The sequence below is a fragment of the Cryptomeria japonica genome, chromosome 7 (assembly GCF_030272615.1).
Source record: "Cryptomeria japonica chromosome 7, Sugi_1.0, whole genome shotgun sequence".
In the NCBI taxonomy this organism is placed as follows: Eukaryota; Viridiplantae; Streptophyta; class Pinopsida; order Cupressales; family Cupressaceae; genus Cryptomeria; species Cryptomeria japonica.
The window spans coordinates 732884346-733028524 of NC_081411.1; positions in this window are offsets into that span (position 1 = coordinate 732884346).

Sequence of the window (144179 nt, forward strand, 5' to 3'; positions counted from 1 at the left end):
ATGCCTAGTCCCATATGGATAGATGCCTAACCTGTATGGTTAGATGCCCATCCCAGTTGGATGGATGCCTATCTCATTTGGATAGATGTACCCGAGTATGTGATTGAATAAAAAATAAATAAGAATAAGGAAGAATAAGAAATCAATATTTTTATATATTAAAAAAAAATCAGTTGAGGTTTTGGATTAAGTTAAGTGGGTTATTAAACAGTGATTGTAGATTGGTTTATTAGGATTATGGTGTGGTGTATGGAGTATTTCTTGGATCACTATATTCTTCTGTATTGGTCTTGGTGATCTGGGAAGCTTAATTGATCATATCAGATGATCCCATTTTGCAATTTGTTTGTCTGATCAGTGCTTTGCAGAGTTTAGTATTTCCTCTGGTATATTTTGGTGTGATTAGCTTATGATCTGAGATTTTGGGATATTGTTTGGGATGGTCTTGTGTGTCTTCAATTCAGATGGTTCGTGATTTAGTGCTCTGCAAGTTATCTTTTCTTCATGATAGTTGTTGTTGTTTGAGTATTCTTGAGTTTCAGATGTTGATCGATGGAGATTTGATTGAAGAGCACACGGTTATACTGAGATGGGGGGCGGGGGTGAATCAGTATAACAACAAATTTCACCAACTTAAACTTTTTCACCTTCAATTACATGTATATAACTTATCTTATAAACATATTCATTGCTGATCAACATTCAAATGTGATATAACTATTATGAACACAAATAGAACACAAGATATATACGTGGAAACCCTTACGGGAGAAAACCACGGTAAATCAATGCTTTTATATATTTCTTCTTTTACAATGTTTCATAGGTACCAACCTACTAGAGGCACCAACCCCTAACACTGTTTGTGAGCACCAACCCACTGGAAGCACTGACTCCTAAATCTGAATTTGTGAGCACCAACCCACTGGAAGCACCAACTCCCAAATCTGAATTAGTGAGCACCAACCCACTTCATATAAATCTGAATTCCCATCTTGACAATGTTGCTATCTCAACTGATGATGGACAGTTTAATCTTTTGCATATATTCTTTCCTCACAAGCATATATTCTTCTTCATAAAACTGTTATATTATCTTCCACAAATCTGTTATGATCTTTTCATAAATCTGCCATAATTCTTCTTCAAAATCTGCATTAAAATCTTTCTTATAATTGCTGCAAATTCTTCCTTAAATTTTCTATTTCAATGTTGTCCCATACACAACATACACACTATATCTTTTGCCCAAATTCTAACCATGAAAGTATTTACAAATCTACTGTAAACTTCATTACAGACTTCTTCTATAAATCCTTCATGAACCTGCAATTCTCATCAATCTCTTTGGTGTATATGATGGTAGTTTTCAATGCTTACACACAGTTTTCTTTTTCTTTTTACACCCAACAATACTTGTGTCTAATTATATTTTCAAAATAACACACCACACAGTACACGTCTGATTATAATCTCAGAATTATTCTCTCATACTTATGAATTTTCTTCAACATATATGTATCATACTTCGCACACACCTTACATACATATTATTTTAATGATTCCTCACTCCATACACTTTTCACACACTTTAAATGTATTTCACATATCTCTACTCTTTACAGTCTAAAAATTATTTCAGAATTATTATTCTCCATGTATTTTATTATAATCTCTGCATACACCCAGCCCCTCTTCTGTATTGATAAACATAATTGTCCTCACAACATACACTTGTATATTCCTTATGCTTATTCTACTAGCATCAATACATTTTCATAGTTCACGTAGAAAACTTTTTCATAGAGAACTCACCTTGCATTCAACTACACATCGCTTACTTCATCTTCATTCATATATTCCTGTTTTCAAATAGAACGATGCATCTGTTTGAATGGGGAGACACAATCTTTTCATTAAATGATATTTTCCTTAACTAATATTAATCGAAGCCTTTATTAAGTTCCTTACTAATATAGCATTTCAATGCTACCTTTAATCCAAGTCATATGTCTCTTCATAATAGAGTTGTTGTTTTCTCTTTTTCTAACTTTTCTCAACACCTGTATCATACGTGTCTCTTAGATGAGACATTTTGCCTTTTATAAAAGTGTTGTCTTTTACAAGTGTTTATAAAACTTGAATATGATCGCACTGATTTGTTTTATTTGTTTCACTAATTCTTAATTAAACTTCATCGTTTCATTAGACATGAGAATTAAGTCGCTTTTCTAAACATAAGCTTTGTCTTTCTTTCTCATAAAGAGTTGATCCAAGATAGAGTAATATTTCTTTCTTGTAGCACTTAGAATATGAAGTCGCTGCTTGTGATGAATTTTCCACCTTTATTTTAGTCATCGTCTTCCATTTATAATGTAGTCGCTGTCATATATCAAAGTTTTATACTTTAATACTGGTCAAAGACTCCCATTTTTCTTCATAAAATTACCGATAATAAAGAGATGGATGAAGATTGCTGTCAATTTAATTTCTGATCATTGCCACTCATCACATATTTGTAACTTGATGAATTGCTACAAACAAATATGTAGTCACTGCTATGTCATAACTGCCTTCAAACATATACTTATCGTTGCTGCAATTTTTATAATATTACTGCCTTATACATAATCTGTGTTTATTAAATCATAAATAAACCATCATTGCCTTTGTTCATCATGGAATCGCTGCTCTTAAACAAGCCAACGGTATTATTTGGAGAGTCACTGTTGTATATCTATAAACCCGATATGAATATATCTTATTGCAGTTTATAATCATTATGACTGTTTGTTCTTTCTGATCGCTCTGTGTCTTGATTCATTATAACAACTATCGTATTAATTCATCTTCAATTATCGCTACACTCTTAATCATTTGATGCCTTGAGTTATCTTTAGTGAGTAAACCAGATTAATGAAGTCTCCAGAATAATTGTTATCACTGCACGACTTTCAATGTATCATCATTACATATTATACATAGTTGCTACCAGAACAAGTTGACGTTCTTCATGTATTGTTATGATTGTTATGATATATGAGTCACCATAGTATTGGGCTATGTTGGACATACCCGTAGCTGCCAGTATGATTGCTATACATAGTGTCGTTCTTTACTTTTGTCAGTCATATGATTATTGGAGAATATGAGTAGAGGATCTGAAGTTTTGTATCGACACTATATACTTTGTGTGAATGAATTCATGTCGTCACAATGATTGTTCAGTTGTCTACATAACTTCCTCTTTCAAACAGATCATTTGCCTTATCAAACACATCTCTGAAGATCTTGTCTTCTTTCAAGTTATGTCAGTTCCTTTTGCCTGTAGTTGTGTCTTTCTATTTATGTACAATATTATATATCAGAATATATAGTATATATATTAGAATATGCAGTATATATTCTCAGTCACTGTACTCTGTAGCTAAGACCATATAAATCAATTTGTTGCTTAGTGGTTCATTGTTAAACAGATCTCTGCATTAATCACCGTATACCCTCATCTTGTATATGAAGTTCATCTTCAATACTATCGCTAATTTGAACATAGAGATGCCTTCAATTCTGATTATTAATGGTTTCATGTAGATGTCTTCTTCATATAAATCACAGCTATCCAATTCCTTAACCATTACCTTTGACATTGATGATAGTCTTTTTGCATCTTTGACATCAATGACAATATTTCCATCATTGATAAGTGGTGTTGGCGCATATATTTTTGATGATTCTAATGTGCTTGCTGGTATTTCCTAAGGATGTCCTATTTGTTTTGATGATCTGCATTGATTATTGTGCAAGGTGTTGGTGATTTTGCTGAATCGATGATGTTCTTTGTTTTATGTGATTTTTTTGGTGGTGTAGTGTGTTGTAGTTGATCTTAGCGTGATTTTTGGTGGTGTATGAGCGTTTGGATATTTGTTTTAGGTCCATTTTATGTCATTTTAATCATTATTTTACTCTGATGGTCGATCTTTGTATTGTGTGATGTAATTTTGTAATTATGAGTTGAGGGTTTAGCCGACCTTGTTGTCAAGGTTGATGAATTTTATAAATAGGTGATGTTGTCATGTAATTTAGGTATCATGGTTGTGTCAGCATTATCAGAGAGTGTTGTATGTACGATCAAGTGATTCATCCTTCGACATTGTGATTGAGTAGAGTTTGGTGTTGCAGAGTAGACAATTGTGCTTAACCAGAATTGTAATCAGACATTTGGAATGTTATTCTTTCAATTCATTTCTTCCAGATTGTAGTCTAAATCTTGTTATAAGTCGGTGAGACTTCCTTGAGGGTTGTAGCCTTCCAGGTCATTTATAAAAAGGTGATGTTGACATGTAATTTAGGTATCATGGTTGTGTCAGCATTATCAGAGAGTGGTGTATGTGCGATCAAGTGATTCATCCTTTGATATTGTGATTGAGTAGAGTTTGGTATTGCAGAGCAGACAATTGTGCTTAACCAGAACTGTAAATAGGCATTTGGAGATGTTATTCTTTCAGTTCATTTCTTCCGAATTGTAGTCTAAATCTTGTTGTAAGTCGATGAGACTTCCCTGAGGATTGTAGCCTTCCAAGTCATTATCTTTTGAGTAGTGAGCTCTAGGCAATGTGCCTGAATGCATGTGCATTCCCCATTGTAATTGGTTTATTTATTTAAGGTGAAACATCTTGATATTTATGTTGCATGGTTATCCATCTTTCACCAAAATTGTTGTAGATGTCATAACTCCCTCCCTTATAACACATTATTTTTTTAATTAAATTTGAATAAGGTTTGAAATAATTATCTATTTTATTCTTATTCTATTCATTTATTAGATTTTTTTTGTCATAACCCAGATCTTATCTATTGAGGCCTTAAGTTGTCACATTAGGAACTGAACCCCAAGTATATTTTCATCTTGCTTGATGAGAAAATGCATAAGTTAATCTTTATCTTTTTAAATGAGCTAAATAATTATTTACCTCATCTTTAATTGCATAAATAACACATCGGCTTTAGAAAGACTTTTTAGAGGTGTAAATAAAACTCGTGTTTATCTTAGCTTGCATTTTTATCGCATCTATTATTCACCTTGCCTGGCTATCTATCATCAAAACCAACTTAAAGAATGATAAAGTTTATTCATGTCAAATTCATTTAGCTTGAAGTTTTCATGCCTTTCCCCTCTCAGTTTGGATGAAGGATATCATTCAAGATTTACGTAAATTCTAGGACCATTTATTAATATATTTATATATTGTGGTACAATTTCATGAATATTTTTATACCTTAGTATCCAAATCTATTCTATTTTAGAGGCCTCTTGTCTACAAAATCAGGTGTCTTATATGGTCAAATTTCCTCTCCTCTCATATTTGATTGGATTAAAAATATTTCGCCACACGTATTACCTATCTCCGCATTTTGTTGGATGGAATTCAAATTTCTTTATTTGTGTGAGGAGATTTGAATCAAATGCATATTATTCTATTTTCTATATAAGTAATCACAATGCCCAAAAATAATATAATTCAATATGTTATTGATTGTGAGGTACTTTACTCATTTATACTTTATATTAATCTATTATTAGTAGTTTTAATTGAAGCTTAATTACCTTATTTTTATAGTATGAAAGGAAATTGTAAATAGTAGCTTCTATAGGTTGTTAGGCATACGTGTGGGGGCATGTTTCTTGTGATGGTGGTTTTGTTTAAAGGCCCGAGGAGATTATTTAGAATATTCAATGAGATTCACCTTGATATACTTTGAGAACTCTATTATGATACCTTTTGAATCGAGCAGATGGACATTACCATCAAATGGTTGAAATTTAACTTTTTAACAAACACTTTAATATAAAATCAATATTTTCATCTTTGACATACTTAAGTTCTTCAACACCATTTTTGGGAGATCTAATTTTGATTTTACATGCCACGACCATTAAGCATGATGATCTTCAATGGCTTCTCTAGAAACTCTACTTATTGATTCTTGACTTCTTTAATTGACATATAGTTTGTATTCGGCAAAATGTATTTTCACATCACAATTTCTTACTCAAACTTGCTTTCAATATCTTTTCATCTCATGTGCCAAAGATAAAGATTGACATCTAGTTTGTATTAGGCAAAAGGTATTTTCACATGAGAATTTCTTACTCAAACTTGCTTTCAATATCTTTGAAATGATAGATTAGATTTATCAATAGAACCAAAGCCTTTTACTGTAAGATCCTCAAAGCATTCTCTATTGCTTAAATATTTTTTTGGTTGTTGTTGATTAATATATAACCTTGAGTCCTTTGACTATAAGATTCTAAATTATCTCACTAACTTGTGAATGGTGTTCTTGTCCATAACAAAACTAGCAATTCCTAAGGAGACTTGTCATTCTTAGTATAACTAAGCAAGTGATGGATATAGTCTCCAAGTCGATCAATTTGGTTTTCTAGATTCTTTATCATTTGGAAATACGAAAATTATTTTTATTGTTCATGATTTGAGGATAGTATAAGTGATATTGCTATGAAGCAAAGGTTCTCGTGATTTGTAATCTTGGGTGAACTTTGGTTTGAAAATGAATGTCGAATACTTAACCGGTTATGTATTATTTTATATCATATTAATGGTTACCCTTTAAAACCATCTAATGCTATGCTTGCATGCATGTAGATAAAATAATTGTGATTGCGATATTTTTCATATTATTGCAAAATATCATAAGATATATACAAAGATTATGTTTTTACTTGCCTATATGATTCAACCCAATAACATTGGGTATTAGTTCATCATGCATTAATGGCTGAGAGAGAACTGAAATATTTGAAATGATAGATTAGTAAAGAATGATGCTTTTGTTTGCGTATGTATGCTTAGTGCATCTTGTGTATTTATTGTTTGATTTATGGAGCAAAGAGAAGGGTAAGTATCTACTTAAAATTGTCTATCGATGGTCAACTCAAAAAGATGTTTTGGAAAAACTATATTTGATCTTTTTATATATGCTTAATATTTGAATCATTATGTTCTACACTCTTCCATATCTTGATATTATAACATTAGCATTGCAAAATGTAGATATATCATGTTGCACTAAATTTCTTACTCCTGTCATCTTCAAATTGCTAGATATCCTTGTGTAAGGTCGAGTATTCTTCTTGTTAGGAAGAATTTTAGGAAAGCATGATGTTTTGTAGTTGGGTAAAAAAGAACTCTGACAATGTTTTTGTCCATGGTGTGTTCAAAGGATATGTAATTGTTCATGATGCATAATATGATTGAAAGAGAACTCAAATATTTGAAATTATAAACTAGTAAGGAATGATGCTTCTGTTTGCTTATGTATGTTAAGTGCATCTTGTGTATTTATTGTTTGATTTATGTATTTTTGGATAGGTGTCCAATATGGAGGAAACAGAAAGGTAAGTCTCCACTTAAACTTATTTATTGATAGTCAACTCAAAAAGATGTTTTGACCAAAACTTATTTGATCTCATAGTAGAGGCTTATTATTTGAATTGTTATGTTTTACATGTTGGGCATTGCTGCTGCTAGGATATGTTGTTGTCATTGATGTCAACATATTCATGTTCCAGTGATTGCATATTGGTTTATTTGGATTATGGTTTGGCGTATGGAGTATTTCTTGTATCACTATATTCTTCTATATTGGTCTTGGTGATTCGAGAAGCTTAATTGATCAAATTAGATGACCTCATTTTGCAGTTTGTTTGTCTGATCAGTGCTTTACAGGGTTCAGTATTTCCTCCGATATATTCTGGTGTGATCAACTTATGATATGAGATTTTGGGATATTGTTTGGGATAGTCTTGTGTATCTTCAATTTAGATGGTTCATGATTTGGTGCTCGACAAGTTATCTTTTTTTTGGTAACAGTTGTTGTTTGAGTATTCTTGAGTTTCAGATGTTGATCGATGAAGATTTGATAAGTGGTGTTGGCGCAACTATTTCTAATGATTCTAATGTGCTTGCTAGTGTTTCCTAAGGATGTCCTATTTGTTTTGATGATCTGCATTGATCGTTGTATGAGGTGTTGGTGATTTTGCTGAACTGGTGATGTTCTTTGTGTTATGCGCTTTTTTTGGTGGTGTAGTGTGTTGCGGTTAATCTTTTAGTACCCTTCTCGATCAGACTTTTTAGACTCATGTTTGACTTCAGTTGACTGTTCAATGGATACATTATTGTTATATTTTATTCAAACTTTACAAGATGTTATTACATGCTTTAACTTGATTTGTAGTGTATGCTTTCATGCAATATTTCCTTACTTATGTTAAATATGATTTTTATAGATTACTGACTTGGACTGACACATTTACTTTATATGTGCAATGCGTTATTTACATGTTTCGTGTTTGCAAGTGTAATGGATGTGAGGGGATGATTTTTCTTCACTAACTCTAGTGAGACATGGAACGTCATGATTCTCTTTCATAGCTGTGCGTGTCGTGTCTGTTTATATATTTGTCTATATTCACGTTTGGTTCTTTGATACAAGACATTGTAGTTACAAGTATCGGGTAGGTACGGGATATCAACTCCACTTGGTTTCATAGGTCTGAGCGTGCCTTATTTGTTCAATGGGAGTGGAGGAGATAGTTGTTGGACCCTAAATTGACCCGCATTTACACTCATGTGAGTGTTTTAAGTCGATCGTCTTTTCTCGTTTGACCGATATGCGAGTCATAGTGCTTTGGTATTTTCATTTTGTGAGTCGTCGTATGGTCATTTCTCATTTTGCATGCTTCCAGTTATTTGAATAGATTTAATTTGAGTGAATTGTGTTATTTTGTGTTGGCGTATTTAATTTATATGCCCTTGAGTTTATTGATTCAATTAAATAATGGAGTTATTAAATGAAATGGTTAAATTGCATGTTATATTGTAAAAATAGTTGTATTAAATTATTTGAAAAAGAAATAAGTTAAATGCTTTGCTATTTGAATTTTAGTGCAAATGTTGACTTAAATTCATATGGGGAAAAGAAAATAAATAAAAAGCATTTCCATTGACCTTTTAGTTAGCTTTTAGTTTTTTATTTTTGTTTAAAAGAATTGTGTCATGAAAAAGGGGAAATTTAGATTTTTTACTTTTTAAATATTATACTCCTATTGGTTGAGGAAAACTTTTAGCCTAAAAGTTTAGGTTAACAATATTTTTCTTATATTACTTATGAGTGCACGAGAAGTGGAGGAGGCATTTTTGAAAACCAAAACCTAGAAACCACTTGGAATTGTAAATGGGTTCGTTCTTCTATAACAACGTGGTTATAAATTTATGCTTTCATTTCAATTTAATTTATTAATTTACTTGTCTAATCAAGGCATTAGTTTAAGTGATCAATTTAGTAAATTAGATTTATTCCTAGAAGTATATTAAATATTTTAATATAATTCATATGTTATATTATATATTTAATATGATTTTTTTATTATTTTATTAGGATTATTGTATTCGAATATAAAACCTGAATGACATCTTTGGAAAGATGTGTTATTTAATGAGGGGTATTTTATTCATTAAAATGATTATGACTGTTACTTGTTCAAATTGAAAAGAGGCAAATTGATTATTTATGATTAGTTAGATTTCTAGTCTTATTAGTTCAATGATGACTTGAATTTATCTTAATCATTATGGTGGCATTTTATTAAGTTTTAAATGATGAATTTGCAAGTGTATATGATGTTGTTTATTTCAAAAGATTGTCTGAGTTCGGTCTTAGTGTTAGCATTTCTTGCAAGGGACTTATTTTGTTGCAAATTCTTGTCTATGTTCAGTCATCCTGTTGTGGTGTATATTGTACCTCTTGATCAGGTGTTGTATTTATGACCTCATTGTTTTAACCATATTGTGCTTATTCCTTATGGTTAACCAAGGGTTAGTAAGTCTATGTTTTTGGGTCACCTGCATTTTGGTAGTGGTGTTATGGCTATCTATTTCGCCATAGGGTCCTCATAGAGTGATTGTGTTTGTTTAGTGTCCTATGGGAGAGTGGCTTTCGAGTGGGGGTTGCACTCGAAGTGGTTGGTAGGATAATCCCTCGAAAGTAAGATAATAAGTGATAAACTAATAATTGATTAGGAGGTGGATAGTTCTTAACATTAATTAAGATATTGTACCCCGTGCATGGTTGAGTGCTCGTATAGGCTTAAGATGTAGTGGGAAGGTTTGGAATGGCAAACCGACCACCTTGTCTTCATGAAGGGTTGATAGGGTCCGCATGAGACTTAGATGGAACCAGGGGTTTGGGAATGGTTACGAGGATAATCCAAGATGGGGGCCGAGACCTATGGAGGCCTACCTAGGGTAACCATCATAAACTATGCAATGACACTCTCTATTTAGGGTCACTAGTGTGTTGTGATGTTGAGTTCACTTGGAGTATTATGGAGTCACTCTTGTATTGTCATCCATGTTTTCTTATGCTTGCTTGAGGGTCTTTTGCTATCTCTTATCACGGTGGGGTGATTCCATTTGGGAATCACATGGTCGGGTGGTAGTGCCACTTCCCATCAGATGTTTATATTTGTGCCTTCATGCAAGGATTGGCTTCATAGATATTCCTGTGGTTCATGATTCATGTATCATCTCATGTTGGAGATTATTGTTCTTTGAGACCTACGTGGTCATTTGTATCAATGGATTTATGTAACTTCATAATTGGCAATGATGCAAATTTTATATGTATTATTGGAAGCCATGTTTTTGATGAATAATGTAACCTTAAGTTAATGAATTGTATTAGCTCAGTTATCCTTATGCTTTGTGCAAATGCTTTCTTAAAGGGAAATTTATATTGTAATACTTTCAATCTTTCAATGATGAAATCGATTATGCGAATATGGTTTATTATGTTCAATAAGTAATTGATGGTTAATTGGATTATTCTTAATTATGGAATTTAACCTTTCTTTTAATTCTTTGTTGGTAACCCCTTTAGGAATTCTTGTGTTTAAGTCTCCCGCTTGCGTAGTTATGTGCACTATAGTAATTAAAACAATTAATGTGATTTATGATTTTAAAAAATAAAATAAATTCTGCTTAGTTTCTTAGTTGTGTGGTTATTCCTTTGGGGTTCTTGGTGAGGGATTACATTTGGTATCAGAGCCCATGTTTCAACACTGGGTACTCTGGTTTTAAATTGAGCCCATTCAACTTGACCTTTTGATTATGTCTTAGTGTTTGTTTTTCCCTTGTCAGTATCCTTGTTGCACATCTAAACCTTTTTTTCTTGTGCAGTGTTAGGTCATGGTTAGGAAAGCTAAGGGTGGTGGCCATGTTGGTGGCCGTAATAGAGGTAGAGGTGGGGGACGTGGTCGAGGTTCAGGCCACCATAGTCCTTCGCCACCACCCACTCATGTGAGTGTGGAACAGGATCAATCTGTTCATCAGGATGAGAAACATGCAATAGAGCAAGTTCCCAAAAGGGAAGAGTTTATGCAGATGTTTCAAAAGGTGCTAGCTAGACTAGGCCCCAGACCTAAGATCGAATAACCTATCCATGCTCAGGTAGGAGAGTCACATCAGTAGATTCTAGAGAGAGAGAGAGAGAGAGAGAGAGAGAGAGAGAGAGGTCCTATGAGAGACTTGATGAGATCCCATTCTCCTTCCTTTGACGGTAAGGGTATCGGTCATGAGGCAGAGACCTGTCTGATTAGTTTAGATTAGTGTTTTGCCATGCATCTATATGGTAGTAACACCAAGGCCAGATGTGCCATCATGTGTCTCAAGTGTTTTTCTTCTATCCGGTGGTAGTTAGAGGAGGAGAGTATCAGTTTGAACATTAGTACTATGTCATGGGAGATTCAGGGCATAATTTCTTTCACCTCAGTAGAGACAGTCTCGGGCATATGAGTTTTATGTTTTATGCTAGTTTGGCATGTCTGTTTGTCAATTTGAGCATAGGTTTTATGAGCTTAAACAGTATGCGGGGATTGGAAATGATGAGGCAATGCTAGTTCAACACTTCATGAGGGGTCTAAACGACCGCATCCATGGAGGAGTGAGAGTGTTTGAGCTTGTTTCAGTAGAGATAGTCATGGTGAAAGCCAGGCTGGTGGAGCTGAATCTTAGCCATGCTCATGGCGGTCAGTCTGGAGTGCAGATCGAGAGTGTGCCTTTCGGTGGGTCTAGAGTTAGAGGGAATCAGTTCTAGACTGCTGCACCCTTTAGGGGTTCTTAGGCACCCACCCGCTAAGGGTGGGCAGCAACAACAGAGTTTTCAATCGAGGCCAAAACAATTTCAAGGCCAAAAGGGTGGCAACTCTCAGCATAAGAAGAATAGGAACTGGCAGAGGAGTAGGTAGAGTTTTCTAGGGTAGTCTTCTCAGGGTGCATCTCAGGCCCCTAGTAGGGGAAGCTTCCAGTAGTCCAATGGGCCATCTAGAGGTAGAGGACCTGGTAGGGGAGCTTGCTTCTCCTGTGGTCAGTCTAGCCACATAACCGCTCAATGCCCTCAGCGTTCTCATCAGACAAGTAGTCAGAGGCCAGTAGCATCAGAGCTAACAATGAGGGATGCAGGTAGATCCCATAGAGTTTTTACGTTGATTGATGAGCGTCAGGATGAGCACTAGGGTATAGTGATCGAGACTGTAGGTGTGTTGTGTGGTATTTCTATCTCTGTACTTTTTGACTCCAATACTTTTGATTCTTTCATTTCTTCATCCATTGTGGAGCGGTGCGAGCTTGCGTCTACTAATTAGTCAAACAGGTGGCAAGTAGAGTTGGCTATCGGTGTGCATGTGTCCGTAGATACCCTCATTCCCAGTTGTTATTTGGACCTTTGTTACTTCAGTTGACCTTCGAGTCATTCCTTTGGGGTTTTATGGTGTTGTGCTGGGGATGGATTGGATATCATCTCACAATGCTTGTGTGGACTATTGTCAGAAGACAATGGAGTGTTTAGATGATCATGACAGGAAAGTAGGGATCATGGGAGTTCAGAGATTGATATCCTTACGTATGATTTCTGCTATGCAACTTAAGCGGTGTATGCGTCGAGGGTGTCAATTTTTTGCAGTTGCTCTTGAGGATGTGGATGAGGAAGAGAGTCGAGATATCGCTCATGATGGTCACCCTATTCTTTGAGAGTATACAGATGTGTTTCCTTTGGATATTCCTGGTATGCCTCTGAAGGAGGACATAGACTTTCACATTGACTTGGTTCCTGGTGTGGAACCTATTTCTAGAGCTCCATATCAGATGACTACTCAAGAGTTGAGTGACTTGAAGTTTGAGATGGAGGAATTGATGGCCAAGGGGTTCATTTGTCCTAGTGTTTCTCCTTGGGGTGCACATGTTATCTTCGTTAAGAAGAAGGATGGTTCTCTTCGGTTATGCATTAATTATCGACAGTTGAATAGGGTAACAATCAGGAATCGATATCCATTGCCTTGGATAGATGATCTTTTTGACCAGGTAAATGGAGTCAAGGTTTCTCTAAGATTGATCTAAAATCTAGGTATCATCAGTTGTGCATTCATGATGTAGACATTCATAGAACAATGTTTCATACTTGTTATGGTCACTATGAGTTCACAATGGTGCAATTTGGGTTGACAAACGTGCCTTCAATTTTCATGAGCCTCATGAATAGGGTTTTCCACACCTACCTTGATCATTTTGTCCTTGTGTTCTTGGATGACATATTGGTTTATTCTAGATCTATGGAGGAGCATGAGGGCCACTTGTGACAGGTATTTAGGTGCTTGAGGGAGAATCAACTTTTTGCCAACTTGGCGAAGTGTGATTTCTTCGAGTCAGAGGTGAAATATCTTGGTCATGTAGTTTCGTGAGAAGGTGTATCTATGGATCCTTCTAAGATTGAAGCCACTGTAGATTAGCCAGTGCCAACCAATGTTTATGAGGTTCAAAGTTTTATGGGTTTGGTCGGATATTATTGTCGCTTTGTTCAAATTTTTTCCCAGATAGGTCACCCGATCACTTCTCTTCAGAGGAAAGGAAAGAAGTTTGTTTGGTCAGAGTAGTGTGAGTCATCTTTTCATACCTTGAAGGAACTCCTTGTTAGTGCTATGATTTTGGCAGTTCCTAATCCATCCAGAGATTTTATGGTATGCACAGATGCCTCTTTAGAAGGTATAGGAGCAGTGCTTATGTAGGATGGTTGTGTGGTTTCTTATGAGTCTTGTAAACTCAAGGATCATGAGCTGAACTATCCATTTCATGACTTAGAGTTGGTTGCATGCATTGGTTAGATGGTGTAATTGTTTTTTGGAGCATTGGTTTGAGCTGCATAGTGATCACTGTATATTTTCATGCAGCCGAACTTGAATGCTCGATAACAAAGATGGATGGAATTCCTCTGTGAGTATGATTTTGGTGTTCGATATATTTAGGGGAAAGAGAATTTAGTGGCAGATGCTTTGAGTTGTAGGTGACATGAGGTTGCAGCATTGTCCCTTAGAGTGGACTTGAGAGAGAGAATTATGGGGATTCTTCCTCAGGACACCTGGTATCAGGATGTTATTGCCGTGATGGAGTCTGGAAGACCATTAGAGGATTATATTCTGGATATAACCTTGAGGCAGATGGTCTTCTTTGACATCTTGGACAGATCTATGTACCTCCTTTGGAGGGTCTTCACATTTTGATCATGACTGAGGCCCATCGTGCACCTTATTCGATACACCCTGGTGTCAAGAAGATGCACGTAGATCTTAGATAGATATATCATTGGGCTGGTATGAAATGTGACATTGCTGACTTTATGTCAAAGTGTTTAGAATGTTAGTAGGTGAAGGCGGAGCATCAGCACCCTGCAGGGCTTCTATAACCTAATTTGGTACCGGATTGGAAATGGGATATCATTTCCATAGATTTCATAATGGGGTTCTCTGTTTCTTCACGTCGTCATGAGCCATCATGGTCATTGTTGATAGATTGACCAAAGTTTCTCATTTTGCTCCTATTCAATCTTCTTATACAACAACAGTGGTGGCACGATTTTTCTTGGAAGATGTGGTGAGGTTGCATGGGACTCCTAGGCGGATCATTTTTGATAGAGATCATATATTTACTTCATCATTGTGAACCTCACTTAAAAATTCTTTGGGGACCCAGTTGAACTTCAGTTCAACTTATCACCTAGAGACCGACGGTAATACTGAGCATGTGAATTAGGTCTTGGAGGACATGCTTCACATTATGTTATGGACCAACAGTTCCGTTGGGAGGAATATCTTTGCCTTGTGGAGTTTTCTTATAACAATAGATATCATAGCTCCATAGGCATGTCCCCCTTCCAGGCATTGTATGGTCGTCCTTTCCATACTCCTTTGAGTTGGGATCGGTTAGAGAATAGGGTGCGTTTAAGACTAGATATGCTTCGAGAGGTGGAGCAGATTCATGGGTATTTAGTAGTTGCTCAGGATAGGCAGAAGAAGTATGTCGATGTTCATAGAGTGGATCATCAGTTTTTAGTTGACAACCATGTGTTCTTGAGGGTGCGTCTACGAAAGAGTCTGATCCGTTATGGAAAGGGTTCTAAGTTGGTAACTCATTTTGTTGGCCCTTTTGAGATCCTTGAGAGGATAGGACCTGTTGCCTATCAGCTTGCCTTGTCACCAAGCCTATTCCGCATCCATGATGTCTTTCATTTTTTTGTTCTTCGACCTTATCATCCTGATGTGACTCATGTTCTTGATTGGAACGCTTTGCAGGTTGAGGATGGACAACTTTCCATGCAGCTCGTGCACATTCTTCAGCTTCAGGATTTGACCCTTAGGGGTCATACCATCAACCAGGTAAGGGTCCTATGGGACCCAAATGATGAGACCTCAGCGACATGGGAGGATCCAACGAAGATGAGAGAGCTTTATTCTTATATGTTTTAGGCTTCCAAGAGTAAGCCTAGTTTTGGGGGGGAGAATATAGTACCCTTCTCGATCAGACTTTTTGGACTCATGTTTGACTTCAGTTGATTGTTCAGTGGATACATTATTGTTATATTTTAGTCACACTTTACGTGATGTTATTACATGCTTTAACTTAATTTGTAGTGTATGCTTTCATGCAGTATTTCCTTATGTTAAATGTAATTTTTATGGATTACTGACATGGACTGATACATTTACTTTATATGTGCGATGTGTTATTTACATGTTTCATGTTTGCAAGTGTATTGGATGCGAGGGGATGATTTTCCTTCACTCACTTTGATGAGACATGGAACGTCACGATTCTCCTTCATCGATGTGTGTGCCATGTCTGTTTATATATTTGTCTATATGCACGTGTGGTTCTTTGATGTAGGACATTGTAGGTACAAGTACCAGGTAGGTACGGGGTATCGACTCCACCTGGTTTCACAGGGCTAAGCATGCCTTATTTGTCTGATGGGAGTGGAGGAGATAGTTGTTGGACCCTAAATTTACCCATAGTTACACTCATGTGAGTGTTGTTAGTCAGTCATCTTTTCCCGTTTGACCAGTATGCGAGTCATAGTGCTTTGGTATTTTCATTTTGTGAGTCGTCGTATGGTCATTTCTCATTTTGCATGCTTCTTATTATTTGAATAGATTTAATTTGAGTGAATTGTGTTATTTTGTGTTGGCATATTTAATTTAATTAATATGCCCTTGAGTTTATTGATTTAATTAAATAATGAACTTGTTAAATTAAATGGTTAAATTGCATGTTATATTGTAAAAATAGTTGTATTAAATTATTTGAAAAAGAAATAAGTTAAATGCTTTGCTATTTGAAATTTAGTGCAAAAGTTGACTTAAATTCATATGGGGAAAAGAAAATAAATAATAAGAATTTCCATTGACCTTTTAGTTACCTTTTAGATTTTTATTTTTGTTTAAAAGAATTGTGTCATGAAAAAGGGGAAATTAGATTTTTTACTTTTTAAATATTATACTCCTATTGGTTGAGGAAAACTTTTAGCCTAAAAGTTTAGGTTAAAAATATTTTTCCTTTATTACCTATGAGTGCATAGGAAGTGGAGGAGGTATTTTTGAAAACCAAAACTTGGAAACCATTTGGAAGGAAGAATCTAGATCTTGGAATTGATGTGCAGGATTGAAGCTCTTCAACAATTTTCTTCTTGGATTGCTTTTCAGGTTGAGTAGATTTCTCTCTTTTGTTGCAATAAAAATTTAAATGTTTTGAGCTTTTTCCTGTGTGTGTGATTGAAAATTGTTAAACTTATTGGAAATTCTTGTTTGAAAGTTTGGTTCGGAAATAGAGTAGTTTTCTCTTGAATTTAATCAAATTCCAGATCAATGTGTTTTTTGTTGTTGAAGAGATTGTCCAATATCTTGTTGGTTGTGTGCTTTCAAGTTTTTTATAAAATTTAGTTTTTGATTATTTTCTCAATTGGTGTAGTAAGAGTATATTTTGTTTTATGTATGTTTTCAAGTTTCTATTTGTTTAAAATTAGGGGGTTATGCTCGCAAAATTTTGTCAATTTGCCCTCTTTGTATGATGTAAAGATTTTTCATGTGTGTAAAGAAATGAATCAAATCCCCTCTATTTGGTTAAAATTCTTTTGAATTTTTGCCCAAGATCTTTGGATTTGGCTCTTTTATGCTTTAATTTATAAACATAAATCCTTATTGAAAATTTCATTGAAAGAAAAAAAAAAATTCACTGTAAAATTTTATCAGTAAATAGCAGTGCTACCATTTGGTAGTGACTACTACCTTATCGTAGCAGCGCTAGCAAAGGGTAGTGACTGCTTACATTTGGTAGCAACCACCGCCTTAAAAAAATTTCCCTCATTGTGGTATAAATTGGAATTGTTGTGTAAATGGGTCTGTTGTTCAATATTATTGTGGTTATAAATTTATGCTTTTGTTTCGATTTTATATATATATATATATATATATATATATATATATATATATATATATATATATATATATATATATATATATATATATATATATATATATATATATATACTTGTGTATTCAAGGCATTAGTTTATGTGATCAATTTAGTAAATTAGATTTATTCTGAAAGTAGATTAAATATTTTAATATAATTCATATGTTATATTATATATTTAATGAGTTTTTATTATTTTATTAGGATTATTGTATTGGAATATAAACACTGAATGACGTCTTTGGAAAGATGTGTTATTTAATGTGGGGTGTTTTCTTCATTAAAATGATTATGACTGTTGCTTGTGCAAATTGAAAAGAGGTAAATCTATTATTTATGATTAGTTAGATTTCTAGACTTATTAGTTCAATGATGAATTGAGTTTCTCTTAATCATTATGGTGGCATTTTATTAAGTTTTAAACGATGAATTTGCAAGTGTATATGATGTTTATTTCACAAGATTGTCTGAGTTTGGTCTTAGTGAATTTAACATTTCTTTCAAGGGGCTTATTTTGTTGCAAATTCTTGTCTATGTTCAGTCGTCCTGTTGTGGTGTATATTGTACCTCTTGATTAGGTGTTGTATTTATGACCTCATTGTTTTAACCATATTGTGCTTATTCCTTATGGTTAAACAAGGGTTAGTAAGTCTATGTTTTTGGGTCACTTGTATTTTGGTAGTGGTGTTATGGTTGTCTGTGTTGCCATAGGGTCCTCGTAGAGTGACCATGTTTGTTTAGTGTCCTATGGGAGAGTGACTTTCGAGTGGGGACCGCACTTGAAGTGGTTGGTAGGATAACCCCTCGAAAGTGAGATAATAAGTGATAACCTAATAATTGATCAGGGGGTGGTTAGTTCTTAACATTAATTAAGATATTGTACTCCACGCATGGTTGAGGGCTCGTATAGGCTCAAGATGTAGTGGGAAGGTCTGGAATGACAAACCGACCACCTTGTCTTCATGAAGGGTTGGTAGGGTCCACATGAGACTTAGATGGAACCGAGGGTTCGAGAAAGGTTACCGGGATAACCCAGGATGGGGGCTAGGACCTATGGAGGCCTACCTAGGGTAACCATCATAAGCTATGCCATGACACTCTCTCTTTAGGGTCACTAGTGTGTTGTGATGTTGAGTTCACCTGGAGTATTATGGAGTCACTCTTGTATTGTCATCCATGTTTTGCTTATGCTTTCTTGAGGGTAATCTTCTATCTCCTAGCACGGTGTGGTGATTGCGTTTTGGGATCACATGGTCAGGTGGTAGTGTCACTTCCCATTAGATGTTTATGTTCATGCCTTCATGTGAGGATTGGCTTCACAGAGGATATGAGCACCCCAAAATGCAATCAATGGAGATTATTGTTCTTTGAGACCTACGTGGTCATTTGTATCAATGGATTTATGTAACTTTGTAATTAGCAATGATGTAAATTTTATATGTATTATTGGAAGCCATGTATTTGATGAATAATGTAATCTTAAGTTAATAAATTTGGTTTAGGTTCATGTTATGTCATGTAAATCATTATATTGGTTCAGTGGTTGATCTTTGTATTGGGTGATTTAATTTTGAAATTATGAGTTGAGGGTTTAGCTGACCTTGTTGTCAAGGTTGATGGATTGTATAAATAGGTGATGTTGTCATGTAATTTAGGTGTCATGGTTGTTTCTGCATTATCAGAGAGTGGTGTATGTGCGATCAAGTGATTCATCTTTCGACATTATGGTTGAGTAGAGTTTGGTGTTGTAGAGTAGACAATTGTGCTTAATTGGAACTATAATCAGGCATTTGGAGATGCTATTCTTTCAGATCATTTCTTTTGGATTGTAGTTTGAATATTGTTGTAAGTCAGTGAGACTTCCCTGAGGGTTGTAGCCTTCCGGGTCATTATCTTTTGAGCAATGAGCTCTAGGGAATATTCTTGAATGTATGCACATTCCCCATTGTAATATTTTCACATACTACTATAGAATATAATCCTATTGTGGGTAGGTTCCCACCGTGGTTTTTCCCTTAACTGGGTTTTTCATGTCAAAATCTTGGTTTTATGTGTTGTGTTATCATCTTGCTTATTTCTATTATTGCTGCGATTTATCAGATATATTTTTGTGATTATGTTTGAGATCCGGTAAAAACTAATTCACCCCCCTCTCTTAGTTTTTTCACTATTGTTGCCAACAATTGGTATCAGAGCTAGATCCTTCGGAAGAAGCTTAACCACTTCAGGAGATCCGAGATGGAAACTAGAGGTGTTATCTTTAAGGAAAGTCCAAGATTTGATGGTAGTAATTATGCTATATGGAAGAACTAGATGGAAGTGCACTTGAGATGTCTTGGAGAAGATTACTGGAAGATTACTAAGATTGCATATTCTGCTCCTCTGAATGGACTGGTTACCCCTGATGAGATCAAGGAAGCTGAAAAATAAAATCAAAGCGAAGGAAGCATTGTTGAGTGCCCTGACTGATTTTGAAATGACCAATGTAATGGGACTTCAAACTGCACATGAGATATGGGAGAAGCTTGAGACCCTATATGAAGGAGATAAACAAGTCAAAGTTGCTAAGTTGCAGGGTTTGAAAGGAAAATATGAGATGTTGAAGATGTTGAAGATGGGAACATAAACACTTTTATGGATAAGGTGAATGATCCTGTCCTAGGTATCAAATATGTCGGTGGAATGCTTGAAGAAGATGAAATTGTTGCTAAGGTGTTGAGATCTTTGCCTCCTACTTATAAACATAAGGTAGCTACTATTCATGAGATCCTAAGTGTGACTACTGTAACAAGAGATATGTTGGTTGGAAAGATTGTTGCATTTGAGCTGAGTGAATTTGGTGAATCACATGGAAAGTCCAAGACAACATTTAGAGTGTTTGTATCTAGTAAGTAGAAGTATGAACTTGAATAATGCAAAATATCCAGATATGAAAGAGAAAGGAGAGAGATGGAAGAGCAAGAAAGAGAATTGGATAAGCTTGAACCATTGATTGCCTGGAGATTGCTTAAAGAAGCCGATAAGTATGAAGGAAAATTTCCCTTGAAATGTTTCTTTTGCAATAAGGTAGTACATTTTTCTTCTAGATGCTCGGAGAGAATGGCTAAGTATGACAGACATGATAAATTTGATAAGCATAATAGAAATGATAGATATGAGAAGCATGAGAAGTATGATGAGTCTTATAAGTCTAATAAAAAATATAGGAATCAAAAGAACTATTATTATGATGTTGATGAAGGTGTTACAGATGAAGAATCAGAAGGAGATGAAGTTGTTTTTCTTGTCATTAAGAAAGATGGACTGATACCTACTAATTCCACTAGCTGCATTGTTGAGGAGAAAGCTTTAGCTGCTAAAGTTGAAGAAAAAGATGAATGGGTTACTGACAATGGTTGTTCACATCATATGACCGGTGATAAAAGAAAATTTGTGAGTATGAAAAAGTATGATGGTGGAATAGTGAGATTTGGAGATGACAAAGCTTGTGTGATCCGTGGTAGAGGCTCTATTTCTTTTGATGTTAAGCATAATAATGATGATGTCTTGTATGTTGAAGGTTTGAAGCATAATATTTTGAGTGTTGGACAGATGGTTGACAAAGGTTATGATTTACAATTCAAGAATGGTAAATGTATGATCCTAAATGCCTCCAGTATAGAGATTTCATATGGAACTAAGACTAAAGGTAATATCTTTCATTTGAATATTGGTGAGAAAAATTGCTTGATTGCTCAGATTGATGAAAGTTGGTTGTGGCATAGGAGAATGTGTCATGTTAACTTTGATTCTATGATTAAGATCAGCTCTATTCAACATGTTAGAGATCTGCCTAAGATTGTTAAGCCTGCTAATTTGGTATGTAAGGAATGTTAATTGGGTAAACAAACAAGAATTTCTTTCAAGAGAAAACAATATATGTCATGCCCAACTTTTGGGCACGAACGGAATAATTTTTTTTTTTAAAAAAAATACTTAACTAATTAACGACTTACTTAATTAAAATGATGCAACTTAGTTTGGTCTTACTACATTTGTGTCGATCGGGTAATTAAATTTAATTTAGTAATGAAGATAACTGAGTTATCTAAGAGCTAAAATTTCTCCCAAAAAGGAAATTCACTAAGCTCCATTAATAAATAATTACAATCTCAAATATGGCGATAAATCTTGAATATAAACGTTTTAAAATTTATCTTATTTTTCTTAATCCACTAGGATTCCTAGTTTAATTATCCTCGTTATTAAAACACCTTATTAAAATAAATTCCCCTGGAATTTAAAATACTTTATAACCTTAGGCTAAATTGGCCCTCTTGGCCCTACCAGGAAACTTAGTGTTTACACCCCTTTATTTTTAAATCTAATCTACCTAATTATTAAAATCCCTCTTATTAAATTTCTTCTACATTCATTAATAATTTAAAAAGAAAAATAACATTACTTAATTCTAAAATCAAATATATGAATCCAATTTAATACAGAAGTTAAACCCCTCAAGAAATTAAACCCTGTTCTACATTTGTCAAATATTGTAAGGCTTAGTTTAACAACTAACTAATTTAATTCCTATTAAATATCATTTTAAGACTACTTATATATATATATATATATATATGTATATATATATAAATATATATATACACATATATATATATATATGTTTTATATAAACATTTATATATTTAGTTATAACCCTCTCATATGTGAGTTTTTTTTTATTATAATCCAAAACCTCACATGTTTATTTAAATTGTGAGAGTGTTGCCCTAACCCGAAAATTAGGGTTAGGGCGAACACGTTAATGCCAAACTTCTTTTTTTTTCGTGTGTGTGGGTTGTGTGAGTGAAACCCCATATTTTTTTTTTGCGTGCTTGTGTGTGCAGGGGAGACGGCGGCCGCAGGAGGGAAGGCGGAGTGTGAGGGAGCCGAGCGGTGTACCAACCAACTCGGGCGCCGTTTTTTTTTTGTGTTGCATTGCGTTGGAGCCACGGCAGGCGGAGCGGAGGGGGAGAGGGAGCCGGCAGCGTGGCACCGCCGGCTGCGGACGGCGCCGCCCGCAGTCTGCGGCTCCCCGCAGGCTGCGGACGTCGCCGCCCGCAGTCTGCGGGCCGTCGCCGCCCGGGAGCTGCGGCCCCCGCAACTCATTGCTCAGTTTTGTTTTTGTTTAAACATTTTTTTTTTGCGATGAGATTTTAAAACGGGGTTTAAACCCTCGTAAGTTTATGATGTGGTTTAAAGAAATATGGATTTACAACTAATATTAATTTCAGATTTCACAAAAGTGCATCTATATATATTATTCTTTTTTTTAAATGAAAAACATGAAGATTTAAATGCAACTAACACATTTCTTTCTTTTTTTTTGCAATACTACCAAAGTAGGGAAAAATACTATGTATTTCATTTACAGATATAAATACAAATGAGCATGGTTACAAAGGGGTTTTGAAATTTAAAACAACTACATTTTTCTTTTTTATGATAATAGAAATACATTGCTTCATTCCTTTTTTTTTGAAAATAAACACACAATGACTTTCTCTTTCTTTTACAAGCTAATATTGAATACAAAAATTCTTCTTTCCTTGTAAATAAGCACAATCTAGCTCACTTTTTCTTCCCTTTACAAACCCCAATAGTGAATACAATGTCCTAATAACTCTTTCTGCAACATAATACAGCCACATAGCTCTTTAATCCATCTTTTCCCATTCCCATGCAACCTGCAATAAAACACATTTTTTACCATGGAGAGCTCACCTCCCAGCCTAGGCTTACTAGAAGCCACCCCCGAGCTTGGAGAACCAAGCACTAAACGGGTTACAAACAAGCAATCTCCACAACAAACATAGGAAGACACTTATATTAAATTTCCCTTCCCAAGCTACACATTCACCACATTCATGGTGACTCTTCCATAGGTGGAAGTGGACCAAGTACCAATGGGGAGATTTGCAAGCCAAAAACAATACAAGCCACCTCATGGCAACACAAATGCAACAAATACTTCCACAATCCTTATGCCCCCCCAAAAAGACTCAAGGCCATATTTACTCCCCTTATGACCCCCAAATGCATACACAAGGCTATGCAACAAGGGTCACAAGGGACAACCTTGAGATCACTCTCCATAAGGAGAGCCTCTCACCCATGGTTGTCATACTCCTTCCACCCCAAGATCTTCCTACCCTCCCAAGAGTAGGAGATCTTGGACACTCCCAAAACAACAAGAGCACAAAACAAAACACATAGAAAAGAAAACTACACATTTTTAACTTCAACAAAAAACTTCATAGAACACATTCTTTACATGCAACTTTTTTCTTTTACAAAACAACATAAACTAACACTTACAACATAACAAGAGGAGGTAAGAAGTAACCAACCTTATTCTACCAATAGGTATGCTAAAATTAGTTGGGGATGAGCTGCCCAATTCCACACTAACTTTCTCCAAATTCCACCAAAAGTGCTAATCTCCTACTAACTTTTTCAAAACAAGCATAATCTCCAAGAATGGAGAGTGGGTGATTACTCACTAAGTCTCCAAATTCTTGCCTAAGAAGGCCTCTCACACACTTCCCAACCCCTTGGGTGAGGTGTGAGTTCCCATTGGTTTCCCTTCCCAAACTCTTACACATTACCAAAATTGGAAAGGGAAAAGGTGGAAGAAGATGGGGAAGAGAGTTTGACATCTAAAAGGAAGGTTCTCTATCCTAGGAAGAACTTTCTAAGTTGAATTTTCGTTCATCTTGGAAACACCACTTTTTGAAGTGACTAAATAGTCACATGGGAGAAGCCACATGTTGCAAAATACCCTTAACCCATAGGTATACCCTTTGGACCTTTGGAAAAGCCTAAAAACTTACCCTAGGAGTCCATTAAACCCTTTGGAAACCCAACTGAAGTTTACCTACGGGTCAAACTTGAGTTGACCACTCCCAAGACTCCCTACCCAAGGCAAATTTGGGACCACACTCATGTTTTTGAATGGCTTTGGTAGAAACAAAACTCCCTCCAAGAGACAAGTCAAAATCAATGACACTTAATCAGCACATGTGTCAAGTGACACAATAAAAACACAATATAAAAATCACACATGGAATTTGTCTCTTGTAGGATTACACATATACATACAAATTAATTTTTAACACTCAAACATTATACACTTCACAAATAAAATACATTACAATGGGGTGTTGTCTCTCCAAATAGACAACTCCCGGCTTAACAAACGCACATCGGTCTAGGCTTGGTTCTCCATATAAATTCCATGGTCACATGGATAATTTTCCTGCGCACCTCAATTAACACATTAGTAATTCCAAATAATCACATTTATACATAATCAAATACATGGATTCCATTGCACATCAAACACTCATACATTAGGCAACAATAATTCAATGTCTCATTTGTTTCAAATTCAATTTCACATAAGCAATTAACATAACTTCCCAAAATTGAACCACTCATAAATAAGCATCATTTTTCTATCATCAAAATAAAATCCTGCAAATTTCCAATAATGACATTCACCATCATAATGAAATTCTATTCTAGTAACATATCTAAAGTTTCATAACCATCATGCATGAAATAAAGCATCAACATATGTCAGTGTGATCCAAATCATGGAATCATATAAGTTCTAAGTCCATAATGCATAAAATAAAGCGTCCATAATAGTCTCAATATGCAAATAACTGAAAATGTCAAACTGAATTGGGGTAGGGCCTCACAATATACATATGATGGATTGCTGGATCTTGTGCATATTGACCTATGTGGACCTACAAATGTTAGAAGTGTGCAGGGAGAGATATTTTATGTTGCTAATTGATTATTATTCCAAGATGATGTGGGTTATCTTTCTGAAGGAGAAATATTAAGCATTGGACAATTTCAAGATATTCAAAGAAAAGGTTGAGACTAAGTTGGGATTGAAGGTGAAATGTATGAGATCTGACAGAGGTGGAGAATTTTGTTCCAGTGAGTTTGATTCATTCTATGAAAAGCATGGGATTAGAAGACAATTATATGATCCTAGAACCACTCAATAGAATGAATTTGTTGAAAGAAAGAACAAGACTTTTTTGAATGATGCAAGGACTATGTTGATTGAAGAAAATGTTTTGAAGATCTATTGGAGAGAAGCTATTAGCACCATTGTTTATACATTCAACCAAGTTCATATTAAAGGAGATACCGGTAAGACTCCTTATGAGTTATGGTTTGATCATGTTCCTACTATGAGATATTTCAGAGTATTTGGTAGCAAGTGTTATATCAAGAGAGATAAGGATATATGAAAGTTTGATGCAAGAAGTGATGAAGGAATTTTCTTGGGTTATTCTACTAAGAGAAAAGCCTACCAGTGCTTCAATAAGAGACTGAGAAAGATAGTAGAGAGTGACAATATGAAGGTTGATGAAGATCATAGAAAAGAGATCAGAGCTTGCGGATATGATGATGGACAACACGTTGTTATAACACCTATTCAGACTTAAGAGTTGAAGCAGACTGATCTAGTAGAGACAGTTAATCCGGATGTTGCTGCTGCTAGTGGAGAGGTGCAGGAACCTGAAAACCAGAACAATCAGAAGACTTTGAGGTATGTAAAATTGAATCATTCAGATAATCAATTTATTGGAGATAAAAATAAAGGTGTGATGAATAGAAGAAGGCTAGTTGCTGAAGAGGTATGTTTGATTTCTGAAGTTGAACCTAAAGATGTTGTTGAAGCTTGTAAAGATGAAATTTGGATGAGAGCTATAGAAGAAGAATTATTTTAGATTGAGAAGAATAACACATGGGAGCTTGTGCCTAGACCTAAAGATAAGAATGTGATTGGTACTAAATGGGTATTCAGGTCTAAACTAAATGAAGTCAGTGAAGTTGTTAGAAATAAAGAAAGACTAGTATTTAAAGGATATTCACAGAAAGAAGGAATTGATTATGAGAAGAATTTTTCTTCGGTAGCCAGACTTGAAGCTGTTAGATTGTTGCTTGCATATGTTGCTTATAAAGATTTCAAGGTATATCAGATGGATGCCAAATTTGCCTTTTCGAATGATGATCTTGAGGAAGAAGTCTACATTGAACAACCTAATGGATTTTCATTATCATATGATGGAGACATGGTATGTAAACTGAAGAAAGCTCTTTATGGATTCAAAAAAGCCCCTAGAGCCTGGTATGCTAGATTGGATAAGTAGTAAAGGGAGAGAGATGCATGTGAAAAATGGTTTTATCTGCTTGATCTTAGGAGAGTTTGTTGGAGATGTTTTCTTTCTTTTCATTAATTTTTTTCACATTCATATGTTTCCATCAATGCCAAAGGGTGAGATTGTTGGACATTGTTGCTGCTAGGATATGTTGTTGTCATTGATGTCAACATATTCCTACTCTGGTGATTGCAGATTGGTTTATTGGGATTATGGTTTGGTGTATGGAGCATTTCTTGTATCATTATATTCTTTTGTATTGGTCTTGGTGATCTGGGAAGCTTAATTGATCATATCAGATGATCCCATTTTGTAGTTTGTTTGTCTGATTAGTGCTTTGTAGAGTTAAGTATTTCCTCTGGTATATTCTGGTGTGATCAGCTTATGATCTGAGATTTTGGGATATTTTCTAGGATGGTCTTGTGTATCTTCAATTCAGATGGTTTGTGATTTGGTGCTTCGCAAGTTATCTTCTCTTGGTGATTTGGTGCTCCGCAAGTTGTTGTTTGAGTATTCTTGAGTTTCAGATGTTGATAGATGAAGATTTGATAAGTGGTGTTGGCACAACTATTTCTGATGATTCTAATGTGCTTGTTGGCATTTCCTAAGCATGCCCTATTTTTTTTATGATCTACATTGATCATTGTGTGAGGTGTTGGTGATTTTGTTGAGCCGATGATGTTCTTCGTGTTGTGGTTTTTTTGGTGGTGTAGCGTGTTGCGGTTGATCTTGGCATTATTTATGGTGGTGTTGAGTGTTTGGATATTTAGTTTAGGTCCATGTCATGTAAATCATCATATCAGTTTCATTGTCGATCTTTGTATTGCGTGATGTAATTTTTTAATTATGAGTTGAGGGTTTAGCCAACCTTGTTGTCAATGTTGATGAATTGTATAAATAGGTAATGTTGTCATGTAATTTAGGTATCATGGTTGTGTCTGCATTATCAAAGAGAGTTGTAAGTGCAATCAAGTGATTCATCCTTTTGCATTGTGATTGAGTAGAGTTTGGTGTTGCAGGTAATCAAGCATTTGGAGATGTTATTCTTTCAGTTCATTTCTTTCGGATTGTAGTCCAAATTTTGTTGTAAGTCAGTGAGACTTCCCTGAGGGTTGTAGTGTTCCAGGTCATTAGCTTTTAAGTAGTGATCTCTAGGCAGTGTGCCTAAATGCATGTGCATTCCTCATTGTAATATTTTCACCTACTAAGTTACAGAGTATCATCTTATCGTGGGTAGGTTGCCACCGTGGTTTTTCCCTTAATCAAGTTTTCCACGTCAAAATCTTGGTGTTGTGTGTTGTGTTATCATCTTGCTTATTTATGTCATTGTTGTAGTTTATCAGATCTATTTTTGTGATTACATTTGAGATCCGATGAAAATTGATTCACCCCCCCCCCCCCTCTCAGTTTTCTTCATTATATATTATTATATTAGCATCTTAGAATGTAGAAATATCATGTTGCATCATATTTTATCTCATTTAATTTCAGATTGCTAGACATCCTCATGTCGGGTTAGGTATTCTTTATGTTTGAAATAATTTTAAGAAAATATAATGTTTTGTGGTTGGGTGGAAAAACACTTTGACAATTTTCTTGCCCATGGTGTGCTCGAGGGATATGTAATTGTTCATGATGCATTATATGATTGAGAGGGAACTCAAATCTTTGAAATGTTAGATTTAGTAAGATATGATGTTTTTGTTTTTTTATGTATGCTTAATGCATCTTGTGTATTTACTATTTGATTTATGCATTTTTGGATGGGTGTTGAATATGGAGCATAGAGAAGGGTAAGTCTTTAATTAAACTTATTTGCTAATAATTTGTTCAAAAAGATGCTTTAGCTAAAGCTTATTTGATCTCTTAGTATATGTTTACTATTTGAATCGTTATGTTCTACAATCTCTTCCATACCATGATATTATTACATTAGCAACTTAAAATGTAGACATATCATGTTGCATCAGATTTTATTACATGTGCTATTTTTAAATTGCTAGACATCTTCATGTAGGGTCAGGTATTCTTTATGTTTGAAATAATCTAAAAGAACATAATGTTTTGTAGCTGGGTGGAAAAGCACTCTGACAATGTTTTTGCCCATGGTGTGCTTGAGTGATATGTAATTGTTCATGATGCATTATACGATTGAGATGGAACTCAAATCTTTGAAATGATAAATTTAGTAAGAAATGATGTTTTTGTTTGTTTGTGTATGCTTAATGCATCTTGTGTATTTATTATTTGATTTATATATTTTTGGATGGGTGTTGAATATGGAGCAAAGAGAAGGTTACGTCTTTACTTAAACTTTTTTGTTAATAATTTGTTAAGAAAGATGTTTTAGCTAAAGCTTATTTGGTCTTTTAGTATATTTTTACTATTTGAATCACTACATTCTACAATCTCTTCCATACCATGATATCGTTACATTAGCAACTTAGAATATATATATATATCAAGTTGCACTAGATTTCATTACCTATGCTATTTTTAAATTGCTAGACATCTTCATGTAGGGTCGGGTATCCTTTATGTTCAAAAGAATTTCTAAAAAATATAATGTTTTGTAGTTGGGTGGATAAGCACTCTAACAATGTTCTTACCCATGGTGTGCTCGAGGGATGTGCTATTGCTAATGATACATTATATGATTGAGAGTGACCTCAATTTTTTTAAATGATAGATTAGTAAGGAATTCAATGCTTTTGTATGCTTAGTGCATCTTGTATAAATTAAATAATTATGATTGCGATATTTTTCATATTTTTGCATAATATTGTAAAATATTCAAAGATTGTACATTTAATTTTTCCCATATGAAAATGCTTCAACCAAATAACATTGGATTTGTAATTGTTCATGATGCATTAATTATTGAAAGAGAACTCAAATCTTTGAAATAATACTAGTAAGGAATGATGTTGTAATGACACAATTAATTTTGGTTTGATCTCATACTCAGGTAATTTTATCCAAACGAGATAGGAATTTAACCATAAGGGTCAAGCATATGTCCATATAGGACAAGAGTTTCATCTATCCAATTCAGGATAGGCATTTGTTCATAAAAAATAGGAAATGCTCTGGCCAGAGACTTAGACTCATCAAGACCATCTAGGTCTTGGGTAACTCTCAAAAGATGACACTCCGCTACTAGGAGCACATTGAGTTCGTCGTCCTTAGGATTATATGAAAATAATTATATAAATAAGCTTGAGTTTTGCCTCAAAATTTGACCTAAAGTCTTAGGAAGTCAAGTGAATCTGTACGGGATTCCTTCTTAGTATGCATTGAATTAATTTAATATTTTATTTATTATTATCTAGATCCTTTTATTGAAGGACTATGGAACTTAAAAAAATCTAACAACTCATCCTTAACCAAATCCTAGCCCCCATCCTTGAATTCTTGAGTACTAGGGACAAGTTTGTAATAACCCACTTAACTTAATCCAAAACCTCAACTGATTTTTTTAATATATAAAAATATTGATTTCTTATTCTTACTTATTCTTATTTATTTTTTATTCAATCACATACTTAGGTACATCTATCCAAACGAGATAGGCATCCATCCAATCGGGATGAGCATCTAACCATACGGGTTCGGCATCTATCCATACGGGACTAGGCATCTAACCATACAGGTTAGGCATCTAACCATACGGGTTAGGCATCTAACCATACGAGTTAGGCATCTATCCATATGGGACAATAGGTTTCATCTATCCAATTTGGGATAGGCATCTACCCAAATGGGGTAGGCATCTATTCATAAGAATAGGATATGCTCTGGCCAGAGACTTTAGACTCATCGGGACCATCCGGGTCCTGAGCCACTCTCTAAAGACTACACTCCTCTACTAGGAGTGCACTGAGGTTGCCATCCTTAGGAGTATAAATAATAATTACATAAACAAGCTTGAGTTCCACCTCGGAATTTGGCCTAAAGCCTCAGGAAGTCAAGCGAATCCATATGGGATTCTTTCTGAGTATGCATTGAATTAATTTTAACCTTTCAATTATTATTTGCATCATTCAATTAAAAGAACAAGGAGCTTCAAGAGCCAACTACTCACCCATAACCAAATCCTAATCCCCATCCCCGAACGCCTGAGTACAAGGGACAACTTCATCCCTAGACTGCCTACATACCCATTTCGGCACATGATCAAGGCGTAAAGTAAGTAGTTTTGGTTTCTAACTATGGTTTAATGTAAACTGTTTGGTGGGTACGCAACCCTTTCTAGGGTCAATGTCTCAGACAGTTTCTCTGCGGTTGCTACCCACGATGGTAGCTCTATAGAAAAAAAATGTTCAAGATGGCCTTTTGCTTGTCGCCTAAACAACTAAGTCCTATTTCCTATTAAATACATCACCCTTAATCCGTTATCATCCGTTGAATTGTATCAAGATAAAATAAATTTCCAAGATCTTCACACACATCCAAACCCTAATGGGGTTACCTAAAGTTCAACTGATCAGATGTAAATTCATTTAAAAATTAATCTTTTAGATTATCGATCCAAGGGGGATTACCCGCCCCTTAGATTTTAACTTCCAAATGACCCTTATATCTCCCCGATAATTTAGAGGGACGATGCCATAGATGCCATTATTGCAGCTATATTAGGCATTAAGTGTAGTAGTTCAACACGACGACATTACCCGTAAGTGTGACCCATAGGCACCATAAATACCAAACGCCGCTAATTTTTGGTTTCAACTCCTCTTGTTTAATTATTTAAGTAGGAATTTAACTTTGAATTCATGAATCTTAAATGAAGCAATATACCAATACAATTATGAAAAAGAAACTATTATATACAAGGAATTATCGCTTGAATTTAAAAACTATAGTATGAATTTTACGTAATTGAAAGGAACATAAACAAATCGACTACTTGGAATAGTATTTTCTCCTAAGGAAAGTTATGATAATTAAAAATTCAAAAACTTGAACTAAATACATGAAATTTGATAGTTCTAATACTAAATATTATTAGTACAGATGCCAAGCTAACAATATGAGGGGGGGGGGGTGAATCATTCAAACTTAATCTTCAATAAAAACAATAGATTCAACCTCAGTAACCTTATCAGAAAAACAATAATGCATGCAAACCCATAAATAGATAAGATCACAAACATATAACACCAGATTTAACATGGAAACCCAAATAGGGAAAAACCACTACGGGATTTCGGACCCACTAAGAAATATACTCTTCTAGAGTATGCTCAGTTAAAAGCAAATCCTATTAAAGATTACAAACACATTGCTAGATGTGACCCGGTTAAGGGATTTCCCTCAGATCTGTTAGGATCTTCACCTTGTTAGAAGTGACCTTGTTAAAGGATTTCAAACACTCAATAAGAATGTCACCTTGCTAGAGGATTTTACAAATAAGACTATTAATTCCACTCAGTTAAGAGATTTTCTGCTACTTCTCAAAATAACAGTAATAAAAATATGTCTGCAACTTCACATCTAAAAATGCTGAAGCAGATTCTTATTTGCTCAATACAATCAATTCATATGACTTATCTTGTCCCTCTGCTGGGCTCTATACTCTGTTATCAAAACAGGTCTTCAAGCTTCTGTGCTTGGTAATCACTATGTAGCATCCCTGTGCATACACTTGCCCGCATGCATTGTTTATCAACAATTTCCTATTTATAAACAATCTTCCAACCGCTTAATCTCCTTGATCACATTTCCCATGATCAATCATAGCCATCAGATCTTCAATCTTGTCCAGGTTCAATGTATCCTTCTATCTAAAAATGTTTTACCCTACCTTGGAACTTGCATTTTCACCTTGGAACTTGTGTTAGGGTATTGCGGTTCAATCTAAGCTGTAGATCTTCCTGTCGATCTTTCTTTACCATAGATTCTTTAACAATCTTCATACATGGCTTACCAATCATTTAATCTGCTCCAACTCATCAGCTTCCTTCATTAAATATCACATGTAAACATTTAATGCATTCTGTTATAGCTCAGTTGTAACTCGATAAATACTAAACTTCACTCGATAGACATTCTACCTTCATTAACCGATAGCGATAACCTTAGGGTTTACCGACTAGGTTCTTTGCTTGGTAACATAGTATAGTATTAACCTTTCAAACAATAGCATATGTAGGATATCAAAACAATCTAAACATCATGATCTCATCATTGTCTAACTCGGTAATAGTTGGCCATTGAATAACTTATCCCCTTATTCATCATATTCTTTCTGTGTCTTTTACTGATATCTTTATACTCATCAAATCATACTTCTTAAGATATGGCAACATCATACTAAATTAGAAAATCAATTTCTTGACATCAATGACAAAATAAAGACAGTAATCATCCTTAATCAGTTATATCCATAGTCATCAACAACCTTCTCAATATCCTTAAATGCCAACAATCTCCCCCTTTGGCATTGATGGCAAAACCAATTGATTTGACTTTATTAATTCGGATTCAGATTGCTATGAAATTCTGAAATGCTCTCCCTCTGTCATTAGTTTTCTCCCCGGTTCTGAAATGTAGTCTTCTCCTTCGGTCAGTAGACTTCTCCTCCATACATTAGTCTTCTCCCCCTTTGACAACAATGCCAAAAATGAAAAGAACTAAAAACATAATTTCTTCCTCTGAGAAGTGAATTCCATGTTGTTATGTATCAATTCAGTCTCAATCAGAACATTTTGTCTTCAATTCATGTTCCCTGTTTATTGTTTCCTGCACACCTTTAGAAAACCTCCTAAAGTGTGTAAATCAGCATCAACTCCTAAAAGATATTCTGTAGAGTCATCAAATTGATGCTTTCACTGAACTCGGTTAGTGAATGGAAGATAGGGGTAGGACCCCTAACTAACTTCTGAGATACTCAAAAGTGTCCTTTGGCAATGGCTTGGTGAAGATGTCTACAATTTGTTCCTTTGTGATAACATACTCCAAAACCACTTTCTTCTCTTGAACTTCTTCTCTAAGATAATGATATTTGATAAAGATGTGCCCTGTCTTAGAGTGCATAATAGGATTCTTTGAAATGTAAATGGCACTAGTGTTATCACAGAATATAGTTACTGGCTCGGTAACTTGCTCATTTATACCTTCCAACAGTTGTTTGATCCATGCTATATTGGTGCAATTTAGTGTTGCAGCAACATATTCAGCTTCTGCTATTGACTGAGAAACACATCCTTGTTTCTTGCTAAGCCAACTCACTAGTCTTTCTCCTAAAAAGAAAGCTCCTCCACTTGTGCTTTTCCTGTCATCAATGTTGCCTGCCCAATCAGCATCAGTATAAACTTGTAAATCAAAAACATTTCCTTTCTGATATACTAAGCCATAATCTTCAGTTCCTTTTAAGTATCTAAAAATTCTTTTGATTGTCGTCATGTGTGTTTCCTTAGGATCTGCAAAAAATCTTGCAACAATACCTACTGCATGTGCTATATCTGGCCTGCTGTGAATGACATATTGCAACTTTCCAATCATAGATCGGTAAAATGTCTCATCAACAGATGCAGATTCATCATTCTTTGATAGTTTACAGTTGGTAGTCATAGGAGTACTTACTAGTTTTGAAACCTCCATTCCAAATTTCTTCAAGATTTCCTTTATGTACTTGGATTGGGTAATGAAAATCTCATCTTTCATTTGCAGTATCTGTAGACCTATAAAATATTTTATCTCACCAATTAATGACATCTCAAATTCTTTACTCATTTCATTTCCAAAGTTCTTGCATAGAGAGTCATTTCCACTAAAGATAATATCATCAACAAATATGGCTGAGATCAGTATTCCATTTTCATCATTCTTCATGAACATATTGTTGTTTTCACTTGTTCTTATGAAACCAATTTTGATTAAATATGAGTGCAATCTCTGATACCATGCTCTAGGTGCTTGTTTCAGACCATATAAAGCTTTATTCAATTTACATACCTGATCATTATTTTCTCCTTCAACAAATCCTTCAAGTTGTTCAATGAAAACTTCTTCTTCTAATATACCATTCAGAAATGCAGATTTGACATCCATTTGATATACCTTGAAATTCTTGTAAGCAGCACATGCCAAATAATTTTCTTACTCCTTCAAGTCTTGCCACAGGTGCAAAAGTCTCACCATAATCAATTCCTTCTTCTTGGGCATAACCTTTGCAAACTAGTCTTGCTCTATTCCGAATGACCTCACCTTTTTCATTTAGCTTGTTTCTGAAGATCCACTTTGTACCGATTACATTTTTGTCCTTCAGTCTTGGGACCAATGTCCATGTGTCATTCTTCTTGATTTGATCAATCTCTTCTGTCATAGCATTTATCCAATCTTCACTGTTAAATGCCTCTTTCACTATTCTTGGTTCAAATTCAGATATTAGACATGTGTTCTGTCTTAGTTTGTTCTTTGTCATCACTAGATCATTCTTATCTTCTATAATCTGACTTGGTGCATGATTCCTTCTGACATACTTGGCTAATATAGGCTCGGTAGGCTCTATATGATCTTCTTCATCACTTGGTAACTGGATATTCTCTTCATTTTCTTTAGCAGTCTTCTCGGTAGGACTTCTCAGTTGAACATAGACAAATCCTTCATCATTTCTTTCTGCAAATTCATCAATTTTCACATTTGCACTTTCTACTATTTTGTTAGATGATTTGATCAAACATTTAAATGCTTTGCTTCTAGAAGAATAACCTAGAAATGTTCCTTCTTCACTTTTCTGATCAAACTTACCATTTCTATCATCTTTGTGAACATAGCATCTACTCCCAAAGATTTTAAAATAACTTACATTAGGTTTCTTGTCATACCAAATTTCATAAGGTGTCTTCAAAGTTCCTTTCTTCAGTTGTACTCAGTTCAGGGTGTAAACTGTTGTGTTTATTGCTTCTCTCCAAAATGTTTGTGGAACTTTCTTTTCAATCATCAAGGTTTTGGCACAATCCACAATAGATTTGTTCCTTCTCTCAGCTATCCCATTCTGCTATGGAGTTCTCGGTGTAGAGACTTGTCTTTTTATACCATGATCATTGCAAAATAAGTTGAACTCATCAGAAGTAAACTCTCCTCCTCTATCCGATCTGAGACATTTCAATTGTCTTCCTGTTTCATTTTCAACTCTAGCCTTGTACCATTTAAACATTTGGAAAGCTTCTGATTTTTCTTTTAAAAACATTACTGACATCATCCTTGAGTAATCATCCACAAATAATATGAAATATTTATCACCATAATAACTCTGAACTTTCATAGGACCACAAAGATCAATATGCACAAGATCTAAAATTCCCTTAGAAGTGTAGGACTTACTTGTAAAGCTTGATCTTGTCATCTTACCCATCTGGCATCCTCAACACATAGCATTCTCAGGTTTTTCAAGACTCGATAGACCTCTTACTCGGTGCTTCTTACTTATTTTGATCAGATTATCAAAATTAACATGACAAAACCTTTTATGCCATAACCAGGTATCATCTATCCTTGCATATAGACATTTATTCCGAGTTGAGTCAAGATGAAATTTATTACCTCTTGTTTGTGTCCTGGTAGCAGCTAACTTTCCATGCTTGTCATGAACTTTGACAATTCCTTTTTCAAACTCTATTCGGTAACCTGTGTTGTTTAGCTATGTTACACTCAACAAATTGTATTTCAAACCTTCAACCCAGTAAACATCATTACATTTAGCATTGTCAAGAAGTGTTATGGATCCTTTACGTCTTACCGGACATGGTGCATCATTAACAAATCTTACATAGCCTCCATCATAATCATCTAATTTAATAAACTTGTGTTTATCACCTATCATGTGATGTGAGCAACCACTATCTATGATCCAAGAATCATTAGTATTTATATGAGATATTAAAGCTTTTTCTTCATACCTTTCTTCATCTGATCCATCTTTGATAGCCACATAAACAACTTCCTTTGTATCAGTTTCATCTGATTTATCATCATTAGATTCCTCATCAGCTATTAGGCATGTCTTTTTATCTCTTCTCCTGAAGTCTCGGTGTCCTCTGTAATGATTATCTTTCTGTCTATCAACTCGGTAATTTCTCTTTTCACTAGATTCTTTGTCAGGACAGTTAGAAGCCATATGTCCTATCTTATCACAATTGAAACATTTTAAAGGTAGCTTTCCTTTATACTTACCTTTTCCTCTTGGTAGCCTTCTGGCTAATAGTGCTTCAAACTCTTCTTGCTTTCTAATTTCCTCATACAGTTTGTGTACTTCCTCCATGTTTTTGCGAAATCTTTCACTTGCTCCATTGTGATTCCCTTCAGAGTACTTATACTTTCTATCATTGTAATCATCAGTTTCATCAATATGAAAAGAACTAAATGCAGATTCAACTTTATTTACCGATGACCCACTGTTATCAAAGTTAATTAACTCAAATGCACGTAGCTTACCAATATTAGCATCTAAAGAAACTGACATATTGGGTACAAGCCTCAATTCATTGATTGCAGAGAATCAGATTGCATAGGCAGGTAGAAGGGTTCTCAGCATCTTACTCGTTACATCCTTTGATTTGATTTACAATCTCCTTTAGCCTTTTACTATACTGGGTTATGTTCTCACCTTCATTCATCTTCATAGATTCAAGTTGTCCTCTTAGACTATCCACTTTTTCTCTTTGAACATGTTCATCTCCACCATACATAGATATGAGCTTAGTCCACACTGCCTTTGCATCAATACATCCTTCTAGATCATTAAACTCTGAGTCGGTCAATGAAGATGTTATTTCAATCATTGCTTGAATATGTTCTTGCTTTGCCTTTATCTCTTCCATTGTCAATGGATAGGTGCTCGGTGTGATGAAATCATTCTCCAGATAATAGAAAACATATTCTCCAATTCCTGATAGATGCAACTTCATCCTTTTCTGCCATGTAGAGAAACTTGGCTTATTCAGCTTCGGTGCATCCCTCTTATACATCTTTTGGATCTTTAACTCAAGTGCCTTTAAAATTTTCTTCCGGAGTCCAAAGATCTGATACCAATTGATAGTTCTGATACTAAATATGATTAGTACAGATGCCAAGCTAACAATATGAGAGGGGGGGGTGAATCATTCAAACTTAATCTTCAATAAAAACAACAGATTCAACCTCGGTAACCTTATCAGAAAAACAATAATGCATGCAGACCCATAAATAGATAAGATCACAAACATATAACACCAGATTTAACGTGGAAACCCAAATAGGGAAAAACCACTGTGGGATTTCAGACCCACTAAGAAATATACTCTTCTAGAGTATGCTTGGTTAAAAGCAAATCATGTTAAGAGATTTTCCTGCTACTTCTCAAAATAACAGTAATAAAAATATGTCTGCAACTTCACATCTAAAAATGCTGAAGCAAATTCTTATTTGCTCAATACAATCAATTCATATGACTTATCTTGTCCCTCTGCTGGGCTCTATACTCTGTTATCAAAATAGGGTCTTCAAGCTTTTGTGCTCGGTAATCACTATGTAGCATCCCTGTGCATACACTTGCCTGCATGCATTGTTTATCAACAATTTTCTATTTATAAACAATCTTCCAACCGCTTAATCTCCTTGATCACATTTTCCATGATCAATCATAGCCGCCAGATCTTCAATCTTGTCCAGGTTCAATGCATCCTTCGATTTGAAAATGTTTTACCCTACCTTGGAACTTGTGTTAGGGTATTGCGGTTCAATCTGAGTTGTAGATCTTCCTACTGATCTTTCTTTACCATAGATTCTTTAACAATCTTCATACACGACGTACCAATCATTTAATCCGCTCCAGCTCATCAGCTTCCTTCATTAAATATCACATGTAAACATTTAATGCATTCTTTTATAGCTCGATTGTAACTCGGTAAATACTAAACTTCACTCGGTAGACATTTTGCCTTCATTAACCGATAGCGATAACCTTAGGGTTTACCGATTGGGTTCCTTAGGGTTTACCAACTAGGTTCTTTGCTCGGTAACATAGTATAGTATTAACCTTTCAAACAATAGCATATATAGGATATCAAAATAATCTAAACATCATGATCTCATCATTTTCTAACTCAGTAATAGTTGCCCATTGAATAACTTATCCCCTTATTCATCATATTCTTTCTGTGTCTTTTACTGATATCTTTATACTCATCAAATCATACTTCTTAAGATATGGCAACATCATACTAAATTAGAAAATCAATTTCTTGACATCAATGAAAAAATAAAGACAGTAATCATCCTTAATCAGTTATATCCATAGTCATCAACAACCTTCTCAATATCCTTATTGAAATGCCAACAATCTCTCATTGTAATTGGAATGCCAACCTTCTTCTTGTCTGTTATAATGCCAACATAAATTACTAATTGCTTGGAAACCATGATACTTCTAAAGATAACTTATGAAAATGATTTGAATTACTTGCAAGATATAATTGTTTTGGGATAACCCATTACACAATAAGTATGAATCCTAGTACTGATTTGCTTCAAAGAAAATTAAATGATTGAATAGCAAGAATTTGGAAATGAATTTTAACACCTACTTGTTTGAAGTGAAAAGTACTTAATAATAATCCCAACTAATTCTTCCATATGAAGTAATACAAATTTTATCTACAAATGATAACACTACTTTAAATGTGAATCCTAACACTTGAAAGGTACTAAATTGCTTGAGAATACTTTGGAAATGAATTTAATACTCACTTGTTGAAGGGAAAAGGAAACAACTATTCAACAATAAGCTTCAAACTAACCACATTATTCTTAGTTACTAATTGTTTGAAAAAGAGATTAGAAAAGAGTATAAACACTTGCTAGTTAACCAAGTAAATAATATTAAGTCTCCTAATAAACAATTCTAATCAATAAACTTCTAGTTGCTTTTGAACTAATACCTTTGCAAGATTATAAAGTGATAACTAATTACTCCTTCCACTTGAAGTAACCTTAACTTTATTGTTGGATACATTCTACAAATAATAACTTTATCAATTTCAAATATTTCAAAGGGAGCTAATGTTTGCTCCTTAAATTACCCTCAATTAGAATTGTTATTTAATTCTCTAAGTGATCACGGAATAGATTTCTTGAAACTCATTTGCTAAAACAATTTTGGTATTGAATAAACTCTATTTGCATCCTAATTAATACTATTACCATATGAATATTTAACTATGCAGTTTACCTCTAATTTTAATGTTAATTAAATTTATCCTTACTAATTACTTGTACTATTAAGTGTAACTTTTCCTTTTTACTAGTCTTATGTTTCTTTTAGTTAGAAGGTAAATGATTTTAACTATTAAAAGAAGTGACTATTCGCAATGCCTTATATACTCATATCTTGGAATCTAATAAAGAAACAAATCAAATAATCAACCTTTCAAATTAAGGCAAAACTTTGTCTAACATTAACTAATATTGCTGAAATACCTAAAAGGGTTACTATGAATCTAAACACATCTACTTGTTAGGTAAATTCCTTTAACATTTGACACTTGTACTAATTGAAATATACAAAAGTTAGTTTTGAAATCCAATAATTAAAGAACTTAAATATTTGAAATGTATTGAATGTCTTGAGGGAACCTACTTACTATTAGGATTTATTTATTTGATGAAAAGATTCAAAACTATGGAATAAGTGTATCATTGGCGCAATAACATTTTCCTTTGCTTTGTTTTTCCCAAGTCAAACTAATTTGTTTAATAAGGAGATTTAACTATTATATCTACATCCTAAGAAGGATTAATTCAAGAAGATAGATCTCTTACTGCTCGATTATCTATTGAAATTCTCAAGTGTTAATTGACCCTTTTGCCTTATGCAATATTTATCTTTTCAAAACTCAAGGGACTCTTTTCCCATCATTGAGGAGATACTAACTCTTTATAATTTAAAAAGAGTTCAAATTTGCAACTTAATTTTTTCATAATTAAAACTCCAATAAGGTATCCATTAATATGGGCTAGACCCTTTTCGCTTAAATTTTCCTTTAATATATTAATAATCTAATTCCTAAAACTAGAGATGATATTTTAAACACATTTCCATTAATTTTAATAAGGTTAGATTATAAATAGGTCTCATTAATCCTTTTTAAATAGATATCAATCAATAAAACCATTTTTCATTAAAAAGACCTCAATAAATAAATCAATTTCTCACTAAATTCAAAAAAATTTCAACTATTAAAATTTATAATTATAAACTAATCCTAAATGATTTTTTTAATCACCAAGTGCATAATTAAATTTCAAAGAACTATAAGCTTATTAATTTTAATCATTCAAAATAACTTTCATTATTCTAAAACATTTTTAATTTTAAATTAAAATAAAAATAAATCTGAACTACTTATTTTAATGATACAAATAAATTTCAATTACTTAAACAACTTAGAATATAAATAAATTTTTCATAAAATTTAATTACAAACTCTGAAGTATAATTCAATTTTAATAAAACAATTCCTAACTATATATATATATATATATATATATGTTTATTTAATCTTAAATTTAATATGATTTTAAACTTAAATCTACAAACTTAAATCTACAAACAAATTTGGAACATAAATTTAATATGATTTTAAATAAATTATATATATATATGTTTATATAACATAAATTTGAAGGGAATTTTACTAATTTATTCATCAAGGCAAGATTTACTTTTTTAATTTTTTTCCAAAAATCCAAAGAGATGAATATGTTTCTAAAAAGTACAGAGATGAACTTTTGTTTTCTATAATGCAGAGAGATGAATGTTTTCCTAAAATCCATAGACATGAATATTTTCCTAAAATCCACAGAGTATTTATCTAGCTTACACAGAGATGAATATATTTCTATTTTTATTTTCTTTATTCTGATTTTATATTACTTTGGCAATAGATTTATTTTTGTTCAAGTTATTCTAATATATATATTCCATTCTTAAAAAAACTAAATTTTTTTAAAATAAATAAAGTTGATTGAGGAAAAAATAAAAGATTAAACAATATTCGAATTTGTATATGCATATTTTGAAAGAAATCTATTAACCAATTTATTTCCTACATGAAAAATAAAAAAAGATTTTTTTTTCTTTTTCGGATAGAAAAGCAATTTATTACACGTATTTTATTAAATCAATTAACAAAAACTGAAAAAGATTTCCTTGAAAAAATCTGAAATGGATAAAGAGATTTCTTTTAAAAGAAATAAAATCAAAATATAAACTTTCTTATGTGCAAAATTCTGAAAGAGATGAGAAGAAGATTTTCTTTGAGAAGAAAAAGCAAGCAATGAATGTGCAAGAGGGGAACCTAGAATTGAATGAAGAACCTTGCTACCTCCTTCAATTCCTCCTTGAAGCTTGGTAATGATCTTATCCAAAATCCTGCAACAAATCTACAAAATTTCTCCTACAACTAACATGGTATTGAAAATAAATTCATAAGAATTTCAAGACTACTTTATCATCCAAAAAACAATGAACTACTCCCTAATTTTTCAAAAATTTAGAACTCAATATATATAGAAAAGAGAGTCATTTTCCCACTACAAAAGAAATTAATTGATTTCCATATTCTTTTCCAAAAATAATTTCATGCAAAAATTGAATTTGAAATTCTCTTCTAGAACCTTCTCATTTCCTCCTACAACATGCGCTAAATAGCATATTGAGAAAATAAACAATTTTTAAATTAATTTCATGCAAAAATGATTGTTGTCATAGTGGGGGTTACATTTGACCATGCAATCAAAATTCAAATTTGATTTCTCCCCCAAAAATGCATTTTGTAACTCCGTTGTCATAAAAATGCCATGAATAGAATTATTCTTGTCATAGAATAATTTTGTAACTCCCATGTCATATATTTGCTAAATATAATATTTATTCTTTAATATTTTAAATTTTAAATTTCTTTTCTAGAATCTTCTTATTTCTCCTACACCATGTGCTCAATTAGGATATTGAGAAAATAAGCAATTTTCAAATACATTATGACCTTGTGTGTTTGTGTCACCACTTAAATTCCTTTTTATTTGAAAACTTCAACCTCATTTCAATTTATCTTTTCTTTCTAACATTACTCATAAAATTAATATTATAATAGTAATATTAATAATAATAATAGCAAGTCATATCAAGGTCCAAAAAGAGGGTTATGACAAAGTTTATCCTTAGATTTCCTACATACCTGTTTCAGTATGGGATCAAGGCATAAAATATGTAGTTCTAGCTTCCATTTATGTTTAATGTAAATTGTTTGGTGGGTACGCAACCCTTTCTAGGGTCAATGTAATGCCCCGCCAGGAAACCCCGAAGGGATTAAGCCAAAACACAAGAATAGAGTGCAAATTTTTTTTATTTTTATTTTTTTAAAGATACAACACAAAGAAGCAACAAGATATCAAGATTCAGATTACATAGCGGAAGACTTCAACAACTATTACCTATAGAGTTTCCCAACGAGATTACTTAATTAACACAATACACTTTACTCACACAATTAAACCAAAAGCTAAATATCTTAATAACGAGATAATTCACAATTAGGATAATTTCTTTCAAAGGACGGAAATATAAATCACAACAAGGATTCATCATTAAGATCCATTCGTCAACCTCATTCAAGCTTTTCAATTTAAAGTTACAAACCAAACATCTAACATTCTAATACACTAAGATTTCATCATAACATAAGAGATCTTTCCAAGCATATCTAAATTCGTTAACAACAACTGAGTATAATTCATTACTCTAAGTTACACTCATTCATATACCAACTTATTGCATTAAAAGGACGATTTCACACATGCATTACGATAAGTCGCATCTCAACCAATTATGCATTCGATCCACATGGCATTCAAGATAGAACTGAATATAAGCATTTAAAGTTAATTTCAATTATCCACTTAACCATTTTACATAAGCTAAACATACATGATAAGGCTGAATAAAGGAAACATGAGAGAATACACCACATAACACCACAATGATCTCGGAGTTCACCCCTAAAGGGCTACATCTCCGGGTCTGCGCAACTGCAAGACCCCCTCTGATAAATAATAAAGTTAAGAGTACAAGAGGTTACACCAAGTACTATCCAGCCATCAAGGCGATACATAAATAATATACAGATGACCACATCGGTCCATAATACATAAACGATCCTTACAAAGAACAGGATCCAACTGAACATAATCAAGGCTAAAACAAGAGGTCCAGAAGAGCATCCATAAACTGAGCCATCACCACCCAAGGTCTAACATGGAACCGACTCTCACAAGGGCAGAGACAAAGGACGACTCACAAGGGTACTCAAAACAGGACAAAACGACAACACACTAGCGAACGTAGGGACAAGTGTCATCACACAACCTGGTATGGATACCATGGCAAGTCTTCATAGGTCCCGACCCATACACTGGTAACCCTGGCAACCTAATCCGAACTTCCGGCCCATCCAAGCCTCATGTGGACCCACACATCCTCTCGTGAAGACAAGGAAGGTGGTTTGCCATTTCAGGCCTTCTCACAGCATGTCGAGTCTATGCTAGCACTCGTCCCATGTGTGAGGCACATTATCTTATTTATAAATTATTTTCTAATCTACTTAGGTTATCACTTATTAGACTCACTTTCGACGGGTTACCCAGCAGCCACTTTGGGCGCGGCCCCCAATCGAAAGCCACTTTCCCATACGACACTAGACTAACTCAGATGAACTCAAACCACGGAATACACATGGTAAGACGAACGGAGTTCAAGAAGATACAAACATCAGGTCAAACACGACTCAAGGGTAATCACTTACTGACGATGCTCTAACTAGAGACCTGACAACTAAGGTTAACCACGAATCATTATTTGACTCACTCAAAGAGGATATAACCAACTAAGAGAACATCACAATACCATAGTCAACTCAAAATTCGAGGACTGAAACAGGAACACCAAATCATCCATACGACAGGGTCCTTTTACACCAAGCAAAACATGCCATTTCATAATTAAAGCGAATACAGTAATTAAACTCGCAAGACAATAATCAGAAAAGACAATATTCCTCAAATTGATTTAATCATTACAGACGATCAAGTTTTCTACAAGATCTAAATCCGATTACAGTTATCTATCTCATCAAGGGTTAAGATGTTCTTGGTTTTCTAACTCCTACGGTTCAAAACATCGAACAGGCAAATTAAGCCATAAAGAGTCTTAACCAATTCATATTAATAAATCTCAGACAACCATTAATCACTAAAATAAGATATTTAATTTCCAACAAACATCATCAAGTAGAATTTACATCGTATTCCATCGATTTCCAATAAAATATTATTCTCTATTATTTTTAAACATTACTACATCAAACAGCCACATGCTCTAATTAGCTAGAAGGTAAGATCTAGACTTATTACTCCAAGATCAATCAGAATATAAACAATAGAATTCAATTGCAAAATAACGGTTGTAAACTTAATTAGGAAGAGGGCATACGTCACAAAATGACGTTAAATAATAATTAGCCTAAAAACTCCCTTATAAGGTTAATCAATATCCAATCCACTCTTATCAGGTTAATGCTACCTCATTCATAATTAAAAATTTAAATAACACTAATCATTAAAATAACTTTCACTAAAATGATATAAAGTATCATATGCTTTTTTTTTTTTTTAATACAAAAAAAAAATACATTAAAAAAACGATTTTTAATAAACTACGATTTAACACCACAAATCAAAACGCATTTTTAAAAAAAAGAGGATGGAGGCAAGGGCGGGCCGTGCCCTAACCCTAACGCCATCCAACACCACACAGCAGGGGAGCCCATGCGGGCAGCGCCACTGCGGTGCCCGCAGGCCCCGCGGCGCCATGCGGCCACCGCGGACCTGCGGCCACCGCAATGCCGCGACCCAAGCCTTGCACCAGCGAGCGGGGGGGGGAAGTTAACAGGGGGGAGCGAGAGGTAGAAAGGGGCGATGTGCGGGGGGGGGGAGAGGGGAGGAGGAGCAGGGGAGCTCCACTCCCCGCCCTCCAACCCCAACAATGGTTTTAAACAAAAACTCCATAACGCCCGGTTGCCCCAAAACAATTAAACGCACAGTCCAAAAGAACCAATTTCGTTTTGAATTTTTAATTCGAACACACAGTTCGCCCGAAAAGAAGAAAAACAACGCCCAGTTCGATAATATGCATATAACACAGTCCGAACTAAAATGAATGCCCAGATCAATAAAAAAAAACATATAAATTTCCTTTTAACCCAGTTCGGTTTTAAAACAAACAATACAACCCAACTCAAATTTTGGATTAACAATTTTGGTTTGAAACAACTGGGTTGGATATCAAATTTTCTTGATGGATTTCCCATCCTTTCCAATAACAAAAAGGGTTTCAAACACCCAAACAGCCATGAAGAAAAAAATACACATTTCCATTAAAATTTCTAGCCAAATTCATATGAACAATCAAATTGATTTTCAATAACCAATTCAGAATCCTACCTCAATTCGCAATCCTGGTATGGCTGAGGGAGAGCCCACCTGTCAGATCCAGCAACATTCCTTTCCCCAAAATCTTCTCCAAAATTGTCCATCCTCCATTTTTCCCCAAAATTGGGTTATATGGAAGAGTTGACCCAAAAATTCCATTTTTGGAATAAAAACTCTTATTTAAAAAAATAATTCGCAAAATTAATCCTTTCTCACAAACACAACAAATTAACTTGCCTTTTCAATTCAGAATTCGATTTCTCATTTAAACCAATTTAATCTTTCGATTCAAATAAGCCGACAGAACACAATTAACTCTATGGCGATAAAATCTAAAACTTCCTTTTCAACAGCATATATAAATGCATTAATATTCAAAAACAGTCATTAATTCAAATTTACTTCCAATTTTAAAACAGGCAATTCATTAACAACGAAAATCGCATAACGAATTCTCAATCAATTTAATCCATTAATCATCAATGCACAAACGCATATTTACTCAAATAATTACTAAGGACTAATTAACCAAATTAACCATGCACACCAAGCACGCAAATCGAGAAAGTCAACCAAACAGATGACTCGCAAACCCAAACAAACAGGGATTACCGACGACGACTGGCGATGCTCACTAGAGCACGACTAAGGCCGACTAAGGTCTTACGACCACCTAATCTGACTCTAAGGATTAAAAAGTATGCTCAAACCTGCAAAACCAGGTGACGACGAACCTCGCACTCATGCGACTTCGTACCTGAAATCTCCTGCAACAAAAGATCATACATGCATACATTTATAAAATCTAATGAAATCATTAGTCCGATACTAACATCACGAAATAGGTACACTGAATAACCTGCATACAACTAGTGTGAGAACCACATCAATAGCTATGCGTTAAATCAAACATCTGATTGTAACATCATATTACGATTAACTAATTAAGATTAAACCAAGGTTAGAGATCGATTACGGTAGGGGTACTACATTCTCCCCCCCTAGGTTCCGACTTACTCCTGGAAGTCGTAAGGCTAGATGGAGAACATGTCGTACGCATCAGCCCTGAAACTCATTCAACAAAGATCAAATTGCACATAGAAAACTTTCCATAATAAATGAAATATAATTGCAAAATCCTTTACAAACGCCATTATCCATTGGCAAGATACATCTAAAACCATACATTCCTTAAAATATTCTAGGAGATATCCACCATCATAGCAGAAAAACAAGAATTTTCTTCCTTTCATTACACCAAATTAAAACATTACAATGAGGTAAACAACAATTACCATAATCATCGATCAAAAATGACATAAAAACATGCCATAATGATCAATTTCCTTTACCAATCCATCTTTATCATGAGATTTAATAACATAGAACTAGCTCAAAATATCAATTTCTACAGCCAAATTAGCTTTCATGAAATAAGTGCAACAAAAATAACTCAATGGTTACACTTGCCAGGCACAAGACAACCTTTCCAAAGACTATGTCCCATAACATAGCGACAAGCTAACACAATTTACTCCATGATACAAATAATAACCATCCACATAACTGGAATGCATAACAGAAAAGGCCACATGTGAGCATGTCTAATGCTCGGTCAATGATAACATGCACGATCAGCATCTCTATGCCTGATCTCATAACAACAATATGATCATAAGAATCCAATATCTCACTCAAAGGCTTGATGGTGCTAGGCACACCATAGCGGTGCTACCTTCCATACAAGACCTTTGTGAATATCCCTTGTTGAGCAAGGTGGTTAGCCTCCAAGAGATAGTCACCACACATAGGTAGGTAGTGGGTACTAGCTGCATCACAGCCTCACATACCCCCATCCTCACGGTTCCCTACAACAACTTCCTCGCACACACTCTACCAATTCCGTATCATACGTCCTTGGAGAGGAATTCACATTGCAACACAAGACCAGCATACAAAAACAACAAGGATGAACCAGTTTAGCCACCAAAGTATAGATGAATAAAGATACTAAATCATCAATTCCAACAATAAGGTAAGAAAATAATCCGGAATTTCAACACCAAATCAAAGTGCAAAAGATCACAAGATCGTGGCTAAACCTTCACAGTCAAAGTAAAATAAATTGCTGATCCCCAAAGAAATATAAAGAATATCACGACTGCACATAACAGCACTGTGTGACTAGCATCTAGCCACCAACGAGGAAGGAAGGAACAACTGACTAGCTATTGCAGTAGCTCATCATGTGGTGCGACATAGTCACACTATCCACATGGCATGGCGGTGTGCACCTCGACATCACCCCGCATCACATCGTCACATGGCATGGCAATACCCCAAGTGGAGAAAACACACAATGGACGTATCCCGCATGGTAGTGCACCTCACAGAAAAAGCACGCGCAGGTCACATCCCGCATAGCGACGTATCTAGAAGGATACTCGCCGTAAGTCAAAGGTATACATGACTCTGGTCCACCCACATGCCCACCAACACATACTAACTGGCAGCACATGTGAATAAACCTACCTTTCGTGAAGACAAGGCAAAGGATCCTCCAAATAATACCATCATGATATACAAGAATCACCATACAAAATGCTTAGATAAGGAAGAGAATAGGCTGACACACATAAACCTATAAATAGATTCATCAAAGGGAAAGTATTGAGTACACCTTGATACAGTTTAGTAGTACAACTATATCATTCCTCGAAGTAGAGAAGCTAAGGTCGCTTCGCGTCGATATTACTCGCACGCCAATCCATACTATTCAAGGAACGGTCGCTTCGAATACTACCCCTTAACATACTGAGTTACCCACAACCCGAGGGTTGGTACTCAGCCGGGAACAAATAAGCAACATCACATAAACAGTATGGTTTCCCATACTCATAAACAACATATCCTCCATGGTTGATTACTTCACCAATCCATGGGCACATAGAATACGCACTGGTTTCTTACAATACACACAATTACACCGGCACTGGTTTAGTCACATTACGGGGAGTACTTTTCAGTACGCTAACATCTATACAAGGAAGATTCAATTACACTTTCTATATAAATAACTGAATCAAGTTTACTCTAGATTCAAGTACTGAAATTATTAACAATTCACAATTTCATAAGGAAATAACATCATTCTTATAACTTTCTCGAATCTTACTAAGCATTCATAATTAAATTACTAGCTAAGCAAATTCATTTCTAAAGCTTAAGACTTTCATCTATCACTAAGAAGCCAAAAGCAAACAACAATTTCACATGTTTTATAAACATTCTATTTAACTCAAAGCATTCCTTAATACCATTTCTAAAAAAATCTTATGATTAGGCAAAGAGAAGGGAAAGAGAGTTTGATAACCAAACTATTTCCTACAAAGACACAAGATCAATCAAGGTCATACTATAATATTAAGTTTCTCACTATAAGCCTATCATTTCAAATTATACGGTTTTCATTTCGCTACCGATTTAGAAAGATGACAATCAGCCGAACAAAAACATTTCCAACAATTATGGTTGCAACAGGAGGTTCTAGTTTACCAAACAAAACAGAGATCAAGAGAGGCACTCTTTTCGACAATGCAAGACCTCATAAGAACACTCACTTAATAATAATGCAATATAGACACAAGTCATAATTGCAACCGATTAGAAAAGTTCACATTACGATCAAAGATAAGCAAGAAGCTATTACCCAAATAAAACATATTAATGCACGCACATCAAACAAGCTTTTTCCTTCGCACTTTCTAAACACATTAAGGTAATTACACATACCCAAAGCGAGTTCAATGGAGCATTTGCTAAAGTATATCTTCAATCAAACTGGTTTAATAAAACACATAAGACAATCTTTTGGAAAACACATTAAACAATCTTTCATGGAGCACATTAATACTCTCTCGAAGCTACAATAACATGCTCCTTTAATACTTCTTCTACCAACCAAGCAGTTCACATAATTCATCTATTCGCATAGCAATGCACCTTACTAAGGTAGAATTTAATCATGCTACTCCTACAACATACATATGGAGAATTCTTTAACCAAACACATACAGTTTTCTCCCATCACCCAATATAAATTTTTAAACCCCTAGCCCTCTTTAATGATCTAAAAGCATAGACGACATAAGGCTCACACAAGGGTACGAGAAATCACAACCTTTTCTCTTTCGCAATCAAGAAAACTCGAATCAGAGATAATTACACATATCCTAATCATTTAATTTCCAGAAAGAAAGAGAGAGAGGAATAGTGATGATCATTTAATTTTTCTGCAACATAAGCATTCAATAATAGCCACACTAGTCCTTCAAGAGGATAACACTAAGCTAGATCATAATCTTTAAACAAACACAATTCGCACTTTCAGATTCAAGACAAGCACGGATCAATCCAAATGGATTAGTCTAAAGAGTACAACACTCACTAAGGAAAGGTACATACGACTCTCTTTCCAAATAAGAGTAATTGTAGACCAAGACATCAATAAGCACACAATGCACAGACAAGCACTCAAACACCAACATCAAGAAGGCGAAAACCAGGTGTGAACACACACGTTACACACCAGCTAAGGTCTGCTCAATCACTCACATGCAAAAGGAGGACAAGCAAACGCATAAGGTCGATACACCTCACACAAATAGAGGGCACACGCGACACCAGAGATCCCAATGTTTGCAACATGGGCTCTGATACCAAATGTAATGCCCCGCCAGGAAACCCCGAAGGGATTAAGCCAAAACACAAGAATAGAGTGCAAATTTTTTTTATTTTTATTTTTTTAAAGATACAACACAAAGAAGCAACAAGATATCAAGATTCAGATTACATAGCAGAAGACTTCAACAACTATTACCTATAGAGTTTCCCAACGAGATTACTTAATTAACACAATACACTTTACTCACACAATTAAACCAAAAGCTAAATATCTTAATAACGAGATAATTCACAATTAGGATAATTTCTTTCAAAGGACGGAAATATAAATCACAACAAGGATTCATCATTAAGATCCATTCGTCAACCTCATTCAAGCTTTTCAATTTAAAGTTACAAACCAAACATCTAACATTCTAATACACTAAGATTTCATCATAACATAAGAGATCTTTCCAAGCATATCTAAATTCGTTAACAACAACTGAGTATAATTCATTACTCTAAGTTACACTCATTCATATACCAACTTATTGCATTAAAAGGACGATTTCACACATGCATTACGATAAGTCGCATCTCAACCAATTATGCATTCGATCCACATGGCATTCAAGATAGAACTGAATATAAGCATTTAAAGTTAATTTCAATTATCCACTTAACCATTTTACATAATCTAAACATACATGATAAGGCTGAATAAAGGAAACATGAGAGAATACACCACATAACACCACAATGATCTCGGAGTTCACCCCTAAAGGGCTACATCTCCGGGTCTGCGCAACTGCAAGACCCCCTCTGATAAATAATAAAGTTAAGAGTACAAGAGGTTACACCAAGTACTATCCAGCCATCAAGGCGATACATAAATAATATACAGATGACCACATCGGTCCATAATACATAAACGATCCTTACAAAGAACAGGATCCAACTGAACATAATCAAGGCTAAAACAAGAGGTCCAGAAGAGAATCCATAAACTGAGCCATCACCACCCAAGGTCTAACATGGAACCGACTCTCACAAGGGCAGAGACAAAGGACGACTCACAAGGGTACTCAAAACAGGACAAAACGACAACACACTAGCGAACGTAGGGACAAGTGTCATCACACAACCTGGTATGGATACCATGGCAAGTCTTCATAGGTCCCGACCCATACACTGGTAACCCTGGCAACCTAATCCGAACTTCCGGCCCATCCAAGCCTCATGTGGACCCACACATCCTCTCGTGAAGACAAGGAAGGTGGTTTGCCATTTCAGGCCTTCTCACAGCATGTCGAGTCTATGCTAGCACTCGTCCCATGTGTGAGGCACATTATCTTATTTATAAATTATTTTCTAATCTACTTAGGTTATCACTTATTAGACTCACTTTCGACGGGTTACCCAGCAGCCACTTTGGGCACGGCCCCCAATCGAAAGCCACTTTCCCATACGACACTAGACTAACTCAGACGAACTCAAACCACGGAATACACATGGTAAGACGAACGGAGTTCAAGAAGATACAAACATCAGGTCAAACACGACTCAAGGGTAATCACTTACTGACGGTGCTCTAACTAGAGACCTGACAACTAAGGTTAACCACGAATCATTATTCGACTCACTCAAAGAGGATATAACCAACTAAGACAACATCACAATACCATAGTCAACTCAAAATTCGAGGACTGAAACAGGAACACCAAATCATCCATACGATAGGGTCCTTTTACACCAAGCAAAACATGCCATTTCATAATTAAAGCGAATACAGTAATTAAACTCGCAAGACAATAATCAGAAAAGACAATATTCCTCAAATTGATTTAATCATTACAGACGATCAAGTTTTCTACAAGATCTAAATCCGATTACAGTTATCTATCTCATCAACGGTTAAGATGTTCTTGGTTTTCTAACTCCTACGGTTCAAAACATCGAACAGGAAAATTAAGCCATAAAGAGTCTTAACCAATTCATATTAATAAATCTCAGACAACCATTAATCACTAAAATAAGATATTTAATTTCCAACAAACATCATCAAGTAGAATTTACATCGTATTCCATCGATTTCCAATAAAATATTATTCTCTATTATTTTTAAACATTACTACATCAAACAGCCACATGCTCTAATTAGCTAGAAGGTAAGATCTAGACTTATTACTCCAAGATCAATCAGAATATAAACAGCAGAATTCAATTGCAAAATAACGGTTGTAAACTTAATTAGGAAGAGGGCATACGTCACAAAATGACGTTAAATAACAATTAGCCTAAAAACTCCCTTATAAGGTTAATCAATATCCAATCCACTCTTATCAGGTTAATGCTACCTCATTCATAATTAAAAATTTAAATAACACTAATCATTAAAATAACTTTCACTAAAATGATATAAAGTATCATATGCTTTTTTTTTTTTTTAATACAAAAAAAAAATACATTAAAAAAACAATTTTTAATAAACTACGATTTAACACCACAAATCAAAACGCATTTTTTAAAAAAAGAGGATGGAGGCGAGGGCGGGCCGTGCCCTAACCCTAACGCCATCCAACACCACACAGCAGGGGAGCCCATGTGGGCGGCGCCACTGCGGTGCCCGCAGGCTCCGCGGCGCCATGCGGCCACCGCGGACCTGCGGCCACCGCAGTGCCGCGGCCCAAGCCTTGCACCAGCGAGCGGGGGGGGGGGGAAGTTAACAGGGGGGAGCGAGAGGTAGAAAGGGGCGATGTGCGGGGGGGGGGGGGGGAGAGGGGAGGAGGAGCGGGGGAGCTCCACTCCCCACCCTCCAACCCCAACAATGGTTTTAAACAAAAACTCCATAACACCCGGTTGCCCCAAAACAATTAAACGCACAGTCCAAAAGAACCAATTTCGTTTTAAATTTTTAATTCGAACACATAGTTCGCCCGAAAAGAAGAAAAACAACGCCCAGTTCGATAATATGCATATAACACAGTCCGAACTAAAATGAACGCCCAGATCAATAAAAAAAAACATATAAATTTCCTTTTAACCCAGTTCGGTTTTAAAACAAACAATACAACCCAACTCAAATTTTGGATTAACAATTTCGGTTTGAAACAACTGGGTTGGATATCAAATTTTCTTGATGGATTTCCCATCCTTTCCAATAACAAAAAGGGTTTCAAACACCCAAACAGCCATGAAGAAAAAAATACACATTTCCATTAAAATTTCTAGGCAAATTCATATGAACAATCAAATTGATTTTCAATAACCAATTCAAAATCCTACCTCAATTCGCAATCCTGGTATGGCTGAGGGAGAGCCCACCTGTCAGATCCAGCAACATTCCTTTCCCCAAAATCTTCTCCAAAATTGTCCATCCTCCATTTTTCCCCAAAATTGGGTTATATGGAAGAGTTGACCCAAAAATTCCATTTTTGGAATAAAAACTCTTATTTAAAAAAATAATTCGCAAAATTAATCCTTTCTCACAAACACAACAAATTAACTTGCCTTTTCAATTCAGAATTCGATTTCTCATTTAAACCAATTTAATCTTTCGATTCAAATAAGCCGATAGAACACAATTAACTCTATGGCGATAAAATCTAAAACTTCCTTTTCAACAGCATATATAAATGCATTAATATTCAAAAACAGTCATTAATTCAAATTTACTTCCAATTTTAAAATAGGCAATTCATTAACAACGAAAATCGCATAACGAATTCTCAATCAATTTAATCCATTAATCATCAATGCACAAACGCATATTTACTCAAATAATTACTAAGGACTAATTAACCAAATTAACCATGCACACCAAGCACGCAAATCGAGAAAGTCAACCAAACAGACGACTCGCAAACCCAAACAAACAGGGATTACCAATGACGACTGGCGATGCTCACTAGAGCACGACTAAGGCCGACTAAGGTCTTACGACCACCTAATCTGACTCTAAGGATTAAAAAGTATGCTCAAACCTGCAAAACCAGGTGACGACGAACCTCGCACTCATGCGACTTCGTACCTGAAATCTCCTACAACAAAAGATCATACATGCATACATTTATAAAATCTAATGAAATCATTAGTCCGATACTAACATCACGAAATAGGTACACTGAATAACCTGCATACAACTAGTGTGAGAACCACATCAATAGCTATGCGTTAAATCAAACATCTGATTGTAACATCATATTACGATTAACTAATTAAGATTAAACCAAGGTTAGAGATCGATTACGGTAGGGGTACTACAGTCAATGTCCCAAACATTTTCTCTATGCTTTCTACCCATGATGCTAGCTCTATAGCAAAAAGGCTCAAGGTGACCTTTTGATTATGACCTAAAACAACTGAGTCTTATTTCCTATGATTTGTGCCACCCTTGATTCATTATCATCCATGAAATTTTCAATAAGATAACTAATTTCCAAAATCATCACACACAACCAAACCCTAATGGATTTTTCTAAAGTTTAATTGAATAGATGTTACTAGTTCATTTTAAATTTATCTTCTTAGGCTATTGATCCAAGGGGGGTTACCCACCACTTGGATTTTAATTTCCAAATGACCCTTATTTCTCTTCAGTGATTTATAGGGACAATGCTACATATGTCGTTGTTGCAATTTTATTAGGTGTTAAGTGCAATAGTTCAACATGATGGAATTATGATGTAGCCAGTTAAAACATAACCAATATACCAAGGAATAATTAGAAATAATGCAAGTCTAGATCAAATTATCTTCATTATCCTTCTGCAACTTCAACCATTCTGCCATTACAATGAAAAAAACCCTATTTTAAAACAATCACCAAAAAATTCCTTTTTGGGCAGATTTTTACAAAATCTGAAAATTGTCATTTAAGAAAACTTTCAAATCTATCCCAAAAATCATGAAATCTTCTAGAAATCTAAAAACCATTCCTATGACACAAAAAAACAACTTTCTAATCTCAAAGAGATTACGAGCTCAAAATTAACTAAAAAACCAAAAAAAAGAGGAAACCTAAAAAACATTCCTACGACACAAAAAAACAACTTTCTAATCTCAAAGAGATTACAAGCTCAAAATTAACTAAAAAACCAACTTTCTAAAAAATAAAAAAAAAAGAGTAAAAGCCAATTTTGAGGCCTTAGATGAAGGAATTCGGCCCTGAAAATTTGAAGTTTTGGGGGCCCTACCGAACTTGGTTCAATCGGCAATCCAATCAAATCCTCAAGATCTACGTCCATGTAAAATTTCAGCCCAATCGGACAACCGAGTCAAAAGTTATGACCCCGCGAAGTCCCTGCATCAAATTATCCGTAAGCATGACCCAGAGGCACCATAGATATTGAACGTTGCTAAGTTTTTGGTTTCATCTCCTCTTTTTTTGTTGTCTAATTAAGAATTCAACTATAAATTCATGAAAGCTTAAGTAAAGCATTATACTAAAACAACTATGAAAATGAAACTATTGCATGCAAGGAATTATTGCTTGAAAATTAAAAATAAGATATTAATTTTAGTTAATTGAAAAGAACACTTGCTTGAGAATGAAAATAACTAATGAACTACTTGGAAATTCTTATTTCTTGAAAGGGAAAAAGTTTTAAATCTAACTTTGCTTAAAGAAACAATCAAATATTCAACTTTTTGAATTGAGGGAAATTTTAACTAAACAATAATTCATATTGCTTGACATACAAGAAAAGGAAATTATGAATCTAAACACATTTGCCTGGAAGGTTGATTCCTTTAATCCTTAATACTTATACTAAATGTAGGATACTAAATTGTATTTTGATGGCCAATAAATAATAAAGAACTTAAATATTAAAATATATTGAATATTTGAAGGGAATCTATTTACTATTATGATTTATTTTAACTAACTAGTGGTACTTATTGGAAAAGAACCAACACTTTGGGGTAAGTTCATTTAGTTTAACTTCTGCAAAGGTGTTATCCTTATTTAATAAGGCATGTGTTTCTAAGGTGTATCATTGAAGCAATTATCATTTCTCCTTTTTTTTGTTTTCTTAAATTAAAATAATTCATTTTATAAGGAGATTTAACTATTATATCAACACCCTAAGAATAATTAATTCAAGGTAAAGGATCTCTTAATGAGGCAATGATTATTTCGTTTGATCATCCATTTGAACTATAGGTCTTATTTGGTCATTTAGTCTCTACTATTTAAAACCAAAAGGAATCATTTTCCATCATTGAAGAGATAATAATTCTTTACAAAAATATTTGTTTGAAAAGAAAGTCTAGATTTTTTGTTGTTATTTGCAAATTAATTTTTCATTTTATAAAAATCTATTAAGAGTACTACTAAAATAAATTTAGCTCTAATAAACATCTTTTCAAATAATTATTATAACTTTAATATTTTGATATTCTTTTAAAAGTGTTCACCCCTTTTTAAAAAAGCATTTTATTAAGATAAGTTTCTTTTAATAATTTTTTTTTAAACGATGAATAGTTATATTTTTTATTATTAAAGATTGAAAATGTTACAAAATTGTTGTGCAAAATAAAGCTTTGCACCACCCCAAGAATTTTTTTCAAAACAAAATGTCTCATACTAGTGAGTTTCTAGAGATCATCCAACATACATATACAAAATTGACAGAGAAATATGCGAGCCTATACATACGTGATTTTTAAACTAATCTAGAGGATGCAGTTGGTCTTCTTCTTGGTGTAGACACCTAAAAATGTCTCATCGCTAGTGCACTAATTATTCATCTTATTAATTAAATAATTCTTTAATTATTTAATTACGCTAATTCATATTCTTCAAAATTAATTTTAATCATCATATTTTTAACATTAGTAATTATTCAATTTCTATCTTGATCAATTAATAATCCAACCTCCTTTTCTTTATATTAATTAAATAATTTATTATTTTATTAATTATAATTTATTATTTAATTAATATAAAGAAAAGGAGGTTGGATAATTAATTGAAAAAAATAGAAATTGATTAGTAATGTTATAAATATGATGATTAAATTTAATTTCTAATAATTAAATATTTTTTAAAAATTATTTAAATAACTAATTCATTCTTTTCAAATTCAAAATTCAAAAATTCCCCAAATTCTAATTTCAATTAATTTCAATAAATGTGCATTTCAATTTCATATTTTGAAAATTGAAATGAAGTCTCAATTTCATCTCAAAATCCTACAACACATGTTGAAATTGTAACTCTCACTAACTTTCAATCTGATTGAGCAATCAATTCAGTCAACTAGGCAATCTATTGAGTCATCTCCCTAGTTAACTTAGTTAACTCCTCAAACACTTTTTTCAACTCTCAATCATCTTTTTGTGACAAAGCAATCAAATCAGTTAACAGACCAATCAACTCATATCATTGATCAATCTAATCAATTCACTGACCCATCAATACAGTCAACTCATCAATCAAATGAGTTAAACTCCCAATCAGTGTAATGCCCACACTTGAGAAGACTCTTATTCCATTTTGATAGACTTGATTAAACATTTATTTTGTGCGATGGATTCAACAGGCTTGTTTGGATTCACATGATGCATAGATGTATTTTGGCCTTTATATGTGCTTCATTGATGATCATCGATAGACATTATATGTTTCATGATTTTGGATATTATGGATTTGTGCTCATGCTTCGTTTCGATCTTATGTGACTAGATATCATCATGATGTTTCATTGTTACATGTCTTTATGTCATGATGATGCTTAGATAGATAGATTTCACTGATTATTGCTTATGATGAGATGGACATACTAACCCTAGTTTTGATTTACATGAGATGCATTGCTCATTGTATGACCATTGTTTGACTGTAAACGTGGGGAAATCAACGTAACATCGCTCATTGCGAGTGGGATGTGTCATTGTGACATTCCTCTACTTGCCTATTATGTATGTATGTATGTATATATGCACATGTATCATTTTGTGGCTGCAGGTACTAAGGCCTTCATTCCTCCCGGGCAACCGGGTGTGAGCTCCCCTGGCTTGATAGGTGTGAGCATGCCTCTTCCCAATGGCATAGGTGGTTCAGAGATCCATAATCCATAATCCATGGTTAAATGTTAAATAGTAGATATGTAGATATGATGGATCAGCCTCTTGGTTACCCATTCTCCTAATGTGTGAAATCCTGAAGTCTTAAAAAGAGTTTAGGTTGTGTCTTATGTGTTGAATGTCTATCAATTTTCCAATTTTCAGTTTCGCCCTTAAGAATAGCATGAATGATAATTTGTGAGCCGCCTTCAACGTGAAAATTGGAGACCGCTAAAGACCTTGCCAATTGGACAGCTAGAAGAGTTGTTTTAGCTTTAGTCCTTTTGTTTGAACATTTTCCCAAGTTTTGAAACCCTTTTGTCATTATCTTTCCATTGGCATCATGAGCAATGCAACTTGCACTTGATGGTCCCGGATTGCCCCAGGCCGCACTATCAAAGTTAATCTTAGTCCAACCTTGTTCTGGAGGGCTCCATGATGCAACTCTATCTATGGACTGAATGAGATTAACTCTAGAAGGCCCATTAACAAGCCAATTTCTTTTGATAATTATTATAACCTTAATTATGAATTAATTTTAATAAAAGTAAATAAATCTTAGTAATCTTTAAATTAAATCCAATTTGATAAAACACCTCTTTTTTTAAATAAAAAATATTTTATTGAAATAAATTATTTTAAATTAATTGTTACAAATAAATTATAAACTCACAAATTTTAATAATTAAATCTATTTATAAATCAAACTTAAATTATAAATTAATTTAAATAAATTTAATTATTAAAACTTATTTATAACAAGCTAAAATATAAATAAATTTTAAGAATATAAATAAATAAATTTTAAAACTGATTCACTTTTATTTTGTTTTTTTGTTTATTATATTTTTAATTTTCCTATCCATGCATACATACATACATGTGTGTGTGTGTGTGTGTGTGTGTAGAGAGAGAGAGAGAGAGAGAGAGAGAGAGAGAGAGAGAGAGAGAGAGAGAGAGAGAGAGAGAGAGAGAGAGAGAGAGAGAGAGAGAGAGAGAGAGAGAGAGAGAGAGAGAGAGAGAGAGAGAGAGAGAGAGAGAGAGAGAGAGAGAGAGAGAGAGCGGGGGGGGGGGGGGGCAAGGAAATAACTAGATAAATAAAAAGGAAGGGTTCCATACAAAAAAGGGGTTAAATAATAAGCACATTTATATATACATTTTTTTGGAAAATATTAACAAACTGATCTTAAAATTTGAAATTTGATGAAGGCAAACAAAGTATGTTTTCTAAAGTAATTTGAGAGTAAAGAGGAAACTTTTGAGATAGACGAGAAATAAAAACTTCTACATTATTTAACCCATTTTTTAAAAAAAAACCTCTTTCAAATTTAAAGAATCCTATCAAATATCTATATCTTATTAAACTACATTCAACCACTACATTTTCCCAAGAAATTACAACATGCATGTAAACAAAACCCCCTCTTTTTTCATTTTTGAAAGAAATACACAAAGGAAACTATTAAGGAAAAAGAGAAGATGGGAACATGGACCTGCAAGAAGATCAAAACCCTATTGTTGAATCAAGCACATGTTTCTAGCTGTCCTCCTTCAACTTCTAATGTAGCCAATTGAAATACAATAAATGCCATTAATGAAAGCATACAAAATGACACAAATATGGATCAATTTTCCTTCAATATTCTTCTTTTGCAATCTCAAACCATTCTACCATTACAATCAAAAGAAAGATTTGTTTTAACAACAATCTAAAAAATTCCTTTTGGGGCAATTTTTTTTTACAAAATTCGAAATTTGCCATTTATGAAAGTTTTCAAATCTATCCCAAAACTCATGAAATCTGAACTAGAAATCTAAAAAACATTATTTTAGCACAAATTGCCAACTCTCTAACTTCATAAAGATTACGAGTTCAAAAATAAATAAAAAACCAACTTTCAAAAATCTCAAAAAAAAGGAAAAAAGGAAAAAAACTCTTTTTGAAGCCCTGGATGAAGGAATTGGGCCCTAAAAAGTTGATCGAGTTGAGGTCCAATTGAACTAGGTTTGGTTAGCAATCCAAACAACTCCTCACGATACACCTCACAACTGACTCAAAAGTAATGACCCTACGAAGTCCCTACATGTCCCCTCCAAAGAGCTTCTAAAATTCTACTTCATACTATGAAATATGTTCACAAAAATTTCTTCAATACAAATAACATAATTCAACACCATATTTTCTTAAGAAATCCAGAAACTAAACTTATCACATAACAACAACCCCTATTTTCAACAAACTAGTATTCATTATATAGAAATTTGTGAGCCATTTCCTCTTCAACAAGAGTTAATATTTTAGAGATTCTTTGCCCAAAATAATTTTATGTAAAACTATTATTGTCATATTCTATAACATATTCCCTTATGACATGTCATACTAAGGCTAATACTTGTCCATTATTTGCTCAAATTTGAATTGCTATATTTGAACTTTTCTTTTCCCATGTTGTGTTGTGTGGCTTGGCTTTCCCTCATTTTCCTACTCCATGTGTTCAATTAGTTTGTTGAGTAATTATGTAATTTTCCCAATTTTACATATGATGGAAGTAATTGGAAAATTATAATCTCATGTGTGTGTCAACATTTAATTTTTTTTATTTAAATTTTCAACCTTATTCAACTTATTATTCCTAACTAACATTACTCATAAAATTAACAACAACAACAACAACAACAACAACAATAATAATAATAGGTGTTATCAAGGTTTAAGAAAAGGGTTATGACAAATACTTATGTATGCTTAGTGCAACTTGTGTATTTACTATTTGATCTATGTATTTGTAGATATGTATTGAATATGGAACAAAGAGAAGGGTAAGTCTCTACATAAAATTATCAGTTGATAGTCAGCTCAAAAAAATGTTTTGGCAAAATCATATTTGAATTTTTAGTATATGCTTACTATTTGAATTGTTATGTTCAACACTCTTCCATATCATGTTATTATTATATCAGTATCACAAAATATAGATATATCATGTTGCATCAAAATTTATTACTCCTATCAGTTTCAAATTGCTAAACATCCTCTTGTAGCATCGAGTATTCTTCTTGTTAAAAAGAATTTCAGCAAAGTATATTGTTTTGCAGTTGGGTGAAAAAACACTCTGACAATGTTCTTGTTCATGGTGTGTTTGATGGATATGTAATTGTTCATGATGCATTATATTTAGAGGGTGAACTCACAATAATGGTGTTGGCAAGAGACATTGTTCCGATGAAGATCAATGCATGATTGATGCTTAATGGTTGTCATTGATGGAAAACTCAATTTAGAAATCACATCCGGTGCACATAGATTTGGTTTACCGAAAGTCGCATTATTCATAAGGCATAAATCTAGAAGGTGGGACACAGTAATTGGTGGAATGTGCATATCTTGATTGGATAATTTTTGGTTGTGGTGATAGAGGTTGTTGATTCAAGGTTCGAGGTAGATTATTTTGTTATCACGATATCTAGTGTTGATTCATGAGAAAGTTTTGAGGTTTGGTATCTGGTAATTCAATTAGAGCAGAGCTACTTTGGTGTAATGTGTGTTGCGGATTTGTTGGGTTGATTTCGGTAATCAGTTTCATGTTCAAGGTGATTGGGCCGACTTATATGAAGCTTGTTATCATCTTTTTTAGGTCCGCATTTGGATTTGTGGACGGATTACACCAACTTAGTGATACACGTTTCATGGTTGTGTCTTGTAGTACCCCTGCCCTAATCAGATTTTAAAACCAGTTTGACCTTGCTTGACTTTTTAAGTGGCCTTCTTAGATGGTTGATGTACCATGATGTAATGTTATAGTCAGATATTATGATTATTGTGTGTACCTGTAAATGTTTATTTCACATCGATTATTATGTATGATTAGTCATTCTTTTGATTCGTGTTAATAACCTCAGGCTAACACTTTAATGTAATATATATATGTATGCATTTGTGGTTCATAGTTGCAGGAGATTGCAAGTACAATACTGCATAGGTCCAAGGTTCGTCTCCACTTGGATTCGCAGGTTTGAGTGTACCTTACTAGTCCAAAGGATTTGGATTAGGTAGTCGTAAGACCCTACGTTTTACCCTAGTCATGCTAAAGTGAGTGTCGTCAATCGTTCGTCAGTTTCCCCTTTGGTTGGGAGTGTGGGTTGTGTGTTTGTTTGGCTTTCTTGGGTTGCATATTGTGCATGTGGTGAAAATTGATTATTTAATCATAAGTATTAAACTAGATTGAATGTGTTTTTACGCATTCATAAATTAAGGGACTAAATTAAATAGGATGCCTTTGTGTGATTTATCAATAATCAGATTTGTTAGATTTTGCCAAGATCAAGGGCACAATGAAAGGTATAAGAGAGAGACAAAAGAATGACAAGAACAAATTATATTCTCATCAATATGCAAATGATCAACTAGATTAATCAATACAATGAATATAGGCCTGTTTATATAGGCAAAGCCATATGGATGTACGAGCACACAATCATGACATGTGGCTCAATGAGAAACAAGGGTAGGTAAGAAATACTAGGGGCAGGTAGGAGAAATAATATAATATTCCACAAGAGGTGGATGACCCACCGAATGTGGAGTGTAACACCAAGATAAGACAACAAAAGGTGGAATTTCTCCTACAAGCTATATCCCTATGTGCACACTTCCCTAAGTCTCTCAAATCCAAACTATGAAGAGATGCATTATCCTAAGTTAACTTATGTAAAGTGTAATAATATCCATGATGAATATTTATTTACACCAACAAGATTGCTAAGTTCATATTTGTAGCAAGTTTGGTTAAATGGCTATTTTTAAATGATGAATTTATTTAGTACATGCATTTTGAAAGGAAAGGTAAAATAGTATTGGAAAATTAATATTTACCCTCTTTGGCATTTTGAAATAGAAATGTTAGTTTTAATTAAATAGAGAAAATCAATTTTAGAAGAAAAAAACAAGTTTTACATTTTTAATTGTTTCAAGAATGAAATCTATTTTGGAAGAAAAGCAATTTGTGCATATTAAATTTATTGGGAAAATGATTTTCATTTGTATTTTTGGAGGAAAATGTTTTAAACCTAAAAATGGAATTTTGGTCAAACACTTTCCTTTTAACATAGGTTTTGAAAAAGAAATTGGGGAGTTATTTTTGGAATGGAAATTTTGGGAATTTGGGGAAGAAGGAATTTCTTGAGCTTGCAGATTGGGCTCTCCATCAAATCATTCTCCAGGATTGCTGATAGAGGTTGGACTCTTGTTTATCTCCTTGGTTTTTGCTAAAATAGATTGTTTTGATTTGGAAGAAATCTCAATGTGTGTGTTGATAAATCTTTCAATTTTGTGGATTAAGGAAGAGTTGTAGTTAAATCTTGTATTTGAAACCTCCTTGCTTCCATTTTCAACCTCCAGATCAATTCTTGTTTGCTCAAATTGATTTTTATATTGAAAATGGGTGTGTGGGTTTTGATTAAGAAATTTCCTGTTGAATCTCTTATTTTGGTTCATGAAATGTGAAATTAGTTTGTGTTTGGAAAATTAGTTGGAAGATAGTGTGTAAATTGATTCCATTTGCCCAAACATGGAGCTTTGTTGGAGAAACCTTCCAAGTTTTACTTTCTGGTTCTGGTTTTTTTTTTTTAAATCATGATATTGAAATCTTTGTGATTCTAGAAATTAATATATTTATCTCATTATGCCTCGGTTTGAGACTGTGCGTATTTGGAGGGGCTTTCTTTTAAGAAGAAAGTTTTAAAAAATAAAATAAATAATGTTTACCCCACGTGGCAGGGTATACCCACCACGTGGGTTGGTAGTGTCTGCTATCATAAGGTAGCAACACTACCAAGTAGTGCCTTCTACCGTATGGTAGCAGCACTACCGGTTGGTAGTGTCTGCTACTGGTCGGTAGCAGCACTATCGACGAGTAGCTGCCCCCGGCTATCCCCTTTTTCCTTGCGGTGTTAAAGAAATTTGTTGTATATATATTTTAATGTTAATTTTAAAATATATTTTAATTCATATTAAATTTGTATATTTTCCTATATATCTCATTAAAAATTAATAACATATGTTTGTGGTAAACTTTGCAAAGTGAAATAACATATGTTATTTAGTAAATTTCAGAGAATTGAAATGATATATTTATATTATTTGGGAGATCTTAAGAAAATATTGTATTTGCAAATTGGATAAAGAATATTATACTATCTGTTAAACCGTTAAACCTTGGAAATTAAAACAATGAATTATTTGGAAATTTCTGGAATTAAATAGTATGTTAATTGGGGAATCTTGAAGATAGATTGACAGGATTAGAGAATTGATGACATTTTCTCCTGACGAAATAAGGATATTAGATGAGAAAATACATTTAATAAAGTTTTTCTTTTATGTATTGGATTATAGGCATGATCATTTAATTGCAATTGTGAGTATTGAAATTATTATGCAATGGTGATTTGGCCTAAAACTGTTTTTTGGAAATTTAGATCAATTAGAACACTTGATCGATTTGTATCTTAAAACGATATGCAAAAAGATTGTCTTTTCAGATTTATGTCAATCTATGTTTAGTTTTCTATATTCGCATTTGATTATGAAATGGCAAGTCCTTGATTTGATTATTGGATATTGTCATATGGGTATTTCGGTCTCTGCTTATGTCCTTGAACCCAAGTATTGACTATTTTCATGTGACAGTTTTGTATCTGGTCATGTCCTTGATTGCAAGTGTTGGTTGTTGTTATGTGGTTGACTCCAGCCGGTCATGTCTCTAGTAAAAGAACTGTTAGTCAGTGCATCTCATGCGAGGACTTGTTTGGCCAAGTGGGTATTCCTACCATTTTGAACTCTATATGCTTGTCCTAGTGTTTACCTTGGTTTTTGGAGTTTCGTTTTGATTATGGTCTAGTGTAATATGGGAAAGTGGCTTTCGAGTGGGGGGTGCACCCAATGTGGTTGCAAGGTAACCCATTGAAAGTGTGTCTAAATAAGTGATAACCTAATAGCCTATTTGAGAGTTTAGTTAATGAAAACACTAAGATAATTGTGCCTTGTGCATGGGATGAGGGCTAGTACAAACTCGACATGTAGTGAGAAGGCTCGACATGGCAAACCAACAACCTTGTCTTCACGAAAAGATGTGTTGGGTCCACATGAGACTTGGATGGGCTAGAGGTTCAAGAAAGGTTGCTACGGTAACCCAGTAGATGGGGCCGAGACCTATGGAGACCTACCATGGTAACCATACCAAGTTATGTGATGACACTTATCCCTTATGTTCGCTAGTGTATAGTTTTTGTTGTCTACTAGGAGCACTATTGTGGATTCCTATCTGGTTATTTTTTCCCTTGTGAGAACTTGATATTCATGCTATACCATGGGTTTATTATGATGGGTCATGAAGACTTAGTCTTGTTCTTGCTCCAATTATTCATTTATATTTGCTTCTAAAATGTTCAAATGGATTCCTTTTTTGGGATCATTCATGTATCTATTGGATCGATGTGGTTGTATGTATTATATGTTTATGTATGCCTTGATGGCAGATTGTAAATGGTGTGAACCTTATGTATTCTTCACCCTATTATTTATCAGAGGGGTCCAGCAGTTGAGCAGATCTGGAGATGTATCCCTTTAGGGGTGAACTCCGATATCAACTTGGTGTTATGTGGTGTTTGTGTTCATGTAGTTCCTTTTTATTTTACATGTATGGATGGCATTATGGTTAAAACATATAATGTGGATTAGATGATATTAATATTAAATGCATGTATGCAGTTATCTTATTAAATGTAGTTATTTAGATCATGAAGCATGTAGATTAGCATAATGGAAAGTATTTTTTAGTTTTTAATGCAATCAAAGTATGTAAGGAAATTTGATGCATGACATATGCTTTGAATGTAAGTTTGAATGTAATGTATGGTTAAATTGTAATGGATGAACTTCTCATGTAGTTATCTTATTAAATGCAATTATTTAGATCATGAAGCATGTAGATTAGCATAATGGAAAGTATTTTTTAGTTTTTAATGCAATCAAAGTATGTAAGGAAATTTGATGCATGACATATGCTTTGAATGTAAGTTTGAACGTAATGTATGGTTAAATTGTAACGGATGAACTTCTCATGTATTCTATAATTTTAACTTACCGAAAGAATTTATCCTTTTTTAAAGTATTATCATGTCATTAAGTTAATCAACTTAATTGGATTAATTAGCATGAATTGAGTTAAGTGTTGAATCAAGTAATCACGTTGGGAAACTCTTTAGGTGTTATTTAAGTCCTCTGTTGTGTAATCTGAACTTAATGTTAACTCAATGTATCTTTGATTTTGTTTTAACTTCAAAAAAAAAATATTTGCACTCTATTGTTGTGTTTTAGCTTTATTCCTTTGGAGTTTCCTAGCAGGGCATTGCACGTGTTATGCATTTTTTGGAAGTCGACATGGTAAAGTTTTGAGAATCATTTTAAAGGATAGAGGTCTGAGAAAAGAAGAGATTGAGTGAAGATGTAGTTTCTGGAGAGATTCTGGTCTGGGGGGACTGAAGTCTGGATGGACTGAGGTTCGGATCAGTGCAAAATAGTGCAAACTGTTACCAGAGGCTTATTTGTCAAGAAAAAGATCTATGGATGTCAAATTTGTGTTGTAAGGATTGTTTATAATCTTAGGTTGTGGTCCAACATGTGTAGCCATTGAAGGCATATGTAGTTCATTAAATGGTTGTAACTATTGATTTATCTATGTTAGGACTCCCCAAGATACTGAGAGGGGGGGTGAATCAGTATCTCACTGGTTAAAGAATTTTTTGGACTTATTATATGAAAAGCATTCCAAAACTGTGTATCGGTAAACCAAAATTAATGCAGTAAATAAGAACAACAACCACAACATGAAAGGCTCACCATAACATAGTATTATTAACGAGGAAACCCGGTGTGGGAAAAACCTCGGTGGGATTTGTGACCCATAATATTCACTTACTGGCCAATAAGAGAATATTACTGTCACAATAGGGCCCTGTAGATGCAGGAAGGCCAAGTGCCTAGAGCTCACTACTCAGTTACAAAAGAAGTCTCACTGACTTACAAAAATGGATTATACAAATCCAATGTCATGTACTACTTCAGATCAACATCTTCTATGCCAGGTTCAATACTAGTTTAAGTTCAGCAATAATCATAAACCCTTATCCAAAATCTGCCTTACAATTCACACATTAGGTCTGCAATAATCTAACCATATCCTTTTCTCCTAAATGATCTACAAGATCTCATACTTATATGAGTCTTATTACAATCTGCCATGTCGGATTACAAAAATATTTTACAATTAAATACAAAATACAATTAAACAAAATTCTTGTCGGCCAGGGTGGCGGTAATCACTCTTTTCGATGCCGCTGAACTGTATGCCAGTGTAGAGTCTGTCGGTGTCGGTGCTTGCTGGTATCATATGATTGTAAGGTTGCCATCAATGAAAATACCTTCAACCACCTACAATTTGTCATTGGAGTGTGCATTTTCCAACAATCTATTTACCAGTTACATCATGTGTTACTTCTACCGATTAGGTTACTCTTTATCTGTTATATCTTGTGTTGTGTTATCGGTTGTCGGTATCTTGCATGGTGTTTTGTGTTATAGGTTGCAAGGTGGGGATATCCTTCATTAGATCTCCCTACCTTGGTTACATCACATTATCTCTGATAATACACCCAATGCTTGCGAGTCTCAAATTTCCTTTCATTGCTCTGGATCGAAATTAATCTTGAATCTTCTTGGTGTAGGGATTTTCCAAAAGACCTCACATCTATCTTTCCCTTTGTTTGTTAATTTGGGCCTTATTAACTTTTCTGATTGTTTTCGTAGGTCTTCCTCCTACCTTGTGAGTATTTTGCCCGATTTGATCTTCACTTTCATGTTTAGTAGGTCACATATCCCTTCTTGTGTTTTCTAGATCAATCTTTCTGCATTCATGCATTTGATGGGTCTCAACCAAAATTTGCCTTTCTTTCAATTTTTATTTTCCATGTGAGATGTTTAGTGATTGAATTCATGTTGTTCCATATAAATCTTCGTATTGTCAAACCTCCTATGTTTTATATAGTTAAAATCCTACTTAGGTCTAGGTTGTCCGAATATTTCTTTTGGATAATTTTGCACCATAACTATCCTAAACTCCTATATGTATTTCCATGAAAGTTTGGCTCCTAGTGCTTTATTATCTTTCTTCATCCTCCTCAATCTTGCACCTCTAACATTTTTTTATTGACAAGCCAAAACCAATGAATCAATAGTATTGTCTTCTCATCTTGAGTTCCTTCCCATAGGAATTTTTAAAGATAGCTCTCTAAATTTAACTCTAACTTATGGGTTATATGGAAGCAAGACATCACATTTATTGGTACTATAGAAAGCACTGACTTGATCATCATAATTCTTCCTACCAATGACAACCATTTGTTCTTCCATGTTGAGGTTTATTCCTAAAAAATTTTAAAACATAATCCCAATGTTGAGATTGACATGCTTACTTGTTACGAATTGTGTTAATTGTGAAGCCCAACTTATTTGCAATCTTCTTTTGTTCTACCTTTTTATTATTGAAGAACATAATAGTCTATTTATCCTTGTTGATTGTTTGTCTTCAGATTTTTGAGTAGTCTTCTAGTGTCTCTTTTATCACTTCTACTTCTCGTAAGTTAGCTTCCTCAAATAGCATTGTGTCATCGACTAATTGAGTATGTGTGATTGGGAAAAGCTCTCATGCTTCTTTAGTTCCTTTCCATCTTCCTTGCTCTTTTCTTGATTTAATTGCCCTCCCCATAGCATCTACCACAAGAATGAATATGAACGAAGATATGGGATCTCTTTGTCCTAGTTTGTTAGTGGCTAAGAAAAAACCACACATTATTCCATTCACATTAATTATCTCATTGTCGATATGCAAAAAAATAATCATTGTTATCCATGATTCGTTGAATCAAAATATTTTTAGGACTTCCTTGAGGAAACTCCATTTGACCCTATCATATACTTTACTTGTATCCGATCTGATCATCATACCTTTTATCTTAACTTTGGTCATTGTGTGCTCAAATGATGAAGTTAGTTGTTGTTTATAACAATGGCAGTCTATCAAAACCAGTCTCAAGAATACTTGGTGGTTCTCTAATTTGAGGTTTTAAGTGTTGCAGCTTGGAGGACATGTTTATTTCATTTCTACAATGTTATAGTTCAGTTTTACGATGTTGGTTGATTAGCAAGCGAAGTTATGGTGTTATGAGTTCAATATTATCAATGAGGTTGGTTTTGAGTTAATTGAGGTGGTGCATTCTATCTGGATCATTCTCTTTTAGTCTGGATATGCTTTGGTGGTCATGTGTGGATGTTGATATGGGTCTCACCATGGCATGTGAATATCAACATTATGTTTTTTGTATGCGAAGATTGTTTTGGACCAACTTGTTGGCATGTTACATTGTTTATCTACACCTTTCATTTGATGTTGACCTTGCAAGATGCATTAGAGTGTATGGTTCATTGAAATAGTTTTAAAAGGATGTGTTATGATGTGTTTTGGTCCCCTCTATCTTCTAGAGTGGACCGAAATGGATTTAGTAGGTCTGAGTGGCCAAATTTATGAATTTTGTATATTTTGTCTATGACCAACCAAGTTTGAGGTTTCAATGAATTATCTTGTATATATAGGAGTGTGGATATATGAGTTGAGTATGGGATGTATGTGAATTGATTTTAATTAGATTTCAATGGTGTGTAAGAAGATTTGGTATAACAAAAGTGTGAAAACAAATTGTGAGGTGCATTGAGGCAGAGTTTGAAGTCAGGTGTGTTTTCCATGACATTGGTTTCTTGACACAGTGGTTCCAGGATAATTTAATGATCAAGATATCTTCTTCATTTAGTTCATTTGATCCTCTACACTTATTGGAAGGTGTGCTCTTTTTGGTAATTTATACATATTTGTATCTTTCCTTGAGTTTGTGCACCTTAGTCTTGCAAATCCTTTAAGGAGGAGTGATCTCCTTGGCCTTGAGCTTAAACTTTGTAATCATTTATTCATATTGTGAGTGTGTTATCACCATGGTTTTTGCCTATTTAGGTTTTTTCACATAAATATGGTGTTCATGCATGTCTTGTACTTTGTGATTTCATGTTTCATAATTTTAGTAATGAGTTAGATGTGGTTTGAAGTTTAATTTTAGTAAACTCTCACCAAGGCTATGTCTTCTTGATGGTCAACCTCAATCCATCGATATATCTTAGAACATTCTCCTTAGTAGATTCAGCATGTCCTATTCTAATTAGTATCCTATGAAACTCCTATATATACTCCTTCACTTTTGGTTCCTTTCTTTAAACCTTACATTTTCTTGAGAAAATTTAATTCGTAATCAACAGGGATGAATTGTATTTTCATCTTCTCCACCATTTTATCCCACTTAGTAATTTTTTCATTGCCTCTTCTTCCTCTTTTCAATTTAATCTCTCTCCACCAAATTGAAGCATGTCCCTTCAATCTAGTTTTTGCAAATCTCACTCTACCAAGGTCTTCAATCTCTTCAAATTCAAAATATTATTTCCATATCATTGATCCAATCCACAAGCTCTTTAGGATTCAAAATCTCATTGAATGTAGGATCATCAATATTTGGTCTCTTTTTTATTCTTGACAATATATTCAACAAAAGATTATTCACAACTGTCACTATTGCTTCACCTTCTTCCCCACTTTTTTCATTGGTATTTTATATAGATTCATCCTCTTCTATTAGGTTCTCCCATTTGAGAAAAGTCTCTTTTAATTTCTTCATGTAATGCTTCAACTTACCTTCTCAAAGCTCTAAAAATATTATTATGAACAACATTTTAATTTCTTCATCTACCTCTACCCCTACCATGTGGGGCTCTTCTTGCATACATTTTTCTCGATACCCACAATCTTAATCCTAGTGCAAACCACCTCTCTTTGGTGAATCTATTTGCACACTCAAAATCACTTGGCTTGAATATCACTGATGTAAGGTAATGTAAATCCCTTTGAACCCACCTCAAATAAAAATTCTAAACATACATATGAATGTGAAATATGACAACAAAATAGATGGAAATGAACAAAAAATTGATGCAACAAAACTTAAGAACCTTTTATGGAAACTTCCAAAAGAATTCAATACAACTAGGCAATCCTATTGGCTTCACAATACACATTCCTAATCTAACAAATGTCTAATATAAACTGACAACAATGGTGGATTACATTAGCATATGGCTTCTACAATCCTTCCCAAATTCTACTCCAAATTCCAATTTCAAACTTGTGATAGTACAAATGAAAATCAACACACTTTCTTTTTCCTCTACCAAATTCAATTTTATTTCATTTCCCCCAAATTAGGGACCCATAAATGTATGTCACACTTTCTCCAACACAAATTTTTATTTGAATTTCATTTTAGAATCTCCATTAAGATTTCTTACCCTTCCTGTTACAACATGCTAAGTTTAGTTGTCCATGTAAAACCACGTGCACTCCCACTTGACTCCCAAACTAAGTAACCCAAAATTGCTCCTTTGGTACACCCACATTTGAAGGAAATACTTTGTCATACAATTAAATTCTCATGAATTTTATTTTGAATTAAAATTTACTCCATTTGAGGTGTATGTGGGGTCCACAAGTTCCCAACTCCCACCATGTCAATTGTGGAATTTTTACAATGTTAAATGCCACCAAATCTCACAAAATTGCAGCCATAGGTCTAAAATAAGTCAAGACAAAATATTTTTATTAAATAAAAAAAATTCACCTAAAGTAAAAAATCCAATAAAACATAAAATATAAATGTAGCATCATAAATTGTTACCAAGTCAATTTAAACCTCACGTTTGTGCCCCTTCTTTAGTGTGTCTCCCCCTCATAACTTATTTGAGTTTGTTAAGTGCCTTAACTCCAATTCTGGTGCCATGTACACCTGCCAATTGATTTACAAGAGGGATGTCCTTTTCCCTAGGGCTAAACCATGGTTCCTAACTGAGAAGGGCTAGGGGCTAGTGCCTTGGTCCCCCTTAGTTGGGCCCTATTTTGAAGTGGGAGATGGACCCTATCTATCTAGCAGGAAATGAAATTTGTGGCTCTATATGACTGCTGGAGGTTGGCCTAATTGGTAATTGACCTAGATACCCCTATATAAAGACATTTGATTAACCTAATTTCATCTATCCATTCAAGTTATCAATCCCCAAGCATCTGTGTATCTATGAAGCATTCATCATCAAGCATTTTTAGAGATCTTCAAGGCTACATATTCCTCATTCAATCATTGTGGAGAAAAATTGCATCATTCATATGCTAGCATGTGTGTGTGATTAGGGTTTTGTCATGTTCATGTCATTTCATACAACATATGTGATTACATTCACGAAGCAAAGCATCATTATTAGCATTTACAGATCTGAGATATACTTTTCCATTATTCATTTTAGTATTTGCAGTATTTCATTCAAGGTTAATTCCCAAAGTGGGGTTTGACTTAGGCAAACCCTTATTCCCAAAAATTTCCCCCTTCATTCTGTGTGTAGGAAATAGTTGCGAAGTTGCAATTCTCAGGATCAACATTATTCACAAAGACGAACAAGTTCCCCTTTAAACAATGAAAAGTGTAGAGGACCAGAGTGACATGCATTCTAGTTATGAGAAATCAGGATGACCTTCTAGGAACATATCTGAATACTCATATATTACTTAGATCCAAGTTCGTGGCTCGATCTAATGACTGTAGCTCACCATTCATGCATATTTACTCCAATTCCAACACATTTACCCTAATATCAACATTTTCACAATTCAACTTAAAAGAAGGGTATCAATCATCAATCAAGTGAATGCAATAGGAACTCTTAGTCCTATCCTTGTTGATTTGAGGCTAGATATATTGGGTTCACCCCTCTTTGATGTAATGGTCCCTAAGAAAAAATCAAGGGTTTTACTTCATCATTGGGTGAAACCCTAATTTTTCACTATTACATTTTGGTGAACCTGACTCCTTACACCTTTATTTTTTATTTATGTTCTCAGATCCGAGTGTTTATGCAATTTAATATTCAAATTTACATTCACAAATTTAATTTCAATGGAATTTCATAATTTTAGAGGTTAAATTCACAAAAACAATAATTTTAAGGTCTAAAATTGAGCTTATTGATCTTTGGATTAATTATTTCAAATATGATTTGTCAACATTTTAATTCTCACTTTTGCATCTATAGATCTTATTTTAATCAAATTAAATTAATTTAGAGGTTTAATTCACAAAAAACCCTAATTTATTTTGCTTAATTTGATTTGTGGGTTGCATAATTTTTCAAATATATTTTCAAATCTAATTTTAAATATTTGTAATGGCTCTTAATAGATCTGATTTATTTTAATCAAATTACTTAAATTTAGAGTTTTAATTCACAAAAACCCTTAATTTATTTTGGTTAATTTGATTTGTGGGTTGCATAATTTTTTAAATATATTTTCAAATCTAATTTTGAACTTTCATAATGGCTCTTAATAGATCTGATTTATTTACCATTTCACATGTGATTACATTGCTTATCACTTACATCTATCATAATCATGTGTTGGATAATGGTTTCTTTCACTTCACATTGCTTCTTTTCATTCATAACACTTTGTCATATTGCATTTTTATAATTTCCAAATTGTTTTCTTTGAATCAATTAAATCTCAAAGCTTTTATCCATAATGCATGTTGTTTTATGGTGATATTTTTAGGAAAATGCATTACATATGTAGATCACATCAAAGCTTTTGTAGATGCCAATCCTAGAGTTGCTAATGGACAACCTAATATGTGTACCTATCCTAGGGTATCTAATATGAATAAAGAAAAAGTTAATACTCCTATCAATGATATCTCTAATGGAGAGCAAGCATTGAAGAGCAACATGAAACCATCTTCTTCTCATACACATACCCTAGTGCAAGGGGGTCAAGATCAAAATATTGGTGTTTCAATCTCTCTAGATTCCCCCTATTCTCCTAGAGCCTATCTTAGTCACCAAAATATTTGTAGAGAAGATGATGTTATGCACTTTATTCGTGATCTATCTCCCAACATAACATTAAGTAAAAATGAATCCCTGGATGATAAGGATAATCCTTCCCATATACATGATGATAGAAAGGAAAATCCCCCTACACAAGGTATTCCTTCTTCGTCTACTTTTCCCTTTGCTCCTTTTAGATACACTTACACTACAAATTTTAATGAGATTCATTATAATGTTCCTCCTTCTTCTTAATTAATAAACTCTCATAGCAGTGGCTATAACATCATATCAAAATAAGGTTTCAAAGGACAAGCACTTGGGAAATATGAACAAGGAATTAGAGTCCCTATAAACCCTCCCACACAAGATAATACCTAAGGTCTAGGACATTATCATGATTCCCCTATGAATGATCTCCTTATAATTTAGATATTTAAGGATTATGTTACAAGGCATAAGACTTATCGTCCATCTAAGGGTGATTCTTCTTCAAAAACTCATTTTTGCTTACATCATCAAACTAATGATCATTATACCAATTATTGTCCCAATTTTCAAAATGGAATGCAATGACTCATTGATAAGGGCATACTTAAAATCATAGATGACAATACATCTTCTTCTAACAACCCTTGTCCTACATCACAAGAGCCAAGGCCTAATCATATTGATGATAAAGAGAAATTAGCTACTAGAATCTTTTGGAGATTGAAGTATGATAAGAATGTTGTCTTTCCTTTCATCAAAATCAATAACAATTATAAACATAAGAAATATGATGCACATTGTCTTTTTTATCATAGTTATTCTCATTCTCTTGGAAAGTGTAAAACATTTAAAACATTTGTTCAAAAATATTATGATAGGGTTATCATAACTCTTGCAACCGATCTTGGTCTCTTCCTTGGTGATGAGGTAGTGCCTTACCACTTCATCCACCCTTCATGTAGCTCCTCACCCTATGAATCGAGTAGTTAACTTAGTTGTGGGCTCTTTATCATAAGAGGTGATGCTATTTTAAATATATCATTTTGGGGTAGCAACACAATTCATTCTTGCTTATATCTTGTCTATTATCTCTATATAAGGTTTCACTATTCCCTTTAAGGGTTGCATTTTTCATAATTTGATGTCCTTTCTTGCATGGACTGGTATATCTCTTATGATTAATCTCTCCTTATGGGAGTTTGTGATCCTTCATTCTAATTCTGTCTTTCTCTTTGAAGATTACCTCTTCTTTAGAGTTGCATTTTACATGTATTTTCTTGCATTGAATATTTCTAGACATCCATAAAAACAAATGCGTTTACGATGACGAAAAATATTGTAAAACACGCATAGGGCATCAAGAACACAAAATGGGAAAAAATTTGTGTTGTATCCTCAATTTTAGTATTACAAAAATTAAGGATAACAATTTTTCTAGGTGATCCATGTTGGGGAAGAGAGTAGGAATAGTCTAGTCCTATTTTTCTAGTTCCACTCATCCTCATGCGTGTATGCAAATGATGTATAATTTCAAGTGTATAGAATCACGCATAAGAGTTTGTTTTCTTTGGTTTTGAGCATGCTTTAACCTTTTTAAGACATATACTGAAAATGCAAATGCCAAGGGGCAAGTTTGGTTTTGGTAACAACTTGTATAAGAGTTTGTTTTCTTTGGTTTCTAAAAAGTATAAACCTGTTTAAGACAAATATATGTCTGGTTTCAAGGACATCCCATGTAAGAGTTTGTTTTCTCTTTTTTTTGGAATGTGCACCCCATCTAAGACATATATCAATGTCATGTTAGGTTTCGATCATGAACCATCTCATATAAGATTTTGTTTTCTCTAGTTTCAAGAATGGACACCTCATTTAAGACATGCAAAAATATAGTACAAAGAGGGTGATATGTATTACCCCCCCTTAAGATGTCCACAAGATGTTAACATAGCCCTATGTTGATGTCATAAGGAAACTAGGAACAAGGATACCCACCTTCGACACCAAGGAGATATCCTTTAGGCAACAATGTTCATAAATCCTAGCTAAAGAGGGAATACTCTTATAAGCAAGGATAAGATAGTTGGAAAAGGGATATCTTGCAACAAGTGTGAAGAGGATCCTTGGAGGTTGTTAGCAAATGAACTTTGTTGCCCTATATGACTATTGGAGGTCGGCCTAATCAGTAATCAACCTAGATACCCATATATAAAGACATTTGATTAACCTAATTTCATCTATCCATTCAAGTTATCAATCCTTAAGCATCTGTGCATCTGTGAAGCATTCATCATCAAGCAGTTTTAGAGATCTTCAAGGTTGCATATTCTTCATTCAATCATTGTGGAGTAAAATAACATAATTCATATGCAAACATGTCTGTGTGATTAGGGTTTTGTCATGTTCATACCATTTCATACAACATATGTGATTACATTCAAGAAGAAAAGCATCATTATCAACAATTGTAGATGTGAGGTATATCTTTACATTATTTATTTAATTATTTACAATATTTCATTCAAGGTTAACTCCTAAATGAGGGTCTGACTTAGGCAAACCCTTATTCCCAACAATTTTTTTGTGTAGGAAAGAGGTGTGAGGTTATGATTATCAGGATCAACATTATTCATAGAGACAAACAGGTTCCCCATTGGATAGCGAAAAGTGCGAAGGACTAGAGTGAGGAGTATTATGGTGCCAAAAAATCAGGACAACCTTTTAGGAACATATCCAAATACTCATATATTACTCAAATCTAAGTTCATGGCTCAATTTGATGATTGTAGCTCATTTTTCATGCATATTTACTCCAATTTTACCACATTTACTCTGATATCAACATTTTCATAATTCAACTTAAAAGATGGTATCATTCATCAATCCAGTGAATCCAATAGGAACTCTCAACCCTATCATTGTTGATTTGAGGCTAGAACTATTGGGTTTATCCCTCTTTAAAGTAGTAGTCCCTAAGCAAAAATCAAGCGTTTTACTTCATCATTGGGTGAAACCCTAATTTTTCACCATTACAGTAAATATTTTTTGTTGATGTTGATTGTAAATTCACCCAAGATGCTCATGCATCACACACATTGACTGGTAGCTCTCTATTATTAGTCTTTGTTAAATTACTTTGAATCCACTCTATAAATAAATTAGATGACCCATATGTTGTCCATTTGAAGGAATTAATTATGTGTTGTATTGATGTTTTGTCACTGATGTCAACACTAGTTGTTTTGGATGCATTACTAGCACCCTTTTGGTCCCAGTAGGTTGTATGGTTTTTGGTTGGTTTGGATCTAACATGATCTCATATGCTCCGGTATGATTTGGTTATGAAATTGGCTTACTCATGTTCATATTCAGTCAGTTGGTTTTGATCTAGTGATCGGATGCTATCCTATTTGCTTGGAAGCTTGGTTTGTGGTTTCAACGAGGGTTTCATCGGCAGAGCTTTGATGAAGATCTTTGATGATATGCATAAGTGGTGTTGGTGCTGCTTCTAGTGGAGATTCGGGATGTTGATGGTGATCATGTTCAAGACTTGGTGATTGGGATTATTGCTTTAGTGTGTGTGGACCAAATTTGGGTCCCAGTGTCTCTAGGTTATGGACTGGCTTAATGTAACGTGTGGATTGGACCTCTCGATGTGTTTCCAAGATGTCTTGGGTTGGATATTATTTGTTTGGCCTACGACCGATATATTTTTTAATTATGTAATTGGTTTATTATCTAGTGACCAACCTGATTGTTTATGGTCGATGGTTTGTATATATATGATGTAAGATCTCATTGTAGATCATCATGAAAAAGGGATATGGATATGTAAGGAGTGAATAATGTAATATCATTCAGGCAGAGGATTTGTTCGATCATTGGAGATCAATTTGGGTTTATGTAAGAGGTTTAGTCCTCTGGTATTGAGCTTAATCAAAACTATACTTAGGCATAGGAGATCTTATCTTTACAGTTCATTCATTTCTCCAGATTGTAGTTTGGATTTCTATGTAGTCAGCAAGACTCCTTTTGTGATGAGCAGTGCGCTCTAGGTTGTTGGCCTTCTTGCAAGTGCAGGCCCCTCAGTTGTAATTCACATACTTACTACACAAGTATTATCTAACTGTGGGTAGGCTTCCCACTGTGGTTTTTCCCTTTTACCGGGTTTTCCACATATAAATCTTGGTGTCATGTGGATGGTATTTATTCTATGATTATTGTTTATGCTTAATTGGTCTATCTGTTATTCCAATATTTGGTTTAAACATTTCGGTATTAATAATTTGGGTTCCGGTATTAAAATTTTATTTCTTTAAGGTTCAAGTAATCTGTGACAACTTATTCATCCCCCCTCTCAGTTTTCTTCCAATTATTTGAGTTGTCTAACACCATATTATTTTAATAATCTTGCAGTAATATAATAAACTTTAAACCATTGATTTTAATAAATAGATCATACATCTCAAATAAGTAATGCCTTTGACATAATAATTTGAAATACAATTTTAATGCATTTTAATTTTTTAATAAATTATTCTATACTAGTTTCAGAAAAATTATTTTGTAATATGTAAATTATCTTTGAAACTAAGTAATTTATTTAATCTTAATTACATTTGAAAACTAATAAGTTAAAGACCACCAATTATTTGAAATAAAATTCTTAAATATTATTTAACTAACATTAATTATCTTTGCAATGTTATAAATCATCTAAAAGAAATTCTTTAAATTTACCTTTTCAATGTTATATATAATCTAAAAGAAATTCTTTAAATTTACTTTTGCAATGTTATAAATAACTAGTACTTTTGCCTTTGAAAGCTAAAATATAAACTATGCTAATTCCTTGAATTTTTTTTAATATCAATTTAATTATTCTCAATTATTTTTAAATATAAATCTACGAAATTTCTTTTATAATGTAAATTCATCTAAATTTTAATTATTTTATTTAATAAATTAAATTTTACTAATTTCTTGTAAATGTAATATTTACAAGCTAAATTTATTTTATATTAAATACCTTTGGAAATTAATAACTACACTAATTTATTTAAAAACATTTTTTAATATGAGTTGAATTATTTTTAAGAGATTTTACTATTTTCAATTATCTTTGATAAATTAAACTATACTAATTTCTTGAAAATTTATTTTTACAATATAAATTCAATTAATACTAATTTCCCTTAGAAACTAAAAACTTAAATTAAACTAATTTTCTTAATAGATTTCAACATAATAATAATAGACATGATAACAATTTTCGACATGTCTAAATACACAATCCAACGATTAAGCAAAACATAAGGAAATAATTTCCTTTATAAGAGATCATAAGGTCAAATACAATGAGTTCATAAAATACATGGTTGATAATGATCTTGAGATGAACTCCCAACATCTATCTCCCTCGAGTAAACCATGGGCAAGAACATTATCAAAGTACTTTTCAACCCAATTGCATAACATAATTATTATTTTTAATTCTTCCAAACATGGAGAACACCCAACCCTGCATGAGGATGTCTAGTAATTTGAAGATGGTAGGAGTAATGAAATCTAATGCAACACAATACACCTACATTCTAAGATTTTAATGTAATGATACCATGATATGGAAGTGAGTGTAGAACATAATGATCCAAATAGTAAGCATATGCTAAGAGACAAATAAAATTTGATCAAAACATCTTTTTGAGTTGATTATCGATAGATGAGTTTAAGTAAAGACATTCCCTTCTCTTTGCTCCATATGCGACACTTGTCTAAAAATACATAAATCAAAGAATAAATACACAAAATGCACTAATCATACATAAGAAAATGGAAACATCATTTCTTACTAAGCTATCATTTTAAAGATTTGAGTTCCCTCTCAATCATATAATGCATCATGAACAATTACATATCCCTCAAGCACACCATGGGTAAGAACATTGTCAAAGTATTTTTTCACCAACCATAAAACATTATGTTTTCTTGAAATTCTTCCTAACATGAAAAGTACTTGACACTGCATCAGTAATAGAATTCAGTGCAACATGATATATCTACATTGTAAAATGCTAACATAATTATATCATTTGGGCAGAGCATTTGGTTGATCATTGGAGATCGATTTGGGTTTATGTAAGATGATTTAGTCCTCCGTATTGAGCTTAATCAAAACTGTACTCAGACATAGGAGATGTTATCTTTACAGTTCATTCCTTTCTCTGGATTGTAGTCTGGATTTCTATGTAGTCAGTGAGACTCCTTTTGTGATGAGTAGTGCACTCTAGGCTATTGGCCTTCTTGCAAGTGCAAACCCCTCAGTTGTAATTCACATACTTACTGCAGAAGTATTATCTAACTGTGGATAGGCTTCACACTGTAGTTTTTCCCTTTACTGGGTTTTCCACGTATAAATTTTGGTGTCATGTGGATGGTATTTATTCTCTTATTGTTGTTTATGCTTAATTGGTTTATCTATTATTTAGGTATTTGGTTTAAACATTTTGGTATTAATAATTTAGGTTTCGGTAATCTGTGACAACTGATTCACCCCCCCTCTCAGTTGTCTATCAATTATTTGAGTTGTCTTACACCATATTATTTTAATAATCTTACAGTAATCTAATAAACTTTAAACCATTGATTTTAATAAATAGATCATAAATCTCAAATAAGTAATGCCTTTAACATAATAATTTGAAATACAATCTTGGGACAAGATATGCAAACCTAAAGAAGAAGGTGGAGCTGGCATTAAAAACCTTCACGATCAGGGAAAAGCCTTGGGTGCCAAGTTGGTCTGGAGGATGTTCAAAACCCCCCACCTCAAATGGGCTCGCTTGTTGCATCATAAATACCTTAATGGTGGGAACCCTATCCAAATCTTCAGAGAAACCAACCCTCCCAGAGGATCCTGCCTATGGAATTTTATGTTAGACTGCAGGAGGATTATCTCTGACAGACTCACATGGAACCTGGGGTTTGGGGATAAAGCTCTCTTCTGGTCGGATTCATGGGGAGGATATAAGGCTATTGATAATATCCATGACTTTGATGCTTCTCGTATCCTTCTTGAATCTCATAGGGGACCCCTGTTAAACAACTATATCTCCCCTTCAGAGGATGGGGCTGGTTTGCAGTGGATCAAGAAGGAAGATGAGGATATCCCAGTTAAGGATAAATAAAAACTTATGGAAATTCTTAAGTCAAGGAACATTGCCTTAGGTCAGAATGAGGACAAGCTCATCTGGGATGGCTCCCTAAGTGGAGAATACAACTCCAAGGATGGGTACTCTCTCATCTCCAAATCATTTATAAGACCCATGACTGAGCTTCCCTTGAAACTTTGTTGGGATAAATATTGTCTACCTAAGGCAGGTTTCTTCTCCTCGCTTGCAGCTCAGAACAAGCTCCTAACTGTGGTTAAATTTAGAAGAATGGGGTATGAGGGCCCTAGTAGATGTCCTCTTTGCGAGGTAGATGAGGAAGACACCAATCATATCCTCCTTAACTACCCCTTTTCTCATAAATGTTGGATCTGGTTCACCAACAAACTTGAATGGTTAGCGGCCTTCCCCCACACCATCTTCGGAATGCTCAAGGCATGGCCTCTCCTCAGGTGTGGATGTCTCTTTGAAGGTTTATGGATAGCTCTTCCCTCTTCCATTATGTGGGAACTATGGAAGGAGAGAAATAGATGTCTCTTTAAAAATGAAAAACTAGAGGCTCCTAGAATCATTAACATAATAGAGTCAGCTATCACTGAGCTCATGAACAACCGGCTATCATCAAGCACATTGAAGAATGCATCTATCACTTATTGGGATGAAAAGATGATAAAACATTGGGAAGGCTTATCCTTTCCTCCCTTTGTAGGAGATTGTCCTATTGCAAGTCTTCGATCAAGGGATGCTTGTAGATGGTAGCCCACAGGCGAAGGCTGGTTGAAGCTAAACTTTGATGGGGCATCCCGTCGCAACCCAAGGCAAGTAGGGTTAGGATGTGTTGCTCATAATTGGGAAGTCAAGGAACAAGTAACCCTTGCCTCTCCAGCTAGCATCAACACCAACAACTGGGCGAAACTTATGGCCCTGGTGGAGGGTCTGCATTTATGCAAGAAACTAGGAGTTAAGAACTTGAAAATTGAAGGAGACTCGTCTATAATTGCCAATGCTCTGAGGAAAGGTAGTATGCCTAATTGGAGACTAAATACTTTGTTGTCAAAAGCTCTTTACTTATGTAGAGATTTTGATAGGTTCACAATCAATCGTATTTATAGGGAGGGCAATAAAAGAGCAGATGAGTTAGCCAACTTGGGAGCCGATGGCATCAATCTCCTATCTGTGCCACCTTAAGGCACCCCCCTCTTTTGTCTTCATGTCCTAAAGTGTTGGTAGCATGTTTCTCCTTTCTACCCCTTATGTTTCTCTTACCTAGACTCTGTTTTAACCCCTTATTTACTCCTCTTCCTCCCCCCTATATTTACGTATAGATACTAAGACAACCATTCAGTTTAAATATTTTTTATTCCACTGATACTCCTCTCCCATCAAAATCTTCATTCCCTGTTGTTGAATGGATCTATTGTCTCACCGAAGCCTTTCTTTTTCCTCCCTTATCATCTTCCACTAATAAAGTTGCATTGGTGAAACCATGCATATCGGAGGCATGCCTTTTTAGCTCCCTCGAAACCTATTTCCTCATCGATATCTTTTATCGATGTAGCTACCTTTTGTCTGATCGACATTAATCTTTTGATGAGAACATCCCTTTCGATGAGTCCCTTTTTGTTGTTTCGATGCTATTATCTCCTCGAATACCTTGCCCCATCGATGAAAACCATCTTCACTTTCCTCAATATCTTTTGTCGATGGAATTCTATCTTCGATGAGTCTTTTCTGAAGTTCATCAATGCTCTCTTTCTTCAATGGCCCTTCTATTTCGATGAGATGTCATTGGGTCTCATCGATATTATTTGAACTCAATTAGGTTTTCATGTCAAAGCATCCTCGGGCTCCGGTGACCTCCTTTATTTGCTCCACCAAAACCCTTCTCCCATCGAAGTCATCATGCCCTATCAGTGATTGGATCTATTGTCTCACCGTAGCCTTTCTTTAGCCTCCCTTATCTTCTTCTTCTGATAAATTCGCATCGGTTAAACCTTGCGTATCGGAGGCATGCCTCTTAGCTCCCTCGAAACCTATTTCCTCATTGATATCTTTTATCAGTGCAGTTGCCTTTTGCCTGATCGACATTATTCCTTCGATGAGAACTCCCCTTTCGGTGAGACATTTTTATATTGCACCGATGGTATTATCTCCTTGATGACCTTTCCCATCGATGAAAACCATCTCTGCTTTCCTTGACATCTTTTGTCAATGGAATTTCTATCTTTGATGTATCTTTCTGAAGTTCACCGGTGCTTCCTTTCCTCGATGGCCCTTCCACAACGATGAGATACCATTGGGTCTCATCGATATTATTTGCACTCCATTGGGTTTTATGTCAAAGAAACCTTGGGCTTTGGTGACCTCCTTTATTTGTTCCATCGAATCTCTTCTTCCATTGAAATCAACATTCCCTATCGGTGAGTGGACCTCTTGTCTCATCGAAGCCTTTCTCCATCGATCAAGTTGCATCAGTGAAACCAGGCGTATCAAAGGCTCCCCTTTTAGCTTCCTCGAAACCTATTTCCTCATCGACATCTTTTATCGATGGAGCTTCCTTTTGTCTGATCGACATTATTCTTTCGATCAGAACATTCCTTTCGGTGAGTCCCTTTTATGTCGCAGCGATGGTATTGTCCCCTCAAAGACCTTTTCCCGTTGATGAAAACTTTATCTGCTTCCCTCGATATCTTTTGTCAATGAAATCACTGTCTTTGATGAGTCTTTTCTGAAGTTCGTCGGTGCTTCCTTTCTTTGATGGCCCCTCTTTTTCAATGAGACATTGTTGGTCTCATCGAGTTTATTTGAACCCGGTTATCTTATAGGTTGCTATTGCACCCGCTTGATGACTTGTGGGCTACCATGGTATTAATGAAAATGATGATTTCTTTTAACAATTAGTGGCTTTTATAATATAACTCCATAGATAATCATTCAAAATGGATGCTCAACAGGAGGCATCACTTATCTTCCTTTAAAATCTCATGTTTCATCGTTACCTTTGTTTCGATGAAACCATGGCCATCATCCATGAGCCTTGTGGTTTCATCGATCTCCTCATTTTCATCAAAATCTTCAAAATTCTTAAGGGCACCCATCTCATACTCAGATGTTTAAGTATTTCCTCCTTATATTTGATCACTCCTAAATTTATCTTTTTAGTATTGCCGTTGTTACTACTTATCAAGTTGCCATTAGTTTTTATATCCAAAGTCATACTATATACTCTAGTCTGTTAACACTACTGAATCATGCAGTCGGTATACATAGAGAAGTCGGTATCCACAGTGTAATCGGTTATAGAAGAAAGTAGTCACAGAGCCCAGTATGCACCGAGTTGTCTACCGAGCAGCAAAGATAATACACGGAGAGAAACGTGTTACCAGATTCATTGAGCCTGGACACACATATGAAAACATGTTACAAGATCGAGGCACATCTATCCATTATCACATTGGAAATTGCACTTAAAGATTGTGTATGATTTTGAGATCATCTAACCAATGGAATATTTTGTATAGTTATTCATTCGAGGAATCATGTTTGAAAGATCGAAGCAAAGAATAGGATCACCAACATAAGAGATCTATTTATACAGCATGAATTCAAGGTTAGATATATAATGTATAAGAGAGACAAGGATATACACAAGTGTAGAAAGGAACACATGTGCAATGCATAAGAAAAGCACTAAGTGTTATGACTATTACAGAGACATAGAGGTCACCGAGAAAGTTTTCAGAAAATAGTTAAAGAACAGAGTAAACAGAAGGGTTTACTGAGTTACTGTTTAGGTTACCAAGGTATGCTATAGGCAAGGTAATCTTATTTTGAGCACATAGAATCTACTTCAGCATTACTGATGTAAAGTTGCAGATAGTTGTATTGAACATTTTGAAGTTGTAAGAGAAACCTTTAACAGGGTAAAAGACTCTAATCAAGTCTATAAATTGTAAAGCCTCTAACCAGGTGCAGCATTTAGATTAAGTGTTGTAAAATCCTTTAGCAAGGTAGATCTAATAGATCTTGATACTCCTAATAGGGTAAGCTATCAGAAATAGCTAAACATGTAGCTCTAACTAAGCACTCTTTATTATTGCAGTAGTGAAGTTGTGGGTGCCATCCCCACCACAGTTTTTCTCTCTAACTAAGAGTTTCTGCGTAACCAAAATATATGTGTTATGGAGTGAATCATGTATGATTGTTATCTATTTGTTTTAACTTTATTTTATGTTATTGCACTATTTGGTTTATGCATAATAGTAAAGTCATTATTCAAGAAAAGTTTTGAAGTAGTGATTCACCCCTCCCCTCTCAGTACATTAGCTTTCCATCTTGGGCCTAACAATTGGTATCAGAGCACGAATCTTGGAAAATGGTTTAACTACCTAAAGAGAAAGATCTTATCAATGGAAGGGTACAAACAATATCAGAGGATTGTGTATCTGCAAGAAGAGCTGGATCATGCTAATCAAGTGATTGCAGACATGCAAAAATCTCTGAAAGTGAGAAGAAGACTGTCTGATGATTTGCAGGATTCTCAAGAGTTAGTGGAACTAATTGAGACATCATTTGAGAACAGTATATCTAAAGAGACTGAAGAAATGATTGAAGTATTGAAAGAAAAGAACAAAGCACTAGCTGATCAACTAAAAGCAATGAAAAGAGAACATGAACATTTCAGCACACAGATGATTGAAAATCTTGATGCATTGAGGACAACCGAGGATAAAGTAAGAGATCTACAAAGAAAGAATCAACAACTTGGAGCTTTAGTATCTGATAAGAGTGATGAAATCATAAGGTTGACTAGGATTCAACAAAATATGACAGATCAACTAGGTTATGCACATCATGAAGCAAATCTGAAAGATGATGAAAATCAAGCATTGAAACTTGAAGTATCAAGGTTGACCAATGAACTTGACATAGAGAAGAAATCCAAAGAAAAACTAAAGAAGAGCTATGAAGCATCAAAGATGTTGGATGAGCAAATGAATAAAAAAAGACCCAACAAAGATGCAGGACTCGGTTACAAAGAAAAAAACTCTATCGAGAAGGGAATCTATACTACCGAGAGAGGAGAATCATCAAAGCAAGCTAGAACCAAGAAGAACATCAAAAGAAAGAAGCTTATTTGCAACTACTGTGGAAATCAAGGTCATACTACCAACATGTGCCAAATCAAAAAAGGTAAGCAACCAAATGTCACTAAGTCCAATGGTTATTGTTACAATTGCAATAAATATGGTCACACATTTAACCAATGTAGGACAAAGTCTGTTAACAATTATCAGAAGGCAAAATTCAAAGGGTTTTGTAGAAACTGCAATAGATATGGACATAGTACCAAGAAGTGTTGGTTTAAGCAAAAGAACTACATGTGGTCTGCACACTGAGCAAACACTAGAGGTTACCGAACTTACACAGATCCTTACCAACAATATGCAGCAGTACCATGGGATTACAATACAAGGATATGGTGTGAATGTTGTGGAAGATATGGACATATTAGTGCTAACTATTTTATAAGGTTTGGAATGAACAACCAAAGATCATGGAGAAATCCGGGTATGGCATGTTTTCATTGTCACAAAGTTGGACACTTAGCTGGAGATTGCAGAGATCAACCTAGAGGAGACACAGAAGAAATAAAAGGCAAATTATAGATGATTTGGAAAAAGAAGGAAGTTGTGTCAAATGAAGAAAGCACCTTACCTACTGAGTTAGGTGCACCTACTCCAAATTAATTGGTAAAGGTATGAAGGGACTGCATTCTCTCAAAATTAAATCTTAACAGTTCCTACTTTATTATGTACTTAATTTAAAATCTACATAGTTAAGATGTAGTAGTAAGTTTGAAATTCTATCAAAGTTTTTGGAGCACTATACAGGAAACCTGTCAAGTCAGTGAATACAGGAAACCTATCAAGTTAGTAAATAAAGGAAATCTGGTTACTCAGTTAAAATACAAAAAGGAAAGAAAGTTTAAGAGGAACTGAGTGCATTTAATATTTTGACCTAACCTACACGGAGCCCGATAAGGTATATTGTGTACTGAAAAGCATTTTCGCGGTCATTTTCATTCACCAAGTTTTTGAGAGAGAAGAGCAAAGCTAATCAAGGTGATCAAACCTCCTACAAAGTAAAATTCAAGGTATTTACATCAATCTCATCACACTGTTAAGCTAGTTTACCGATCTTATCAAATTGTTATTATCCGTTAAGTGTGAAGCGCCTGTCATTTGAAATCCTAAAACCCTAAGGACTCTTTACTAGTTTTTACCTGAAATCTTCAATGGCGCCCAAGATCCAAGATCTCATTGTTGTTAAGAACTTAGAGAAGCCCTCACTGAAATACTCTTTGACTCCCAAAGTTGCTTCCGAACCGGATGACAAAACCACCTTTTCACTCATCCCAGACCAAGTCTTGTTAGTCGAGGACATGAGATTCTTCACCAAATGTCATATTGAAGAACTCGGTCATGTTGAAATCAAAGACACATATGATGAATTGTGCACCAATGGTAAAATGGATAGTAAGTATGAGCATATTAAGATCAAGGGATTAATTGAAGCCCTAACCTATCCCCATGTGTTCAAACCCCAATGGGTCAAGTTTATTCTGAGCGGAGTTCATGATGATTTCATGTGGCTAGAAGAGCAACCATTTAAAATCACCAAGGAAATCATTCATGTGATCACCGATTATCCTATTTATGATCATGCCTGAGCTTAAAAGATGATATCACAAAAGGAATTGATCAGTTTAACTGGAGTGGAATCAGATTATAGAGGACTGAAATTGAACAATGTCACTGATGTAGAACTTAAGTTTGCTATTAGAGTAATTGGTTACTGTTTCTTCCAATTAGAAAGGGAAAATAGTGTACCCTGTGCAGCAATTGACTTAGCTAATAAAATTGTGAAAAAGGGAATGAAAATTGACTTATGTGAGGTGTTACTAAAAAACTTGTTTGAGAATCTAAACACAATAAGGAAGCCGAAGAAGAACAACTCAGCAAATACACTAAAGTTTGGTTCACTTCTTGTATGCATGTTTTTCTACTTTGAAAAATTCTTTCCATCAGTCAGTAAAGTTGTTTGGGAACTACACTGACCAATCACCCATTAGATCAATGACCTAATCAAGAAGCTAGGTGATAATTTCAATGATATAATGGATGACTATTTCAGCAAGTTTTAGGATAAGATGCACAATAGGTACCAAATTCCACCCCAGCTAGTGGAGAAATATAAAGATGACATATGCTTTGAGGAAGACACTGATTACTGTTATATGCATGTTGTGGAACCAAGAACTCAATCTTTGCCACCTATGGGTTACAAGATTGACTTTGACATCACACAACAGCAAATTGATGCATTTCTTACATTACCAAGGCATGCTACCGAGTTGAGGTATGGAACCTATGAAGAAGTGAAGGGAAAGGTAAAAATGAGCATTGTAGTACCCAAAGCTACAAGAAAGGCAACAAAGATGATAAAGGTTTTAACAGAGAAATTCAGAGAAGATTCTTCCTCCACACCTGTCAAAGACACTCTTGCCATCACCAAAGAGGAATCAGAAGCTCAAGAGGTAGCTATAACACTGAGCACCGAATTGCCTAAGGGTAAAGTGTTAAAAAGAAACAAACAACACACTTCAAAGGCCCTACCGACTCCTCCAACAAAGAGACCTAACATGAGAATCTACAGCATCACCGAGTAAGAAACAAAAGAATGTTACTATTTCAAAGGTAACCAAGACCTACAAGAAATCTACTCGTAGACTCATTTTGTCAAAACAGTCTAGTGACACTGAATCTGAAGATGCAAGCGAATTTCAGATTGTCAAAAGCAAGAAGGTAGATGTACATAGTGTTGAAATTTTTTGTACTAATCTAAAGGAATATGGTGGATTTGGTGGATTCAGGTATGTCAAATACGAATTTAGATCTTCTTTTGAAAAGAGATAAATAGAAGAAGTTGTCATTTGCACACTTCTAAAATTCTGAGTGGTCCCATTAGAAATTGCTAATTCAATTCCTAAAGAATTATATGCACATATTGATAACAGGTGGCAATATGCCCTGGACTCAGAAAATCAGATCAGAGAAAGAAGTCTTGTACATCTCTTTCCTGACATGTCAGTAGATGAGATCAAGGATCATCTGAAAAACTGCCAGACACAATTTAAAGTCAAACAAAAGGCCTTGAAATTGATGAATGGCATATATTGAAGTGGAGAAGGAAACAAAAGAGCAATGGCAGGAAATCTTTCGGAGAAGGGATGCTAGTGAGCAAGCTGAAGTTGAAATTGTTGATGTCACCGAGCACGATCTTGATGTCACCGAGCATGGTCCTGATGCTACCAAAAAAGACCCTGCTAACACTATTCAAATAGATTAAGATGTCATGGATGTAGAGGCACCGAAACAGGAGATGATAGAAGGCAATGCATATGCAAAACTTGTATCCAGTGAATCTATTTTAGAACAAGTTCAGCCTTATCCCCCGATCAATCAATCTGTCTCAACCGAAGCTCCTCAAGATACAGCACAAGGCACCGAAGGTCACAAGTCTATAGCAGGAGAAGATACTACTCTAGAACAACCCTCACAAGCACCTTCGAGCACTGAAAATGTTGCAGCTGAGACACCTAGTACTAAGACACCAAAAGACACCACAGAAGCTACAAGAACTGACCAAAGTGTTGCCTCTACTGAGCAACCTACCGAGGGTCAGCAAGCCTCCTGAGCTATTGTCTTGGTCCAACCGACCAAAGGTAAAGAGAAGAAGGTGAAAAAGCATAGTTTCAAAGTTGATTTATCTAAACTGATAGTGTTGCCCAATGTGGATATATCAAAATTAAAGGGGCAAGCGCTCATTGATTTTGGTGAACTATGCAAAGCAAAGGCCAAACAAGAAAAACAGATGGCCGTACAAAAGAAGAATAAAGTACTTCAAAAGGTGAAGACACTGCTATCAAATATGCTACCTACAGCTACAGTGTCAACCGATGCAGCCATCCACATTCAACTGCATGAACTCCTTAATCAAATAGAAACATCTAGATTTGATGCATCTGAGTATTTGAGCAAGCTAAAAGACAAGGAGCTCACTGCAAAAATGATAGAAGAGGTACAGAAAGCTCTATCTATTGGCAAAGTCAAACTTGTCAAATTCATTGCTGAGTTGTCCCCTCAACTCAAGCACATTCTTTATTTATTTCAGAAACTCTGTACATTTTCTATATTCACTAAGGACATTAAGAATAAAACTGATGCAATTGAGAAAGAGATCACCGATCTCTCAAATAAGTTGACCCCAGAGCCCAATTTAGTTCAGAACTTTTATACCAAGCTTCAATAGCTCATGGCTCAACAATTGGAATTAAGAAATGAAGAACACAAGATCAGGATGGATATAATGACACTCCAAACATTATTCCTTCCTCATCTTTCATCCGTCCAAGAACAGATTAACCGAGCCATACACCTATCTACTACACAAGAGGGAAGCACTTTAGATGGCTTAATCTCATTATTGGCTAATATTCAAGCACAAAATTCTTTAATGGACAGTGTTAAGGATGCACTCTCTGTCACACTCACTGAAGCCAAGACAAAGTATAAATCCATTTTTGATTAGTTGCCACCTCCAAATGGTAACTAAATTTTGTTGTTTGTCAAAAAGGGGGAGTGTATAGTATTTCAAAGTATCAAACAACAGGAGTATTGTATATAGGGGGAGTATACTGAGCAGAGTATGTAGAGTATCCAAGTGCAGTGAACAGAGCAATGAACAAAATCGAGCATTCAAAATTAGAGTTTTCAAAGTTTTGTATAGTATAATGGTAAGGGGAGTATATCTGAATATACTATTCCATTGACTAATGTATATATTAGTAGTTTAGTCAAATTTTGTAAAGTTTATAGATTTTTGTGTTATGACTTTGAAAGTAGTTTTGTCAAACATCTCAACTAATGTCAAAAGGGGAGATTGTTACTACTTATCAAGTTGCCATTAGTTTTTATATCTAGAGTCATACTATATACTCTAGTCGGTTAACACTATCGAATCATGCAGTCGATATATACAGAGAAGTCAGTATGCACAGTCTAATCAATTATAGAAGAAAGTAGTCATAGAGCCTAGTATGCATCGAGCTGTCTACCGAGCAGCAAAGATAATACACTGAGATGACATACACCAAGAGAAACATGTTACCAGATTCATTGAACCTGGACACAAATATGAAAACATGTTACAAGATCGAGGCACATCTAACCGTTACCACATTGGAAATTGCACTTAAAGATTGTGTATGATTTTGAGATCATCTAACTAATGAAATATTTTGTATAGTTATTCATTCGAGGAATCATGTTTGAAAGATCGAAGCAATGAATAGGATCACCGACATAAGAGATCTATTTATACAGCATGAATTCAGGGTTAGATATATAGTGTATAAGAGAGACAAGGATATACACAAGTGTAGAAAGGAACACATGTGCAATGCATAAGAAAAGCACTAAGTGTTATGGCTATTACAGAGACACATAGGTCACCGAGAAAGTATTCATAAAATAGTTAAAGAACAGAGTAAACAGAAGGGTTTACCGAGTTACTATTTAGGTTACCAAGGTATGCTATAGGCAAGGTAATCTTATTTTGAGCACATAGAATCTACTTCAGCATTACCGATGTAAAGTTGCAAATAGTTGTAAAAATGTTATTGAACATTTTGAAGTTGTAAGAGAAACCTTTAACAGGGTAAAAGACTCTAATCAAGTCTATAAATTGTAAAGCCCCTAGCCAGGTGCAACATTTAGATTAAGTGTTGTAAAATCCTTTAGCAAGGTAGATCTAACAAATCTTGATACTCCTAATAGGGTAAGCTATCGGAGATAGCTAAACATGTAGCTCTAATTGAGCACTCTTTATTATTGCAATAGTGAAGTTGTGGGTGCCATCCCCACCGCAATTTTTCTCTCTAACCAAGAGTTTCTGCGTAACCAAAATATATGTGTTATGGAGTGAATCATGTATGATTGTTATCTATTTGTTTTAACTTTTTTTTATGTTATTGCACTATTTGGTTTATTCATAATAGTAAAGTCATTATCCAAGAAAAGTTTTGAAGTACTGATCCACCCCTCCCCTCTCAGTACATTAGCTTTCCATAGTGGGCCTAACAGCCGCTCTGCTAGGATAAGCTTTAAGACTAGGAGGCAATACCTTACATTAATGAGCATAGGTATATAAATGTGCTGGCATATCTCGCTCCCAGATATATGTGAACATGGATATATAGGTATTATTATTTATGTAGATATTGCCTTCTTTTAGGACTTACACTTACCTAGCTATCCTTGTCTCTATTTATGGAATTTGCCTCGTTAATATATATTAATTTTATGCTCTTTGTTGGGTAATCACTCTCGCATTATGTTTCTGGAGATTTTTTGAGACTAATATTTTGAGCTATGTATCCTAACAGGTGACCATCTAGGCATGTATGATATTTTGCATAAGTTGACCTGTTTGGTTTTTCTAACATTCTGGTGAGAGATTTTCTCAAGGTTTTGTGCAGCATAAGTAGCAGAGCAGGCTTAACCATGTGTTTTAGGAATAGCAAGAACTGTCACCCAAAAATGGCAGCATCACCCGAAGAGATGGGCAATCTGCATCTCAACTTTACCCAAAGGATTTCTACGTACAATCTTCATTATTTTGGACATGTTCCCATTGTGATCTTGTATCTCCATTATGTATCGCATTCTTAATTTTTTCTGATCCTTGAGGGATCTGGGCTAGACCGGAGGTTTTCTTCCCTCCATTCTTTCCTACTGGTGCCCACACCGAATGGAGGTGTATATGTAATTCTATCTATTTTTTAAATTAATAAAATTATTTGGCCTCAGCCTTTTATCGATCAAAAAAAAGAAAAAATAATTTCAAATATAATTTTAATGCATTTTAATTTTCTAATAAATTATTCTATACTAGTTTCAGAAAAATTATTTTGTAATACGTAAATTATCTTTGAAACTGAGTAATTTATTTAATCTTAATTACATTTGAAAACTAATAAGTTAAACACCACCAATTATTTGAAATAACATTCTTAAATATTATTTAACTAACATTAATTATCTTTGCAATGTTATAGATAATCTAAAAGAAATTCTTTAAATTTACCTTTTTAGTGTTATAAATTACTAGTACTTTTGTCTTTGAAAGCTAAAATATAAACTATTCTAATTCCTTGATTTTTTTTTGTAATATCAATTTAAATATTACCAATTATTTTTAAATATAAATCTATGAAATTTCTTTTATAATGTAAATTCATCTAAATTTTAATTATTTTATTTAATAAATTAAATTTTACTAATTTCTTTTAAATGCAATATTTACAAGCTAAATTTATTTTATATTAAATACCTTTGAAAATTAATAACTACACTAAATTATTTAAAAACATTTTTTAATATGAATTGAATTATTTTTAAGAGATTTTACTATTCTCAATTATCTTTGATAAATTAAACTATACTAATTTCTTGAAAATTTATTTTTACAATATAAATTCAACTAATACTAATTTCCCTTAGTAGCTAATAAATTAAATTAAACTAATTTTCTTAATAGATTTCAACATAATAATAATAGACATGATAACAAATTTCAACATGTCTAAATACACAATCCAACAATTAAGCAAAACATATGGAAACAATTTCCTTTATAAGAGATCATAAGGTCAAATACAATGAGTTCATAAAATACATGGTTGATAATGATCTTGAGATGAACTCCCAACATCTATCTCCCTCGGGTAAACCATGGGCAAGAACATTATCAAAGTACTTTTCAACCCAATTGCATAACATAATTATTATTTTTAATTCTTCCAAACATGGAGAATACCCAACCCTGCATGAGGATGTCTAGTAATTTGAAGATGGTAGGAGTAATGAAATCTAATGCAACACAATACATCTACATTCTAACATTTTAATGTAATGATACCATGATATGGAAGTGAGTGTAGAACATAATGATCCAAATAGTAAGCATATGCTAAGAGACAAATAAACTTTGATCAAAATATCTTTTTGAGTTGATTATCGACAAATGAGTTTAAGTAGAGATGTTCCCTTCTCTTTGCTCCATATGCGACACTTGTCTGAAAATACATAAATCAAACAATAAATACACAAGATCCACTAAGCATGCATAAGAAAAACATATGCATCAGTCCTCACTAATCTGTCATTTCAAAGATTTATGTTCCCTCTCAATCATATAATGCATAATGGACAATTACATATCCCTCAAACAAACCATGGGCAAAAACATTGTCAAAGTGCTTTTCTTCCAAACATGAAGCATATCGAACCCTACATGAGGTTGTGTAGCAATCTAAAACTAACATACATAAATTAAACAATGAATATGCAAGATGCACTAAGCATGCATAAGCAAACATAAGTATCATTCCTTGCTAATCTATCATTTCAAAAATTTGAGTTCTCTCTTAAACATTATTAATGCATTATGAACAATTATATATCCTTGGAACACACCATTGGCAAGAACATTGTCAGAGTGCTTTTCCACCCAACCACGAAATATTATGCTTTCCTAAAATTCTTCCTAACATGAAAAATACTCAATCCTACAAAAGGGTGTCTATCAATCTAACGTTGACAAGAGTAATGGAATTCGATGCAACATGATATATCTATATTCTAATATGCTAGTGTAACGTGTAGAATATAATAATTTAAATAATAACTATATATAAAGAAGAAAAAAATCTTTTTGTTTAAGTAGAGACTTACCCTTCTCTTTGTTTCATATTTGACATGTTGTCTTTCTCATGGTTGTTTCCCTTGATGTCAAAGACTCACAAATATAAAGGTATGTGGTATTATTTATTGGTGGGTACTTGATACAAATAACACTTGAATGGTTTCTCAAATTGGTACTTGATAACTCAGATGTATGTGGTACTTGATTGTGTTTTCAAATTGGTACTTGATATACAACCTTCATATGATATCTTTGGCACACTCAATGACATTTGTTTTGTTTCACATGACAGTTGACATTGAACTCTTCATGAACTTGATTTTAGTGATCATACTTACTTTGTTGATCTTGTCTGCTTGACAGTGACCTATTTCACATATTGTGTTTATATTGATGTTGATGGTCTTCTCTATTGATGTTGACAAGATTTGATTAGTTCAATACTTTGATCAGTTCACATATTATTTCTTGGTATATATTGATGATATATCTTGTCCTACCATTGTCTTGATTGGCACATTGTACATTTGATAGTTGGACAAGAATCTTTGGCATATGTGGTTATGGTATAAACATGTATAACAATGGCATAACACTGAGATATACTTGTTTGACACATTCTTGGCAGTGGTATTCTTGCAAAAATTTGCAGTGGTTAATGATGGTATTTGGGTATCAAGAGTGTATAGAACATGTCTTGATATATGGATAGGCATACAGATTGTTTTGTATTGTAAATACACATCATTGCTCAAGTGTTATACGTTCTTGTCATATGATTTGTTATGAACTCTTTTTGTTCATAAAGTGTTGCTATTTTATCCATTCTTGATACCAATAAGCATTGGTATCTTATCAATTTTATATTGACATGATAAAAATACTTTATTTATGATATCAATAACTTGTGCTCTATGAGAATTTTTAATAAGTCAATATGACTTGATTGCAAAGAGTGTAATGTGTAGAATATAAGGATTCAAATAATAAACATATACTTAGAGAATAAATAAGTTTTAGCCAAAACATCTTTTTGAGATGACTATCAATAGATAAGTTTAAGTAGAGACTTACCCTTCTATTTGTTTCATATTTAACATTCGTCTGAAAATACATAAATGAAACAATAAATACACAAGATTCAATAAACATACATAAGCAAATTTATGCATCATTCCTTACTAGTCTATCATTTCAAATATTTGTATTCCCTCTCAATCATATAATGCATCATGAACAATTACATATCCCTCAAGCACAACATAGGCAAGAACATTGTCGGAGTACTTTTCTACCCAATTGCAAAACATTATGCTTTTTTGAAATTCTTCCAAACATGAAGAATATGAGACCCTACAAGAGCTTGTCTAGATAGCAATCTAAAACTAGCATGAGTATGAACTCTGGTGCAACATGATATATCTACATTGTAAGATGCTAGTGTAATAATATCATGTTAGAACATAATGTTATTAGGGATCACATCCTTATAACATTTATATATAATGTTCTAATATAAGGTTATAAAACCTTATATATTATATGCTTTATAGGCATATCCCATTTGAAATAATTATAATCTAATAACTATTAGATTATTAATTATTTATGAGTGGGGGTTATTGAAAAGGTGTGACTAGTGAAGTCACCCTTCCTCCTATATTTAAGGAGGTTCTCTCTCATTTGAGAGGTGTGTGAATTTGGAGCTTTATGGTGAGTTGTATCACTATCCATATGAGGTATTATTGGCCATGTGGAAGTATTGGAGGAGTGTCCCTAGGTTCATGTCTATTTTATTATAGACCATATTTGTAAGTGTTTTAATTAAATGATGCTTTATGGGGTTTTTTACCCGAAAGGGTTTTCCCCATGTATATCTTGTGTAATGTGTACATTTTGCATGTATGTTTCATATTTCATTTACTTTATAATCTTGTTTATAATGATTAGTATCCTTAGATCCTAATTTCTAACATGGTATCAGAGTAGGTTAGGCTATACTAATCATTTTTACAGGTTATATTAAATAAAATAAGTTGAACTAGATGAAAAATCTCTTTATGAAAATTCCTAGAATCCATGTGGCAAATATGAGTAAGTGACATAATTGTTCATTTCTATTTTTTTTGAGGATTAGATGCATCATATATTGTATTAGTTATGTGGCATGATTATAAGGAGATTTTTTCCAAAAAAAAAAGGGGGGGTTAGCATGTTTAGGATTGCACTTCAAGAGGTAAATATTTTTTTCCAAGAATTTTTTTTATTTGAGACTATTAGACAAATGTTTTATTTAAATTATTACTTTCCTCCATCAATTTTGGAAATGTTGAATTATTTTTTGAATTACATGTATCATCATATTAATTTAACATATACTTTTAAAGAGTTGTGAAAGGTGCATATTCATTTGAAATATTAGAATGCATTTTTTTTTCACCTTATTAGGTACTTAAATGATATTAGTTAATTATGATTATTTTTTAACAAGACTAGAGGATCTCAAGTGCATATATACAATTCAATAATGTATCTAACTATATCTCCATGATAAAAATTCTAATAACCTTAGAAAAATCCATCCCATAATTTCTTCTCTTATTAAAATATATTTACATGATTGATTTTTGACATTAAATCAATTAAGAAAATTCTCATAGAATGAATTACACCATCTGTAAATAAATACATAAATACAAGCATTATTGAAGTTACCATATATCAAATAGTTTTTTTTTCAAAAGTATCAATAAATCTTATTGATTTTATACTTTTTTTTAAGAAATGTGTTCTCTTTAATAGATCAAAACTCTATACAAAATCTAAATGATGTGTCTTTTGTGAAAGGGTAACTATTCTTTAATATTGATAGTGCATTGTTATGGGCCAACCACAATGATCAATTAATATTGAACTAGTTATCATAAAAAGCATTGATGCGGAGCATCTATCACAAACCATAAAACCTTCATTCAAGGGTAGACTTTAAACTTGAATCAAGAGGCATATAAAAAGATAAAACATTCTTCTCAAATCCAAACCAATTTCAAAGGTTATATTACATCCCTAAAAACCTTCAATAAATATTTCAGTTCATAATATTCACTATAACATGAGGGAACAAATTCTTTATTGCCATGGAATACCCTAGTTCAGGGTTTCATCCTTTAAAAACTATTTTCACCAAAATAACCACACAAAATTCAATTCTTAACCAAATTAAGTAAGACAAAAATAAATGGAAAGAAGATTAAAAGACATTTCCAAAACATATAGCCTTTCTTCATTACTATTCCTCATGTGACCACACCAAATGTTGCAACCAGACTGTTGTTGCCTTCACCAATCTGCCTTTCACCATGAACTGTAACAAATAGTCATCAATAATGTTTACAATATTGATCTTAAATACAATCGCTTCATTCATAATTTATAATAATAATTTACACAATTTCTCTCAAAATTTGAGCCAGATCCAATGGTTAAATCAAAAGTTATGATCATTTTCCCAAAACCGGGTAACCCTTGGTAGGGTTTTGACAGTTATTGTAAAGATAAACATATCTTGCCAAATACTCCACAAAAATGCATAAGAAATGATTCATCTGAAATATATTTCATTAATCTATCATTAAATAACTTCTACATATAAAAATTACACCAAATGGGATCCTCCATGGACCTATGATAGCCACAGATTCCTTAAAAACTCATGATAGATTGAGGGTTTGATGGCTAATCTTTGTCAAATCCCCTCCAAACTGATCTACCCTCTTGATTTAAACCAAACATGGTTTAATAAACCATTTCCAACTCCTTTATAACTACTCTAACCACCTCATGACCAATGGATTTCATTTTTACACTTTTGTTGCACTTTTTGGTAATGTTGCAACTTTACAATTTTTACAATTTTTGTATTTTTGTATTTTTGACATAAATGACTCTAACCCTTACATGGACATTTTTAACGCTTAAAGATGGACCAAATATGATATCTTTGGAAAAAATGACTCACTTGGAAGCAAAGAGATGTAACTCTTAATGTGCCATGTGAAAGCACGATCTTTTGATCTATAAGTTAGACACGTCATAGAGAGTCATATGTACTTTATGAATAAACATGTAAAAGCTTTTTATGGAAATGCTTCATTAGTGCAAACATTAAATCTACGTTTAATTTTATTTTTCAAAATGCACAAGGGAAGTGAACTGTTTGAAAGAATTCAAGTCAAATAGATTAAGACTCCAATAATAGCTGGATATGCACAAAATAAATAATTTGATTTCATGGAAGATTAGGTATATATATGAAGAATAGTCTTAATGGGGTTTGTTTCACAATGTTATAAGAGATGGTGTAGACTTTTCCTTTCCTAGATCATCCATTATAAGTGTTGGTATTTCATAATTCCCTTATAACTCTTCCTTATAATATCTTTGATAGTCATTTAGTATGAGTGGATGTAGTAATGTCTCTTTTGTCATTTTATGCTATCTTTTATAAATAACTTGTTAGTGAGACATGAACAAATAAACAAGCACTTCATAACTAATGGTGTTGATCCTTTCATATGAATTTTTAATACGGTTTATTCATCTAGTCTTAGTTCATATTTTTATGTGACCCTCCCAAAGTACCTGTTATTATTTATATTAGTCCTTTAAGTGCATCACAAAAAGTCACATGTGAACTAGTAGGAATAAAGGAAGGAACATCATGATTTATCTCAAATTTAATTTTTATAGGTATTTGATGGAGGATATGACTTATGTTAACATTAAGAATATTCTTGATTATAGTATGTTTGATAAGCAAATTCCTTGATATCAAACTATCACAATGATAAACAGGAAATCATCTATCTATCTATAAATGTAGGGTAAAATATTTTTTTATGAAATGTACAAGCTAGTAAATATGCATAAGTAAATTTAAAAATTTCTCATTAGCATCCTTTTTTGGAGATCCAAGTGATTTGTTATTCTATTCTATATTTGATCCATTTTTTTTTTCAATCATACTATTTATAATGGGTGACTATCGCCCTTATAAACTATTTGGGGAGCAAACCTAGAAAGGATAGCTCACCCATTGCCTAATTTTTTTATGGATCATTACTATATGTAGTAGCATGTCTATTTTTGTATTTTAAACAAGACAAAAAATTATTATTCCTATTCCCATGAAAATATATATTGATCTCCTTTCTACCAATCATTGGACTGTATTTTACATTTATAAGGAATATTATATGATCTTTGGCAAATGACAAAAAAAATATTATTATGTTCTTTCTTTGCACCAAAAATGAAGTTGATTACTAAGTTACTAACTATATTGTTTCTTCTATGGCAAGTTTATGCCTTCAAAACATGTGGTGCAAGTGATATTACATGGATGGTGCAATACTTTAATAAGAAGACTATCTTCTATGTGTCTTTGAATCAAATGGACAAAATATGAATGTAGCTCTTGAAGAATCAATATGGCCTTGAAGATTTATTGAAGAATTCCATTTGGATACATATGAAAGTACCATATTACTTGAAGTTACTTTACTCTTTCTAGAGAATATCATTTCTAAAGATCAAAATGAACATTGAAGATCATAGGCACCTCACTCAAGTGAAAGCATTCTATAATAAAGGCACCTTGAGGATCATGACCACCTCACTCAAGTGAAATCGTTCTATAATAAAGACACTTTGAAGATCATGGGCACATACTATATATTATAATTTTAGCCATCACTTTTAAATCCTCTATGCAGTGATTGGCTTTGAGGTGATGCCATTAAGGGGGAGTGTACATGACACCACCTAGTGGCTAAATCCTTTTATTTTTAAGTCCTACGGGTACATTATCGTAAGACCTACGGGCATATTTTTTTTTAAGTCCTACGGGCATATTGTAAATTTTTCTCCTTGTAAATCTTCCTCTTGTAAAAGCATTGTATTAAGACCTATGGGCACTATGTAATGAACCTAGGGAGAGGCTAATTTGAGGAGACGGCGGCTCCAATATAATTTTTAAGACCTCACAGCGTCATTTTTAAAATACTGGGATTATAAATTATGACAAGATGACTTTCATGTAGTTCGGAATGCATGATCTTCATGTTGGCATATATTTGTGTCCCTGTTTATCACTGTCAAAGAAGACCTATGTTACTGGGGTGCTTCATTTTTTCTTCTTTGGAAATTGACATGTGATCCCCTATTAACATTAAGGGGGAGTGTTAGAACATAATGTTATTAGGGATCACATCCTTATAACATTTATATATAATGTTCTAATATAAGGTTATAAAACCTTATATATTATATGCTTTATAAGCATATCCCATTTGAAATAATTATAATCTAATAACTATTAGATTATTAATTATTTATGAGTGGGGGTTATTGAAAAGGTGTGACTAGTGAAGTCACCCTTCCTCCTATATTTAAGGAGGTTCTCTCTCATTTGAGAGGTGTGTGAATTTGGAGCTTTATGGTGAGTTGTATCACTATGCATATGAGGTATTATTGGCCATGTGGAAGTATTGGAGGAGTGTCCCCAGGTTCATGTCTATTTTATTATAGACTATATTTGTAAGTGTTTTAATTAAATGATGCTTTATGGGGTTTTTTACCCGAAAGGGTTTTCCCCATGTATATCTTGTGTAATGTGTACATTTTGCATGTATGTTTCATATTTCATTTACTTTATAATCTTGTTTATAATGATTAGTATCCTTAGATCCTAACTTCTAACATATCATCACACGAAAGAGATTATAGAACACAACCATTCAAATAGTAAGCATATACTAAGAGATAAAATAACTTTTGACCAAAGCATCTTTTTGAGTAGATAAGTTTAAGTAGAGACTTTACCCTTCTCTTTGCTCCATATTCAACACCTATTGAAAATACATAAATCAAACAATAAATACATGAGATGTAATAAGAATACATAAGAAAAAAATGCATTATTCCTTACTAATCTACCATTTAAAAAAATTGAATTGTCTCTCAATCGTATAATGCATCATGAAAAATCGCATATCCCTCGAATAGACCATGGACAAGAACATTGTATGAGTGTTCTTTCACCCAATCATGAAACATTATAAATTTTTTTGGAAATTCTTCCTAACATGAAGAATATCGAATCATGCATGAGTATGAATAGAAATCTTAATAACTTGAGTAATGGAATATGGTACAACTTGATATATCTAGTAACTAGCAATTTGAAGCTGACACACGTAATAAAATTTGGTGCAACATGATATATCTACATTCTAAGATGCTAATGTAAGAATATTATAATATAGAAGAGAGTGTAGAGCATAATGATTCAAATACTAAGCATATATTAAGAGACAAAATAAAATTTAGCCAAAACATATTTTTGAACTATCAACAAATAAATTTAAGTAGAGACTTACCCTTCTCTTTGCTCCATATTCGACACCTAACCGAAAATATATAAATCAAATAATAAATACACAAGGTTCTCTAAGAATACATAAGAAAACAAAAGCATCATTCCTTACTAATATATCTTTTCAAAAATTTGAATTCTCTTTCAATCATTAATGCATCATGAACAATTTCATATCCAATATTATTGGGTTGAAGCAATTTCATATACGAAAGTAAATGCACAATCTTTGCATATCATTATGATATTATGCACAAATGTGAAAAATATCACAATCACGGTTATTTTATCTACATGCATGCAAGCATAACATTAGATTGTGTTCTAAAATAATACATATCCAATTAACTTTTGTTATTCATCTTCCTACCAAATTCACCCAAGATTACAAATTGTGATAACCTTTACTTCAAAACAACACCACTTATACTATCCTCAAATCATGAACACTAAAAATGCAATTCAAATGATATAGAATCTTGAAAGTCAAATTGATCAACTTGGAGACTATATCCATCACTTTCTTAGTTATTTGAAGAATGACTAGTCCCCTTAGGAATTGCTTTTTTTGTTGTGGACAAGAACATCATCCACAAGTCAATGGGATAATTGAGAATCTTATGGTCAAAAGACTCAAAGTCATAGATTAAGCAACAAAAAATATATAGTTAAGCAATAGAAAATGCTTTGAGGATCTTATGGTAAAGGGGTTTGGGTCTATTGATTAAATATTTACACAAAATATCCACTTGGTACATGGGATGAAAAGATATTCAGAGAAAATTTGAGTAAAAAATTATGATGTGAAAATACCTTTTGCCTAATACAAACAGGATGTCAACCAATGAAGTCAAGAATTAATAAGTAGATATTTTCAGAGTAGCCATCAAAGATCATCATACTAATAGTCATGACATTTGAAGTCAAAATTAGATCTCCCAAATATGGTGTTGAAGAACTCAAGTATGTCAAAGATGAAAATATTGATTTTATATTGAAGAGTTCGTTAAAAAAGTTAAATTTCAACCATTTGATGGCAATGTCAATCTACATGATTAAGAAGCTATCAAAGTAGATTTCTCAAAGTATATCAAGGTTAATATCACTGAAACTTTTAAATAATCTCCCTAGATCTTCAAACAAAACCACCACTACAAGAAACATGCCCACATACATATGCCTAACAACCTATAGAAGCTATCATTCCCAATTTCCTTTCATATTATACAAATAGGGTAATTAAGATCCAATTAAAATTGTTAATTATAGATTAATATAAAATATAAATGACTAAAGTTCCTCTCAATCAATAACTAATATTGAATTATATTATTTTCAGGCATGTAAGGTGAAAATGATGATGACAAACTATTGCAAAACCATAAAGATCCAACCACAAACAATCCTAGTTCTACAATAAAACATTCACCATACACCAATGAAAAAACCTAAGAACATGCAAATCAATAAATGAAACAATAATACCATTCACATGCCAAGTAGGGTGTAATCTCCATTAACCTTGTTTGATATATTTTCTCTCATATTTTGTATTGTGCACAAGAGCTCAACAAAGAATGAATTGTGGTTGTAAAATTGCTTGATCTCTTGAAGGCTGATTGACTTATTAGGATTAGGTCGTTGATTAGAATTGAAAGGATGAAAGAATCCTCTTATATAGAAGACCCTTTAGAAAATGGAGGGATAAGATCAGGAGGCAAAAATATAAATGGTTGGCCAAGATTAAAGGATAGGTAGGAAAAATAATAAAATATGAAGGGGGTAGGTAGAAGAAAATTAAAAGATAAATGACATGTGTCATAGAGGGAAAAAACTAATGAATTAATTAAATAAATAAATATTTATTTAATTAATAGAGGAAGTGGGACCAATTAAATAAATGAAATATTTATTTAATTTAGGGAAAATAATATTTAAATAAATAAAAATATTTATTTAAATAGGGAAAGGGCTAGAAGAAGATAAGCGAATTAATTAAATAAATAAGAATTTATTTAATTAATAGAAGACTTAGGATAAACAATTGAATAAATAAAATATTTATTTAATTGAACATGACAATTTTAGGTGTCTACATTTTGCCTCTCTTTGAGACAATGCAGGTTGTCGTGTTGGCTCAAAGAAGATAAAATAAACTGATACAAAGTTGCCCCAAGATGGGAATGATATACCCCCTCGATAGATTGGATGATTTTTTTTTTAAAAAGATCGCAAACAATCTCTCGATAAGAAAGAAAGGCTAAGGAAATAGTGACTAGGTCAGGCAGGTGAAAAACTGACTCAAAAAGAATCAACAAAATCATGTCTATGTCTTAAAAGGCCAAAATTGACAGTTTTGTGATAAACATACGCTATCAATTGGATAAGCTACTAAGAGGATTCACTCAAATAGGTTCCCTAGGAAAGACAAATTGAAAACAAGGCTAGAATCAGTAACCATGTGATATAAATGCATTGCCAATTGGATAAGTTGTTGAGAGGGTTCACTTAACAGGTGCCCTAAAACAAGTAGGTTTGCTAAGCAGAGTATAGAATAAATCGTTGAATTGATAAAATTCGACGAGTGCTATAGCAAGATAGGATATAGTGCAATGGATCAAACATATACACTAGGATGCAATGCCATGTGATAAACATAAGCAATAGGATATTCCAATGAGTAGCACCATGTGATAGAGATAGGTACCACTAGGCTAGGATAGGATAAGATAAGAAACACTATGTGATGAACATGAGTACCAATAGGATTGACATAATTGATTTGATTGGATGCAAGAGTACTTGCTCCAAGTCTAGAGAGTGATTCTCGATGACACAAAGGTTACAAACGGATTTGACTGTAGATGACCATGCATCGATCGATGCGATGGGATTGAGACACATTATCTATATGCCTAGATGGGAGAGACAAAGGGAATCTAGTGGGGGTGTTATGGGTTGGACAACACCACCAGTAGGGTCAACAGAAGGAGGCAAATGAGATAATCCAGGGGATGGTCCTTTGAGGCCTGTCAGCTCCGAGAGAGGGTCTTCATCATAGCTCTTTTCAATCCCATTTTGTATCAGTTTTTGTATGATGATGTAGACACCTTCGGGTGATTTTGTAGCCATATGACTTTGACATCATTGTATCATGACATGCATTATTTTTTGAGATATGAGATGACTCATTCCTTGCAACAATTGAATGCATGTGTTCCTATGTGATGTGATGTTCTATATGCCTTATGATATGGTGATGCAATCTATATGAATGATGTAATGCATTAATTTTTTGTACTTTTATGTTGGTGTTATGCATGATGAAAATGTATATGCACTAATGCTAATGGATGCATGAATATAATGCTTCTATTATGTACTAACAAGTGGTGTGTGCAAGATGTGATATTATTATGATTTTTATATGGATATGATGAGACAGACTAACATATGTTGATGCAGGTGAAAACCACATGAGATGCAAATATTTTTGGTGTGTCATTATTACTCAGTCATGTGATAGCAAGCTACATGGACTAAGAAAGGGACAATGGAGGAAAAATGGAAAAAAGGGGGATGGAGGGTAGAAGATATGGAGATGAAAAGAGCTTCTTGTGCTTTATCATTTGAGCTTTATTATGGAAAATAGGTTATGACCATCTAGATATGTGTTAAACCTAGAAAGTCATTGCACCTATTTGCATGGAGATTAGACAATCACAAACAAGGAATACCCCAATTCACACTAGATTCACTATGTCTTCGTATGCTTGGACGAGCCATAGTATGACTAAGAGACAATCCATAGGCAACAAAATAGGTGCATATACCCCATCCTCACCTTTCTAGTCAAAGACATCCTCAAGATAGAATCTATAGTCAAAGACATACCGAAAAAGCTAAAAGACATGTCACCATAAAAGATAAAATCAAGAGAAAACCAAGACTTCGCACCAACATCCAATGAAATCCTCAAGTTATTTGTGTCTCTTGCCACATATGTTAACATGTTTGATTTTGTCACAATGTTTTGATTAAGTAAAAGCAGGTATTTGAAAGGTACCCAAACCTTGTACAAGCCAGGAGATCAGAATTATAAGAAAGAAAAGTGTCCAATCACTTCAAAAAGACAGAAAGATCCGACCCTAGAAAGGATCAGCTTACATAACATAACATAAAAAACTAGAAACAGACAGCAAAAAGAAAGCACAGCGACAACAAAAAGATAGAACCAAGGACCCCTACAAAAACAGAGACAAAGACCTAAATACTTTTCATGATTTCCTCAGCATGAACAAACATTTGTTTCATGTTGTTCACCAAGGTCTTTAATTCCTCCAGCTCATGACCTTTGATGTTGTCCTTGATCTTTGTATTATCTCTGGTCCTCTTTTCATGACCCTTCTTGTTCAGCTGCTCTTTATCATCGTCCTTCTCAGCATTGTTCTCAAATCTATTGATCAGGATGTTCATGTTATCCACCGAAGCTTTGAGGATCTAAAAATTTTGATATGCAATCTTCTTAACATTGAGTTCCAGTTTGTTGATTCTGCTACCCAAGTTGTTCATTTTATTTTCCATCTCCTTGTTATCTCCCATCTCATTGACCTTTTTTTCCGTTGCTATGCTTTTACCCACCATACATTCAATAGCTTCCACATTGTGCAAAACAACAACCAGTTCCTTAACATGTTTCGCCAAGGGCTTATCACCAACCATAACTCTTGTGATGGCCTTCGTATCAGTCTTCAAACTGTTGATATCCTTTACCATGGTTGCGATGGTATCACATAAGGCTTTTATAGTATCATTATCACCAATACCACTTTTATCCCCTATATCCTCCTTCTGCAGACTTGTGGTATTCAAAACCTCAATGTTGTCCATCACCAGGTCATCCTCCCCCTCTTTATCTTGACCCTCATCCTTCTTGTTCTCCTCAACATCCTGCTCAGAATCAACCAGAATATGGCTGATGTCTTTATTGTTTCCCTTTTTAGCATTCTTCCTCTGAGTCTTCTTTCCAGTTACTTTCCCTTTCTTTTTTTTAATAATTTTTTTCTCAAAGGATTCAGTTTCAGATTCCGACATGTCTGACTCCACCACAATCCTTTTCCTCTTAGCCTTATATTCCTCCTTTTTATGCTAGTATCTTTTGATTCTCCCTCAGTCTCTGAATCAAAGTTGAATCTGTTGGCTTCACTCTCCGTAGTCTCATCTCTTGCATTTTTTCCTTTAATAGGCGTATCAATGCATTTCCCCTTAAGCATTTTATAAACCAGGACCATAAGCCCCTAATGGAGGGCATGGTCACCTTTGGGATCCTTCTGAACCTCCTTGATAGTGTGGTCCATAGAATAGGCAAGGTAATAAGGCAAGCTCACCTTTTTCCCATGGTGGAAATGGTTGAGCAAGACAAAGTGATGACCATACGCTCTAGTAAACCTACCATCCAAAGTAATGTAGGTGATAGAAGCAAATAAAACAAACCTCCATGGCCTGCAAATCCTCTTTGGAGCATGGTAGGAGTTGTCGATTTTCACCATCTTTCTCCTCTCATCGTTTGTGATTGGGAACTTATCTACTGCTTTATCTGATATGCTTTGGTCCCTATAAAAGTTTATTCCCTTGGTAATCATCCTTGTGGCCTCTACAATGACCTCCTCATCAACATTCATCATTTGGGACCCGATCAAGATTTTGCCATTTGTCACAATGTTGTTTTCTTAATAAAGAACAGATAATGCTAGAAAACTATGTCATTACCAAAGTCTGTTGAAAGATTTGATTTGTTGAGAGCCCACTGCTAATTGCATCTCACCTGAAATTGATACTTTTATTGCGGAGAAGAACACAACTTTATTGTGGATCGATGATGCAAGTGACCTTTTTTAATTGCGGATTGTGCACAAAAAGGAGGAATGAAAAGACGATGCTCCTCAAAACATGCGATGCTCAAGGCTCCACTTTTGTCACAAGATTTAGGATTTTTCCCTAGTTACATATTGGACATAATTTATTATGGAAGGATAGGGTGAAAAGGGGTTTATTATGAATGGTGAACCAATATTAGGTAGATAAATAACAAGCCATGATAAGAATGGGTAAATTTATTATGGTATGATAGGTTAAAAGTATGTGAAAAGTGAAAGGGTGAGATTGAATCCTGAAGGAGGGAGGAGAAAAGTCTCTACACATGGTGCTGGTAACCTGATTTTCACCATGGTACTTGCCCAGGGCACCATCGCAATGGTTTTCATTATTGGATGAATTTATTTCTTTACTTTTTTCAAATTTTCAAATTTTTTCATTGTGTCACAAAGCACCTGCTTGCCAGGTTTTCACCATAGTGACAATTTTTTTAATATTTTTTATTAGGATACTCTAAAAACTGTATAAAACCTGCGAAGGTGCATGTTGTTAATTGGATCCTCTAAATTTTCTTCATCTAGTGTTGAGAGTTGATATGCACATGATCCATATGCTTCTATAATGACATAAGGGCCAAGACAATTTGGTTCAAACTTACCCTTTGTTTCTCTATCTTGTCGATTCTTGGGATTTTCTTTTAGAACTAAGACACCCACCTCAAATGTATGAGGCATTACCTTATGATAATAGATATGTTATTCCTTGACTGAATGATGTGTAGCTCTCTTGATTGTCTTCCTTGATGAAGGAAATAAGGTAGAATTACTAATGTGTGAACTACATAGGCCCATATGCATGTCACCTAAAGAAGTTCGGGCATCCTTGATAACAAAGTCCCTCAAGGAAGTTCCATTAAAATTCCATTGATGTGATGTATCACCAAGAGGGGATGGATGTGTGGAACAAGTGGATGATAGATGAAGGCTTATGATGACGAAAAGAAGTGAAAGTAGCATGACATGATGGAGACTTAGGATCAACAAGTATACCTTTTGACTTGAAATTTTATAACTTTTGCCCCCAGTTATTTTGGTATTGGGGGAGATCAACTCTTGTTCTTTTTCTTTTATAAAATTTTTATCCTTGACTTTTATTTTTGCAAAATCCAGTAGATTTTTTTTTTAATTTGGAGTGGACTTCTCTTTATTTTTTACTTTTAGATTTTTCTTTTCAAAGCTTGATTTTTGATCCCCAATAAGTAAGGTCTTTTGTAATTCTTGTTGATCCAAGTCTAGGAGCGGAGTGGAAATGGAATGAGAAGATAAAATGGTAAGGTTATATGAGTCCTCAAGAGGGTTGGTGATATATTCAATAGATTCTTTGTTGGAACCACTCTTAGGACTATTGATATCAAGAGCTGCTTGCACCACTATAGGAGATTTGCATTTAGACTTAGTAGCCATAATATTATGTGGTTCATACCCAATTCTTTGATATTGCAAATTGTTTCTAGGTTGTTCTTGTTGATGAAATGTCTTAGGAGATAGTGGGAGTTGACCAAAATGAAAGATATACTCACCACATCCCATGTCTTTAACCTTGAATTTACCTTTGATATCTGCTTGCTTTGATGTAGAAGATTTAATGATTCTGGATCAACATATGCTAAAGAGGGAATAGCCTCTTGATTGATTGGAACTATTATTTATGGTCTTGGTCAGAATTTGTTGCAATATATGAAAGGATTTGGATCACCTTTGATTGTCACTTAAATTCCATTGTGAGGGAATTTGATAAATTGGTGATATGTTGATGGTACTACTCTCATTTCATGTATCCATGGATGACCCAAAAGTATATTGTAGGTGAGATATGAATCAAGAACTTGACAAACCACATCCTTTATCACTGGCCTAATGCTTAAATGTAGGGTGATTGTTCCTTTGGATGAGGATTCTTCATCATCATATGCTTTTATGGTGATTTTATTTCTTGAATCCATAGTTTGTTTAGAGTATCCAAATTGTTTAATAGTGTTCAATGTACAAATGTTTAGACCTTCTCATCCATCTATCAAGACTTGTTTAATGTGATCATTATGGAGAAAGGATTCAATATGGAGGGGTGTATTGTGTGGCTAACAAGGAGATGCATCATCAACTTTTGTGAAAGTAAGATAATGAGGAGTGGAGATATATCCACCATGGACTGAAACTAGTCCATGTTCAGATTAGTGGGAACAGAGGTTTCTCTCAATGCTTTATCAAGGATAGCCTTATGTGAAGGGGATATACACAAAAGCTCAAGGATGGAAATGAGGGTGGGTGTCTTCCCTAATTGGTCTACAAGGTCATACTCATTTTTGGTAGATGATGAAGTTTTGGTCTTGGATGGAACACCTTGCAAGGTGACTTTACCATGACGGGTTGTAACATTACATTCAGGGGTTGTTGAAGATGCTGGTCCAATGCCTTTGAAAAAAAATTTACTCCTTTGGGTAGAACCTTCGAGATTTTTGTCCTTTATAATAATAGTAGAAACATGATTGTCCATTAAAATGTGGTTAATTGTAGAATCATAATCATAGGACATCTTAGTATATGATTATCTTCTTTGGCTTTTCCCTTATCATGTTTAGGGAATGGTTCCTTAAACATCGCATGTTCCTCATTAGAGGTATGATTGTCAACTTCTATGTCACCCTTGTCAATAAGATCTTGTATGATGTTCTTCAATCTTAGACAATTGCTAGTCTTATGCCCTTTGCTCTTGTGGTACTCACAAAACTCATCATCATTCCACCATGTAGGTTTCACTTTTGGTTCATATGGTGGATTATCTGGTATTATTATAAGCTTGTTTGCGACCAATTTCTTAAATGTTGTTTCATTTGGCTCTCCCAATGGAGTGCATTTTCTTGGAGACTTTGATGGCCTTTGAGCATTCACCTGATTATTTAAATTGGATAACCTTGTACCTGGGAAAGTCATCTTTGGTTTCACCATATTTGCATCTACTACCCCATCATTAATTGTGTTCTTGTTCCAAAAGCAAGGTTTATGTTTCCCATTTGATTCCTCTTTATTATCCTTGAATAGCTTAATGGTGCCTTATTCAATAAGGACTTTCTCAACTGCCAATCCCTTTTCAATCACTTCCTTAAACGTGGACAAACAAGCTTTTCTTAGTTCATATCCAATGTCCTTGTTAACATTTTGAGTGAACATTTTGACCATTTGTTTTTGTGGGATATCACAAGAGCATCGATTAGAAAGACCTCTCCATCACTGCAAGAATGAACCAAAGGAATATCCATTTTTCTATTTGGTATTAAACAAAGTAGTTACTAACACATCTATTTTATTATTGTATGAGAAGTTTTGTATTAAAGCTTCTACTAGATCACCCCATGACTTGATTCCAGGTGGAAGTTCGAAGAACCATTCCATAGCTTGTCCACCTTAACTTTGTGGAAATAGTCACATCAAGTATGTTTCCTCTTTTGCTACCTCAATGCATGCTATGAAAAATTCTCTTATATGTGCCTTAGGATCTCCCATACCTCTATACTTGTCAAATTTTGGTGTCACAAAATGTGGAGGAAATGGAGGCATTGATATACTTCTATTGAATGGATAAGGACATATGTATTTCATTGTGTAATTTTGTTTTGTTGCCTTCATATCTACCATTTATTTTTACAAATCCTTGATTTGTTGTTACAATTCACTCTTAGGTGGTGTCTTATCTCTTTGAGTTAGTTCCATGTGTGAGCCACTAGGCAGAGGAGGATGGATATAATGCATGTATGGATGATATTGGTCATAGATGTGTTTATATAGAGGAGGAACATAGTTGTAGCTAGCATATGGACCACTTGGTATGGTATTATAATAAGGAGCACTAGGTCGAGGTCGATAATACATGTCATGACTATGAGGATAGGAGGTATCATAAGAATGATCTTGGATACTGCCCCACAATCTGACACAGGGTCTCCTTGTGTCATGATTTTGAATGTTCCCTTGAGTATAGTTGCATGTATTGGTTCGATCTTGGGTATTATCATGTGTATAAGTATTTCTCCTCCATGCAAGAGGGTGACTATGGGGTTGTTCATGAGAGTTTCAAGAAAAGCTAGTTTGACCATGAGTGTTGGTAACTTCTGGTTTTTGAAATAAGGACGAGGTGACTCAGGTACGAAATGTTCTCTCCTATTACCAGCATTATGTCCACTAGGATTTTCATTTGTTTGATTCACTTGATTAGGATCCCCCTCTAGAATTTGATAGATCAAAATCATGAGGTAGTCTTGTTCCACATTGTACCATGACTTGAAAGAAGTATTGTCTATCTCTTCTCATGACTTCTTCAACCATTCTATTGAACCTTGGTTCTATGATAGTCTCTTCAATGTCTACAAAAGTAGTGAATACATTGTCATTGTCATTATCTAGCATATTACTGCGGTTCTGAAATGGGTTGTAAAATTCATCTCCTTCAAACTCATAGGTACTCATGTCGAGTGATTTTAGAACTTCCCCGACTTCTCTTTTAGATTTTTGGGAATAGGTTTCAACCATAAACAAAACATTGGCTAAAATGAGAGATGAAAGAAAATTTGAAGACTATGGAAGACCAAAAAGGGATATGAGATGGAATGAATCTAGGGTTGCCTTGCAATGTCCAAAAATGAAAGTCTAAGAAATATGTGATCTAAAGTAAGGCATGGCTTCCAAAGAGATGATAGATCTCTTGATGAGGTAAGTTGACCATGACTAAAGAAGACCAAATGGGACCCTAAGATGATAGATCTGATACAGGAAGCACTTAGTGATATGTTCTAGTATGTTTGCAAGATATTATTAGGACCACAAAGCAACCTTTTGACTCTAGTTTCAAAAGTGTGTATGAGGGATTTCAAATGAGTGAAAATGATTGACAAAGCCATGATAAAGACTGGTTGACTAAAAATGAATCCCTAGGAGAGGCAACCTTAGAAGCTCTTTTGTTCTTAAAGCACAAGTGCATTTTTTTTCTTATTGATAATGACAATTTTTAGTTTTATGAAACACATGATGACAACAACAATGCAGGAAAACTGAGAGGGGGGTGAATCGGTTTTCCCCAAACTTAAACAAATTAATCTCAACTTTAGATCAGATCAAGAACAACAATAACAAAGATAAACACCACATCAACAACACACATAACAAAAAAATTTAACATGGAAAACCCAGTCAAGGGAAAAATCATGGTGGGATCCTACCCACAATATGATGATACTCTGCACTAGAATGTGTAAATATTACAATGGGGAATGCACATGCATTCATGCACACTGCCTAGAGCACACTGCTCAAAAACAACAAAGGGCTACAACCCTAGGAAGGATCACTGCCTTACAAAGATTGTACAACAATCTAGATTACATGAATTGAAAGAACAACATCTCCAAATGCTTGATCACAGTTTCGATTAAGCATATATACTCAAAGTCTTCTCTTCACACTTTTGCACACTCTTACGCACTTCTTCACTTTTCTCCTCTGCTACTAAAGGATCAAAACAATATTTGCACACATAGATTGTCTTTTTCAAATGAATATTATATGTATTTATACAATTCATTAACCTATATTTCAAGGTTAGCTCAACACATAAGACCTAATTACAAAATTATATCACACGATACATAAATCAATATACAGACCAATACAATGTTGGCAAGGACATAGCATGGACCCAAATCAAATCCTTGAATATGAACACCATCGAATATCATGCCAAGATAATATGCAACACACAAGAACCATTGGGTCAGCTAGAAAGGTCATATAACATGAAGAATACCACCAAACCAATCAAATCTTTAATAATGCACACAACAAACAATGCGAACCAGCAAAACGCATAGAACACAATCGAAGAACATCAAAAAGCAATGTGAATTCCCTGCAACAACTCGAATAACTAGAATCATCATCATTTCATCACCAACGCTCAAAAAAATCAATAACAAACTGAAAGATATGCTTGTGAAGTTCCAAATCATGAACCACCCAAACTGAGGACATACATGAATGTCTTGAACAATCTCCAAAATTTGCACAACATAAAGAATCAATTCTAGAGTAATACAAACCAAAAATCACAACTCTGCTATATAGAATCAATAGAAAAACCAATCATCACACTGGATTACATAACTCAATCAAATCACCTTCCAGAACACTAAAACTCATACTGAATCAACTAGAGATAAGTATCTTAAAACCCATTAATCCGCATTAGCATATCTGCAACCAAACCAATTCTTTGCAACACAGAAGCACAAAAAACACAAGAATGTGTTAACATCAATGACAACAACACATTCCAACAACTCTAATATCCAACAATCTCCCTCTTTGGCATTGATGACAACATATGAATATGAGAAACAAACAATGCAAACAAATAAATCAACCCCAACAATCTCCCCCTGATATCATGCACACATAGCTCTCTACCTTAGATAGATAAGGCGGTTTTTCACATGCATCTCTCCTCCTTTGACATCAATGCTAAAGGCATATACAAATCATTATTCTCTCCCTCTTAGAACAAACTTACAAATATGAACAACTAAATCACACACTGACTACTCCCCCTAAGTAGCAGCACCCACTCATCAATCTAGACATCAGGATAAGAATATGAAGTCCACCGGACTGATGCATCTTAATGCATCTAGTTCACACCAGGAGGTGCAATCACCCCTAACTTCTCTCTCAAATATACAAATATGCAGGCAAAGGTTTAGTGAGTATATCTGCAATCTGTTCATTTGTAGATACATACTCCAATATGACTTCTTTCTCATTCACCTTCTCTCTCAAGAAATGAAATTTGATTGATATATGTTGTCTTAGAATGCAACATTGGATTCTTATAAATATTGATAGCAATTGAATTGTCACAATATATAACAATAGGCTCATTATTAACAACTCTAATATCCTTCAACATCTGCTTCATCCAAATTACTTGAGTACAATTGCTAGTAGCAACAATGTATTCAACTTCTACAGTGGATAAAGAAATAGCATCTTGCTTCTTACTTGCTCAAGAAATCAACTTCTTTCCCAAAAAGAATGCTCCATGGGAAGTGCTCTTCTGGTCATCAACATCACCTGCCCAATCAACATCTATATAAACACTCAAAATGAAATTATCATTCTTCAGATACCACAAACCATAATCAATTGTTCCTTTCAAATATCTGAATATAATCTTCACAGTAGTAACATGACTTTCCTTAGGATCTACCTGGAATCTTGCAACAAGACATACAACATTCATAATGTCAGGTCTAGTCTGAGTCAAATATAGCAGTCCACCAATCATAGATCTATATAGGGTCTAGTTAGCCTTCAGAGATCCATCATCTTTTGTCATGTTGCATCCAGGTACCATAGGAGTTCCAACAGGTTTGGAATCATCTAACCCAAACTTCTTCAGTAATTCCTTCACATACTTTGATTGAGATATGAAAATGTCTTTGTCAGTCTGTGAAATTTGCAATCTCAGAAATAATTTCATCTCTCCTATCATGGACATCTCAAAATATTTTTGCATATCTTCAGCAAATTTCTTACTCAACCCATCATCTCCTCCAGAAATAATGTCATCAAACAAAGACTTCAACAATCAAAATATTATCATTATCAATCTTGAAGTATAATTTACTCTCAGAAATACCTTTATAGAATCCCAACTTCATCAAATACATGTCCAATCTGGCGTACCAAACTCTAGGGGCATGTTTAAGTCCATACAATGCTTTCTTCAATCTGCATACCATGTCTTCTTCATCTGTCAGTGAAAATCTATTTGGTTGCTCAATGCAGACTTCCTCTTCCAATTCATCATTCAAAAAGGATGACTTGACATCCATCTGATATACCTTGAATTTCTTATGAGCAACATATGCAAGAAATAATCTAACAACTTCAATTCTAGCTACCGGAGCAAAAGTCTCCTCAAAATCAATACCTTCCATTTGTGAATATCCCTTGCATACCAATCTTGCTTTGCTTCTAACAGCTTCTCCATCTTCATTCAGTTTATTCTGAAACACCCATTTAGTACCAATTACATTCTCATCTTTAGGTCTCAGAACAAGTTCCCATGTATTATTTTTATCAATCTGATTTAACTCTTCTTCCATGAATTTTACCCAATTTTCATCTTTACAAGCTTCACCAACATCTTTAGGCTCAATTTTGGAAATCAAACATGTCTCTTCAACAACAATTCTTCTCCTAATCATCATACCTTTATCTTTATCACTAATAATTTGATTCTCTGAATGATTTAATCTTACATACATGGGGTCTTCTAATTGTTCTGATTTTTTGTCTGTTGAACTTCTTCATCGCCAGCAACATCTGGATTTACTGAATCTTTCGGATCACACTATTTCATTCTCGGAGTCTGCACTTTCTTTGAAGTAACACCCTAATCATCAGATTCATATCCGCATACTCTGATTTGCTTCTCATGACTCTCATCAACCTTCACATTCGCACTTTCTACTATTTTTATCAATCTTTTGTTGTAACACCGGTAGGCCTTGCTCTTAGTAGAATATCCCAAAAAGATTCCTTCATCACATCTTGCATAAAATTTTCCTATATCCTCATCTCTTTTGATATAGCATTTTCTTCCAAAGATTATGAAATATCTAACTGTAGGAACATGACCAAACCATAACTCATAAGAAGTCTTACAGGAATCACGGTTTATATGCACTCAGTTGAATTTGTACACAACAATGCTAACAAATTCTCTCCAATAGATATGCGAAACATTTCTTTCAATCATCATAGTTCTACCAACATCCAAAACAATTATGTTCTTCCTTTCAACACCTCCATTCTGTTGAGGTATTCATAGAGCATATAACTGCCTCTGGATTCTATGCTCTTCACAAAAGGAATTAAACTCACAAGAAGTGAATTTTCCTCCTCTGTCAGATCTTAGACACTTCAGCTTCAATCCTATCTTTGTCTCCACTCTAGCTTTGAATATTTTGAATTTCTCCAATGCTTTAGATTTCTACCTTAGAAAAGTGACCCGCATCATCCTGGAATAGTCAGCAATCAACAACATAAAGTATTTGTCACCCTGCAAGCTTCTCACCCTAGAAGGTCCACATAAATCAGTATGCACAAGATCTAATAACCCATTAGATGTATACAGTTTTCTCTTGAATGAAAATCTTGTTTTCTTTCCCAATTGACATTCTTTACACACCGGATTAGTAGGCTTCACTATCTTAGGTAGATCTCTAACATCTTGGGTAGAACTTTTCTTAATCATGTAGTCAAAGTTAATCTAACACATTCTTCTATGCAACAACCAACTTTCATCAATTTGAGCAATTAAACAACTTTTCTCACCAGCATTCAGATTAAAGATATTACCTTTAGTTTTAGTTCCTAATGCAGTTTCTATATTGCAGCTATTCAAGATCTTACATTTCCCATTCTTGAATTGTAAATCATATCCCTTATCAACCATCTGTCCAACACTCAAAAGATTATGCTTCAAACCTTCAACATATAAAACAACATCAATATTATGCTTACCATCAAGAGAAATAGAACCTTTACCATGAATTACACAAGCTTTGTTGTCTCCAAATCTTACTACACCACCATCATACTTCTCCATATTCACAAATTTACCTTTATCATATGTCATGTGATGTGAACAACCATTGCCAATCACCTGTTCATCTTTCTCTTCAATCTTAGCAACCAAGACCTTCTCTTCAATAATGCAGCTTGTAGAATCAACAAGTACTAGATCATCTTCCTTGATAGCAATGAACACAAATTCATCTTTTGAATTCCCTTTCTCAGACTCATCATCTATCACACCTTCGTCTGCAACATAATAACATTTCTTCTGATATCTATACTTGTGATTAGGCTTGTAAGGCTTATCATACTTTGACACTCTTTCTTCTCTCTTAGGACACCTAGAAGCAAAATGTCATATCTTATCCCATGAAAAACATTTCAAAGGTAACTTCCCTTTATACTTATTGGCTCCCTTAGGCAATCTTTTGGTAATAAGGGCTTTAAGCTCTTCCAATTCTCTTTCATGTTCTTCCATCTCTCTCATTTCCTTTTCATATCTGGAAACCCTAGTTGAACTCTCTCTCGGATCATACTTTTACTTCCTAAATATAGTAGTTTTGAATGCAGTCTCAGCTTTGCCATGTGATTCACCAAGTTCTCTGAATTCAAAAGAAGCAAGCTTACCAACCAACATTTCTCTTGTCACAATTGTCACAGTTCGGATCTCATCAATGGCAGCAAATTTGTGTTTGTAAGCAAGAGGCAATAATATCAACACTTTAGTTACTATCTCATCTTCTTCAAGGACTCCATCGATACATCTGATGTTTAGTACAAGATCATTCACTTTAGCCATAAAAGATGAAATATTCTCATCTTCTCCCATTCTCAGCAACTCATACTTTCCTTTCAAGCTCTATAATTTAGCAACTTTCACATGTTTATCTCCTTCATATAGGGTTTCTAACTTCTCCCAAATCTCATGATCAATTTTCAATCCCATCACACTAGTCATCTTTGTATTAGTCATGGCACTTAGCTCTTATATTATGTTCAACATCCTTGATCTCAATTGCAGTAACAAGACCATTCTGAAGAACATTGTAGGCATTCTTTATGATCTTCCAATAATCTTCTCCAAGACATTTCAAGTGACATTCCCTCTGGTCCTTCCATTTAGTATGATTAGTTCCATCAAATCTCAAACTCTCCTTCTTGAAAATAATAGTTACCATCTTAGATCTCTTCAAGCGGTCAAGCTTCTTCTAGAGAATCTAGCTCTAATACCAATTGATGGCATCAACAATGTAGGAAAACTAAGGAGGTGGTTGAATTAGTTTTCCCAAACTTAAAACAAATTAACGTGTACTTCAGATCAGATCAAGAACAATAATAACGAAGATAAACACGACATCAATAACACACAACACAAATTTATCTTGGAAAATCCAATCAAGAGAAAAATCACGGTGGGATCCTACCCACAATATGATGATACTCTGGAATAGTATGTGTAAATATTACAATGGGGAATGCACATGCATTCAGGCACACTGCTAAAAAACAACAAAGGGATACAACCTTGGGAAGGCTCACTACCTTACAAAGATTGGACAACAATCTAGATTACATGAAGTACAAGAATAACATCTCCAAATGCCTGATCACAGTTCCAGTTAACCACATATACTCGAAGTCTGTTCTTCACACTTATGCACACTCTTTTGCACTTCTTCGCTTTTCTCCTCTATTACTGAAGGATCAAAACAATATTTACATACATAGATTGCCTTTTTCAAATGAATATTACATGTATTTATACAATTCATGAATATTTATTTCAAGGTCAGCTCAACACATAAGACCTAATTACAAAATTACATCACACAATACATAAATCAATATATGAGCCAATACAATATCGACAAGGACATAACATGGACCCAAATCAAATCCTCAAGCATGCAACACCACCAAATATCACGCCAAGATCATCTACAACACGATACATAAATCAATATGCGGACCAATACAATGTTGACAAGGACATAGCATGGACCCAAATCAAATCCTAGAACACACAACACCACCGAATATCACACCAAGATCATCCGCAACACACAAGAACCATCAGGTTGGATAGAAAGGTCGTATAACATGAAAAATACCATCAGACTAATAAAATATTCAATAACGCGTATAAAAAACATTGCGAACTAGCAAAACGCATAGAGCACAATCAAAGATCAATAAATAACATGAATTACTCCGCAATAACTCGAATAACTAGAATCATCATCATTTAATCACTGGAGCTCAAGAACACCAACAACAAACGGAAAGATACACTTGTGAAGTTCCAAATCGTGAACCACCTGAACTGAGGACACACATGAATGTCCCAGACACTCTTCAAAATCCACACAATATAAAGAATCAATTCCAGAGCAATACAAACATAAAATCACAACTCTACAATATAGAATCAATGGAAAAACCAATCATCACATCATATTACATAACTCAATCAAATCACCTTCTGAAACACTGAAACTCATACGGAATAAACTAGAGATAATTATCTCAAAATCCATTAATCTGCATCAGCATATTTGCCACCAAACCAACTCTTTGCAACACCGAAGCATAAGAAACACAAGAATATGTTGACATCAATGATAACAGCACATTCCAACAACTCTGATATCCAATGACACAGATGCAAATTTGATGAATTTGCACAATGTTGTCCAAGTTTTCTAATTGTTGAGTGTGACCAGATCTTAATATTGAATGTCTTATGGCAAGAAAACACAACAAACGATGAAGACACAACGTCTGAAGGTGTTTTTGTCAAATTTTGATCAAAATGTGTGTCCAATAGGCCAAATTAGCCCAATTTCCATGGGTCTAGCACAATTGAAGACACATCAAACATTTTTTAAACCTAAGGTCAATGTTTTCATGGCAATAATTTCAGCCCACAACTTGGAATCTATATCGACTCAAGTGTAGGGACACTTTGACGGGTTATTCACTAATTTTGCCTTTTTCGTGAGTGGACAACTAGGGGCTTCTAGGATAGGAAGGATGACCCTATCACCCTCTCTCTGAAAAGCTACAAGTAGCTTATGCTTAGCTGAGGATTTTTGTCTCATCTCACAGGAGTTTTATGGTGAGTATTTTTGGTGGAAAACCATCTATCCCCTTGCACTAAAATTATCTTGATATTCGGTCAAAAAAGGTGGGTCACTACTCTAAAGGTGTCTAGTCATGTTTCAGGGCATTTGGTGGTTATACATGCAACGTTTCACTCAAATTAATGAGGCCTCCCAACCCTTGAAGGTTTTACGCACCACTATAGGTACATGAGAAGACAAATATCGATATAACACATCGACACTAGGTGATAAAAGACTTTCGTCTAAAACCACAATCTTTTACATAGCGGATAAAAATAAAATACTGCTTGGGTCATTCCATCTCACAAGATGGGAGACAGACCCTCTAAAAGACAATAACAATTTCTCTTACACCCAAGGTCTAATGGAAGACAAGGGGAGAGGATACTTTTGTTATCACCTTTAGGGTTCTAACCTATGTAATACCCTAAAAATGGTCACCTAAACCATGGGCCCCTAATCTCGACAACATCACCAAGGTCCTAACCAAAGACAATTAAATCAATCTTGAGCACATAATTAATTCTTTAACCATCAAATGTCACATGGCAAATCAATAACTCAATCTTAATTAAATATTTATTTAATTAATTGAATCATTCTAGTAAATCATTTTGATCAATTATCCTATTTAATTTATTAAATATCCTAGCATATTTAATTAATTAATAAATTTCCCATTTAATCATACAAAAAATGAATTAATTTATTACAAAAGAGGAATTAATTACAAAGCGAGAGTTAAATTGAAAATAAAATAAAAGAATTGAATTGAGAGAGAAATCAAACTTGAGATATTATTTCTTTTTCTAAATTTAGAACTTGAAATTAGAAAAGCAATTAATTGAATTATTGATCATTCTCTAAAATTGGAACTCAAAACTTTTCAGAAAAAAAGAAGTTCAGTTGCATTGAAAAGACTCTTTTCTTGAATAAATCAAAGGATTATCTATTTTTATCACAAATGCATGAAATCAATTAAATCTTATTTCCAATGCAACTTGAACTTCTTATTTAAATGCATTTCAATTAAACTATAAGTGGAATCTATCTTAAGGTTAACTGAATCTGATTTATCAATTATTTCAATTAATCCTAAATTGTGTTTTTTCTTCATCTCTCTTGTAATTATCTATAAATTCAGCCTTCAGCTCTCATCCAAAGCACCCTAGAGATTTGTTATTATGCTGATTTTGCTCTAGAGTCATTGAATATATTGTGCTTGCTTTTTGATATTATTTGCATCTTAGTTTAACTTTTTGCATATTTAGTTTATCTTTCTTGCTTGAATCCATATTGCTTGAATCCATATTGTTTGAATCTTTCATCCATCTTTCATCCATCTTGCATTCATATCATGCTCATATAGATTAAATCCTTCATCTTGGTGTAGTCTAGTCACTGGTATTGCTTATACAAATCTGAGAGCAATCTTATACTCACATCTCTTAGAAGGCAATTGGTTGATTTGTTATGGTTTTATTACTCATGCTTAAATCTGTCTAACCATACATGTAATGACTTAATTGAAGTGTTGTGTCTTGCAGATACAGATTCTTATTTCACTTTTTCACACACACATTTCTAGTGCCCACCATGGGGCATGAAGACTACATTTTTTGGCCTCCAAGACTAACTTTTTATTTTTATTTTTATTTTTTTTTGGATTTTGACTTTTCGGATTTTTGTCCATACAGTTTATGCATAATATCGTATGACATTTCCCACATGCCAAAATGACAAACTGCAGGTGTCATACAAACTGGTATGGTTTATCGTACGATCTGGTAAATATTGTCGTACGATTCTGTATTTTCCTGGTTAAAAAGAGAAAAAAAAAAAAGCAAATTTCATTATTCTGGTTTTCTGTTCAAATTGATTATACTAACGACTGACCCTAATTGTTTAACTGTCTATCTTAAAAAATTTCACAGCCTAATCAGTTTTTACAGAACGCTTGTCAAAGAATATGCTTATCGCACAAATACAATATGACTACTAATTCATTGTCTTTGCAGGTTGCCTGAGAAGAATCGACCAAACATCGTGTATTCTTTAAATTCATTTTTAGGCACCTAAAATGCTATCTAGTTAAAGAAAAAATTTGTATTTCATGTTTTAAGTAAATTCTAAGAGGTAGGAGAGTATTCTCTTGTCTTTTTTTAGACAATCAGAAATCTAGACCCTTGAGGCATTTTCTTTAATTTTGAGATTTGTATATCTTTAGCGGGTCTGCCCTCTCAAGGAGCTAATAACTCTTAAAACCGTTATGGCCAGTGTGAGCGGAATGACCCAAGTGGGAATGGCTAAATGCCAAGTACTCCAACCCACTATAAAATAAACGTAATTTGATGAAAATCAAGTCAACGGTAGTGCTCAAGAATAGCTCTCCTCAGTGGAAACTTTTTCCAAAACTAGTCTATCCTAAGTTGAAATTATGTCCAAAACTAGTCTATCCTATGTCAAAATTTTGTCCAAAACTAGTCTATCTTAGTTAAAACTCAATCCATCTCAAAATTTGTCATACTCAGCCATTGAAAAACATGGAATTTAGTCTTTGTCCAGTGAACAGTCGTACAAGTCTGATTATTTGTTGTCCTGCAACATACCTTCTGTCATACAAGATTCCATCAATCTTAACAATCTGTCGTTTGAGCCTTCATCCTGTGTCGTACGAGCTCTGATTGTCTATCATCTGAATCTGAGAATTGTCATTTTTGACTAAATCTTGTGTCGTACGATAAAACATTACACTGATCAATTTGTCATTCTAGACATACCCATCTATTGTACGATATTAGGCAGCAACTCGTACAAAATATTGTTGTTGTCGTCCTGAAGCTTTTAAATTGTCGTCTGACTCAATAAAACCTGTTGTACGAAACTCTGATTTTGTCAGTCTAGAACAGTCAAACTTGCCTAAAATAGTCTACAACGAGCATAATACTAGTTATCATCATCATGAGCATAAACAAATCAAGACAATGTACCCCTGCCATTTGTGTTGCACGATTTGGTCGATCATCTTTCAGCTAGTTCAATCAACTACTTATCAAACTTAAGTCACTTAGATAACATCTTATATAGGATAGATCATTCCTAAAACTAGACTAAATCTTAGTCACTTCTCTCGAATCAACTCAGATGAACGTCTTATATAGGATAGATCTTTCCTGAAACCAGACTAAATCTTAGTTGCTTCTCTCAAAAAATACGTTAACCAAACAACTAGCTCTCAATTTGATCTTGACCTCTGCATCACAAACAACTTTAGGTCACACTAATCCATAAAAATGCCTATTCAAACCAGGAGTTCTCGTAAGAAAGAGGCCAAAGGCAAGGACAACCCTTCACATATCAAGATAACCCATATTACGTGAAGGACTTGCTCACTGATAAACCTTCATCATCAAGAATACCAGTTTTTGATGAACCTAAGTCTCCCACTATACATGAGACAGGACAAAATGATGAAGACAACTTCAGTATTCATGAAACCGATAAGGATTCCTCATCAAGTGAAGCTGAAGACTTTGAACCTCTAGAAAAAGATATTCTTAAATGTCAAAAGGATAGAGATTTCCAAAAAATGATAAAAGCTATCATGGCTAGAGAAAAAAAAGACTATTTCTTAGAACTAGCAAAACAAGGCACCAAACTTCCTACTGGATATGACGTTTAGACTCTCATTACTAAAAAGAAAGAATCACCTATAATAATCGTACACAGAAAATTACTAGCCTTACGGACTAAGATCACAGAACTGAAAAATAAGGATAAATCCCTAAAACATTATTCTCTGGAGACAATATGCCCATTTCCATTTGACAAAAATCTATATGTATGCCTCCATTTCCTTCACGAGTTGAGATTCCAAAATTTGAAAAATATGATGGTACCTCAGATCCTCAAGATCATGTCAGAGAATTCTGTGCTTCCTATATGGAGTTCATGCATGATCAAACGTATCTCATGTGCCTTTTTTCTGAGGAGTTTGGGAGGGCAAGCTATGGAATGGTTCTCAAGTCTACTTAAAGGAATAAAAATGTTTAAAGAACTAATCCAACTATTTTTATAACAATACTCCTATAACATTTGACATCTCGTGACTATGATCAAAATCTGCAATACTAAACAGAAAATAGGGGAGCCTTTTCTTACTTTCCTCCAACATTGGAGAAAGATGTTCTCTAGGTATTCACGACCTATCCCAAACTCTGAGAAAATGGATATATTTGTCAACAACTTGATCCCAAAATTGAATTATAGTATCCAAATGCAAGTACACCCATCATTTAACAAAATGGTAGATAATTCTATTCGAATGGAAGATGTGCTTAAGAAAGGAGATATCTCACCTTGGAAAGGAACACAATTAGGATCTACCTCTAAAGAAAAGAACAAGTATTGGAAATATGGCAAAGACAACAACAAGAATGTTGTTAATGATGGAGTAGTAGACACTGTTAAAACCAACTCAAAGCCCATGATATTCAACTTGGCTAGTGGCACACAAGCACTCAAAGCAGCTGAAGCTACAGCAGATAATCTTCCGAAGAAAACAAAAGAGTATTTCAAAGAGAAACCTTGGCTTTCCAAACCTAAGCATGACTTTACTCCTCTTGAAGAATCAAATGAATGTACTTTCAAAACTCTATTGGCAAACAACCTAATAATGCTACTAGATAATTCTAGGCCATATGATCTAAAAATCAAACCAAAATGATGGAGAGAAAATGAATACTGCGACTACCATCAGAATAAACGTCATAACACAAACAACTGCATGAAGCTCAAGCATGAGATTCAAGATCTCATAGACGCTGGTAAAACTGTTGTCGAGAATCACAAGACCAATGCTGATCACAAAACAGTTAAGGACCCTTTACCTATTTATGAACAAGGTGAATCCTCAAAGACCAAAGGAGGTGCCAAAGTAAATTATACTTATACCAGAAATGACAACGCCATCAACATGATTGAGCCTTCCCAATCTGAATATTGCAATGTGATTATAATCCAAGATAAACACAATGAATCATGATATGCAAGAGCTATGACCCATTCTCAAAAGAAAGTCACTCTCTAGGGAGCTAGTTCTTCAACTCTAGCTCAAGTAACATCAAACCTACCAGCCTCATCAAAACAAACAAAAAGAATCAACATTTGATAAATTTAAAAGGCTAACTTCATTAGTATCCCTCCCTCCAAGATAGAACTGGTACTTTCATTAGTATCCCTCCCTCCATCACCAAAACAGTTGGGCAAGCCATCAAAGGCTATGAGAACACATACTTCAACTCTGAATATCATATATGATGGTCTTTTTGTATAGTCTTGTACTTCACTGGCAGATGAAATAGAAGAGGATGCAATTCTTAAATGCCTTTTCAAGGAATATAGTCAAACCGAGGAAGTATGACATTGTGAGATTTCCCCAACCCAATATGGTCCTGGCTACAAAATGATTCAATGCATGGGATATTTAGGTACTAGTCCTATGGGAAAACATCAAGAGGGTATTATTGAACCAATTCAACTGCAAACAAAGTCCACAAATGATAAAGTTAGACTGGGATACAATCCAGGAAAAACATCAGACCAAAAACATGCTTCTAAGACTAAGTGGAAGAAAAGGACATTGCCTTCAACATTACAGGAAGTAAACACTCAACAAGTTCAAGACAACTATGAAACAAAACAAGAGGAACTAGAAATCAAGAGAGAAGAAACAGTCAGTACTCAAGTTCTGATGGTATCAGCTACAATATTACAAGAAGTAGAGGTCCCAAAATATATGAAAGAGGAAGTAGAAAGATTCAGAGAATTGTTTACACCGCTGAAAATTCTAGTCACATACACTGGTAGGCAACAAGTAGAAGATTTAGAGACTGACTCAAATGAGTATGAATGGGGTTTAGATCACCTCTTAGATACATCCATTAAAAAAACTCCTGAATAGTCTACTAGTATCATAGATGATACTCAAGAGCTGATGCACATAAAACTAGAAAAGGAAATACAGGAAATCAAACTAAAAAAATAAGCAAACTATGAACAAGGGCTGAAGGAAGGAAGAATACCAGAAAGTTTTTCATCTATTATGTACCCTTCTACTAAGACATAACAAATTAGGTATAGCACTACACAAGAAGAATTGGAAGCTATAGAAGTAGAACCAATCATTAGTCTAGAGGAAGTTGAATGGAGTAGACGACAGGGAGTCACAGAAACATCAAGATCATGTCAATAGGTGTGTCAGATACAAATGATAAATGAGCCAAAGCTTGAAGGAACTTGCAACATTAAATATGTTGGTGTTGATACCATACATATATTCAATAAATCACTTGAAGAAGACTCAGAAACTTCATCCGATGACTCTGATGACTCTGACAATAGTCCTATTTTTGACAATATCTACTCAGTATCAAATTCTGAATTAGCTGATGTAAATAATGAAAATATGTCTACTAATCTTATTGCTGTCGAACCACAATATGAAGTCCAGTCTGAAGTAGAGAACGACGCTACAAGTATGTCTATTGGATCAAGACAACTAAATATTAACGTGCACTTTAATAATCATGTTCTGACTTTTCCTGGTCTCGAGACATTTACGCAAGGTATCCTTCTAGAACTCAACTTTTCAGTCCGCGATTGTGACGACAATACCATGAACTCCCTCGAACCTATCCAAAATTTATCCTTAGTACATCCAGAACTAATTGACTGTACTTTACAAGACCAACCCATGAATATACCTACTTTTGCCAATGACTATACATTAGCCTATTACCTCAATGCAGTTGAACCTATGGACTCTTCCACCAGTGAACAAAGTGAAAACATGATTGACATAGATATCAAGTATCTTAGTCGCAAAAATAAGAAAAATAAAAATAAAAGATCTGATGGCGAAAACCACATTGTGGCGGTGTCAAAATCTAAAAAAGAGAAAATAAAGGACGTACCTAAGGGTGGAAACCTCTCTGAGGCACCTGAAGGTGAGATACTTGATATACTACCAAGTCATTTCTAGGAAAGGTCTTCCATATTGATCGAGCCAACTCAGCCAGTGAACATTGGGAGTCAAGAGACACTACACATCATTCATGTAGCTCAATCACTATCAGCAGAAGAATTGAAAGATTTCACTCATCTATTTTCAGAAAAGAAGATCAATTTTGCATGGATGTACTCTAATATGCCAGGCCTTAATCCTGATCTTATCATGCACCATCTTTCTATCACACTAGGAGTTAAACCAATCAAGCAAAAACTCTGTAAGATGCACCCTCATGTGGCACTGCTAGTCAAGGCTGAGCTAGAAAAACTGCTAAAAGTTGGGTTTATCAGAGCTATAGACTATGCCGAATGGATTTCAAACATAGTACCTATGTCAAAGGCAAACAAATCTATTAGGGTTTGCATAGACTTTGGAGATCTCAACAAAGCTTGTCCAAAGGATGACTTTCCATTACCAAACATTGATATGATAGTAGACATGACTGTTGGGTATGAGATGTACTCACTAATGAAAAAATTCTCCGGCTATAATCAGATCAAAATAGCCCTTAGAGATCAAGAAAAGACAACTTTTACCTATGCATGGGGAACCTTTTGCTAGAATGTCATGCCATTTGGGCTAAAGAACATAGGAGCAACCTACAAAAGAGTAGTAACCACTATCTTGCATGATATGATGTATAAGAATATGGAAGATTATGTTAATGACACTTTAGTGAAGACTATGAAGAGATCCACACATATTCAAGAGTTAGGCCCTATACTAGATAGAATGGAAAAATTCAAACTCCGGTTAAATCCAAATAAGTGTGCATTCAGAGTGACATCTGGGAAATTACTTGGCTACATCATTTCAAAGAAGGGAATCGAGGTTGATCCTGAGAAGGTCCAAGCTATAATGGAAATACTACCTTCGAAGAACATCAGTCAAATGAGAAGTTTACACGGACGTCTCCAATCAATCAAACGCTTCATTTCTCAGCTAGCAGATAAAGCTCAAACTTTCACAAAAGTATTGAGGAAAGGAGTAATATACAACTGGGATCAGGAATGTGAACAACACCTTCAGCAAAGTAAAGAGAACTTGTCCAATCCACCAATATTGATGCCACCAATTCAAGATAAACCATTGATTTTATACATATCCTCAACTGATTCATCACTAGGGGCACTTCTGGCACAACATGATGACAATAAAAAGGAACGAGCTATATATTACATCAGCAGAATGTTGGTGTCTTATGAAATGAACTACAGTATAATAGAAAAGGCATGCTTGGCATTAGTCTTTGCATCACAAAAATTGAGACACTACATGTTAGCACATTCAGTCAAGCTGGTGGCTAAAATTGATCCACTCAAATATCTTCTCGGCAAAGCAACATTTACAGGAAGATTGGCAAAATGGGTCATGGTCCTTACAGAGTTTGATATTGAATATGTGGAATACAAAGCCATAAAATGACATGTAATTCCAGATCAACTTGTTGAAGCTCCTCTTGAAGACACTGAATCACTACATATAGAGTTCCCAGATGAATCCATAATGCACCTTACTCAACAACCCTGGAAGATGTTCTTTGATGGGTCTTTCACTCAAAATGATTCCAGTGCTGGAATACTATGTATTACTCCTTAGAAGTATTCAATCCCAAAGTCTTATAAGATTCTTTTCCCTTGCACAAATAACATTGCAGAATATGAAGCTTTGGTAAACGGGATTAAGCTAGCTATCGAATGGAAGGTTGCAGAATTACACATCTATGGAGATTCTCAGCTGATCATTAATCAAATCAATGATACATATTAGACTTGAGATGAGAAAATGATGCCTTATAAGAGGATGGTGGATGATCTTAAGAAATATTTTGCTTTTGTATCATTCCAACAGATTCCCAGATCCGCAAACAGAGCAGCAGATGCTATGGCCAGCTTGGCGTCTATACCTGAGTTACAAGAATCCAATTTTTGCTTTGAATTCTTGGTGGAAGAGTTACATTACTTGCCCTATGATTCTCCTGAGACCCAAATAGTCTATTCTATTATTTGACATGACTCATCCCGATACAACCACATTTACTCTTATCTACAAGACCAAATTATCCCTGAAAAATCTTACCCGTAATGAGAAAAGGAACCTAACCTGAAATGCTTCATGATATGTTATCATTACTAATGATCTATTTAGACGAGGTTTGGACAATACATTTCTTAGATTTCTAGAAACTGAAGAATCTAAACGTGCATTATTGCAAGTCCATGAAGGTATTTGTGGATCTCATTCAAATGGTCTTACTTTAGCTCGGAAACTACTACATGCTAGCTACTACTGGCCAGACATGGAGAAATATGCTATTAAATTTGTTAAGACTTGTGACAAGTGTCAGCTACATGGGAACCTCATGCATGCTCCGACAATGAATCTCATACCCTTCATTACACATTGGCCTTTTCAGCAATGGGCCTTTGATCTCATTGGTCAGATATATTTTGCATCATCTAATGGACACAAATTTATCATAACTACCACTGAGTATTTCACTAAGTGTGTAGAAGGGGTTCTGCTCATCAAAGCAACCGATAAACAAGTAGCTTTGTTTATCCTAAACTATATCATCTGTAGGTATGGGATACCTTCGTCCATCATGACTGATAATGGAGGACAGTTCATGAATAAAGATCTAGATGAGCTTTGAGAGAAATTCAAAATTAAACAACACTGGTCATTAGTATATTACCCTTAAGGTAATGGACAAGCTGAGGCATCTAACAAACATCTACTGACTATCTTACACACAACAGTGAACAAATTTGGGAAGGATCGGCATCTGCAGCTCAATCCTGCATTATGGGCTTATAGAACAAGTATTTGAACACCTACTGGGGCTACACCTTTTTCTTTCATGTATGGGTTTGAAGCAGTATTACCTATTGAAGTGGAAATACCATCTATAAGAGTTTCTTTGCAAGGTCTTGTTACTGATGAAGACTATAGAATATCTAGATTGCAAGAACTCGAATTGCTAGATGAGCGTCGGCAAGTAGCGTTTGATCATCTTAGAGTGTATCAAAAGAGAATGTCCAGAGGCTATAACAAGAAGGTTAGACAAAGAGAATTTCAGGTTGGTGACCTAGTTCTGAGAGAAAATCCTAAAAATCAACAATTTTGAGACAACAAAGGGAAGTTTGAACCCAACTGGTTGTGTCCCTACATCGTTACTACAGTCTTCAGCTCTGGTGCCTATCAACTCTCAACATCGAAAGGAGAACAGCTTCATGAACCAATTAACACCATCCACTTGAATAAATTCTTCACTTAGCATTCTCTGCTCCAGCAACTTGTACAGATGAAAAAGTCCTAAAAAAAAACCATAAAAATCAAAAAAAAAGGAAAAAAAAGAAGAGAGAAAATACCCTGGTGAAAACTTGGTAAACAAGCACCTTGATTAAAAAAAAAGATTCTCTGTCAAGCAGGTAAAAACCTGGTAAACAGGCACCTCTTGTACTCAAGTGCTCCATCTATCAACGCAACATTGGCATTCCTGATTTCCTACATCTTTGCTTTCGCTTGTACATATATTATAGTCACTTTTGTGACATCCTGGTTCGTTGGAACCCTCATGGCTTGAAACAGATCAATATCCTAGTCTTAGGTTAATCGACAGAGCATGTTACATGTCCTAAGCATTATCAATCAAGTCATCTTTCCGTCAGTGAAACCTGGTCATCCACTCCGAGTCAGTCACATGTCTCCTAACTACTGAAAAGTTTTATCACTGAGTAAACAAGCAAAACAACATAACGGAAAACAATCACTAAACAATTTGAGCTATGCATGAAAATTTTCTTTGTGCGTTATCTTTTATATTGGTTTTCGATTATTATCCCTCTAAGTAACTCGAGGAAGTCTATCTTAACTAAGAGGAGCAAGGATTGGGGGCATAATATTTTCTTTGTTTTCTGCTTGTAGGAATGATTCTAATGATCTGGAAACATCTAATCAGTTGGGTGTCTGTGATAAGAGCTTTCACATCAAGGTGAAATCACCACATATACCTTGACTCTACTTATTTGTATGCTATAGGGAGGTTCCACACCATTTCTTTGTCCATTTTGAGGGAATTTCTTTATTGTGCAATTCGGGCCCCTATGAAATTTGTCCAAGGAAATGAACAAAAAAAGGGCCATTGCGAACAAAGATAATAAATATTGCACATGAAAAGAAAGAAACTCTAATCTGCCTATGTTAACGCTCGATGATGAAACTTAAGCATTTCAAATCCAGTGACTAGGTTTAGGTTACATTTCATTTTGTATCTCATTTTGCATTTCAAATCTACATTTCGTGAATATAGAATGATTTTAGTATGATAATAATGATCTCTTTATTTTATCAGAGTTGGAAGCATCATCATTTCTTAGCTAAGTGGTCTCTTTTTCATCATTTCTCCAATCAAGTATTTGTGTTTTGAGATGTTAGCTGCATACATAAACATCTTATATAGATTCATACATTTCATTATTACTCATTTGCATTGACCTTATTGCATAGAAAAATAAATTTTTGCATTACTCATTACTCATTTGCATTCATCTATTTGCATAAGAAAAGAAACAAAAATAGACATCCATATTAATTTGCATTACATACATCCATACTGAAAAGATATGCATACATATAGAATAAAGCATATAGAATGCATCTCATAAATGAATCAACACAAGTACAATGAAGTCAAATCAGAACTCATATATATATATATATATATATATATATATATATATATATATATATATATATATATATATATATATATATATATATATATATATATATATATATATATATATATATATTAATATATATATATATACAAACTCCCATCAGAGCAAGAATCTTGTAGGCTACAAAAAATGGGTGTCTACAAAAAAATCTCGGAGCTACAAAAAGGATATCTAACTCTCAGCCTCTCCCTCATCGCCAGTTGGTGGAGGAGGAGGATCCTGATGAGGTGCTCGAGCTCCCTATGACCGTGTCATGTACTGTGAGTACGGAACAACCTGCTGCGCTACTGGAATAACTACATTATACGCTGCAACATAATAGGTTGCCCTACTCATCTAATGGAGTACCTCCTGTAGCAAAGAGTCTCACTCCGCTCTCATCTCTACTAGTTGTTGGTCTCGCTCTGCCAACTGAGTCTGTGCCACTGTCAACTATGACAGCAGATCTGCTAGATGTGCTCTCATCGACCATGCTGCATCAGCCCCCTGCTCCCTCTCAGGCTCTCCACCCCCATCTCAACCTCCAACTCCACCCTGCTCTTCCCGTCTATGCCTGACCTATCTCAAAGCTACTCACTTCCACCCTCAGGAACCCTCGCTCCACCCAACCTAACACCAACACTCTCTAGGGATCCACCCTCTCCCTTCTACTGCCTACCTCCAGCTGGAACCCTGCTGCTACTAGCACCAGGATGACCACCTGCCCTCCTCGAAGCCTCGGCTCTTTGTCCCTGCCTATGACCATGTCCCTGTCCTTGTGTGAGGGCATCATCCTCAACCTCCTCTATATGAGGTACTTGCTCTGTTGGATCAGTGAATCTAGGGAAAGGATGTTGCTTTTAACCAATCCCTATATTGGGGTAATACCCCTGCATCTACAATATCATCCATATAGTCCCACCTGAGTCGTTGTAACCTAGTCAACTCCTACATACCCAAGTCATAAGATAATCTTGGTGCCCATCCCCACCTCTCCTCATCTGCATAATGCACGTATGTAGTGAACTTCTATGAGATCCCCTAAGGTCTACCATACTGCCTCATCACTTGAGAAATAACAAATCACTCTACAATAGTCTGTGATCTGTTGATGAGTGGTCAAGTCACAAACAGATCCCTGCAAACAATCCTCCAATCATCCCACTACTATAAACCCCTGTAAGGTCTCCATATAACGGCTATCGAATCATCTAGCTGCCATCTCCAAAAATATGTATTGCCCAGATGGGGCTAAGTGACATATCCTAAATATCTATATACAATGGGTTGACCAGGATCCCTGTCATCATCTAAAATCGGCCTGCATATTGGGAGGTGCTCCCAGACCCATACCTGTAAAATCAATACTCCTGCAGCCATGCTCTTCCCCTCCCTATATACAATATCATGCATCTCATGATACATGTGTGCCAATAACCCCAGCTTGATCTCTGAGGGGTCTTAATAAGCCTCTCTAACATCCTGCCCCATCCACACAAAAATCCCTGTTGTCCCCTATCCAGCATCAAAAAATAGCCAATGAAACTTGCCAAGATGCAAGCCAGTGGAAAGTCCTCACTATACCTACTCATCATCACGTCCCAACTTATAGAACACGTCAAAATGTTTGTGTAATGCCCCGCCAGGAACCCTAAAGGATAGCAACACAATAAGGCAACTAAAAGGCGCAATAAATTTTTTTTTAAAGATTAAGGGAAATAATCATAACCTTGCTCAATAATTAACATAAGCGGAAGACTAACATTACATCCTAAAGGGTTACCAACGAAGATTACTTCAAAATAAAAACCACATCACAATATTAATCCAATCTTCCATTTAAAGTTAGGAAAGCCAATAACGATAAAATAATTCATATTCATAAATTGATCTTCAAAAGATAGGCTTACAGAATTACAACATACATACTTCCAAAGATTCATTTATACAAATAGGAAAGATAACTGAAACAATATACATCCCATGACTTAAATTACAATATTCCATAAAATTACATGGCTTCCATAGAACAATAAATTACAATTTTACAAGTTGTTGATACAATGACCATATGGCCTCAAAGTACAAAGTCAAGAATATAAGTGCTACAAGAAGCACGAACCAAGATGCACCGGCGAAGCCAATCCTCGCGTGGAGGTAGGAATAAGGCATCCGATGGGAAGTGGCACTACCACCCGACCATGTGATCCCAAAATGGAACCACCCCACCGTGCTAGGAGATAGCAGACGACCCTCAAGCAAGCAAGAAAAGAACAACAGTACACATGACTCCGCAGTACACAAGTGACTCGACTCACAAAACACTAGCGACCCTAGAGAGAGAGTGTCATCACATGGCTTAACATGGTTACCCTAGGAAGGTCTCCATAGGTCCCGGCCCCCATCATGGGTTATCCTGGTAACCTCTCCCGAACCCCCGGCTCCATCTAAGTATCATGCGGACCCTACCATCCTTTCGTGAAGACAAGGTGGTAGGTTTGCCATTCCAGGCCTTCCCAAGCACCTTGAGCCTATACAAGCACTCAACCGTGTACGGGGTGTATTATCTTAATTAAATTAATAACTACCCACCCCCTAAACAATTATTAGGTTATCACTTAATAGCTGACTTTCGAGGGGTTATCCTGCCATCCACTTTGGGTGCGGCCCCCGCCCGAAAGCCACTCTCTCTACTAGGTCACTAACTGGATAGGGCTAACTATGAGAACTCTATGGTGGACTACAACCATAAATTATTCAGACATGACGCAGGTGTAGGACTCACAGTCACAAACCCAGAGTTAACCTTAAGGGACATATCACATAAAAGCCCACTTCCTCAAGGTTTGAACAACGACACCTTTGATCTCCAAGCAAGAATCCCAACTGGTTCACACCCAAATCCTCCCTTCAAGCCAATTTTTCCAAAATTCCTTTCTCCTCCTCCAAAATAAGCATAACCCCCAAAATCTCCTCCCAAAATGGCTTAGAAGAAAAAATCTCTTAACCTAATTTTCTAGGTTGCCCCAAAATTTCTATTAAAAAAAAATATTAAAATTCCCCATTGACTTTCTTTTCTTTTTTTTTTTTTCTATTTTTCCTTTTTCAAATTTCTCAAAACAATAAATGAAAAATTCTCTTTTTTGAAAATTACATTTTCATAAGTGTCAATTTAATCCATTTTTTTTTCTACTAAATAGGAAAGCAATGAGTTAACTTAATTGAATATATATTTAAAAGCAATTAACTAATCTATTCCATTTCTTTCGTTGGATCTAAACACGATTTCTTTTCCAATAAGCAACTAACAGTTAAAATTTAATAACTAATCAATTTCGCTTGATTCAAAACATAAGGCATAATAAGGAATGAATCGCTCAAGTCAACAATAATGACAACTTAAACTTAAATAATTAACCGAACCACCAAAGCACGCAAATCGAGGAAAAGTAAAAAGACTCGAAATTCAGACAAAGGGGATGAACGACCGACTGACGGCACTCACAATAACAGACTGAGGTGAGGACTAGGGTCAAAAGCTATCTCCTCCACTCCCATCGGACATATAAGGCACGCTCAGACCTGTGAAGCCAGGTGGAGACGATACCCCGTACCTACCCGGTACTTGTACCTGCAATATCCTGCATCACCGAAGCACACATACATGCATATAGATATAGAATACACGGCACGCACACCGATGAAGGAGAATCGCGACGTTCCCTGTCTCATCGAAACGAGTGAAGGAAAATCGTCCCCTTGCATCCAATACAATAGCAAACACGCAACATATATATATGACACATCAACTAGATAAAGTAAAATGTCAGTACGAGCAATAATCCACGAAACACTAGAAATCACCAATACTGAAATACTGAAAGTAACTCATGCATCCAATATCCAGATAAACATGATATAATATCAAATATGTCTGCAAAATGACGAGCAATCAAGTGCCAACTGAAAAGTAAACTGAAATACAAAATCAGTCTAATAAGTCCGATCAAAACGGGGTACTACATTCTCCCCCACAAAACTAGGCTTACTCCTGGAAGCCTAAAACAGATAAGGATAGAGCTCTCTCATCTTCGCTGCATCCTCCCATGTCGCCGAGGTCTCATCATTTGGGTCCCATAGGACCCTTACCTGGTCGATGGTGCGTCCCCTGAGGGTCAAATCCCGACGCTGAAGAATGCGCACGGGCTCCATAGAAAGCTGCCCGTCCTCGACCTGCAAAGCGTTCCAATCAAGAACATGAGTCACATCTGGGTGATAAGGCCGAAGAACTGAAACATGAAAGACATCGTGGATGCGGGATAGACTCGGTGGCAAAGCAAGACGGTAGGCAACAGGTCCTATCCTCTCAAGGATCTCAAACGGGCCAACAAAACGAGGCGCCAACTTAGAACCCTTTCCATAACGGATCGGACTCTTACGCGGACGCACTCTCAAGAATACACGGTCGCCAACAGAAAACTGACGATCTACCCTGTGAGCATCTGCATACTTCTTCTGCCTATCCTGTGCAGCTACCAAATGCTCACGAATCCGCTCTACCTGCTGCTCCATCTCTCGAAGGATATCCGGGCCTATGAGCACCCTGTCCTCTAACTGATCCCAACTCAACGGAGTACGGCAAGGACGACCATACAAAGCCTGAAAGGGTGACATACCTATGGAGCTATGATATCCGTTGTTATAAGCAAACTCCACAAGATAAATATAATCCTCCCAACGCGACTGTTGGTCCATAACATACATGCGAAGCATGTCCTCTAAAACCTGATTCACACGCTCAGTCTGACCATCCGTCTCTGGGTGATAAGCTGAACTGAAGTTCAACTGAGTTCCCAAAGCATGCTGAAGTGAGGTCCACAATGCTGAGGTAAAGACTGGATCTCTATCCGAGATTATCCGCCTCGGAATCCCATGCAATCTCACCACATCTTCCAAGAAGACACGAGCCACCACTGCTGCTGTATAGGAAGCTCGGATAGGAACAAAATGAGCAACCTTTGTCAACCTGTCAACAATGACCATGATGGCATCATGACGACGTGAAGAAACAGGCAACCCAACAATGAAATCCATGGAAATGATGTCCCACTTCCAATCCGGTACTAAATTAGGCTGTAAAAGCCCTGCTGGGTGCTGATGCTCCGCCTTCACTCGCTGACATTCCAAACACTTCGACACAAAATCGGCAATGTCACGCTTCATACCAGCCCAATGATAAATCTGTCTAAGATCTGCATGCATCTTCTTGACACCTGGGTGTGCCGAATAAGGTGCACGATGGGCCTCAGTCATGATCAAAGTGCGAAGACCCTCCAAAGGAGGTACATAGATCCGACCAAGATGACGTAGAATGCCATCCGCCTCAAGACTATACCCAGCGAATCTACCCTCTAAGGGCCTTCCGGACTCCAACACGGCTCTAACATCCTGATACCAAGAGTCCTGAGGAAGAACTCCAAGAATTCTCTGTCTCAAGTCCACTCCAAGGGACAAAGCTGAAACTTCATGCCGCCTACGACTCAAGGCATCAGCCACTACATTCTCCTTCCCCTGAATATATCGAACCTCAAAATCATACTCGCAGAGGAATTCCATCCACCTTCGTTGTCGAGCATTCAAGTTCGGCTGCGTGAAGATATATTGCAAACTGCGGTGATCACTATGCAGCTCAAACCGACGCCCTAACAGAAAGTGACGCCACCTTACCAACGCATGCACTACAGCTGCCAACTCCAAATCATGAACTGGATAGTTCAACTCGTGGTCCTTGAGTTTGCGAGACTCATAGGCAACCACACGTCCATCCTGCATAAGCACCGCACCTATACCTTCTAAAGAGGCATCTGTGCATACCATAAACTCTCTGGATGGATCAGGGACTGCCAAAATCGGAGCACTGACAAGGAGTTCCTTCAAGGCACGAAACGCTGACTCACACTGCTCTGACCAAACAAACTTCTTCCCTTTCCTCTGAAGAGAAGTAATCGGGTGACCTATACGGGAAAAATCCTTAACAAAGCGGCGGTAATATCCGGCCAATCCCATAAAGCTCCGAACCTCTGAAACATTGGTCGGCGCTGGCCAATCCACGATGGCTTGGATCTTCGAAGGATCCACAGATACACCCTCTCCTGAAACCACATGACCAAGATATTTCACCTCAGTCTGGAAGAAATCACACTTCGCCAAATTGGCATAAAGCTGATTCTCCCTCAAACACTGCAAAACTAGACGCAAGTGACCCTCATGCTCTTCCATAGATCTGGAATAAATCAATATATCATCCAAGAACACAAGGACAAAATGATCCAGGTATGCACGGAAAACCCCATTCATGAGGCACATGAAAACTGAAGGCGCGTTTGTCAACCCAAATGGTACTACTGTGAACTCATAGTGACCATAACGAGTGCGAAACGCTGTCTTATGAATGTCTGCATCATGAATGCGCAACTGATGGTACCCAGATTTCAGATCAATCTTAGAGAACACCATGGCTCCCTTCACCTGATCGAAAAGATCGTCAATACGAGGCAATGGATATCGATTCCGGATGGTTACCTTATCCAGCTGTCGGTAATCAATGCATAACCGAAGAGAACCATCTTTCTTCTTTACGAAGATAACAGGCGCACCCCAAGGAGAGACACTAGGACGAATGAATCCCTTGGCCAACAATTCTTCCACCTGCAACTTCAACTCACTCAACTCCTGAGTAGTCATCCGATATGGAGCTCTCGAAATAGGTTCTGCACCAGGAACCAAATCAATGCGGAAATCTATGTCTCGCTTCGGAGGCATACCAGGAATCTCCAAAGGAAACACATCAGCAAACTCTCGAAGAATAGGGTGACCATCAAGAGCGATTTCTCGACTCTCTCCCTCATCCATATCCTCAAGAGTTACTGCAAAAAGCTGACATCCTCTACGCATACACCGCTTAAGTTGCATAGCGGAAATCATACGTAAGGATATCGATCTCTGAACTCCAACGATCCCCACTTTCCTGCCATGGTCATCTAAACACTCTACTGTCTTCTGACGACAGTCCACATGAGCACTGTGGGATGATAACCAATCCATCCCCAACACTACTCCATAGGATCCCAAAGGAATGACACGAAGGTCAACAGAAGTCACAAAGGGACCTAGGTCCAACTCACAACTAGGAACAAAGGCATCTACGACCACGCGCACCCCGGTAGCCAACTCTACCTGCCACCTATCCGCCTGCTTAGCAGACGTGAGTCCACACCGCTCCACAATGGATGAAGAAATAAAAGAATCCGATGCTCCGGAGTCAAAAAGTACTGAGATAGGGATACCACACAACACACCTGCGGCCTCAATAACTGTCCCCTGATGCTCAGCCTGGCGGTTATCAACCGCTGCAAACACTCTGTGGGTCCTACCGGCATCCCCTACTGTAGGCTCTGATGCAACTGGCCCCTGATTCCCTGTCTGGTGGATACGCTGAGGACACTGCACGGCTATATGACCATACTGCCCACAAGAGTAGCAAGCTCCTCTACCAGGTCCTCTACCTCCAGTCGGCCCACTGGACTGCTGAAAGCTTCCCCTACTAGGGGCCTGTGATGCACTCTGAGAAGACTGTCCTGGAAAACCCTGTTTGCTTCTCCGCCAGTTCCTGTTTCTTCTATGAGGAGGGTTGCCACCCTGCTGGCCCTGAGACTGTTTCGGTTTCTGCTGCTGCGGTTGCTGTTGCGGCTGCTGCTGCTGTCCACCCTTAGCGGGTGCCTGAGGAGTCCTGAATGGTGCCGCTGACTGGGACTGATTCCCACGAGCTCTGTTCCCACTGGAAGGAACACTCCCTATCTGAACTCCTGCCTATCCACCATGTGCACGGATGAGGTTCTGCTCAACCAATCTGGCTTTCGCCACCGCTGCCTCCACTGAAACTGGCTCAAAAACTCTAACCCCTCCACTAATGCGGTCGTTAAGACCTCTCAAGAAATGTTGTACGAGCATAGCCTCATCGTTGCCAATCCCAGCATACTGCTTCAGCTCATAGAATCTATGCTCGAACTGGTCAACTGACATACCAAACTGTCGCAATGAATAGAACTCATCTGCCCGAGTCTGTCTCCACTGCGGTGAAAGAAACCGTGCTCTGAACCTCTCTAAGAAGATCTCCCAAGAAACAGTATTGATATTCAGACCAATCTTCTCTTCCTCTAACTTCCACCATATAGAAGCAAAATCATCGAGACGCATGATCGCACATCTCGCTCGGGTGTTGCTACTGTATGGAAACATAGCGAAACACCTATCCAAACTAATCAACCAAGTCTCCGCCTCGAGACCTGTGCCTCGGCCATCGAAGAAAGGAGGGTTGGTCCTCAAAAGATCCTTGATGTGACTCGAGGGAGCTGAATCATGACCAACAGGAACCTCTCTCCTCCTAGGAGACCTCTCTCTCTCTCTCTCCTCTGAAACATGCTGATACGACTCCCCAACCTGAGCATGGATGGGCTGCTCAACTTCAGGCCTGGGGCCTAGCCTAGCTAGAACTTCCTGAAACATCTGCCTCAGCTCTTCCCTTTCGGGAACCGGCTCTTCCACATGCGGTAACTCCTGATGCACTGACTGTTCCTGATCCACACTCACATGAGTAGGAGGTGGTGAAGGACTATGGCGGTCTGAACCTCGGCCTCGTCTCCCACCTCTACCTCTATTGCGGCCACCGACACGACCGACACCCCTAGCTTTCCTAACCATGACCAAAACTGCAAAAGAGAAAACGGTTCAGATCAATGACAAGGATATAGCAAGGGAAATCCAAACACTAAGATCTACACACAAGGTCAAACCGAATGGGCTCACTACAATCCCAGAGTACCCAATGTTGAAACATGGGCTCTGATACCAAATGTAATGCCCCGCCAGGAACCCTAAAGGATAGCAACACAATAAGGCAACTAAAAGGCGCAATAAATTTTTTTTTAAAGATTAAGGGAAATAATCATAACCTTGCTCAATAATTAACATAAGCGGAAGACTAACATTACATCCTAAAGGGTTACCAACGAAGATTACTTCAAAATAAAAACCACATCACAATATTAATCCAATCTTCCATTTAAAGTTAGGAAAGCCAATAACGATAAAATAATTCATATTCATAAATTGATCTTCAAAAGATAGGCTTACAGAATTACAACATACATACTTCCAAAGATTCATTTATACAAATAGGAAAGATAACTGAAACAATATACATCCCATGACTTAAATTACAATATTCCATAAAATTACATGGCTTCCATAGAACAATAAATTACAATTTTACAAGTTGTTGATACAATGACCATATGGCCTCAAAGTACAAAGTCAAGAATATAAGTGCTACAAGAAGCACGAACCAAGATGCACCGGCGAAGCCAATCCTCGCGTGGAGGTAGGAATAAGGCATCCGATGGGAAGTGGCACTACCACCCGACCATGTGATCCCAAAATGGAACCACCCCACCGTGCTAGGAGATAGCAGACGACCCTCAAGCAAGCAAGAAAAGAACAACAGTACACATGACTCCGCAGTACACAAGTGACTCGACTCACAAAACACTAGCGACCCTAGAGAGAGAGTGTCATCACATGGCTTAACATGGTTACCCTAGGAAGGTCTCCATAGGTCCCGGCCCCCATCATGGGTTATCCTGGTAACCTCTCCCGAACCCCCGGCTCCATCTAAGTATCATGCGGACCCTACCATCCTTTCGTGAAGACAAGGTGGTAGGTTTGCCATTCCAGGCCTTCCCAAGCACCTTGAGCCTATACAAGCACTCAACCGT